Source organism: Chiloscyllium plagiosum, unplaced genomic scaffold (genome assembly GCF_037043375.1).
Source record: "Chiloscyllium plagiosum isolate Xiang-an unplaced genomic scaffold, Cpla_swu_hap1 HiC_scaffold_33, whole genome shotgun sequence".
NCBI lineage: Eukaryota > Metazoa > Chordata > Chondrichthyes > Orectolobiformes > Hemiscylliidae > Chiloscyllium > Chiloscyllium plagiosum.
In genome coordinates this window covers 18,663,651-18,807,829 of record NW_028270171.1, presented here as the reverse complement: position 1 = coordinate 18,807,829, position 144,179 = coordinate 18,663,651, and the positions used below count along the sequence as shown (strand labels likewise).

The following is a 144,179-nucleotide window of genomic DNA, read 5'->3' as shown; positions in this document are numbered from 1 at the left end:
ACATTGCTATTATAATAAATATAGAAATCAAGAAATTGGGGTACACGATGCCTTAGATATAATGTGGCAAGAAGTGCAAGAATTTTTTCCAATTGGGATTGAATATTGGATAGCAAGATGTGTCCCTATTCCACCTGTGTTTGAGCAATTATCAACACAGACTAGACCACAGTGTTATCGGATGCTGACTCTGCACTGTTGCTCACCATGGGGTAAACTTACTGCCACCATCCTTTTTAGGATCGGAATGTACAGGCTCTGTTTGGCCTGGTGTGTTGCAAGAGATCCACTTGTTGTCTAATAAGAAGAGGCTCTTGTCTTAAATAAAGTATAGTCTATTTCATGTTAGCACCTCTCTACAAATCACACTGATGTTGTACATTGTTATGAAAGATTTTGAGAATATCAGAATCACAGAGATGTAACAATGCAAAAGGATGCCGTTCAGCCCAATGTGTCTGCACGGGTTCTGCAAATGAGCACCGTTACCTAGTGTCAATTTCCTGCTTTCTCCTTGCATCCATTAATATTCAAATAATCATTCAAGGCCCTCAATTGAACCTGTCTCCACCACATTTCCAGGCACACACTACTCACTGTGTGAAAAGGATTTTGTCTCACATCACATTTGCTTCTTTTGCAAATCACTTTGAATCTATGCCCTCACCTTCTTGTTCCTTTTATGAGCAGGAATAGTTTCTCCCTGTGCATTTTATCCAGCCCACTCTATCAGATCTCCTCTCAGCTTTCTTCTTTCCAAAGAGAACATGCTTCAGTCTGTCATCATAACTGAAGTTCCCATCCTTGAAACCCTTCTTGTAAATCATTTCTGTACTCTCTCCAACGTGTTTACATCCTTCCTATAATGTGATGCCCAAAGCCATATCCAATACTCCAGCTAAAAAGTTCAATATCACTTCCCTATTCTTTTACTCTGTGCTCATATTAATAAAGCTGCAGATACTGTGTAGCTTACTTACTGCTCTTCTCACCTGCCATGTTCAGTGATCTGTGCACATACACATGCAGGTCCCTCTGCTCCTGCACCCCCTTTAGACTTGTACTCCCTATAGTCTTTCAATGTTCTTCTTACCAAAATGACACTTCTCTGCCTTGAGCCTCATCTGTCACCTATCTGGTCACTCCAACTTGTCAATGTCCGTTTCCATATTGTCTTCCTCACAGCTTACAACTCTTCCAAGTTTCATAACACCTGCAAATTTTGAAATTGTCCCCTACTCTCTAAGTTCTGGATCATTAATATATATCAGGAGAAGGAAGGGTCTCAATATTGACCGCTGAGAAACTCTTGGATGGACTTATTCCTGGATGAACTTACCTGGAATGTAAGTCCTACTACTTTGGAATCCTAAGGGGTTCTCCCACCATATCCAAATGTCATCATCATAGACGGAGGTGCTTAAGACACTCCTTAGTATTAAATCTTTCAGACCCTTACAATGTTATATATCTCCCCCAAGCTTCTTTTCCATGTGTAATGTTAATACCTTCCTTTCCTAGTGTTCTCCCCACCTGTCCTTACATATTTGCTATATAATACATTTGCCCCTACCCCACCTCTTCCCAAGTCCCTGACTTCACAAATTCAGTAATTTGGAGGCTTCACTACTTTGGAATGCTATGTCTTCAGAGTTGGTGAATTAATAGATTTCTGGAATGAAGATTATTGACTTTGGTTCTGTTCCTGACACTGTGAGTGCTGAAAATCCCTTTAATCCCTCTTGTATTTCCTTTGCATACGATATTTTTCCTACTGAAACAGGCAATTGCTCCATTACACCATCTGAATGATCTTTAAACTCATCTATTTCCTTCATGGAAGACAGCTGTCCTGGCAAAGTAGGCAATTTATTTTTGAACTATCCCACTAACTTCAAATAATGTTGATTTTGTTAATGTAGATCTGTGTGCTGTAACCTGTATGCCTCACTCTGTCTAAGGTTTTTTCACCCTATGATCTGTATGCCCTTGCTTACTATGATCTGCCTGTACTGCTCACAAATAAAGCTTTTACTTAACTTAGGTAAAGTAGGCAATTTATTTTTGAACTATCCCACTAACTTCAAATAATGTTGATTTTGTTAATGTAGATCTGTGTGCTGTAACCTGTATGCCTCACTCTGTCTAAGGTTTTTTCACCCTATGATCTGTATGCCCTTGCTTACTATGATCTGCCTGTACTGCTCACAAATAAAGCTTTTACTTAACTTAGGTACATGTGACAACAAATCAAATCAATCAATCAAATCATTACGCCAGGCAATTTCATCTTGATCATATTCTGGATCTTATTGGTTACCCCCTCTCAGTGGTGGCTTCCATGTGGTTGTATGCATTATATTTTCAAACAATGCCAGCAAAATTTTATTCTCAACCCGCTGGCAAATCTATGATGATGTGCATAGACATTTTTATTTGGAATAAGCATCATACACCAGTATGTCATCCACAATTGTGAAATGCTGTCAGTGCTCAAAATATGTCTTAATGAGGGGCTGCACAGTGGCTCAATAATTAGAACTACTGCCTCACCGTGCCAGGGTCTTGGGTTTGATCTCACCCTTGGGTAACTGTGTGTGTGGAGTTTGCACATTTTTCCCATTTCTGCATCAGTTTACTCCGGGTGCTCTGGTTTCCTCCTACAGTCCAAAGATGTGCAAGTTAGGTGTATTGGCTATGCTAAATTGCCCATAGTGTCCAGGGATGTACATATTAGATGGATTATCCATGGGAAAAGCAGAGGGATAGGTCTGAGTGAGGTGGTCTTCAGAAGGTTGATGTGGACTCAATGGGCTGAATGGCCTGCTTCCACACTGTAGGGATCCTATGATTATATGGCCAACCCATTGGGCTTTTGGTCTGGCCAACCTTTGACGTAAAGTTAACAAATGCTGAATCATTTCTTGGTCTCTCTCCTACTCCTGTTATATTTGGTTGAGTTAATTGTGGCTCACTAGCCACTATCACTTATTGACTACAAGAATGTAAAAAAAATCCTGTAGGCCAAATCTCAATGGATTTTGTCTTCTGTTTGGTTTCCATAATGAGTCTCGGAAGTCCTCTGAAATCTTTTGACTGTCTGTTCCAAAGGTGGGTGTTTCTTGACCTCTTGTCCCATGACTGGCTATTCCTAAACCAGCTGTTTTGTAAATTTGATTCTTTTCATTATTTGGAGAAAACTGAGATAAGTCAAGCATTCATACTCGAGTGAAAATTCTTAATTGAGAAGTACATTTAAGTTCTGTACTTTCATACATTCATACAAAGAGACCTTGGAGTGCAGGTTCATAGCTCCTTGAAAGTGGAGTCACAGGTAGATAGGATAATGAAGAAGGCATTTGGTATGCTTTCCTTTATCGGTCAGAGTATTGAGTACAGGGGTTGGGAGGTCATGTTGCAGCTGTACAGGACATTGGTTAGGCCACTGTTGGAATATTGCGTGCAATTCTGGTCTCCTTCCTATCAGAAAGGGTTCAGAAAAGATTTACAAGGATGTTGCCAGGTTTGGAGGATTTGAGCTATAGGGAGAGGTTGAAGAAGCTAGGGTTGTTTTCCCTGGAGCGTCGGAGGCTAAGGGGTGACCTTATAGCGGTTCATGTGGGGCATGGATAGGGTAAATAGACAAGGTCTTTTCCCTGGGTGGGGGAGTCCAGAACTAGAGGGCATAGGTTTAGGTTGTGAGTGGAAAGATATAACAGAGACCTAAGAGACAACCTTTTCACACAGAGGGTGGTACGTGTATGGAATGAGCTGCCAGAGGAAGTTGTGGAGGCTAGTACAATTGCAACATCTAAAAGGCATTTGGATGGGTATATGAATAGGAAGGGTCTGGAGGGATATAGGCTGGGGTGCTGGCAGGTGGGACTAGATGTGTTGGGATATCTGGTCAGCATGGACAAGTTGGACTGAAGTGTCTATTTCTGTGCTGTACATCTATGACTCTATGACTTTGTGTTGAAGATTTGATTGTTCTTTCCATATATACCTTAAGTGTTGTACCTCCTGGACCATGTAGTTGCAGTTTTATCAGTTGAAGATTGCAATTTCCCCATCAGGGTTACTATCTAATCATGTAGTGACAATTGCCATGATGTCTAAGTTAAAATTTGTGAGATAACCATTGAACTTAAATATCAGCTTGCCAAAATATAAGGTCTGGATATCTTGTTGCGTATCCTAGGATCAGAGAATAAGTGGTCGCACATTTAAAATAGAGATGAGGAGGAATTTCTTCTCTCAGGGGGTAATGAATCTATGGAATTCTTTACAGCAGAGGATTGTCAAGGTTTGTTTATTCAGTATATTTAAGGCTGAGAAAGACAGGGTTTTAATCAGTAAGGAAGGCAAAGGCTAAAGGAGACAGACAGAAAAGTAAAGTTGAGGATTATTGAAGTTAAGGGCGCCACAGAGGCTCAGTGGTTAGCACTCACAGCACCAGGGACAGGGTTTGATACCACCCTCGGGCAACTGTCTGTGTGGAGTTTACACACACACGTGTCTGTGTAGGTTTTCTCCAGGTGCTCCAGTTTCCTCCCACAGTCCAAAAATGTGCAGGTTAGGCTGGATTGGCCATGCTAAATTGCCCACAGTGCCCAAGGATGTGCAGGCTAGGTGGATTAACCATGGGAAATGTAGGGTTACAGGGATAGGGTAGGGGGATGGGTCTGGATGGGATGCTCTTCGGAGGGTCAGTGTGCATTCAGGGTCAAATGGCCTGTTTCTACACTGTAGGGATTCTATGATTAGATCTCATTGAATGGTAAAGCAGACTGGATGGGCTACTTCTATTCCTGCATCTTATGATCTTATGATGCATTTTCCCTAGGATACCTCAGGTTTATGTTCTGTTGTGGACTGTTCTACCTCATTAACTTTTTTAGGTGAACTTCATTCCTTCCACGTTAACCATTATGCTGCATCCTATCCCTATGCCAAAATAGATCAAAGATAATTTACCTGAAAACAAGCTGCTTGCTTTGATAATCAATATCAAGGCTATCCCTCCATCTCACAAAGTCCTTTGAAGTCTCCCTGTGGAAGGTGAGAGAGATAACTATTATAAGGAAATTCCCAAGATGCAATTCCTTACTCGATGGGCAGCACATTGACCTCACTTCATATCTTCATATTATGTTAATTACATTGCTGAGATGTGCATGTGCAGGATATTGATTTACTCAAAGTGTGCAATATCTACATGCTAAAATTATAGTCTAATTTAATACTTTGTACCTCTGCTTTGATGATTTGATTAGTATCACAGTATCCTTTTAAAGATTGTCTTCCCTTCTAATTTTCTTAATTTAGCATACCTAAGTTACTAAAATAGTATAAAGATACACTTCCATTATGGAAAGAGGGGACATTTTGGAGAATCTCAAAGAACAAAGAAAAGAACAAAGAAAATTTACAACCCAGGAAAGGCCCTTCGGCCCTCCAAGTCTGAGCTGATCCAAATCCACTGTCTAAACCTATTGCCCAATTCCTAAGCATCTGTATCTCTCTGCTCCCCACCTACTCATTCATCTGTCCAGAAACATCCTTAAATGAATCTACCGTGCCTGCCTCAACTATTTCTGCTGGCAACACATTCCAGGCACCTACCACCCTCTGTGTGAAGTACTTCCCACGTGTATTCCCCTTAAACTTTTCACCTCTCTCCTTGAAACCATGACCTCTCATTATTGAATCCCTCAACTGTGGAAAAGCTTATCTCTAGCCACCCTGTCTATATCCTTCATGATTTTATAGACCTCAATCAGGCAACCCTTCAATCTCCTTTTTTCTAATGAAAATAATCCTAACCTACTCAACATCTCTTCATAGCTAGCACCTTCCATTCCAGGCAAATTCCTCGTAAACCTTCTCTGCACCCTCTCCAAAACATCCACATCCTTTTGGTAATGTGGGAACCAGAACTGTACACAATATTCTAAATGTGGCCGAACCAGTCTTGTACAATTTTAACATGACCTACCAGCTCTTATAGTCAATACCCTCCTGATGAAGGCAAGCATGTCATATGTCTCCTTGACCACTCTCTCCATCTGTGCAGCCACCTTCACAGTACAATGGACCTGAACTGTCAGATTTCTCTGCTCATCAACATCTCCCAAGGCTCTTATGTTTACTGTAAAGTTCACTCTAGAATTAGACTTCCCAAAATGCATCACCTCGGATTTGCCTGGATTGAACTCCATCTGCCACTTTTGCCCCCAACTCTCCAGTCTATCTATATTCTTCTGTATTCTTTGACAGTCCCCCTATGCTTTCTGCTACTCCACCAATCTTCATGTCATCTCCCTGTGGATCTGGACACATTGATCATTAGCATGATCAGATCCACAAATACAGTAATCTTCAGCCGGAAGTGTCAAATGGATGATCCATCTTGGCCTCCACCAGTGGTCAGAAAATTCGATTCACTCGACATGACATCAAGAAATGGTTGGAGGCATTATGTCCAAATTCCTGATGGAAATGGCTAAAGTCACCAAGCTGCACAATGCTTTCAGCCTCCCTGCATATGGAGCACAGCGTACATATACCTGGTTGCGGCCAGATGGGTCTACCCACTCAAGGATAATTTTCTGTTTGTGTCCCACATGTTCTCGGTCAGATCCACTGACATCAAGCTGGTGTAGTTCTCTGACCATTGCCTCCTGCTGGCCGACTGTCACAAATAGGATGACCAGCGAGCTATCAAGGGAATGTGGAAGTTGAACATGAAATTGTTGATCGCCGAAAGCATTGAGGAGCTCAAAAGGAATTACACAGGTTAGAGAACCATGAAGCCTTGCTTTGAGTCTCCAGCAGACTGGTGGGAAACAGTTAAGGGGACTATCAAGAGGTCCTTCATCCTCAAAGGTGTTCAGAAGACAAGAGAGAGAAGTGGGCAAAACTGTCCAAACTCCAGAAAAGTATGCAGAACCTACTCCTGCTGCAGATGATAGGAGTCAATATCATAGTGGATCTCTAGGAGGTGAAGAGCAAGCAAGCCTCGCTCTTTGTCTCAGAGGCCTCCAAGGTAATCTTCCAGTCCAGGGTCCACACTGTGGAGCAAGATGAGATTTGTTCGCATTGCTTCTTCCAGAAGGTGGACAAGGAGAGCTCTGTGCTCAGCAGCCTAAAGAAAGAAGACGGCTCGTTAAGTCATCTCAGTCTGACATCCTGAGGATCAGCAAATCCTTTTATGGCAGACTGTATGACAGGAAGCCCCCAGTCAGAATGGCCTCCCAGTCATTCCTGTCATCTATAATGGAGGTCTTAGGTGACAGCATGCAGGAGAGGCAGGACCAGCGGGAGGTGTATGACGGTATGCTTCTGCAGGTACCATGAGTGAACCCATGAGGAAAGGTATCATCATCCTCATCTACAAGTGGAAGGGGGAGAGGGAGGAAGTTAGAAATTGGTGGTCAATATCATTGCTGTAATGCAGTCTTACAACATCCTGTCTAAGATCACCACCAACTGGGTCAGGTCTGCTCTGGGATCACTGATCCACCCTGACTAAACTGTACTGTACCAGGCAGAATGATCTGTGAGAGCCTCACACTCACCAGAGGTACAGTCTCCTACATGCAGGACATGGGTTGGACGCCTGCCTCATCAGCCTGGACCAGGAGAAGGCCTTTCATCGGATATCAACCACCTACATATGGGATGGGCTTTGGGGAGGGAATCCACAATTGGAGTCGAGAATGTGGTGCTGGAAAAGCACAGCAGGCCAGGCAGCATCTGAGGAGAAGGAGAATCAACATTTCAGGCAAAAGCCCTTCATCCAGAATTGGATCCAACGGCTCTACACCAATATCATTAGCACAGTCTCAATCAATGGGTGGAAATCAGAAAGTTCCCCATTAGATCTGAAGTCGGGCAGGGCTGCCCACACTCTCCTTATTTATGTGTTGTATATAGCCTTTTGCTGAGTCCATCAGGAAGCATGTGAACCTGAGAGGGGTGATGACTCCAGACAATGGAAACTAGCAAGCCAAAGCCTCCCTGTATATGAATGATGTTGCCAATTTCTGTTTGGATCCGCTGTCAGTGCGCAGGCTCATGAACATCTGCGACCAGTTCGAACTAGCCTCAGGAGTCACGGTAAATTGAGGCAAGAGCGAGGCCGTGTTCTTTGGAAACTGGACTGACCAATCTTTCATTCCCTTCACTGTGAGGACAGAATACCTGAAGGTGCTGGGAATATGGTTCAGAGGGGCCGGGGTGAGCACAGAATGTTGGGAGGAGCACTTCGCCAAAGTGAAGCAGAAAGTTGGCTTTGGAAGCATCACCCCCTCTCCTAAAACTTTGACCATCAGGTGTGAGGCACTCTCTCTGTTGTTGTACATGGTGCAGGTCTGACCCATTCTCTAAAACTGTATCTTTTCAGTCAAGCAAGCCATCTTCCATTTCATCTGGATGTCTATGATAAGACCAGGTTTTCAGGGACTCCAAGCACAAACTTCTGGATAAGGGGGGAGGAACGTACTCAACATCTCACTTTTCCTGATGGCCACCTTTGTGTGTGGCTGCATCAAACTGTGTGTAGATTCTTGGCACGCAAACACCAAGTGTCGCTACGTACTGAGGTTCTACCTGTCCCCAGTGTTGCGAAGGATGGGACTGGCCTCACTGCCACAGAATGGCCAATATAGTTCACCATTCCATATCACCTTCCCTTCGTGGAGAAATGTGCAAAAAAAACCTTTGGAAACAAGTCCATCAGGAAGTGTCAGCACGCAGCATCCTCAAAACCCACGGGAAAAGGAGAGAATGGATGCTGTCACATGGTTCCTTGAGCAGACTGTCAAAGTCATTTTACCCCATCACCAGAACTTCCTTTTTTTTGTAAACATATTTATTAGCAAAAAATAACTTTTTTTGACTAGGTACAGTTAGTAAGTTTGCAGATGACACCAAAATTGGAGGTGTAGTGGACAGCAAAGAGGGTTACCTCAGATTACAACAGGATCTTGACCAGATGGGCCAATGGGCTGAGAAGTGGCAGATGGAGTTTAATTCAGATAAATGCGAGGTGCTGCAATTTGGGAAAGCAAATCTTAGCAAGACTTATACACTTAATGGTAAGGTCCTAGGGAGTGTTGCTGAACAAAGAGACCTTGGAGTGCAAGTTCATAGCTCCTAGAAAGTGGAGTCGCAGGTAGATAGGATAGTGAAGAAGGCATTTGGTATGTTTTCATCTATTGGTCAGAGTATTGAGTACAGGAGTTGGGAGGTCATGTTGCGGCTGTACAGGACATTGGTTAGGCCACTGTTGGAATATTGCATGCAATTGTGTAGAACTTTTAACTGCATAGTGCATGTTCAATTACAGATTGAGATCTTTCGCACATTCTCCCATTTGTGGCATGTAGCAACAACCTCTCTGTATCAGGCTTATAGGGCTTAGTGAGAAGCATAATCTTCTTCTGAATGAAATCCCTAAACTGAAAAAAACAGAAAAGATCTCTATTGGGCAGCCCGTATGTGTGGCTCAGTTGTTTGATGGACATCATAACCTCCCTCTCAAACAAGTCTCCCAAACTAGAAATTCCTCTTGCTGCTCATAGTTTGAACCCTGAGTCCATCATCCCTGGCATACCAACTATGGGGGTGAGTGGTGAAGTCTTGGATAAGCAACCCTCACTTTGACGCATTACCTACCATGCCTTGACCGAACTAATAACAATAGGGTTCCGGCAGTGGTCCATAACTGTCCTCATCTTATCCATGAATAACAGGTTAGTAAGAGGGCACTTTGCCTGGGAGGCCTCGCTATCCAGCCATATTGAGCCTGGATCGTTACCTCCCAATCGCACACAAAGGTCAGCAGGGAACTCAATTGATACGTCCTGACATCTAGGAAGTCAACTCCTCCCCATCCTTGACAGAACTGCAATTATGTAAGTTTGATGAGGATGCCAAATGGAAGAACTAAACCAACCCATAGGTTTCCGCAGCATTGACCTGGGAAACATTATAAGGAGCACATGCATGGGATAAAGCAAATGAGGAAGGACATTCATCTATTGGGCTATTCGGCCCAACCACGAAATTGGAAGAGCCTCCCATTTCTGTAGGTCCCACCTAATATTGTCAAGCAGGTGAACAAATTAGTCTGAAATAACCAATCAAACATGGGAGTAATAAAAATACCTAAGCATTGGAAACCTGCCCATGAGTACTTAAAGAGGAACCTGGGCCACCTTCAATCTCTGGCACTTCCTTAAGGTCCCCCAAAGGCATAGCCTCCGACTTTGCAAAGTTGATCTTATATCCTGAAAACGCCCCAAATGAATTAATACATTGTATTAGATGGGGTACGGAAGTCATCGGATCTGATAAAAACAGAAGGACGTCATCCGCATACAGCCTAATCTTGTGTGCCCTTGATCTCACTTCCGGAGCAGTTATGTGGACGTTCTGACGAATGGCCTCTGCCAGCAGTTCTATCACCAACGTAAACAACAATGGTGAGAGGGGGCAGCCTTAACGACTACCCCTACCAATCGTAAAATTCCCAGACTTCACCCCGTCAGTGATGACCACGGCCAGAGGGTGGTGATATAAAACCTCCACCACCTAGCAAAGACCTCACCCAGCCCAAAGCACTCTAAGATGTAAAAGAGATACGGCCATTCCACTCGGTCAAATGCTTTTTCTCCATCTAAGGAAATCACCAACCCGTGGATCGATCATTGCTGACATGCTTGGACCATATTCAGCAATCTTCTAACATTATTAAAGGACTTACGACCCCTTATAAAACCTGTCTGGTCATCTTTGACAATATAAGGCAACATCTTCTCTAATTTCAGCACCAAAATCTTAGACAGAATCTTACAATCTGAATTTTAACAGAGAGATGGGCCTATATGAAGCACAATCATCAGGAACCTTCCCCTTCTTAAGAATGAGGGAAATATTAGCTTCTCTCAAAGATGGTGGTGGGCATTCATGCATATAGGAGTGATTGTACATCTCCAACATCAGCCCTGACAGAATCTCTATAAACTCTTTATAAAACTCACCCAGGAGACCATTAGGGCCAGGCGCTTTCCCACTCTGAAGTTGCCTAGCTGCCTCCTGTACTTCCTGAACAGTCAAGGGGGCATTAAGGAGAGAGGCCTGTGCCAAGGTTAACCCCAGGAGGTCCAAACACTTAAATATGGTTTCCATCTTGACCCACCTATCCTCACAACTTTCAGACCGATACAATTCAGAGTAAAAACTCTGAAAAGCGTCACGAATCCTTTTGGTATCGTATGTAAGGATCCTGGCGCTGTCTCTAACTGCAGTAATGGATTGGGGAGCATGCTTTTTCCTAGTCAGATATGCTAAATATTTCCCTGGCCTATCCCCATACTCGAACAGCCTTTGTCTAGCAAAAGCAAATTCTTTCTTCGCGATTTGTGTAAGCACTGAATTCAGGGCAGCCCAGAGGGCTGTGATCCACTGTAGCTTGGTCAGCGAAGGCCGTGCAAAATGTGCCACCTCAGCGGCTTTCAGCCGCCTCTCACGTGGACGCTGCTGTTCCCCCTTCTGTCATTTCCGGCCAGCCAAATAGGAAATAGCTAATCCGCCAGCAAAGGCCTTAGCGGTCTCCCATAGCATAGATGGACTACTGGCCATGCCTGAGTCGATAGTCAAAAACTCCTGAAACGCTCGTGAAAGGTATTCCACAAATTTGGAATCCTTGAGGAGAAAAGGATCCAAATGCCAGTGCCGTGAACCTAGCCCCTCACTCTTGGCCTTAACCTCCAAATATACCACCGCATAATCAAAAATAACTATGCTCCCAATTTTACAACCCATAATTGAATCCAGAAGGGTCGAAGGTGCCAGAAAAAGATCGACCCTCGTATGACATTGATGTCAGTTTGAAAAAAAAGTGAAGTCCCTGCCGGTAGGGTAAAGACATCTCCAAATGTCCACCAGCCCCAACTCCTGCATAACTCAGTCACCTGCTTGGCCTGCGAAGAGATAGTTGGGGGCCCACTTGGCATCCTGCCCACTGTCGGATCCAAAAGGCAATTGAAAGGCAATAATATTGTGCAGTGTGCCAAAGGCTTAGAGAAGGCACTAATCAAAAATTTGAGAGGATGCGCCGGAGGACAGTAGACATTTAAGATGCCATATTCCTCCCCATGTATCAGGGCCTTAAGTATCACAAACTGCCTTTGCACATCTTTCACCTGCTTTAATAATGGAACGGAAGATTTTTCTGAATAAGTATAGCCACTCCACTACTTTTAATAGTAAAGGATAAAAAGAATTCCTGATCATAACTCCCCTGTTGTAACTTCAGGTGTTTTCCATCATCAAGATTGGTTCCTACAATAGGGCAATATCAACCCTTTCCCTCTTAAGGCTAGAAAGCATTTTTTCCTTTCAACAGGCGAATGACTTCCCTTGATCTTCCAGGTGCACCATTTAACAAGACACTTAGCCATATCCCCTTTCAGAGACCCTTGAACCCCTGGGAGGGAGAACTCTGCTTGCAATGCACCAAGCACAAGTAAATGAAGAGTCATAGTTGTAAAATTGTGTGTACAAAATCTACTCTAACATAACTACAAACAACTATAGCTACCAAAAAACTACAAAGAAAACCAACTGTAAAACCTTGACAGGAGACTCTCCCCACTGCCCATTGGGGGCACTCACCTTACCCAGCCCCTCCTTCACAGCTCCTTCAAGCCCAGACTGTGTCCCAGCCATAGGGAAAAGTAAATAAGTAAACAAGGAAATGATCCTTAAATCTGCAAAAGAAGACAAAGTCAGGATAAGCACTCCACCCATCCCCGGCTCCATGTCAACCCCAATTATGACTAAAAGAGAAAAAGAACAAAAAGGGAAAACAACAAAGGGCACCCATTAAATTTCCCATAATACCCAGTTACAAAATATATAATAGGAACAACATATTCCAAGACTTTTTCCCCTTAAAAAAATTTATTAGGGAGAGAGGAAAAACAAAAGAAAAGGAAAAGAGAAAACACAGAGAAAGAAGGGAAAAAGGACCAACATTGACCATATTCTTCAGATCAGTCGGTCTATTTTAGAGTGTCCACAAAGTTCTTGGTTCTATCCACCAAATCAAACATAAAACAGAACCCTTGTGGCTGAAAAGGAGCACCGCCGGGTACCTCATGTAGCACTATATGCGCAGGTTACTCAGCCTCTTCTTAACTTCATTGAAGGACTTCCTCTTTTGGATTACAGTTGCTGAGAAATCTTGGAAGAACATAATTTTTGACCCCTTGTGCGGCAGTGTCTGTGGACTTTTCCCCAGTGATCTGGAGGCTTCTATCATTCTTTGCTTGTCCTTGTATGTTTGGAAGGGCACTAGGAAGGATGGGGGCACTATACCGGCCCGGACCTGTGCACGCCACCCGGTAGGCCCTTTCAACCTGCAGCCAGCCAGACTCGATGTGAAGGCCCAGAAACTGCGGCAGCCAGTTTTCAAAGAAGCTGTCTGGCCACCTACCTTCTTCACCCTCTGGGAGCCCGACAATCTGCAGATTTGTCCTCTGACCTCTGACCTGGATCTGCCCGGACGAGAACTTGATTGTCACTTCCGAGGCCGTGGTTCGACCCTCCACCCCCTCCATCTACCCACGAAGCCCTGGAAGTCCCGTTCATGCTTTTACAGCATGGACGAGATGGGTTGGATCTGGGCACGCATCTCCTTGAATGCAGCCTCAACCTTTGCAGTACATCTTGCCATCGCCGCCAACATTTCCTGTGGGTCCATCAAGTCCCTCAGGGGTTCGGGAGAGGCCGCTGCTGCAGCTCTGACGTGCCCGGTGTTGCAGGGGAGTGTCCTCCCTGCTGCTGTTTGCTTGCTCCTTTCCTTTTGGCATCCTTCCCACCCCAGAATGTGAACAAATATATGTTCTCAAAGTTTTAAATTAACAATTATTTCTTAGAAGTTAGCCAGAGACGGCATTTCTAATGAGTCGCGCCATCTTGCCAAGTCCCACCAGAACGTTCTAACAAGCACCAAGACGTCACTTGGCTAATGGTGAGAAGGGCACTGCCTGTGAGATCCTTTATATATGCCCAGTCAGTCTGCACCACTGCAGGATATTCTCAAAGTGACTGTGGTGGGTTTGAGACTGTTGCACATCGCCTTGTGGAATGTGCCTTTGCAAAGGAAGTCTGGATGCAGTGGTTGAGGTTTGTCGAGGTTTGACCTGAACAGCTCTGTGAGGCAGGATCTGTGCTCTACAGTCTGTTACCTGGGATGCACATGGAGACAAACATCACCTGCGCCTGGAAGACCATCAACTTGGTGAAAGACGTTCTTTGGCCTGCCTGACACTTGTTGGTCTTCCAGAACAAGGAGTTGACCCTGACTGAGTGTTGCAGACTAGCACATTCCAAGGTCTAGGACTACGTGCTGAGGTGTGCACAAAAGCCTGGGGCAGCTGCCACCAAGCAGTGAAATCTGAAATCTCCCTGCTGAAGATAAATGGGAATTCACTCAGTTATTGGACTCTCTTAATGCGACAAATATATGTAAATATTGGTACAGTAGCGCCTCGACTTACGAACTTAATCCGTTCCTGGACCCGGTTCGCAAACCGAAACGTTCACGAACTGAATCAATTTTTCTCATTTGAATTAATGTAATTCCAATTGATCCATTTCGCCGTGTCGTATTGCTTAGCCAGATCAGATACGCGAGCACCATTCTCGGGTTTAGCTATTATTTCCTTCTTCGTTTCCACAGTAATGCGTTTAGGCTTCTTAACACCACTATCACTACCACTTTTCACTTTCTTGGGAGCCATAATGAGGGCTAATTTAATGCAAAAAAACAAAAAAAAGCGTAAGAATGCTTGGACGTAGCAACGAACGCTGTTCACAGCGCGCGCCAAAGACGAACTGAATGAGATCACGCGGGGCCCGAGAGCTTTTGCATTCAAAGCGCGCGTAGCAAAGCAGAACAATGAAACCACCTGGTCACACACCTTCATTCGTACCTTGAATTTCGTACGTACGTTGAAGCAAAATTTTACGTACAGTCCTGTTTGTAAACCGATTTGTTCGTGAATGAGGTAGTTCGTATGTCAAGGCACTACTGTATTGTATGTGTAAGAAAGCTCTGTGGTTTTTTGAATAGAATCAAAATCCAATGTTTGGTTTATTTACTTGATATGTAACTGTACAGAATTAAACTGTTGTTGTGACAATGTATACATACAAAGAGATTTTTTATGTATAAAATATATTTTTGAAACAAAAAGGTTGGAGGCACTATAAAAACCATGACCCCTGACGACTCTCTGGCAATAGTATTGAATCCTTGTGTTCCAGAACTTGTCACTCCCCTAGCTAAGCTATTTCAGTGCAGTTACAACACTGCCATCTACCAGACAATGTGGAAAATTGCCCAGGTATGCCTGTACACGAAAACAGGACAAATCCAACCTAGCCAACTACCACCCCATCAAACTACTCTCAATCGTCAATAAAGTGATGGAAGGTATCGTCAACAGTACTACCAAACAGCACCTGCTCAGCAATAACCTGCTCAATGATGCCCAGTTGGATTTTGCCAGAGCCACCCATCTCCTGACATCATTACAGAATTGCTTCAAAAATGGACAAAAGAGCTAAATTCCAGAGGTGAAGTGAGAGTGACAGCTCTTGACATCAAGGTTACATTTGACCACATGTGGCATCAAGGTGCCTAAATAAAACTGGTACCAATGGGCATCAGAAGGCAAACTATACTGGTTTAAGTCATACCTGGCACATAAGAAGATGGTGTAGTTGGTGGAAGTCAGTCAGGTCAGCTCCAAGATACCTCTGCAGTGGTTCCTCAGAATATTGCCCTAAGTGCAATCACCTTTAGCTGCTCCATCAATGACATTCCCTCCATTGTAAGGTCAGAAATGGGGATGTTCACAAACAAATGCACAATGTTCAGCATCATTCACCACTCCTCAGGTAATGAAGTAGTCCAAATGAAACACAATTGAGACAATATCTAGGCTTGGGCTGACAAGTAGCAAGTAACATTCGCACAACACAATTGCCAGGCAATGACCATCTCCAACAAGAGACAATCTAACTGCTTCTCCTTGACATTCAATGGTATTACAGTCACTGAATACTCCACTATCAACATCATGGGGAGTTACCATTGACCGGAAGCTCAACTGGGTTTGCCATATAAATGTAGTGGCTACAAGAGCAGATCAGAGGCTAGGAATACTGCAGTGAGTAATTCACCTCCTAACTCCCAAAGACTGTCCACTATAAGAAGGGCCTGTGCCCGAAACGTCGAATCTCCTGTTCCCTGGATGCTGCCTGACCTGCTGTGCTGTTCCAGCAATAAAGTTTCAACTTTGATCTCCAGCATCTGCAGACCTTACTTTCTCCACTATCTACAAGGCACAAGTCAAGAGTGCGATGAAATATTCCCTACTTGCCTGGATGGGTACAGCTCCCTAACACTCAAGAAGCTTGATACTGTCCAGAACAATGCAACCTGTTTGATTGGTACCACATCCACAAATATCCATGCTCCCAACCACCAATGCTCAGTATCAGCAGTGTGTACTATATCCAAGTTGCACTGCAGAAGTTCACCAAAAATCCTTAGACAATACCTTCCAAACCATGACCACTTCCATCTAGAAGGACAAGCAGATACATGGAAACATCATCACCTGCAAATTTCCCTACAAGCCACTCCCATCCTTGGAAATATATCACTCTTCCTTCACTGCTTCTGGGCCAAAATCCTGGAATACTCTCCCTAATCATGTAATGGGTCTATTTACCTGCAGCAAATGTACTGCAGTGGTTTAAGAAGGCAGCTCACCACTATAAGAAATGGGGAAGTGTGTTGTTTTTGCAGATATAGAAAAGCAAGAGAGTGTATGTGCAGAAAAGGGGTACAGGGAAAAATATCAGCTAGGCAAGCATTAGGGAAATGTATCTTTATCTTTAATGAATAATTGTGGATAATTAAATACTAACTTTAGTGCAGAATTATTAAAGCAAATAATTCTTTTAAATAATAGTCTCAGCAAAATAGCTGAGACAGCTGAAATGCATAAACCAAGCATGAAAAGATACATTGTTAAAACGTATGTTCAAGAATGGAATGTACTTATGAACAATGGAAGATGTTACAAGCAAAGTAAAAGAAGATCAAGATACAAGTTTAGCCTTATGTCAGCACTTACAGAGGGAAAGGTAGCCAACTTGAAGAGAAGGGGACAATAAGGGCGGAGCACAGCTGGGCAGTGGCAGAATACTAAGAAAGATTGGGTAACATAGGAGTCGGGAGAGGTGACCTCACGCAGCTCAAAAGTATAACTGTGTACTAGTTTGAATGTTCATTGCTCAATTGCTTCTGCATTTGATGCCCTTTCTTGCAAGATCGTAGAATAAATTGTCTTGTTTCCAGTTTTGGTGGTCTCGTCTAAATTTTATTGAATTTATTTCTAACACCACCACCTTCTCAAGGGCAACTAGGGATAGGGCCAGCCAGTCAAACCCATATCCCATGTGCAAATAAAAGAAAAGGCCTGAGATGGGGCATCATATAGGAACCTTCTGTGGTTAGGTTCTCTCCAGGGTCACCATGGAGAGGGGGCACATGGTGCCCACTGATTTGTCTGAGGCCTACCATAGTTAGTGGGCACCAATGGAGCTGAAATGTATCATCTCTACGTTTTATTAGAATTTAGTCATTTTCATTAATAATGTTGTCTTTGGTTACAATACCCCATTAAGGACTGTCAGATCAGTTCAATTGTTTTTTGGGGGTTAAAAATGTATAAAGGTAGACTGCCAGTGATAAGAAGGGCACGCAGGGCAGAGGATTTCCTAGTTGGTTTGTTTCTAGCCTTAACCTATGTAGCCACGAATAGGTCCAGGCAACAGGCAGTTGAGGAGGTCATTCAGCCCTTTTTTTGTGACTATGGTCAAGTCCAGGTAGCCATCACAAGAACACACGCTGTCCACTTGCACATTTCAGGTCTGCTATGCTCAGTTGGCACAGGGGCTGGAGTGTATCATCAATACTCCAGAAATGACACTTTAATTTCAACTTTAAGTTTCTTCCAAGGTGTGGATGTTATTTACAGCACCCTTTGAAGCAATTGTTAGCCTTTTATCGTGGTTTAATTGGGTTATTTTGAAAGAATGTAAAGAGAGAGACTGCTGGAACACTGGACCTACACTCACCCTTGGAACACCTGGATAACAGAGGTACCTATGTCAGGCACCTATGTATCGACTACAGCTCCCTATGTCTGCGTGGGTTTCTGCTGGGTGCTCCAGACTCCTCCCACCATCCAAATATGTGGAGGGTCGGTGGAGTGGTCATGCTAAATTGTCCTTAGTCGCCATGAATGTGCAGGTTAGCTGAATTGGTCATTGGCTGGCACGGTGGCTCAGTGGTTAGCACTGCTGCTTCACAGTACTAGGGTCCCAGGTTCAATTCCAGCCTTGGGCGACTGTCTGTGTGGAGTTTGCACATTCTCCCTGTGTCTGCACGGGTTTCCTCCCATAGTCCAAAAATGTGCAGGTTAGGTGAATTGGCCATGCTAAATTGCCCACAGTGTTAGGTGAAGAGGTAAATGTATGGGTGGGTGGCGGGTCGGTGTGGACTTGCTGCACCAAAGGGCCTGTTTCTACACTGTAAGTAATCTAATCTTGAGTGTGCAGGGTAGGTGGATTGGTCATAGTAAATTGCCCTTAGTGTCTATGACTATTTTGCATCAGTGTTTACTGTGCAGAGGGATATGGAAGATATAGAATGTGGGGAAATAGATGGTGACATCTTGAAAAATGTCCATATTGCAAAGGAGGAGGAGCTGGATGTCTTGAAAGGCATAAAAGTGGATAAATCCCCAAGACCTGATCAGGTGTACCCTAGAACTCTGTGGGAAGATTGGGAAGTGATTGCTGGACCCCTTGCTGAGATATTTATATCAACAATAGTCACAGGTAAGGTGGAGGAAGACTGGAGGTTGGCTAATGTGGTGCCACTATTTCAGAAAAGTGGTGAGGAAACGTTAGGGAACTATAAACCAGTGAGCCTGACATCGCTGTTGGGCAAGTTGTTGGAGGGAATCCTGAGAGACAGGATTTGCATGTATTTGGAAAGGCAAGGACTGTTTAGGGATAGTCAGCATGGCTTTGTGTGTGGGAAATCATGAACTTGATTGAGTTTTTTGAAGAAGTAACAAAGAGGATTGATGAGGGCAAAGCAGTAGATGTGATCTATATGGACTTCAGTAAGGTGTTCAAAAAGGTTCCTCATGGACACTGGTTAGCAAGGATAGATCTCATGGAATATAGGTAGAACTCGGCATTTGGATACAAAACTGGCTTGAAGGTAGAAGACAGAGGGTGATGGTGGAGGGTTGCTTTTCAGACTGGAGGCCTGTGACCAGTGGTATGCCACAAGGTTCTATGCTGGGTGCACTACTTTTCATCATTTATATAAATGATTTGGATGTGAACATAGGAGGTATAGTTAGTAAATATGAGGATGACACAAAAATTGGAGGTGTAGTGGAGAGCGAAGAGGGTTACCTCAGATTACAATGGGATCCTGATCAGATGGGCCAATGGACTAAGGAGTAGCAGATGGAGTTTAATATAGATAAATGCGAGGTGCCTCATTTTGGAAAAGCAAATCTTAGCCGGACTTATACACTTAATGGTAAGGTCCAGGGGAGTGTTGCTGAACAAAGAGACCTTGGAGTGCAGGTTCATAGTTCCTTGAAAGTAAAGTTGCAGGTAGATAGGATAGTGAAGAAGGTGTTTGATATGCTTTCCTTTATTGGTCACAGCATTGAGTCTAGGAGTTGGGAGGTCATGTGGCTCTATAGGACATTGGTTGGGCCACATTTAGAATATTGCGTGCGATTCTGATCTCCTTCCTATCGGAACCTGAAGGGTTCAGAAAAGATTTACAAGGATGTTGCCAGGGTTGGAGGGTTTGAGCAATCAGGAGAGGCTGAACAGGCTGGGGCTGTTTTCCCTGGAGCGTCGGAGGCTGATGGGTGACATTATAGACATTTATAAAATCATGAGGGGCATGGATAGGAAAAATTGACAAGGTCTTTTCCCTGAGGTTGGAGAATCCAGAACTAGAGGGTATAGGTTTAGGGTGAAAGGGGAAGATGTAAAAGGGACCTAGGGGCAACTTTTTCACATAGAGGTGGTGCATGTGTGGAATGAGCTGCCAGAGGAAGTCGTGGAGGCTGGTACAATTACAACATTTAAAAGTCATCTGGATGGGTATATGAATAGGCAGGGTTTAGAGGGTTATGGGCCAAGTGCTGGGAAATGAGACAAGATTAGGTTAGGATATCTGGTCAACATGGACGAATTGGACCGAAGCATCTTGTTCCCGTGCTGTACATCTCTATGACTCTATGACTGTGCAGCCTAGGTGGATTTGCTCAGGTAAAAGTGAGGACTGCAGATGCTGGAAATCAGAGTCTAGATTAGAGTGGTGCTGGAAAAGCACAGCAGGTCAGGCAGCATCCGAGGAGCAGTAAAATCAACGTTTCGGGTAAAAGCCCTTCATTAGGAATGAAGGCAGGGAGCCTCCAGGGTGGAGAGATAAATGGGAGGGGGTGGGACTGGGGAGAACGTAGCAAAGAGTACAATAGGTGGATGGGGGGGGGGGAATGAAGGTGATAGGTCAGAGAGGAGGGTGGAGCAGATAGGTGGGAAGGAAGATGGCAGGTAGGGCAGGTCATGAGGATGGCGTTGAGCTGGAAGGTCGGAACTGGGGTAAAGTGAGGCGAGGGGGAATGAGAAAACTGGTGAAGTCCACATCGATGCCCTGGGGTTGAAGTGTTCCAAGGCGGAAGATGAGGTGTTCTTCCTCCAGGCGTCGGGTGGTGAGGGAGCGGCGGTGAAGGAGGCCCAGGACCTCCATGTCCTCGGCAGAGTGGGAGGTGGAGTTGTAATGTTGGGCCACGGGGCGGTGGGGTTGATTGGTGCGGGTGTCCCAGAGTTGTTCCCTAAAGCGTTCTACGAGAAGGCGTCCAGTTTCCCCAATGTAGAGGAGACCACATCGGGAGCAACAGACACAATTAATGACATTGGTGGATGTGCAGGTGAAACTTTGATGGATGTGGAAGGCTTATTTGAGGCCTTGGATGGAAGTGAGGGAGGAGGTGTGGGCACAGGTTTTGCAATTCCTGCGGTGGCAGGGTTGTTGGGGGGGGTGTGGACCTGACCAGGTAGTCATGGAGGGAATGGTCTTTGCGGAAAGCGGATAGGAATGGGGAGGGAGTCCGTTTGGAAGTGGCAGAAATGTCGGCAGATGATGCGGTTTATGCAAAGGTTAGTAGGGTGGAAAGTGAGGACCAGAGGAGTTTTGTTCTTGTTACAGTTGGAGTGGTGGGATTTGAGGGTGGAGGTGTGGGATGTGGTTGAGATGCATTGGAGGGAATCTTCGACCATGTGGGAAGGGAAATTGCGTTCTTTAAAGAAGGAGGCCATCTGGTGTATTCTGTGGTGGAACTGGTCCTCCTGAGATCAGATACAGCGGAGGCAGAGGAATTGGGAATACAGGATAACATTTTTGCAGGAGGTAGGGTGGGAAGAGGTGTAATCAGATAGCTGTGGGAGTCGGTGGGTTTGTAAAAAATGTCTGTGTCAAGTCAGTCATCATTGATAGAGATGGAGAGATCCAGGAAGGGGAGGGAGGTGTCAGAGATGGTCCAGGTGAATTTAAGGTTGGGTGGAATGTGTTGGTGAAGTTGATGAACTGCTCAACCTCTTCGCAGGAGCATGAGGTGGTGCCGATGCAGTCATCAATGTAGCGGAGGAAGAGATGGGGAGTGGTGCCAATGTAACTACAGAAGATGGACTATTCTACGCAGCTGACAAAGGCAGGCATAGCTGGGCCCCATGCGGGTGCCAAAGGCTACCCCTTTCATCTGGAGGAAGTGGGAGGATTCGAAGGAGAAATTGTGAAGAGTGACGACCAGTTCAGCCAAACGAATGAGAGTGTCAGTGGAATGGTACTGTTGAGGATGTCAGGAGAGGAAGAAACGGAGGGCTTCGAGACCCTGGTCATGGTGGATGGAGGTGCAGAGGGATTGGATGTCCATGTGAAGATGGGGCATTGGGGGCTGGGGAAACGGAAGTCTTTGAGGAGGTGGAGGGCGTGGGTGGTGTCTCGAATGTTTGTGGGGAGTCTTTGGACTAGGGAGGATAGGACAGTGTTGAGGTAGGTGGAGATGAGTTCAGTGGGGCAGGAGCAGGCTGAGACAATTGGTCGGCCAGGGTGGTCAGGCTTGTGGATCTTAGGATGGAGATAGAATCGGGCGGTGCAGGCTTCCCGGACTATGAGGTTGGAAGCTGTGGGTGGGAGATCTCCTGAGGTGATGAGGTTGTGTACGGTCTGGGAGATGATGGTTTGGTGATGGTGGGGTGGGATCATAGTTGAGGGGGCAGTAGGAGGAGGTATCTTCGAGTTGCCGTCTGGCTTCAGTGGTGTAGATGTGCATATCGGTTGGGGGGATAGGGATCGGTCTGTGTGGGATGTCTTCAAAGTGTCAGTGCAGACGTAATGGCCTCTTTCTGCATTGTAGGGATTCTATGAAAAAAGAATGAATTTTAGACTACCGTCTGCCAATAAAACTGCAATAAATAAGGAACTTGTTTGTAGTTCACTTGCACATGACCAGCAGAGGGTGCTGGTGCAAAGCATATGAGAATGACAAGATGTAAGTTGTTCCGACTTCATTTTCTACAGTCCTGGTGGTGATACAGTGATAATTCAGGTATCGGTTCACCATAATGTCTGTCTAGATAATCCAGAGCAGGAATAACTAAAGAGCGAGAGCCAATGGGGCAAGGACAGAGCCGGACTGGATAGAGTGAGTTGAAGGTTGGCTAGACAAACTGGTTCAGGTACAGTCAAGGAAAATTCTCTGAACAGGGAAATGTAGAGCAAACAGATCCAGAGCTCCCAGGATGACAAAGGAAATAGTAAGTAAGATAAAGAAGAAAAAAGGTGTTTCTGACAGGTTTCAGATTGAAAATACAACTGAGCACCAAGCTAACTACAAAAGAAGAGACATGGAAAAGCAAGTAAGAGAAACAAAGCAGGATTATGAAAAAAGACTACTAACTAGCATGAAGGAGAACTCACAAGGTCTTCTGTAGTAAAAGGATGGTAAAAGAAGGATTAGGGACCAAAAAGGAGATTTACAATTAGTAACAGGGGAGATAGTTGACGTATTAAATTAATATTTTGCATCTGTCTTTATAAAGGAAACAGATGTTACCAGGTCATAGTGACAGACAGGAAAATTCAGACACTAGAAGGGTTTACAATTGATGAGGAGACAATCATATGTTGCTGGTACATGGAGTTGAAAAGATAGGACCAGATAGGAAGCACCTGGGATATTGAAGGAAGTGAGAATGGAAATTGTAGAGGCATGAGCTGTAGATTTTCAATCTTTCCTGGAATCAGGAAGAGGACCAAAAGTTTGCAAATATTAGGATAAGGCCAGCAATTGCAGAATAGTTTGTTTAATTTTGGTACTGGGGAAACCTGTCGAAAACAAATATTATCTTGCATTCGATTAACTGAACAGTTTCTAACTACAGTTTCGAACTAGTAGTCACATGGAGAAAAATTATTTTATTTTCAGAGAACCAGCATGGCTTTCTTAAGGGAAAATAGTGTTTAACTGACTCGCTGGAATTCTTTGAAAACATAATTAATATTTACCTCTTTAATGCTTCAATTGAATCTCTAATGAGAATTGAGGAGGGTAATGCGGTTGATATCCAAAAGTTGTTTAATTTTGAACCCCTGAACAGACTTGTGAGAAAATTTATTCCTCATGGATTAAAAGGGACTGTAGCAATCTGGATACAAAATTGGCTAAGTAATAGGAACAGAGACTAATAGTTTGTAGGTGGTTTTCAGGTGAGGGGAAGATTTATAATGGAGTTTCCCAGAATCTTTCTTTTCCTGATTTATGGTGTTCAGGGGACAGAGGAACCTTGTTATCCGAAGGACACGGTGGGGGGAGTATTTCGTTCGGTTAATCGAATGGCGGATAATCAAACTTTGGATAACATTATTAGCCAAGCATCAGGACCTTGTGATCTTGTTCAGGTATTCCGAAGTTCAGTTAATCGAATGCAAGATAATCGAGGTTCCTCTGTATTTGAAAGTTTGCAACGATACCCTGAAAGTATCTCTGGACATTGGCACCCAGGTTGATAGATCCCTGAAAGTTGCCACCGAGATTGATAACTCCCTGAAAGTTGTCACCCAGGTTGATAGGGTTGTTAGGAAGGTATACAGTGTGTTAGCTTTTATTTGTAGAGGGATTGAGTTTTGGAGCCATGAAGTCATGCTGCAGCTGCAGAAAACTCTGGTGTGGCTGCACTTGGAGTAGTGCGTACAGTTCTGGTCACCACATTATAGGAAGGATGCGGAAGCTTTAGAAAGGGTTCAGAGGAGATTTACTAGGATGTTACCTGATATGGAGGGAAGGTCTTACGAAGAAAGGCTGATGGACTTGAGCCTGTTTTCATTAGGGAAACTTAATTGAGGTGACTTAATTGAGATATACAAGATAATCAGAGGGTTAGATAGGTTGGAGCCTTTTTCTTCAGATGGTGATGGCTAGCACGAGGGGACATAGCTGTAAATTGAGGGGTGATAGATATAGGACAGATGTCAAAGGTAATTTCTTTACTCAGAGAGTAGTAGGGACGTAGAACGTACTGCTTGCAACAGTATTAGACTTGCCAAGTTTAAGGCCATTTAAATGGTCATTGGATAAACATATGGATGAAAATGGAATAGTGTAGGTTAGATGGGCTTCAAATTGGTTTCACAGGTCAGTGCAACATCAAGGGCCAAAGGGCCTGTACTGCGCTGTAATATTCTATGGTCTATAATACAGAACTTGCAAGCATTGCAAACTGTGAGGTGGACATTATCAATTTGGTGGAGGGGTGGATAAATAGCAGATGGAGTTCAAAGCTGAGAATGTGAGGTCATACATTATTGCAGAAAGGCCATGATTATGAAGTAAAGAGTACCGTATGAAAGGGGGTGCAGGTGCAGAAAATCCCAGGTGCATATGTGCATAAATTATTCAAGAGGCAGGATGGCTGGAGAGTGAAAAAAGCAAACAAAAATGGAAGATTTATTAATAGTGGCATAGCGTACAAAAGCAAGGAAATTATGCTAAACATAGATAAGACACTAGTTAGACCTCAGCTGGAATATTGTATATACTTCTGGGCACTGCACTTGAGGAAAGATGTGAATGCAAGTTTGAGCCGGGCATAGACTCAACGTGCAAGTTCTGCTGTTCACAGAGGGAATACAGTTGGTAAAGGGAAGGTGCTGAAGATTGTCTTAAAGTTGGTGCCAGGGATCACAGTGGAATCACATGGATCACAGGTCAAGTGAAACTGACGAACATATGGGCTTGCAGTTAAAACAATAGGAATAGAACCACAGAAATGATACAGTCATTCCCATTCAGTCCATCTTGTTCATCCTGGCCCAAATACACTCTAATTACTGTACTTGAGGCTCAGAGCCACCAGAGGGAGCAGTGAGCTGAGTCAGGTCACTGACTTTGTGGGAAAGATGGGAAAATGACCAGTAGAGACATAGGCCTAACTTGACAATGTGAATGAAAAACCATGGGAGGGTGCCCTAAACCAATTGGCAAGTACCGTTAAAAATAACTTTTCTCAAAAAAAATCTTTCTCTTAATTCAGGTCCATTGGTTTTATTGGACCAAATCTTTGCAAGATTTCCCAATATCATTTGTAAACTTTGAGCTCCAGGTTGCCTTTCAGCTTAGAATTGCCAACTCTCCAGAATTGCCCTAGAGTCTCCAGACAAGCCAGAGAAACACTGCTGTGAATAACACCTGGGTAAGAAACCACAGGATGTTTACAAAAATGGTTGTGATTTTCTCTGAATAGTTTTGTTTAAGATTGTTTTTGTTACTATTAGGGCCACAGGGAGAAGAAAGCAGGAGAAATGGCTGTTTGACTCGGTGGAATGGTTATAGTTCTGTCATGAATTTACCAAGATCATATCAAGCTCCAAGTTGGCAATCCTGATAGGATCCAATTGCAGTTTGTCTCTGAGGGGCAAAAAAAATCACAATCAGTGCTGAAAGGTTTGGGCCACAGTTTACCATTAGTGAACTGGGAGGACACATTGGATGATCACAGATTACTCACAAGTGTCATTGATTCTCATTGTCTCTTTTTCATTTTGTGCCATTTTGTCATCTCTCAATCTCTTTATTATCATTGCTATTTTTCACTAAATGGTTCTACACCTTACCTTCATTTCTGTCTGTCTCCCTTTCATCTCTGCTTATGTTCCACTCCATCGCCCCTCTCTGTCCAACCAAGTTCTTGATCCATGCTGTCACTCACATATATAACAATTTTCAAGTTCTCTATCTTCCAGCTCTTCAAGGTTTGGTGGCTCAGTGGTTAGCACTGCTGCCTCACAGCACCAGGGTCCCAGGTTTGATTCTAGCCTCTGGCAACTGCCTGTGTGGAGTTTGCACATTCTCCCTGTGTCTGTGTGGGTTTCCTCCCACAATCCAAAGGTGTGCAGGTCAGGTGAATTGGCCAGGGTAAATTGCCCATAGTGTTAGGTGCATTAGTCAGAGGGAAATGGGTCTGGGTGGGTTACTCTTTGGAGGGTCAGTGTGGACTGGTTGGGCTGAAGGGCCTGTTTCCACACTGTAGGGAATCTAATCTAATCTAATTATGTCCCTCCCTGACATTTCAGTTGCCATCTCTTATTCTTCAACCGTGCAGAATTGAGCAAAAATCCCCATATTCTGAAACACTGGACCAACATCCTGGACTTTTCAAATAACTTGTAAAAGGAAAATCACAAGGCAGGCAGCTGAGCTAGGTTCTGGGAAAATGACATAGATACCAAGATTTGGAACCATTGTTCCGCCCAAAACTCCAATTCAGACATTCTGTCTAAAAGAACATAGAACACAGAACATAGAACAATACAGCACAGAACAGGCCCTTCGGCCCACGATGTTGTGCCGAACTTCTAACCTAGATTAAGTACCCATCCATGTACCTATCCAAATGCCGCTTAAAGGTCGCCAATGATTCCGACTCTACCACTCCCACGGGCAGCGCATTCCATGCCCCCACCACTCTCTGGGTAAAGAACCCACCCCTGACATCTCCCCTATACCTTCCACCCTTCACCTTAAATTTATGTCCCCTTGTAACACTCTGTTGTACCCGGGGAAAAAGTTTCTGACTGTCTACTCTATCTATTCCTCTGATCATCTTATAAACCTCTATCAAGTCACCCCTCATCCTTCGCCGTTCCAACGAGAAAAGGCCGAGAACTCTCAACCTATCCTCGTACGACTTCCTCTCCATTCCAGGCAACATCCTGGTAAATCTTCTCTGCACCCTCTCCAAAGCTTCCACATCTTTCCTAAAGTGAGGCGACCAGAACTGCACACAGTACTCCAACTGTGGCCTAACCAAAGTCCTGTACAGCTGCAACATCACTTCACGACTCTTGAATTCAATCCCTCTGCTAATGAACGATAATATTCCATAGGCCTTCTTACAAACTCTATCCACCTGAGTGGCAACCTTCAAAGATCTATGTACATAGACCCCAAGATCCCTCTGTTCCTCCACCTGACTAAGAACCCTACCATTAACCCTGTATTCCGCATTCTTATTTGTTCTTCACCCAATCACCCAAGAACAATCACCCAAGCCTAAACCCCATCCAACCCAGACTGAACGGGGCCTCAGCAGATCAGCTTCAATCAATATTCATACACAGAGATACTGGACATTCCACCTAATCATAATACATTAACACCTACTCTGAACTATCAGGACAACAATTGACTTCAAAAGGGAGCATCAGAAACACAATGGCAACACTGATTTGGGAGGAGGTAATGGGGCACACAGTCTGAATAATTGCTAGCCCTGATCTGGGAAAGAGAGAGAGAGAGAGCCTTTTTCAACAACAAACTCCTTCAGAAACAGTTCCCCCACAAGCTCTAGCCCCAACAAGCAGCTTTGGAACCAAAAATCACAGAGGCCAAGCCGAGAAGCTGAATCGGGAAGACAAAGCAAGAGCATCATCCCAACAAAGGACAACCGAGAGGGTAAGAAGCCAACTATCTGACACAGACCTGTTCCAAGCCAAGAGAACCGACGTGAGAACCTCACAGCAGCTGGACACTTTTAAAACTGTTTTCCCCAGTGATGAGCTGAAACTCCCAAGACACCCAAAGTTTCCAACCTAGCTAGCAGGGAAGGGAAAATGGTCGGTGACAGTGCAGGGACCCCCAAGGGTAGGAAGCCTGAAGAAAGAACCTGTGATTAAAACTGCTGTTTAGCTTTGAATAGTGTCTTAACCTCTGTTTAATTTGATGATGTGTCTAATTACTGTCCTCTGTACAATTGTATCGTTTTCACTGTTTTAGTACATTTTCCTTTTAGTTCTTGTATTGTACTTACCTTTTTGCAGTTAAATAAACACAGAGATATCTTCATCATGGACATCCTGTCCCCGTACATGTCCATCCATCATCCTCCCTCTCCGCAGAGATTCTTTTGCCCTGAAGCACCTGTCTACTTCCTTCTTCATTCCTCACTCCCTAAAAAAGTCCAGTGTCAGAACCAAGGATCTGAGGGTGATTTGAACCACCTAAAAATCAGCAAATTACTCATCACAAACCAGAAACCCTATACCCCTTCATTGCTTCCTTCTGACACACTCTCATTCTCTCTCACTATTCTCACTGAGCCACCCACACCTTCTCATAGTTTTTTTCAGTCTTGTACTCTCTCATTCTGAATACCATCACTCTCATTCTCTTTTTCACCTTCCCTAATTGATATTATTTCAACTTCTGTATTTGTGGGAAAGATTTCATGTCATGCAGTTTCAGATGCAAGTAGACTGTTTTATTGTGGTGCGAAATATGAATGGGTGTTTGTGGGTGCAAGCATAACTGTGTATCATTCTCTCTCCAATCCACCCACTCCCCACAATTTTGTGTGATCCAGAAGGCTCGCAGTTCCTGACCCTGTTCAGAGTTATCATCTCTCATTGATTTCACCTTTCTTTTCTTAGACTGCTTTTGCTCGTTATCCTCACCATACATTTCCAATAACACAGATGTCACACTGCAGACAGAGCCTCAACTCCAGAAGTGGATGACTTCTGTCTTGAGTGCTGCAGTGCTTGTGAATGTGCAACATACACCAAGCACAAAAGGAACAATTACTCATATCCGGTCTGTGTGACTCATGCCCGGATGTCAGTTCCTGTACTCACACAGGAAACAGTGCTTAAAAATAAATAATACACTCATAGCCAGTGCTGTGTGAGTCATGGCTAATTAATGTGAAACAAATATAGCATCCGGAATGGAACAGTTCCTCTGTTCTGTATTATTTGGTTAAAACAGTTGTTTGTGTCAGGTTCTGTACTTCAAGTTTCCTTTCTTTGTTCTTTTCACTCGTGTCCTTTATATACTTCCTTTCATACTCTCACTCCCCAAATATCCTTGCTGCTTAAATACAACACCGGGCTCATTGATTTATTCCTTTCATGGGATGTGTGTCACTGACAAGGCTGGCATTAGTTGCGCATCCCTATTTGATCTTGAAAGGGGTGGATCGCTAAGCCATTTCAGAGGGTAGCTGATCATTAACTACATGAATATAACAACAGTCATATAACAACAGAATCCTTTTCTTAAAGGACATTAGTGAACCTGATAGTTTGTTAGTCACTGAGACTAGCTTTCAATTCCAGATTTATCAGTTGAGTTCAATTTCCATTGAGTGGGATTTGAATATCACCCTAGCAGTGCTAGCCTTTGCTATTGGATTTGAACATCACCCTAGCAGTGCTAGCCTGAGCTATTTAGTGTCTTCTACAATCATTCATTCTTACCTTGAAATGAAAAGCTGTGAAACATCTCACCATTCTCAGGTTTCATACTCAACTACATCAATATGGCCCATTGAAGTCCAATTTTAGTTCCTTAGGGACTTGTTCTTTTGACATCTCAGAGCCCCACCCACTCACAGTAAAACATAAGACCATGCCATTGGGCCCATCAACATTCTTGAATGCTATCTCAACATTCAGCAAGCAGCAACTTTTATTTTTCCATACTTACACATTATTTTAAAAAGACCTTTTAATGTGTGTGCTTCAGCTTTGTTCAGTATGTTTTATTCAGTGTTTCTGCTCAGAAGACGGCATACTGTTTAGTTCTTTATAAAACCATAAAATAGAAAACAGAGGAGGCCATTCACCCTCTCAAGCCCGCTCCACTATTCAATAGGGTCATGGCTGATCCAAAACTCCTCACATTCACTTTCCTGCCTTTTCCCATAACCCTTGATTCCCCTAATGATTAAGAATCTACCTATTTCAGCCTTAAATCTACACAAGGACTTTACCCTCACTGCTGTCTGTGGCAAAGAGTTCTAAGACTCACACGCTCTGAGAGAAGAAATTCCTCCTCACCTCAGTCTTAAATTGGTGCCCCTTAATTCTAAGACTATGCTCTCTGGTCCTGGACCATTCCATGAAGTCAACATTCGCTTAGCATTTACCCTGTACTTAATTGTGTGATGAATTGCAGCAAGTTGTATTTGGATAGCACCTGAAGAAAGAAAGATCTGCATTTATATTGATCTCACTTTCTAGTATCATGATGGAAAAAGCTTCAAATACAATGCATAGAACTGCCCTCAGCAAAGAGTAAGCACATTCAATCACTTGGAAGAACAGTTCTTGTCAATTGCTGAATTGAAAAATAAGTTGCTGAAGATTTTGGTGGATTCAATGATGGTGCTGCAATTGAATGTCAATGGGAGATGGTTAGGTTTCCTTATGAAGGCGATTGGAAGAATTTACCTATTCTAATTATGTTAACATTATGTTAATATATAGTCAGTTCTTCTATAACGTGATGGTTGTGTTCTTGTGCAACCCCGCGTTATAGAAAAATCACACCTTAGAAACAGTCTTTAAAGTGTTGGTGCTATAATTGTGTTACAGCCAACACAAATTTTAAAAGTTCGCACTGTAGAAACAACGTCCCTAATTCGTCAATCACGTTATAGCGAATTTCCATTGATGAAATGCGCATTATAACAAGACAACCTGTAAATATAATTTTATTGCATTTCTGTCAGCTGTTTTTTGTACCATATGCAGCTAACACTAGGGAACTTGGAGAAATAAATATTAATGTCTTGAAAACAGTCCACATTACAGACGAGGAAATGCTGGAAGTCTTAAAAAATATAAAGGTGGATAAATCTCCAGGACCTGATCAAGTGTATCCCATAACGTTGTGGAAGTTAGAAAAGAAATTGCAGGGCCCTTTACAGAGATATTTGCACCAGAACTTTCCAACAAGCACCAAGACATGGCTTGGCTGGTAGAGGGAAGGGCTATGCCTGTGAGATCCTTTATGCACGCCCGGACTCTCTGCCACACCGCACGCTGCACTCGAAGCGGCTGCGGGGGGGACGAGATTGTCACACACCTCCTTCTGGAATGCGCCCAGGCAGAAGAAGTCTGGAGACGAATGCAGTGGTGTTTGTCGAGGTTCATCCCGAGCAGCGCCGTGACGCGGGACTCCATGCTCTATGGTCTGTTCCCCGGGACGCACACCAAGACGAACATTAACTGTGCCTGGAGGATAATCAACTCGGTGAAAGACGCTCTTTGGTCTGTCCGAAACCTGTTGATCGTCCAGCTGAAGGAGTTGACCCCGACTGAGTGTTGCAGACTGGCACATTCCAAGGTCCAGGACAACGTGTTGAGAGACGCGCTGAAGCTTGGGGCAGCTGTGGGGAAAGACCACCGTGTAAGTTCTGCCTGCCTATAAAGAACAGGGGGCCCACTCAGAAATTGGGCCCCGCTGACGCCTCAGCTAAATATCTGGATGGTCAATGTACAGACTTGTATATACGAATGATTAATTCTGACCTCTGTATATAAAGAAATGCAATGTGTGCATAAGAATGGCATGACCAATTGTATAGATATCAAAATAATTTTATGAATAAAGTATATTTTTGAAATAAAAAAAATGGTATCATCTAAAGCTAGGGGTGAGGTGTTGGAGATGACTAATGTGTGCTTTTATTTCAGAAAGGCTGTAAGAAGAAGCCTGTGAACTATAGATCTGTGAGTCTGTCTTCGGTGGTGAGTAATCTGTTGAAAGTGATTCTGAAAGATAAGATTTATATGCATTTGGAGAGGTAAGGACTGTTTAGGGATAGACAGCATTGCTTTGTGCATGGGAAATCACCATCTCACAAATTTGTTGAGTCTTTTGAGGACGTAACCAAAAATATTAAAGGCATAGAGGTCTTTGGCAAAGCCTTTGACAAGGTTACGCAAGGTAGACTAATTAGTAAAGTTAGATCACGTGGGATTCAGGGAGAGCTCGCCATCCACAGGGCAACCTTAATTATCCGAAAGACACGAGCGAGCAGTATTTTGTTCCGATAATCAAATGTTCAGATAACCGAATGTTCAGATAACCGAATGTTCAGATAATAAAGTTTACCCAAGCATTGGGACCTTGAGATCTTGTTCGGATAATCCAAAATTCGGATAATCAATGTTCGGATAACCGAGGTTGTTCTGTGTATACAGAATTGGTTTGACAATAGGAGACAGAGGGCTCGAATCCTGCCACAGCAGGTAATGGAATTTGAATTTGATAAAAATTTGGAATTAAGAGTCTAATGATGACCATGAATCCGTTATCAATTGTTGGAAAAAAACATCTGGTTCACTAATGTCTTTTGGGGAAGGAAAACTGCCATCCTCACCTGGTCTAGCCTACATGTGACTCCAGACCCACAGCATTGTGGCTGACTCTTAACTGCCCTCGAGGCAAATAGACATGGGCAATAAAGGCTAGCCCAGCCAGCGACACCCTCACCCCGTGAATGAATAAAAAACATCTAGCACGGCCAATCCACCTACCCTGCACATCTTTGCACTGTGGGAGGAAACTGGAGCACCCAGAGGGAACCCACACAGATACGGAGAGAATGTGCAAACTCCAACCAAACAGTTGCCCAAGGCTGGAATCAAACCCGGGTCCCTGGCGCTATGAGGCAGCAGTGCTAACCACTGAGCCACCATGCTGCCCAATTAAGCCAAAGACAGACAACCAGGCCTTGTCCAGGATTTGAATCCAGGACTTCTCTTGTGTCTGGAGTGTACAATCCCCAAAGCAAGAATCATACCCCTAGACCAATGAGCTTTTGCCATAAAAGTGGTGGTGAGCTGCCTGCCTTCTTGAATCACTGGAGTCCACCTGCTGGGGGTTGACCCACAATGCTGTTGGAGGGAAATTCCAGGATTTTGACCCAGTGACAGTGAAAGAACAGCAATGTATTTCCAGGGAATCAATTGTGCTCGTAACGTGGTTAACTTACACTGGCTAAAAATGACACATTCATACACAGGCACCCATTCACTGCATATGTTTAAACAGTGCACTCTTTTTTGGAATTAACCAGAATCTTAGAGAGCCTGTAGTTCCTCAAAGCTTTGTCCTTTTAACTTTGCCTATGCAGAGTCGACTTAAAAACTGTTTAATAAATGTTGGCTACCAGGCAAGATTCCCTTGCTGTCCTCCAAAAGAGTTATTGGATGTGTTACATTCACAAATAAAGGAAGAGAGCACTTCAGTTTAAAATCCTTTTCACAACACAGTTGACAATGTAACAGTCCCTCAGTACTGCACCTTTATTTTTGCATATCATAGTATCCCTACAGTGCGAAAGAGACCATTTGGCCCATCTAGTCTTCACTGACCCTCTGAAGAGCATCCCACCCAGACCCAGCTCCCTGCTCTAACCCCACATTTACCATGGCTAATCAGCCTAACCTGTACATCCCTGGACAGAACAGGGTAACTTAGCATGGCCAATTCACCTAACCTACACATCTTTAGCCTCTGAGAGGAAACCAGAGCACCCAAAGGAAACCCACGCAGACACGGGGAAAACATGCAAATTCCTCACAGTTGCCTGAGGCTCAAATCAAACCTGGGTCACTATACCTGTGAGGCAGCAGTACTAACCACTGAGTCACCATGCCACCCTGCATTGTGCCTGTATAGGTCACTGCATTGAGACTGAACTCACAAATTCTGACTCAGGGATGTTATTCACTGAGCCATGACTGGAACTTGTTATGGTTCGCGTGTGGAATAAACTTCCTGAGGAAGTCGTGGACATGGGCACAGTTAAAGACCCTGAGGACACATGAATTGGAAAGATTTGGAGGGATATGGGCCAGGAGCAGGCAGGCAGAACTAGTTTAGTTTGGGATTTTGTTCGGTATGGACTGGTTGAACGGAAGGGTCTGTTTCTATGCTATATGATTCTATGGTATGTTCCAAAGATGTTCATGAGATAGCACTTCCATGAAAGCAGCCCTTGAAGTAGCTTTGAATTGTACTACATTGTTGCCTGTTAGAATGCTGCTTTATCTTGTACATGAGGGAGTGAATGTACAATTGGATTAAGAGATGAGAAATTATGGTAAATTCCATAAGCTTGGTTGTGGGTATAGGGTGGGGGTAGGGGGTGAACTGCCAGTCTCTTCCCCTTTACTCCACTAGTTGCCCTCATGCTCAAAATCTCCTTCTGAAACTTAGAGGGAACACTGCGCACAAGATTATTAATTAATCCCTTAACACTGCAGAAGACCAAACCTAAGATTACCTGTACTCAAGTTAGTTCCTCAATCTATTTTGTGTAATGGCAAATCTTTAATAAAAGATACCCTGAATACAGCCTCATGTAGCAGAATAATTCTGCATAAAGGAAAGATCAGTCAAACTGAACCAAAACATTTACTTAAATATACTGAAATTTCATAAAAGCTAATCTTCTATTTTAGCTCTGCTGGATGATGTCCGATGTTCTCTGTTGACTTAAGTCCAAATGTTCTTGTTATTAATGTGCATAACTCAACAAGGATAGTGATCAGATACACGTTTCTTTGGTGCTACCTTAGTAATATCATTGACTCAAAGATCATTTCAGTTGCCTCTGCTGCACTCAACAGAACCTGTCTCTTCACTTGAAAGCTCTCTGTAATACCATGTCTCCAATGGTGCCATTTGTCATGTCCAAACCAATATGTTGTTTTCCCTTCACTATGACCAACTCACAACTGAGTCACTAAATCTGCACTGACATAGCCAGCATTGCTACAGCTTCTTTGCCTGGTCCTCTGACAGCACGTTCAGACACAACATGCACCATTAACATCTCTGAACAGTTTCCACCATAAACAGTTCAAGTTTCTCTTATTATCTGAGCAAGTACACAGAGGGTGTCATGCAAAGATCATTCAGCCTCATCTTGAATCTGCTGAGTAGCTCCTCAAACTTCTCGCTGAGCTCACAACCATTTGTACACACACCTGGAATTCATCAACCAGAGTATTCTTGCTAATGTTGTTTGCCCAGTTTATACCTGGATTAAGATCACTCAGGATTACAGTTAAGTAAGCAGAATAGTTAGTCTAAACAAATCTGGAATAAAACTACAACCAACCAAAGTTTCTGCTACTAAATGCTATCCGATGGCTCTCCCTTCAAAATGGTCATCTATAGACAGGGTCTGTGTAAAGCTTCATAACATTCAATGGTCTCTTGATACTCACTGTCTGATTCAATGTATGAAGACAGGTGACATTGTCTTTGTGTAGAATTGTGTGGAATGAGTACCTTCAGTAGAGAAGGAAAGCAAAAAATTTAAATGCCTTCATAGAGTAAGTTACTGAGAATTGAGTAGAAACATGAACTACATTTTAAACACACAGAAGGGTTGAAAGGCAGAAAAGATCACACTTAGAATAACTGCTTAATACCTCAGCTGGAGTAATATACCCAACTTTGTGTAATGTACTTTAGGAAGGATGTGAAGGCATTGAGAGGGCGCAGAAGAGATTTGGGCAAGTAGATCTAGGGATGAAATAAAAAGGGTAAATGTAAGGATGTTTTGATATAGTTGTACATTGCATTAGTTGGGCCATATCTGTAGCATGTACAATGTTTGTCCTTCGAGTTAGGAAAGGATGTAAGTGCCTTTGAAATAGTTCAGTGAAGATTCGCTTGACTCATAATAGGATGGGAGTGTTATATGATGAGGAAATGTTGGATCAATATCCATTGCAGTTTAGAAGACTGCTGGCATGGGTTTGATGGGCCTAATAGCCTCCTTGTGCACCACAACTCATTCTATAATTCAATTATTCCATTCTCATTGATTTATCTCAAAGTAAATCAATCACAATGGATTCCAACAATTGTTGTTAAGAACCTAAAGGAACTTGACAGGGTGGATTCTGAAAGGACGATTTTTCTTCATGAGATAAACCAGAACTAGGGAACATAGTTTAAAAATAAAGGGTGTCTAATTTTGTTGGAGATAAGGAGATCTTTTTCTCCAGGTCTTTGGAACTTTCTTCACTCAGAGTGGTGGAGATGGGGTCATTGAATATTTTTAAGGTAGAGAAAGATAGAATTGTTGGTTGACAAGGGAGTCTGAGGGTATTCATGATAAAATGTGGAGTTAAGGCCACAATGAGACCAGTTAGATTTTATTAAATGACAGAACAGGCAAAAGAGGCTTCATGACCTAATCCAGCTCTTAATTTGTTGTTGGATCAAGGGACTTCAGATATATGGATTGGAAAATGTAGGGTTGTTCTCCTTAGAGAGAAAAATATAGAGAGGGGTTTGATTGAGATGTTTAAAATCAAAAGGGGTCTCGACAGTGTGGAAAGATTGGTAGAAAAGTTGAATACCAGAAAAATCTGATTTAAAGGTGATTGGAGAAAAAGTTTAAAGGTGAGAAAGAACTGGAAAAAACTGCAGATGCTGGAAATCTGAAACAAAAAAAGAAATTTCTGGAAGATTTCTGCGGGTCTGGCAGCATCTGTGAAGAGAACTGTTCTGAAGAAGGGTCACTAAATGTGAAATATTAACTCTGATTTCTCTCCACAGCTACTGCCATATTTAAAGATGATATGAGGAAAAACTATTTAATACAGCCAACGATTAAAATCTGCAAAGTCCTGCATGAAAGAGGGTTGGAGAAGCATTCAATCAAGACTTTCAAAAGTGAGTTAGATTGGAGTATCTGAAGGAAACAGGGACTTGCATGCTCTTGCGGACAGTTGGCATGGGTTCAAATGAACAAACAGCCCTGTTGTGTGCCATAACCATTCTATAATTCCATGGTTCTTATCTCAGTCAGAATGGATTCCAGCAATTGTTGGTAGATTAGTAAACAGATTTCTGCTTAACACATTTAAAAAGTTCAGTTCATACCAGATAAGCAGCAAACCAACCATAACAGGATTACCAAATCACTTCTTGAACAGTGTGTACTTCACTTCTGTTCCATAATTTAAAAGGGCATTATCGTCAGAGTATGTGCTGATTTGCAGAATGACGATGGACCTTGTACACACTGTACCAGAGATGGTTGACACAATGTTTTGATATTGTTGATCACATAATACAACAACATTATAACACTACTGCCATCAGTGCATCATTACAGCACTTCAGTGTTGAAGACAGAATATAGGATATACTGAAACAATTTTTCTGTATACAAAGGATGACAAATTGTAATTGTCAGCTGCGATTTGGCGAATAGCACTCTCAACTTTGTGTCAGACAACTATTCAAGTTCCCCTATTCAAGACTTAAGCACATAATTGAGACTCTCTCATGCAGAATGAAGGGGACAGTACATTGTCAAAGGTGCTCACTTTCCAATATATCATTAAACTGAAGCTCAGTCTATCCACTTAGTTAAAAATCATACAACTCCAGGTTATAGTCCAACAAGTTTATTTGGAAGTACGAGCTTTCAGAGCGCTGCTCCTTCATCAGACAGCTGTGGAGCAGGATCATAAGACACAGAATTTATTGCAAAAGATTACACTGTCATGCAACTAAAGCAATATATTGAACAAACCTAGATTATTGTTAAGTTTTTCATCTTTTAGAATGGATTGTGGGTTTCAGTTCATTAATATGTAAATCCCAGAACTTCTTTTAAGTCATCGAGAATGTGACTTAAAAGAAGTTCTGGGATTTATATGTTAATGAATTGAAACCTGCAACCCATTGTAAAAGATGAAAAACTTAACAGTAATCTAGGTTTGTTCAATAATTTGCCTCAGTTGCATGACAGTGTAATCTTTTGCTATAAATTCTGTGTCATACAATTCTGCTCCACAGCTACCCAAATATCAAGGAGTATTGGAGGCTGAGGGGTGACCTTATAGAGGTTTATAAAGTCATGAGAGGCATGGATAGTATGAATAGACAAAGTCTCTTCCCTGGGGTGGGAGAGTCCAGAACTAGAGGGCATAGGCTTAGGGTGACAGGAGAAAGATATAAAAGAGACCTAAGGGGCAACTTTTTCACACAGAGGGTGGTACATGTATAGAATGAGCTGCCAGAGAAAATAGTGGAGGTTAGTCCAATTGCAACATTTAAAAGGCATCTGGATGGGTATATGAATAGGAAGGGTTTGGAGGGATATGGTCTGGGTGCTGGCAGGTTGGACTAGATTAGGTTGGGATATCTGGTTGGAACGAAGGGTCGTTTCCGTGCTGTGTATCTCTATGACTCTCTGACTGTGAGACTCAAGAAAAGCAGGTGAATTCTCCAGATGGTCAAGCCAATGTTTATTCCTCAACCAGCATCACGAAAAATGATGATTTTCAAATTGATGCTTCATAGAATCCCTATAATGCAAAAAGAGGCCATTTAGCCCATTGAATCTGCACTAACCCTCTGAAAAGCATCCCAGCTAGACCCAGCTCCCCACCCTATTCTGCCTTTCCCATGGCTAATCCATCTAACGTACGCATCCCTGGACACTACACTCAATTTAGCATGGCCAATCCACCTAACCACCTAACCTAACATCTTAAGTCTGTGGAAGAAAACCAGAGCACCCAGAGGAAATCCATAAAGACACAAGTAATGTGCAAACTCTATACAGACCATTGCCCAAGGCTGGAATGAAACTCAGGTCCCAGGTGCTGTGAGGCAGTAGTGCTAACTACTGAGCCAATATGCCCCACAGAATGGCTCACAGTTCTCTAACCAGGACTTTGTAAAGCTGATAGCATGATTTTTACCCCTTACATTCTATTCAACTTTATATAAAGCCTAATGTTCACTTGTCTTTTTGATCATTTTTTTGTATCTGTGCATGACACATTAGTGGTTTATGTAGCTGGAACTCCAGGTCTTTTTGGACTTCCACTATTGGGTAAAAACAATGACTGCAGATGCTGGAAACCAGAGATTAGAGTGGTGCTGGAAAAGCACAGCAGTTCAGACAGCATCCGAGGAGCAGTAAAATCGACGTTTTGGGCAAAAGACCTTCAAGAGGAATACAGGCAGAGGGCCTGAAGGGTGGAGAGATAAATGAGAGGAGGGCTTCCACTGTTTCCAGTTCTTAACTGTTTGGGTCCAATGTGGATGATGTCAGATTTTCCTGCATTAAACCATTTGCAATCATTTTTCCCAATCACTTAAGCTATTAATGTCTCTGTAATTTTACACTTCCGTCTAGATTGCTTTCCCACCTTGACCAATGGCACTGAGAGAGAATTGCAGACCTCTTACAACCATCTAGGCCAAGAACAAACCGAAGAAATTTAGGCTGGATGTATTCTATATAGCCCAGAATTATACCAAACCATTAATTACACATTCACTGAGCTACGTTTTACATTAGATACATACTATGTATAAAATAGGATGCATAAAATAGGCCATTCAACCCTACAGTCCATGTTGGTATGTCATTTGTGCTTCACTCAACCGTCCTCCCATCTTTCCTTACTTAATGCTATCATGGTGATAATTTCAAGTTATTATGGTCCACATTGGGACTAACAACATAGGCAAGGGTTGGATGGAGGACCTGTTTGGGGATTAATGAGTACTAGGAGCAAAATTAAGGAACTGGTCCTCAAAGGTCATAATCTTTGGATTACTGCCTGAGCCACGTGCAAATTGGCTTAGGGACAAGAAAATTAGGGAAGTAAACGCGTCGCTCAGGGAATGGTGTGGGAAAGAGGGGTTCCATTTCATTGGACATTGGCATCAGTTTTGGAAGTGGTGGTGGTGGTGGAGGATGGGGGTGGGGGGATGGGGGGGTGGGGTGGGAGGGGGGTGTGAGATCTGTACCAATGGGACAGTCTCCACCTGAACTGATCTGAAACCAGTGTTCTACCGAAAAGGATAAATAGGGTGGTCACTAGGACTTCAAACTTGTAAGTCGGGGGGAAGGGAAAGGGAAAGACATAGGAAGTACGGTGATAAATGAAAAGGTAAGTGGCAGGTTAGCATGTATACAGGAGGGTTTAAGTTCAAGGCAGACTATGAAAGAAGCAAAAATGAAGGATAACTCAGGAGATATTATAGATGTTGTGAATCATGACGGTAAGAAAACTAACATAAAGTCACTTTACCTGAATGCTCGTAGCATTCGAAACAAATGTTGATGGGTTAACGGCACAAATCATCGTAAACGAATATGATTTGGTAGCCATCACAGAGACATGGTTGGAGAATGGACATGACTGGGAATTAAGTATTCAGGGGTACCAGACTATTCAGAAGGACAGACAGGAATGCAAGGGAGGTGGTGTAGCTCTGATATTCAAGGATGACATCAGGGTGGTACTGAGAGATGATTTAGGTTCTATGGAGCACGATGTTGAATCCACTTGGGTGGAAATTAGGAATTCCAAGAAAAAAAAGTCACTGATAGGCATCTAGAGGCCACCAAATAATAACATCACATTGGGGCAGACAATTAGTCATAGTCATAGAGATGTACAGCACGAAAACAGACCCTTCGGTCCAACATGTCCATGCCGACCAGATATCCCAACCCAATCTAGTCCCACCTGCCAGCACCCAGCCCATATCCCTCCAAACCCTTCCTATTCATATACCCATCCAAATGCCTCTTAAATTTTGCAATTGTACCAGCCTCCACCACTTCCTCTGGCAGCTCATTCCATACCCGTACCACCCTCTGTGTGAACATGTTGCACTGTAGGTCTCTTTTATATCTTTCCCCCCTCACCCTAAATCTATGCCCTCTAGTTCTGGACTCTCCGACCCCAGGGAAAAGACTTTGTCTATTTACCCTATCTATGCCCCTCATAATTTTGTAAAGCTCTGTAAAGTCACCCCTCAGCCTCCGACGCTCCAGGGGAAAACAGCCCCAGCCTGTTCAGTCTCTCCCTATAGCTCAAATCCTCCAACCCTGGCAACATCCTTGTAAATCTTTTCTGAATCCTTTCAAGCTTCACAATATCTTTCCAATAGGAAGGAGACCAGAATTGCACACAATATTCCAACAGTGGCCTAACCAATGTCCTGTACAGCCGCAACATGATCTCCCAACTCCTGTACTCAATACTCTGACCAATAAAGGAAAGCATACTAAACGCCTTCTTCACTATCCTATCTACCTGCGATTCCACTTTCAAGGAGCTATGAACCTGCACTCCAAGGTCTCTTTGTTTAGCAACACTTCCTAGGACCTTACCATTAAGTGTATAAGTCCTGATAAGATTTGTTTTCCCAAAATACAGCACCTCGCATTTATCTGAATTAAACTCCATCTGCCACTTCTCAGCCCATTGGCCCATCTGGTCAAGACATGAGACAGCTTTGGCAAATAGAACTAAGGAGAATCCAAAGAGTTTTTACAAATACATTAAGGACAAAAGGATAACTAGGGAGAGAATAGGGCCCCTCAAAGATCAGCATGACTGCCTTTGAGTGGAGCCGCAGAAAATGATGGAGATACTAAATGAGTATTTTGCATCGGCATTTATTGTGTGTGGAAAAGGATATGGAAGGTATACACTGGAGGGAAATAGATGGTGACATCTTGCAAAATGTCCATATTAAACAAGGAAATAACTAATGCCTGCAAAAATGGAACAGCTATTATCATGGGGAATTTTAATCTGCATGTAGATTGGTCAAATCACTTTGGTCAGGGTAGCCTTGAGGAGGAGTTCGTTGAGTGTATCCGTGATAGTGTTCTTGAACATAGTGTAATGGAACCGATGAGGGAGCAAGCTACCCTAGATCTAGTCCTGTATATTGAGACTGGAATAATTAATGACCTCATAGTCAGAGATCCTCTTGGAAGGAGTGATAACAGTATGATTGAATTTAAAATACAGCTGGATAGTGTGACGATAAAATCCAATATCAGGGTCCTGTGCTTGAATAAGGTGGACTATGATAGAATGAGGGAGGACCTGGCTAAAGTAGACTGGAAACAGAGACATTATGGTGCGACAGTTGGTGGGCAGTGGAGGACCTTCAAAGAAATCTTTCAAAGTGCTCAGCAAAAAGTATATTCCAGTGAGAAGGAAGGACAGCAAGAGGAGGAGTAATCTGCCACGGGTGTCTAAGGAAATAAGTCAGGCTTTCAATGTGAAATGGAAGGCATACAAAGCATCCAAAAACAGCAGGAATCTAGAAGATTGGAAAACTTTAAAGAGCAACAGAAAGCCACAAAAAGAGCTATAAAGAAAAGTAAGATAGAGTATGAGAAAAAACTACCACAGAATATAAAGACAGACCGCAAAAGTTTTTATAAATATATAAAATGAAGGAGAGTGGCTAAAGTAAATGTTTGTCCTTTAGAGAATGAGATGGGGCAGTAAGTTATGGGATGTGATGAAGTGGCTGGGGCATTGAATAAATACTTTGCATCAGTCTTCACAGTGGAGGATACTAATAACATGCCAGTAAGTGACAAAGAGAGGAAGTTAGGTGAGGACCTCGAAACAGTTATTATTGTGACAGCGCTAGTGTTGGGCAAGCTAATACAGCCAAGGAAAGATAAGTCTCCTGGCCCCATTGGAATGCATTCTAGAGTACTAAAAGAGATACTGGGAGAAATAATTTTCCAAAATTCACTGGATTCTGGGGCAGTCCCAGCAGATTAGAAAATAGCAAATGTGACACCACTGTTTAAAAAGGGAAGTAGACAAAAGATGGGGAATTATAGATCAGTGAACTTAACCTCTGTCATGGGAAAAATGCTTGAGTCTATTTCAAGGAAGAAATAGCAGGGCATCTCAACATAAATTGGTTCATGAAGGGCAGGTCAGGCTTCACAAATCTTTTGGAATTCTATGAAGACATTTCAAGCAAGGTGGACAATGGAAACCCAGTGGATGTGGCGTACCTAGATTTCCAAAAGGCTGCACATGAGGCTGCTGCATAAAATAAGGATGCACGGTGTTAGGGATAGAGTATTAGCTTGGATAGAGGATAGGTTGACTCATAGGAAGCAAAGAGTGGGGATAAATGAGTACGATTCTGGCTGGTAATCAGTGACTATTGGTGTGCCTCAGGGATCAGTGTTGGGACCACAATTATTTACAATTTAGATAGATGATTTGGAGCAGGGGACCATGTGTACGGTGTCAAAATTTGCCGATGACACTAGGATGAGTAGCATAGCAAAGTGTGCAGAGGACTGTGAAACTTTGCAGAGGAACATAGATACATTGAGTGAGTGGGCAAAGGTCTGGCAGATGGAATACAATGTTAGTAAAAGTGAAGTCATACATTTTAGTAGGAGTAACAGTAAAATAGATTATTACTTGAATGGTAAAAAGTTGCAGCATGCTGATTTGCAGAGGGACCTGGATGTCCTTGTGCATGAATCGCAGAAGATTGGTCCGCAGGTACAACAAGTAATTAGGAAGGCAAATGGAATTTTGTCCTCATTGCTAAAGGGGTTCAGTTTAAAAGCAGAGAAGTAATATTACAGCTGGACAAAGTGCTGGTGAGGCCACACCTGGAGTACTGTGTGCGGATTTGGTCTCCTTATTTAAGAAAGGTTGTACTGACACTGGAGGGGGTGCAGAGGAGGTTCACTAGGTTGATTCCAGAGTTGAGGGGGTTGGTTTATGAGGAGAAGCTGAGTAGATTGGGATTAGATCCATTAGAATTCAGAAGAATGAGGCGGGATCTTACAGAAACATGTTGGGAAGTTTTCTAAAACTACACAAGCATGAGTCAGACTACAGCTGGAATACTGTGAATGGTTTTGGGCACCATATCTAAGAAAAAGTACACTTGCATCGGAGATAATCCAGAGCAGGTTTACTATGCTGGTTAGGACCATGACCCCACCCCACCAACCCACACTCCACTCGCAGCACCTTCCCCTGACGCCGCAAGAAGTGCAAAACCTGTGCTCACACTTCCCCCCCTCGCCTCTGTCTAAAGCACCAAAGAATCTTTCCATGTCCAACAGCGATGTACTTGTACTTCCACACATATCGGACTAGGAGAAAGTGAGAACTGCAGATGCTGGAGATCAGAGGTGAAAAATGTTTTGCTGGAAAAGCGCAGCAGGTCAGGCAGCATCCAAGGAATAGGAGAATCGACGTTTCGGGCATAAGCTCTTCTTCAGGAATGAGGAAGGTGTGCCAAGCAGGCTAAGATAAAAGGTAGGGAGGAGGGACTTGGGGGAGGGGTGTTGGGAATGCGATAGGTGGAAGGAGGTTAAGGTGAGGGTGATAGGCCGTAGAGGGGGTGGGGGCGGAGAGGTCGGGAAGAAGATTGCAGGTCAAGAAGGCGTTGCTGAGTCCGAGGGTTGGGACTGAGATAAGGTGGGGGGAGGGGAAATGATCTCTGAAACACCTCTGGGACACCCGCACCAACCAACCCATCCGCCCTGTGGCTGAACACTTTAACTCCCCCTCCCACTCCGCCAAGGACATGCAGGTCCTTGGCCTCCTCTATCGCCAAACCATGGCAACATGACGCCTGGAGGAAGACCGCCTCATCTTCTGCCTAGGAACCCTCCAACCACAAGGGATGAATGCAGATATCTCCAGCTTCCTCGTTTCCCCTCCCCCCACCTTACCTCAGTCCCAACCTCGGACTCAGCACCGCTTTCTTGACTTGCAATCTTCTTCCTGACCTCTCCGCCCCCACCCGTTCTCTGGCCTATCACCCTCACCTTAACCTCCTTCCACCTATCGCATTCCCAACACCCCTCCCCCAAGTCTCTCCTCCCTATCTTTTATCTTAGCCTGTTTGGCACACCTTCCTCATTCCTGAAGAAGGGCTTATGCCCGAAACGTCGATTCTCCTGCTCCTTGGATGCTGCCTGACCTGCTGCGCTTTTCCAGCAACACATTTTTCAGCTTCCACACATATCATCTACTGTGTCCGTTGCTCTTGATGTGGTCTCCTCTATATTGGGGACACAGGACACCAACTTGTGAATGTTTCAGAGAACATCTCTGGGACACATGCACTACTTAACCCTACCGCCCTCTGGCTGAACACTTTAACTCCCCCACCCACTCCACCAAGCACACGTGAGTCCCGGCCCTCCTCCACTACCAAACTCTAGCCACCTGATGCCTAGAGAAAGAACACTCCATCTTCCACTTTGGGACCTTCCAACCACATGAGATCAATGTGGATTTCACCAGTTTCCCCATTTCCCCTCCACCCACTTTATACCAGATCCAACCTTTCAACTCGGCACTGCCCTCTTGAACTGTCCTACCCTACCTTCCTTCCTATCTACCCACTCCACCTTCCTCTCCAACCTATCACCTTCAGCCCCCCCAATCTTCATCTACCTATCGCATTCCCAGCTACCTTCCCCCCCAGACTCACCCCCTCCCACATATCTTTCAGCCCTCTTTGGCCACCCCCTCATTCCTGATGAAGAGCTTATGCTTGAAATGTCGACTCTCCTGCTCCTCGGTTGCTGCCTGACTGGCTGCACTTTTCCAGCACCACACTCTTTGACTCTTTACTGTGCTAATACCAGGTATGGAGGAACTGTCTTGTGAGAAGATTTTGAGTAGGTTGGGCCTATATTGATTGAAATTTAAAAGAATGAGAGATGACCTTATTGAAATGTACAGAATTCTTCATGAACCTGACAGAGGAGATGTGGAAAGGTTGTCTCCCCTTGTAGGGAGAATCTAGGACCAGAGTGTCTAATCTCATAATAAAAGCTGGCCCATTTATGACAGAGATGAAGAGGAATTATTTCTCTCAGATGTTAATGACTCTGTGGAATTCTTTACTACAGAGGACCATCAAGGTTTTGTTATTCAGTATATTCAAGGGCTGAGTTAGATGGATTATAGGGAAAGGGCAGGAAAGTGAAGTTGAGGATCATCAGATCAGTATTATCTCATTGAATAGTCAGCAGACTCAATGAGCTTAATGACCTACTTCTATCTGTACATCCTATGGTCTTTTAATGTTTTAGATTTCTTGGTAACTTTTATATTGATGGCTTCTAGTAATACTCTGTCCCACAAGAGGAAACATCCTGTCTGTATCCAATCTATCATAAGTTTAATAATTTAGAAGGTTGCAATTAGGTCACCCCTTTGCCTACATACTTGGACCTTAACTTTTTTTCCAAAAATATACTTTATTCATAAAATTTGTAAAAGCCTAATTCAATAAACTTCAACCTGAAACTTTCAGAAAATACAATGAAATTCAAATTGTCTCCTTAACCACTCTTCTGTGCCTCAGTATAATTGCAATACTCCTAATATTTACAATATGCTTTCCATGTTAGGAGTACAGCCTGTGGTCAAAATATTTCATGTTAAAAAGTTCAATAGAATTATACTTTTTTTCTGTACGCCATGTCCCAATCTGAAGTACATTAATACAATTTTAATATTCACAAACATTAACATTTACATCACAGAAGACCATTCATCACATCCTGCCTAATAACAAAGATCTAATGACACTTATCCCATTTTCCAGGCCTTGGGCAATATCCCTGGAGGCTAAAGCAACACAACTGCATGTCTAGCTATTGCTTAAATGTTACAGGAGTTCTTTACAGAAACTAAATTCCACAATCCTCTGAGTGAAACTTCCTGCTCAATTTCCTCTTTGCCTTCTACATCTTGTCTTAATTCTAAGTCCCTGGATATTGACCCCTCAACTTACAGAAAACAAAATCTTGTCTATGCCCTTCATAAACTTATACACCTCTCAAACTTTGGTGCTCCAAAGAAACAATGCTTGCCTATCCATTCTTTCTTCATAGTTCTAGGCTAAGCAACATCCTGGTAAATCTCCTCTGTACCCTCTCCAGTGCAATCACATCCTTCCTATAATCTGGTGACCAGAACCGCACATAGTACCGCACATAGCCTAACCAGCATTCTGTACAGTTCCAGCATATCAGTTCCAGATTTGAACATTCGTGCCAGGGCTCCTGCTATCACCTTCCTAGCTTCCCTTAACAGCCTGGAATAGGCTTTTTAATACATAGAATAGAATCCCTAAAGTGTGGAAACAGGCCATTCGGCACAACAAGTTCACACTGACCCTCCGAAGATCATCCCACCCAGATCCATTCCCCACTCTATCCCTGTAACCCTACATTTCCTGCTAACCGACACATCCCTGAACACAATGGGCAGTATAGCATGGCTAATCCACCTAACTTGCACATCTTTGAACTGTGGGAGGAAATCAGACCACCCAGAGGAAACACACACTGATACAAGGAGAACATGCAAACTCCACACAATCACCTTAAGGTGGAAACAAACCTGCGTCTGGCACTGTGAGCTAGCAGTCCAAACCACTGAGCCACCATGCTGCCAAATCAATACATTGATATTCACGAGAAGGAAGGGGAACCTCTGTTTTCTATCAGGTCAGCGGTCCCGTTGTATGTGCTTCCTGCGCAGAGGAGTCGGGTTGTAACAATCCATATGTACAACCCCCACGTCCCAGCAGCAGATGTCCTGACCTTCCTGAGAAGATACGTACAGGTCGAGGGAGAAAGCACTGATGTGGTCGATCCTTTCGGGATCTGGATGAGCAAACGACAGGTCAGGGTAACCCTGAGGGTCGATGCCAGTGGGAACATCCTCCACCCACCCTCCAGCTTTGCCATCGGAGGAAACAGAGGTTACCTGACATACGCAGGGCAGCCGAAAGTGTGTTGAACCTGTGGGAGGTCAGGCCACATGGCGGCGGATTGTAAAGTGACCGTCTGTCGAAACTGCAAGCAGGAAGGCCACCCGACCAAGGAATGTAAGGAGGCCAAGAAATGTAATCTGTGCGGAGAGGCGGGCCACATGTACAAGGCCTGCCCTAGACAAGGGGCCGCCACATATGCACAGATGGCCGGAGGTGGCAACACGAGCCATGGACCGCCTGAGACCAGCAAGGTACCACAAAACAGCACGGGAACGGTGTCTGGAGGCACCCAGAAGGAAGGGCGGGCTGTAGCGGAGCAGACAGCAGACAGCGGGGAGTTGCAGCAGCCGATCCAAGCTTCCTCAAGACAGACGGAGGAAATGGAAGAGGAGGGAACAAAGGAGGCAGAGGATTGAATTACTGTCAAAAGCAGGAAGAAGAAACCTCACTAGACTCCCAAAGCCACCCAGCAAAGGAGGAAGCGACACCTATACAACGAGGATACAGGCAGTTCTTCCGACGGTGAGGACGGGCACAAGGAGGGTCGTCACCAGAGGAAGAGACAGAGCGCCGCGGGGAAAAAGGAGGGCAGCACCACCCAAGCAGGAAAAGACAATCCCTCTGAGGGGATGGGTAAAGACCTCCCCCCACCCAGTGAGAACCACGAGGTACCCACCTCCCCACAGCTCCAGGTAACTGGGAGCAGCGGTCCTGTGACAGCCCCGCTGTCAGAGAACTGGACTGTGCGGACCCTGGGCCCGACCCGAAGATACCAGAGCGGGGAAATGGCCCCAGCGTGGAGCCGGACAGCTACCTCAGCCCTGGGAAGGTCCAGCGGTTTGCTGTCACCACGGGGATGCACACAGCTACCCCAGAGAGGCAAAACCAGCAGCAAATGGACACTGGTAACCTCGTAAACTGTTAAAATGGGGATAAGAGTTGCCAGCATCAATGTGCCTAGCATCAAATCGGCTACGTGATGTATTTCTACGATGGCCTTCCTGGCCAACGTTAAAGCCGACGTCCTGTTTCTGCAGGAGTCTGGGATACCGCACCTCAGCAGCGACAGGAGATGGTCGAGCTTGTGGGCCCATGGGCCGTCAGTTTGGTCAAGGGGCAACGATAGCCGCGCCTCCGGCCTGGGTATCCTGATGCAAGGAGGCAACTTCACCATCTCCGAGGTTAAGGAGGTGGTGGGCAGTGACTATTCCTGACAGCGGGGGCCTACAAGTCAAGGCCTCCCTGTACATGGATGACGTCGCCGTTTTCTGCTCAGATCCGCTGTCCGTGCACAGACTCATGTGCATATGTGACCAGTTCAAACAGGCCTTGGGGGCCAAGGTCAACCGAGGCAAGAGAGAGGCCATGCTCTTTGGGAAATGGGCCAACCAATCCTCGATCCACTTCACCGTCAGGACCAACCACATGAAGGTGCTGGGTATTTGGTTCGGGGGAGCTGGGGCATGCACCAAGTCTTGGGAGGAAGCTACGGTCGCTCTCCATCGCGGGAATAAACCTGGACATACGTGTGTGGCACTATCATTGCTGTTATACGTGTTCCAATTTATATGGAGTTCAAAGATGGACCAGGTCCGAAGGGACTCGATGTATAAAGATCTGGGCAACGGGGGAAAAAATACACCCAACGCCACCCTCACCCTGATGGCCACCCAGAACTTTCCAACAAGCACCAAGACATGGCTTGGCTGGTGGTGAGAAGGGCTCTGCCTGTGAGATCCTTTATGCACGCCTGGACTCTCAGCCGCACCGTATGCTACCCTCGAAGTGGCTGCGGGGGGGACGAGACTGTCACACACCTCCTTCTGGAATGTGCCTACGCAGAGGAAGTCTGGAGAGGAATGCAGTGGTGTTTGTCGAGGTTCGGCCCGAGCAGCGCCGTGACGCGGGACTCTGTGCTCTACGGTCTGTTCCCGGGATGCACACCAGATGAATATCAACTGTGCCTGGAGGATCATCAACTCGGTGAAAGACGATCTCTGGGCGGTCCGAAACCTGTTGATCTTCCAGCTGAAGGAGTTGACCCTGACTGAGTGTTGACCATTCCAAGGTCCAGGACTACGTGTTGAGGGACACGCTGAAGCTTGGGGCCAAGGCGCGGTGGGGAAAAAACCACTTAGTAACATCTGCCTGTCTGAGAAGAACAGGGGGCCCACGCAGTCACTTGGGCTCTGCTGACGCCTCAGCTAAATATATGGATATATGATTGATAAACGTACAGACCTGTATATACAAATGATAAATTCTGATCTCTGTATGCAAATGTTTACGTATGTACGGCATGACCAACTGAACAGACCATCAAATTATTTTATGAATAAAGTATATCTTTGAAATAAAAAATAATTCACAATAAACAATCCTTGTTGGCCATACAGTTTTCAGTCCCTCAGTACATTATGGCTAAAAGGCCTTAAAAGGTCTTTCCTCACTGTTACTTTGTGCAAGGACTGGAGACAACTGAAGTAATAAAAAAAGCACCCATCCACATCAACCATTGAGGAAACTTTGCAAAGAAGGACAGGACAGAGATACATTTTTTTGTCACTGGACAGCTGTCATAAGCTTCACTGCATCTCTTAGTACATAGTCCTGGGCCTTGCAATGTGCCGCTTTTCAGCATTTAGCCAAGGACAACTCCTCGCATGGGAAGACCAACACATTTTCAGCAGATCAAACAGTGTCTTTCACCGAGTTGGGTGGTTCTCCAGCCACATTTGAATTTATCTTGGTACTCCAAGGAACAGCCCGCAGAGCAGTGTCCAGTGTCACAGAACTGCTTGGGATGAACATTGACAAAAAAATGTATCTCTGTCCTGTCCTTCTTTGCAAAGTTTCCTCAATGGTTGATGTGGATGGGTGCTTTTTTTATTACTTCAGTTGTCTCCAGTCCTTGCACACAGTGTACATTTCACTGTCAGATGAATGAGTGAGAGTCATTATCGCACACTTTAATCTGGGCATTTTTCATCTAAATGGGCCCATTCGATGCATCATTCACTAACCATCAGGGCTTGACTCGTCAGGGGTCATAATTTAACATTCAAAGGAATGGGTCTTCTCAGAAAAACTACTTTAAAGATCAAACTGTTTAAGTCATTGTGTCTTCTTGATTGTTCAACATGTTTTCCCAGTTAGTAGATGAGTTTGGAAGAAGCTTTGGTTTAGTGATCCGTGTGATAACCTGGACTGGTTTCAAACAATGAGAATGTCAGAAAGGATTGATTTTTTTTCCTGCCTCACGTTGGATTTATCTCTGCCATTTTGTTACTGTCCTAGAAAATTACAGGGATGTGGAAGCAGAGTAGAAATGTCTTACCCTGATGTTTTACCTAGTCTTCTTCTGTCACTATTTTTCATCGACTGTTCTGATGGATAAAGGATTTGAATCCCCCACCCTAGACAGTCCCAGCAAGCAGACAGAGTAAAATAGAGTAAAAATATTCCAAAATGATTCAAAGGGACATTATTAAGCAAATTTGAACCACAAAAGGAGTTATTCAGGTAGATGACCAAACCCATGAACAAAGAGGTAAATTCTAGAGGAGCAATGAGTGACAGAAAGTTGAAGGGCTTAAGAGCAAAAATCTAGGGTACATTTATCCAAATGAGCACAGTTGCATAATTACTCAAGCAGCTCAGCACCATCCAAGACTATCAAGCAACCAACTTGATTGGTACCCCATGGATCATATTCAATATTCATATTCTTCAGCACTGACACACTGTAGCACCAGTGTGTACCATTTACAAATGAACTGCAACAACCTACCAAGGCATCTTTGACAGCAAAGATCTACAACCTCCAAATCTACAACCTCTACCACCTAGGAGGATGTGGGTAGCAGATGAATGGGAACACCACCACTTGCAAGCTCCCCTCCAAATCGCACACTTTTGATTTAGAACTATATTGCCATTACTTCACTGTTGCTGGACCAAAATGCTGAAATGTCCGTCCAAATAACATGTTGCACATAGCCACTTCACAAACCACTACCACTTCCGCCCTTCTCACCTTCCCCCATGACCCCACTAGGGACTGGTATCAAGATTTGCCAGTTAATGGTTCTGAAATGTTAGAGTTTGCATTAAGTTCCACCCAATCTGAGGACATCATACTGGCTTGAGTAAGGATAAAGGCAGAATATCTTCAGATCTCATGGAATGTAGAATTATGTCTGAGAGTCTCCTCAGTGTGTTAGTAACAATGTCAAACAAGCAAATTTAATATATACTTAATTGTTATCATGATATAAACTATGGGTAGAATATTGCCAGATCCTGGACAATGTGGGCTTTGGCAAGAAATATGAGAAAATTGTGTGAGAAGTCAAACAAAGCCTCTTCAACATTGAGACTGACAAGTTGCATTTTAGAATTGAATCTCAGATGTCAAGCTGTGGTTCTTACTAGTGAGTATATTGAGTCCTATTAATGTGAATTATTACTTATTATCACCCTCATTGTCACTTTTAAATTAATATGCATTCTCCCAACTGTCCACTGATTAGAAATGAGAAATTGAGAATTTTTTTACTATTATATTCATTTCAGGTCGTGGGCATCACAGGCCATGCCAGCGTTTATTGCCTATTCCTAATTGTTCCAAAGAGTAGTTAAGGGTCAACCATATTGTTGAAGGTCTGGAGTCACATGTAAGCCAGATCAGGTGAGGATAGCACTTTCCTTAATGAAAGGGCATCAGTAAATCAGATGGAACTTTTGTCCAACAATCAACAACAGAATCATGGTCATCCACGATTAATTCCAGATTTTTATTGAATGTCCATTGACAATAACGCTAATTTATTCAGTCATGAAAGTTGGTGCGTGTATCTGGCAGTTCCGACTTACCACTTGCCCCTCCAGACCTCCATCTTGGATATCATGCATCAATGTCTCCCCGTATCTGCACATATCCCACATTCACAGACATTGGCATCTGACATGTACCAGCCTCACCACATCATCACAACACATCTCCAACCCACTTACAATACGCTTGTGCAATGCCATGCTGCAGTTTGGAGTGCACCAGTCCCTGTCATTGTAATGCTTCTGAAATGATATGTTTTGTGCAGGCCAGACATTCTGCTCATGACTGCACCAGGCTGCATCTCAGGGCTGATCTCATACATTGCACTTACATTGACACTCATTGCATCTCTACCTTGCCTTTTTGCATTTTGCCCCTTCAGCCAGAAGTTAAATGTTCACATTACTTCTGTTGTGCCTTGCCTTTTAGCACAGATATAAAGCCAGGAAGCTTGTCATCCTTGTCAACCATCATCAGTCAAGAGGGTACACATGTTGTTGCGCAGCACTGTACTACATTAATCTCACACCTGCAGCTTGTGGCAACAGTTTATGTGGCAAACACACTGCATTCGCTTAACCAAATGGCTATGTCTCAAAATCTAAGCGGAGCAGTCCTCAGTCAAGTTAAGGGAGACACTCTTCAGTTAGATACTCAAATTAAAGTAAGTCAAGAGTAGACTCTAACATCAATCAAATGGCTTGGACATGGTCATTCATCCATTTGGAATAACCAGGGTCAGGTTCCTTTTGTCATAGGGGGTGAAGAGCTGAATTTTGGGCCACTTATCTTGGCTCTGTCTGATTGTAGCTGTTTTCTCCTGAAACCAGAGAAAAGGAGGGATTAAATGAGATGAAATTGGCAGTGAAATAACTCCACAAAGGCCAGTATCCCATTATCAAGTCACCCCTTATTTATAGGTGCATAGTATAAGACACTGATCTAACCCCCTCAGAGCCAATTCCTAGAGTGAGCACTCCTGCTTATATCTGCCAGCCAGGACTCCCTGATTGGACCAGTTTAAGAACCCCAATCAGGTGACCCAGCTGGTCCAGGTGGGGGAAGGGTGGCAATGTTTCCCAAGCAAATAAGTAGGCAGCACAGAAGTCATACAGGGTTAATGGTGTGAGGGTTTGAGATAGGTGAGAATGAGTGAGGGAAGATGTTACACATGATTGTGAGAGTGATACACCATGGGCCTGGTGGGAGGTGGGTGTAGAAGCACAGATAGAGAGTTGCCATATAGGACACAGAATTTGACATCTTGGAGAAAACAATTCTTAAGGTACAAGATTGTTTCAAACGTAAATAATAAATCAAAAACTAAACAAGTAAATACACTATAGTCTTCAATAAGATATTGCAAATCACCAAAGTAAAAGAAAGCACAGGTTATTTTGAAAAAGTTTCTGCAAGCTTTTAATATCTATTTTAAGCTGAGAACAAATAAAATCCTTAGAAGATCAAGATTTAACAGAGGAGGTTAAGCTCTACCCAATCTGATAATGTTTTACTAGCTTAGGTGGGATAAGGCAGACAATCTTTAGATCTCATGGAGCGCAGACTCACATTTACAGGTATCCTCAAAGTCTCAATAACAATGTCTATCAAACTTATATACCTTGTACCTATGCAATAAACTGTATCTGGTTTATACAATAACCTCTTCTTGATAAGAACATAAGATCCAGGAGCAGGAGTAGGCAATTCAGCCCCTCAAATCTGCTTCACCATTTGGTATGAACATGATTGATCTCATCTTGGCCAAAACTTGCACCCACACCTCCCACCTTACTTCCGTCCAAGGACCCAAGGGATCCTTCCATATCCGCCACAAATTCACCTGCACCTCCACACACATCATTTACTGCATCCGCTGCACCTGATGTGGCCTCCTCTATATTGGGGAGACAGGCCGTCTTCTTGCGGAACGTTTCAGAGAACACCTCTGGGACACCGGACGAACCAACCCAACCACCCCGTGGCTCAACACTTCAACTCCCCCTCCCACTCCACCAAGGACATGCAGGTCCTTGGACTCCTCCATCGCCAGATCATAGCAACACGACTGCTGGAGGAAGAGCGCCTCATCTTCTGCCTAGGAACCCTCCAACCACAAGGGATGAACTCAGATTTCTCCAGTTTCCTCGTTTCCCCTCCCCCCACCTTGTCTCAGTCCCAACCCTCGAACTCAGCACCACCTTCCTAACCAGCAATCTTCTTCCTGACCTCTCCGCCCCATCCCCACTCCAGCCTATCACCCTCATGTGATCACCCTCACCTTAACCTCCTTCCACCTATCGCATTTCCAACGCCCTTCCCTCAAGACCCTCCTCCCTACCTTTTATCTTAGCCTGCTTGGCACACTTTCCTCATCCTTGAAGAAGGGCTCATGCCCTAAACGTTGATTCTCCTGCTCCTTGGATGCTGCCTGACCTGCTGTGCTTTTCCAGCAACACATTTTCAGCACAACTCTTTCTAGCATATTCTCTGTAACTAATGTCCATAACTAACTATGAACTAATTCTTACTGTTGGGGCTGCCCATGGCTGAAAACAGCACAAGATAGCTTAAAGTGTTTTCGCATTGACTTAGAATAGCTTGTTTAGTGTATTAAAGTACAAGTGTAGTTAGGACAATTGTAGCTTTCTAGACAGAATCCAACCAAGGTAAAAAGAAAACTATAGTACACAAAAGGACCAATTACATACATGCAGCGGCAGTCAATTATCCAGACACTGTTGGATAAGGACATCTTTGTCTGTGCTGATAGACATATTCCAGACTTAACTGATTTCAAGTTTGAGATCCATCACAAATAGATTTACTCTAATCTGAGTTCCAGATAATCATTGCTATAGATTTTGAGTTAGTTACAAATTTTGACATATAACCTTAAATAAAACATACTGAGCTTTAAAGAGATTTCACTAAAACTCCTAGGTTCAAGAAAGTCTTAGACAGCAAGGGAGGGCCTCTCCTAGCAGGAAGGATTCAATTATAGGTGCAGACAGTTGGCATGGTGACTGAGTGGTTAATACTGCTGCCTCATGGCAGCAAGGACCCAGGTTTGATGTGTGGAGTTTGTACATTCTCCCCATGTCTGTGCGGGTTTCTTCCTGAAGTCCAAAGACGTGCAGTTTAGGCAGATTGGCCATGCTAAATTTCTCAGAGTGTCCAGAGATCTGCAGACTTGATGGAATAACCGTTGTAAGGGTTATAGAGTAGGGGGTGTGGTCCGGGTGGGGGCTGTTAGTGTGGACTTGATGGGCCAAATGCCATGCTTCCACACTGTAGGGGATTCTATGATAAATTAGCAGTATTGGAATGTGGTTGAATACAGCATGCATTGCAAAAGCCCCATGGATAGAGGTAAGGTAAACATCATGAGATCATCAAAACCAAGGGTTGTCCATTGGCTGCCCATCATTGACCATACAGACACATGATTAATTTGATTGGACATGTACGTAATTAGTGATATAACTGGTTTGTAATTGCCAAAGGCAGGCTGAAAACAAATGTATAAAAGTTTATGCCTTTCCTCTGTTCATTGAAAAAGTTCTGACCACCAGAGGTTTCTTCCCACTGGTATAATTTCAATAAACTCTTCGTTGGTGGAAGTGGAATGCGGGCATCAAGTGATTTATTTAGTTATTCTGCCTGAACATTCACTAATGTCCTTTAGGGATGGAAACTGCCAGCACTACCTGGTCTGGCCTACATGTGACTCCAGATCCACAACAATGTAATTGACTCTTAACTGCCCACTGGGAAATTAGGGATATGCTGGCCTAACCAATGATGTCCTCATCCCATGAATGTATAATTTTTTTTAACCCATTACTAATGAAAAAATGTCTTTCTCCTCCTTAAATTTACTCAATGTCGCAACTGCCACTGCACCCTGTGATTCAAAATTCCACAATTCATGAGCCTTTGCAAGAAGTGATTTCTCCTCATCATTGATTTAAATCTGCTGCCCCTTACTGTGAAACAATGATACACATTCTAGATTGCCCCAAATGGGGAAACATCTTTTCTACATCTACTTTGTCAATCTCTTTTAGCATTGATTCTTCAATTAGATCTCCTCCCTTCCTTCTAAACACCAGACAGTATAGGCTTTCACTGTTCAATCTCTCTTCATAAACCAAACCCCTCTTTTCTGGAGTCAATCTAATGAACTTCCACTGAACTGCCACCAATACAATTACATCCCTCTTCATGTAAGGGGACCAAAATTGTATGCAATACACCAGATATGGGTCTCACTAATGCCTTACAACATTTCCAGTAAGTTAGCTATGGAGCAGGGCGTCTGAGCCTGTGGCTCATGCGCTCCGTCCACTTTTATTTTCTTTCATTTCTATTTCTCTCTTTTCTCATTTTTAAAAATTTTTCTCTTATTTTACTTCCTCTTGATGAAGAGCTTAATTGTATCTGCGGTGGCGTGAGGGCGGAGGACAGACTTGTGGCAATCAGTGAGCGGGCCCAACACAGGCTTGACTCAGTAAGCATGTCGGCAAGATGGCAGCAGAGTAGGCTTGCCTATTCCATTGCGCTTCTTCTTTTCTTCCTACCTTCTTTTCCCTCTATTTTTCTTCTTTTTTGGTTTTAGGTTTTTTTTAGCTTCTTTTCCACTAACTTACCTTTTAGAGAGTGGCAGCAACGGCGGTAGTATCAGGCTTGTTGAATTTGGCAGTCAACTAGATGTCCAATGCGAGACAGTGCTGGGGGCCTGACCCAAATTTCTTGGTGAGTTCCAGGTGCCCGGCACCTTGACTGAAGGTGACATCAATGCCGAGCATACAGACTGAAGATGGGACCAAGGCCCGGCATGGAAGGCATTTGGATGGGCTTTGGAGGACCAGTGTGTGGCAGTGGCTGAAGGCCTGGGCTGGAGCTTTGGCCGTCTGGGATCTCAGGAGAGAACACAATGATGAAGGTTCCCAGACATCTGCAGCGACAATGAGAGCAGAGAAATCGAGTCAGTGCGGGGCAAGCAAGCCAAAGTGGAAGAGATTGAGCCCAATTAGAAAGTATGGTCCCGGTATGGCTAAGCACTTAAGAAAGACTGCAATAGTTGAACTTTTAGTTTTATTTCTTTATTTTTTGACTTAATACTAAGAAGGACTGTAATATTTTACTTTATTTCTGTTTTTTACACTATAGTAAAGGTGAATGTGATGTTTAACTTTCAACTTTGTTCTTTATTTCTTTCTACCTTGTTCTTAAGTTTTTATACTGAGGTAATTGTACCTAAGATGGCACCGTGTGTGGCAACATTGAAAACTTTTACTGTATTCCTGTACTTCTGTACTTGACTGCATGTGACCATGTAGTCTAAATCTAAATCTACATTTATACTCTATTCCTTTAGCAATAAATGCCAGCATTCAATTTGCTTTCCTTATTATTTAATGCATATTAGCTTTCCATATCCATACACAAGGACCCCAGAGCCCACTGCACCAAAGTATTTTGAAGTTTCTCTCTATTTAGATAAGTTGCCTTTCTATTCCTCTGACCCAATGGATAACCTCACACTTATCCATGTTAAACTTCATTTGCCAAATTTTGGCCCATTCACCTCAACTGTCTATATCCGTTTGTAAATTTCTAATTTTTTCATTGCAATTTACTTTCCCACCTATCTGCCAACTAGGAAAATACCCATTTATCATGAATCTCTGCTTTCTGTTGGTTAGTATCCAAACTAATGAATTACCCCTGACCTACCAATCAATAATGGTTGATCCTGTACTATTATAAGTCAGTCAGGCTCATAGACCAAGTCAAAAGCTAGAGGACTGGTAACAATATCCACAAATACTGTATGTGGCAGTTCAGGACTCACCATTACATTCTCAAAGGTAATTAGAGATGGACAATAGATTCTGACAGAGCCAGCAATGCCCAGATCCCATGAAGTAATTAAACGAAGTAAAGCCATGTCTGCTGAATGTTCACTTACCAGTTGCGGAACCAATAAAAACGGAGTGCCTAAGAGAGGAAATTGAAGGACTACAGATATCTTGGGAAGGTTGTAGGGATGGAAGGGAGTATAAAATAGGAAGGAACTAGGCCTTGATGATGAAGGTTGTGAACCCGAAAAGTAAAATGTTCTGTTTTACTGGCTTATCCTAGTGTTTAGAGGCAGTCGGAATTCAAGGGCTGAAGGTCCCCTATTGGAATGATTCTCTATGTATTCGACTGTATGCCTGTCCAGTGGCAGATCACAGCAGGGATCTGGCGGACCCTGAACCACCAAAGCCCTCTGGAGCCATACATGTGTATTTCGCTCCCAGCCCCGAGCGAAGATACTCGCTTTTTGAATAGGAGTGTCAGCCCTGATCAGCCATCCCATTAACTACCGCCTATTTCCATTCATATACTTCCTTGCCAGTTAACAAGAGTATGTGAAGACTAACCACACTACTGATACTAAAACCTATTACCTATCCCTTTATGAATGAGCATGAGATTGAGAACAGTAGTCACAAGTTTCTGTGAACGGTTTAATATTATCACAGTAAGGCAGCGCTCTCCAGCTATTGTGAGAATGAAAAATACATATTGTTAACGAGATTTGTATTCCGCCCTGTGATGTCAGAATCCTTTGTAACAATTATACTCAAACAAGGTACTAAAAATGTGATTTACTTGTAATGTTCAGAGATTCATGGGGGAGTGCCTTCACAAGAAGACTGCCACTCATTTGGTGGCACTCTGGATCTCTCCCGCGGTTTTCAGAAATAAAGTATCCGGGATGTGAAGCTGATGTCTGAAATTTACTTTTACATTTGGTGCCGTGACTCGTCCCTGAACAGAGGGAACGTCTCACTGGGCTGAGCAAGCAGCTCAAAAGTCTGCATCGGATAGAACAGAGTGGTAAGGGCGGCCCGGGGTATTTTACCCCAGGCCACTCCTTATATTCAGCCAGACGATCTTCCCCTCGCCCTATGGAACTGGTACCTTGAAGAGGCTGAACGGACCACCCGGGCCCAGTGTGTAAGGTAGGAACAGTTTGCCCCATTTGCTCTAAATTGCTGCAGGGTGACATTGGCTACTCTGAATTGTTCTTGAAGAAAAGGTCAGGACTGGGGACCCCAATCAGGGAAATGGTCGCCACGATCTTACGGATTTGGAAACGGGAATCGCCTCTTGCGAATATGACCAGTGGAAATTAAAACAGGGAAAGACAAGAAGTTAGGCTCACTGAGATTTCTCACCCTGCAGACCTAACGGGTGGAAATTTGTTAGAGCAGGAAGGTTGAAACTTTATTGCTGGAACAGCACAGCAGGTCAGGCAGCATCCAGGGAACAGGAGATTCGACGTTTCGGGCACAGGCCCTTCTTCAGGAATGAGCAGAGAGTGTTCAGCAGGAGAAGATAAAAGGTAGGGAGGAGGGACTTGGAGGAGGGGCGTTGGAAATGCGATAGGTGGAAAGAGGTCAAGGTGAGGGTGATAGGTCGGAGTAGGATGGAGGCGGGGAGGTCAAGAAGAAGACTGCAGGTCAGGAAGGCGGTGCCGGGCTGGAGGGATTCGGCTGAGACAAGGTGGGGGGAGGGGGGATGAAGAAACTGGTGAAGTCCAAGTTCATCCCCTGTGGTTGGAGGGTTCCCAGTCGGAAGATAAGACGCTCCTCCTCCGACCGTCGCGTTGTTGTGGTTTGGCGGTGGATGAGTCCAAAGACCTGCATATCCTCGGTGGAGTGGGAGGGGGAATTGAAATGCTGTGCTACAGGGTGGTTGGGTTGGTTCGTCCGGGTGGCCCAGAGGTGCTCTCTGAATCGCTCTCGGTGCGCCAAACTACTACCGCGCCTCCCTTGTCTGCTGGTTTGATAGTGAGGTTGGGGTTGCAACGGAGTGAGTGGAGGGCTGCGCGTTCCGAGGGTGAGAGGTTGGAGTGGGTGAGAGGGGTGGGGGAGTTCAGGTGGCGGTTAATATCGCGGCGGCAGTTGGCTATGCAGAGGTCGAGGGCAGGTAGGAGGCCAGCACGGGGTGTCCAGGTGGATGGGGTGTGTTGGAGGCGGGAGAAGGGGTCGTCAGAGGATGGGCGGGAGTCTTGGTTAAAGAAGTAGGCACGGAGGCGAAGGTGGCGGAAGAATTGTTCGATGTCACGCCGCCTGTTGAATTCATCAATCTGGAGCGTAGGGGAATGAAGGTGAGGCCTCTGCTGAGGTCCCTGTACACCTCCATCCCCCATCACGAAGGACTCAAAGCCCTCCGCTTCTTTCTTTCCCGCCGTACCGACCAGTACCCTTCCACTGACACCCTCCTTCGACTGACTGAACTGGTCCTCACCCTGAACAACTTCTCTTTCCAATCCTCCCACTTCCTCCAAACGAAAGGAGTAGCCATGGGCACCCGCATGGGCCCCAGCTATGCCTGCCTCTTCGTAGGATATGTGGAACAATCCATCTTCCGCAATTACACTGGCCCCACCCCCCACCTTTTCCTCCGCTACATCGATGACTGTATCGGCGCCGCCTCGTGCTCCCACGAGGAGGTTGAACAGTTCATCCACTTCACCAACACCTTCCACCCCGACCTCAAATTCACCTGGACAGTCTCAGATTCCTCCCTCCCCTTCCTCGACCTTTCTATTTCTATCTCAGGCGACCGAATCAACACGGACATCTACTACAAACCGACCGACTCCCACAGCTACCTGGACTACACCTCATCCCATCCTGCCCCCTGTAAAAACGCCATCCCATTCTCCCAATTCCTTCGACTCCGCCGCATCTGCTCCCAGGAGGACCAGTTCCAAAAACGCACATCCCAGATGGCCTCCTTCTTCAAGGACCGCAATTTCCCCCCCGACGTGGTCGACGATGCCCTCCACCGCATCTCTTCCACTTCCCGATCCTCCGCCCTTGAACCCCGCCCCTCCAACCGCCACCAGGACAGAACCCCACTGGTCCTCACCTACCACCCCACTAACCTCCATGTACAGCGCATCATCCGCCGTCATTTCCGCCACCTCCAAACGGACCCCACCACCAAGGATATATTTCCCTCCCCTCCCCTATCAGCATTCCGTATAGACCACTCCCTCCGTGACTCCCTCGTCAGATCCACACCCCCCACCAACCCAACCTCCACTCCCGGCACCTTCCCCTGCAACCGCAGGAGGTGCAAGACTTGCGCCCACACCTCCCCCCTCACCTCCCTCCAAGGCCCCAAAGGAAACTTCCATATCCGCCACAGATTCACCTGTACCTCCACACATATCATCTATTGCATCCTTTGCACCCGATGTGGCCTCCTCTATATTGGGGAGACAGGCCGCCTACTTGCGGAGCGTTTCAGAGAACACCTCTGGGACACCCGGACCAACCAACCCAACCACCCTGTAGCTCAACATTTCAATTCCCCCTCCCACTCCACCAAGGATATGCAGGTCTTTGGACTCCTCCATCGTCAGACCACAGCGAAACGACGGTTGGAGGAAGAACGCCTCATCTTCCGGCTAGGAACCCTCCAACCACAAGGGATGAACTCGGATTTCACCACTTTCCTCATTTCCCCTCCCCCCAGCCTGTCTCAGTCAAATCCATCAAATTCAGCACCGCCTTCCTAACCTGCAATCTTCTTCCCGACCTCTCCGCCCCCACCCCAGTCTGACCTATCACCTTCACCTTGACCTCTTTCCACCTATCACATTTCCGACGCCCCTCCCCCAAGTCCCTCCTCCCTATCTTTTATCTTAGCCTGCTGGACCAACTTTCCTCATTCCTGAAGAAGGGCTAATGCCCGAAACGTCGATTCTCCTGTTCCCTAGATGCTGCCTGACCTGCTGCGCTTTTCCAGCTTACAAGTTTGTTTCTCAATTTCCCTCTGTCTATTGGGGATAGAGGTGTTGACAATGGAGGGGACTCCCAAGACTTGGGAGATGTTGAAGGCAGATTGCGAGTGGGTAGATGGGAGACGAGAAAGGGAACGGGAACAGCACTGTAAGGAAGCGAAAATGCTCAATGATAAACAAGAAGGGTCAAAACATCGGCACGTTGCAGGGCATCTGAGCACTTCTCGGGATCCTGAGCTCAGGTCTGACATACCGACCCTGTTACAAGAAGAAGGGAATAGTAGATGAAGAATTGGGATTTTCCCTAATGCTCCGGAGCCTCCTATAAATCCATCCCCACTGCCGTACTCAGCTATCGGGACAACCTGTGTAACTGATCATGTTAAAAGGTGCCCTAGGAAACCAGCTACACCCTTTGCCCTGGAGTTGACCACCTCCATGTCACTCCTAGAACAATGCTCCATAAGACAGCTGCCGAATCCTAAGGCAGATGAGGAGGACAAGCCACTAACTATTGGGGTCTATGTCCTGTGGAAACCCCAAGAGATGATTATGATCATGATCCAGGCCCCTGACCACAAAGATAAATCTGCCCAATTCGCCCAATATGCTCGGCGTACGATTCAGATGTATAATGGGGCCCCTGGGATCTGTTTGTCCTTTGTTGCATGATATTGTCACCCAAAGAAGTCACTAGGTGGCAGGAGCAGATGGGTGAGGGCGAAGGCAAGGGGCCAGTCCTCACATATGACAATTTGAACAACAGACCGAAGGAAGATACACAAGCAAACCAAATTGTCCATTCGTTAGAGCGCGCCCTGAAACAGCCTTTCAATATTAGTAAGGTCCTGGATCGCAGACCTAAGCCAGGAGAGTCTGGAGAGGACTTTTGGAACAGATTTGTGGCCTGTTACGGTTCCTACGATGGGAAGGACTCACCATTGTTTAATTCTATGATTTTGTAACGCATCCCCTCGATTATTGCAGACATGGTCCATACCAACAACATGGATTGGTCAGACAACACCAGGACGCAGATGAGATGGGCTCTTCTCTACTATTGGGATGGCCAAAATGACCACAAGCCATGCTCCAGAACTCAGCTACGCATGGAATTTCTTTCATTGCCATATGGTCACAACCGGCGTTCCGTATGTACCACTTATTCTCACTGGGACCAGGATATCTCCCAGGGACAAAATCTCCCTCAGATGTCTGCTCAGTGGCCCCCACCATAAGGCCTTTCCCCAAGGGGACCCTGGAGAGGTGAAACTGGGGTGTCTCCTGACATGCCTTAGAAGAGGGGAGGCAGGGCCAAAACCGGAAACCTGGTTAGACAGACAGGCCCGAACTTGAACGGCAGGAAAACCAGCCACTGGAGAGCCGAATGTCCCTTTCGCACTGGATCTGACAATCTGCACCAGGTCTGCTGCCCACGACCCCTTTCACCTCCAACAACCCTGACTTCTGGGCCAGAATTTCCCGGTGGTCAGTACATCTCTCCAGCGGGAACCTCACATTACCCTGCAGGTGACTGGAATACCTATCCTGTTTATGATTGACATGGGGGCCACCAATTCCACCCTCAATCAGGAAATTGTGAGGGAAAGGAAATTCCAATTATTGGGTGAGACTGTGGTCCTTGCTGGTTTTGAGGGATCGAGCGGGATATATCATAAAACTGTGCCACTGACAGCTGAGTTCTGTGGACAAGCCTGTACTATATCGTTCACGATAACGAGTAAAATTGGTTGGAATTTGGCAGAGAGAGATCTGTTCCATCCCCTGTGAGTCAAGATCATCTGTTCAGATGACAGCGTAACTTTGGGACTCCACAGCCTACCGCAGTGCCACCAATTTCCAGTTCCCCAGTAGCAGGGGCTCAGCATTGATCAATCCACCATTACACTGCCATTACCGACACCGGACCCCCACGTGACAAAGAAAGGACAAAGAACAAAGAAAATTTACAGCCCAGTAACATTCCCTTTGGCCTTCCAAGCTTGAGCTGATCCAAATCCACTGTCTAAACCTGTCATCTAATTCTTAAGCATCTGTATCCGTCTGCTCCCCACTTACTCATGCATCTGTCCAGACGCATCTTAAATGAATCTACTGTGCCTGCCTCGACTACCTCTGCTGGCAATGCATTCCAGGCACCTACCACCTTCTGTGTAAAGGACTTCCTGCGTGTATCCCCCTTAAACTTTTCACCTCTCACCTTGAAACCATGATCTCTCAATATTGAATCCTTCACCCTGGGGAAAAGATTATCTCTATCTACCCTGTCTATACCTTTCATGATTTTGTAGACCTCAATCAGGTCCCTCCTCAATCTCCTTTTTTCTAATGAAAACAATCCTAACCTACTCAACATCTCTTCATAGCTAGCACCTTCCATACCAGGCAACATCCTTGTAAACCTTCTCTGAACCCTCTCCAAAGTTTCCACATCCTTTTGGTAATGTGGCGACCAGAACTGTACACAATATTCTAAATGCGACCGAACCAACGTCTTGTGCAATTTTAACATGACCTGTCTGCTATTATACTAAAAACCCCGTCTGATGAAGGCAAGCAGACCATATGCCTTCTTGACCATTCTATCCACCTGTGCAGCAACCTTCAGGGTACAATGGACCTGAACTCCCAGATCTCTCTGCTCATCAACTTTTCCCAAGGCTCTTCCGTTTACTATATAATTCGCTCTAGAATTAGACTTCCCAAAATGCACCTCCTCACATTTGCCTGGATTGAATTCCATCTACCACTTCTCGCCCAACTCTCCAGTCTATCTATATTCTTCTGTATTCCATAGTTGACCTCCTCACCTCCCAAAAGATTCAACATCTGATACAGGCGCATCAAAACAAATACGAAACAGTCCTACGAAACAACCCACTACTGACTTTCTCCCATTGCACCAACTTGAATCCTGCTATATTTTTAACTGAACCCCCACAGCACCTCTCCTCTCTTGACCACAACTACCTGTTACGGAACCCCTTTTTACCTCTTCCTGCGCTGATCTAACAGACTTCACCTTCTATGTGGATGGCAGCTCCTTTGTTTCACCCGCAGGCCAGCAGTGTTCTGGATATGCGATTGGCACAGACACAGAGGTTGTTGAACACATGGGGTTTGCGATGCCCCTATCAGCACAGAAGGCTGATTTGTTTGCCCTCACCCGAGCTTGCATTTTGACAGATGGGAAGTCAGCCAATATTTACCCAAACTCTCCTCATGCATTCGGGATCGCTCACGATTACGGCACTTTATGGGAGCATAGGGGATGTTTAACTTCCACGGGACAACCCATCAGTAATGCTGTATTCGTGCAGCTACCATCCAACCGAGCGGTAATCAAATGTTTAGCTCCCATTGTGCAGCTGATAGGGTCTCCAACGGCAACGCACAGGTAGACGCCTCCACCAAGCAGGCGCCCTTTCAGCTGGCTCCCATCTGGTTCACAGCAACACTTAGTTACAAGAAATATGCAGATGGGTATGGGCTAGACCTGGGTGAGATACGTGACTTACAGGGGTTGCCCCTGTGGAGGAGCACAGACAATGGTCGCAGGTGGAATGCTCCCTTAACGATCAGACCAAACTGTGGATAACCCTGCAAGACAGGGTTGCTGGAGGGGCACCACCTCACTCCCATTTATCTCTCCACCCCCAAGGCTCCCAGCCTCATTCCTAATGAAGGGTCCCGGCCTGATTTTCCTGCTCCTCAGATGCTGCCTGACTTGCTGTGCTTTTCCAGAAACACACTCTCAACTCTGATCTCCAGCATCTGCAGACCTCACTGTCTCCTGCCAGAGGAAGTGGTGGAGGCTGGTACAATTACAACATTTAAAAGGCATCTGGATGGGTATATGATTGGAAGGGTTTCGAGGGATTTGGGCTGGGTGCTGGCAGTTGGGACTAGATTGGGTTGGGATATTTGGTCGGCATGGATGAGTTGGACCGAAGGGTCTGTTTCCATGCTGTACATCTCTATGAATGTATGACTCTAAAACTAATGCTGGAAAGGGGATGCCTTGGAACTACTCCCCTTGCCTGGTGAGCCTTTCAATTGTTTACAGTTAAATTTCATAGAGCTACCTAAGGTACAATGCTACAAGTATTGTTTGTTGATAATAGAGGTCTTCAGCAGGTGGATTGAGGCAATCCCGATAACAGACAACACAGCTACAACAGTTGTGAAAATATTATTGAGGGAAATAATACCCCACTATGGACTCCCTGAGACAAGAAGTTCTGATAATGGGCCACATTTTGTGGCTAACATTAATAAAGACCTCTGCAAGGCACTGGCCATAAAGCAGCAATCCCACAGCACCCATCATCGCAAGACAGCTGGGGTAGTGGAGCGAGTAAATGGCACCCTGAAGAACAAATTGGCCAAGCTATGCCTGGAAACAGGCCTAAACTGGTTAAAGGTCCTACCCTTCGCCCTGTTCCACATGAGGGCCACCTCCTCAGGTAAAACCGGGCTGTCTCTTGCCGGGGTTGTTTATGGGAAGCCCATGAAGACCCCATTGGGACCAAGGATAATTCGACTTCCCCTCCCCAAGAGATTAGAAATTAATACCTTCGGGGAGGAGATGGGAAAGTACCTGCAGAAATTAACCAAAACTCTTCAAAGTTTGCATTCGCAGGGCCGCCAGGCCTACCAAGGGAGCGACGACCTGCCTGAAGGGGATTACCCTGCTGTGGAGCCTGGGGATTTCATCCTGATAAAGAATTGGGACTGAAGGAAGCTGGAACCCAGGTGGGAAGGACCATTTCAGGCGCTGCTAACCATTCCCACAGCTGTGAAGGTGCAAGGCCAATCCCGGTAGATCCACAGAACCGACTGCAAGACAGTCAGTGCAGGAACTGATAACCATTAGACATGAAGCTGTATTCCGTACTTGTGACTTTGGGGAAAATGACTTTGGGGATAGATGGGTTTCAAACTGACATTCCTATGCACCTGGCCTTTTTTGCACCTGGCCTACCAGACGGCCCGTGTGACAGGGAGAGACACTCACTGCTGGGTATGTGACCCCATGCCACCTCATTCAGCAGGGTGGGGGGAGGGTTATTCCTTTGTGGCCCATTCCTTTCCGCTGGCATGAGGTGGCCGACTGGCTACTACACCGGAGCATTTCTGGTGAACCTGGCAAAACCGAGGATGCACAGGAATGGCAGTCTGCAGATTATAATATGTCCCTGTTCAGGGATTGATACCAGCCTAACTTCAACAGGTCACATAGGCCTCACTCCCTCATTGCCCTCAATAACACTATGGGTGACAACATTTGTTTCAAGTGCGTAGGGAAGTCCCCAGAAGGCACTTATGTGGGATCAAGTAAGTGCTCCTTTAATATCCCCTGGGTTGAGCCTATTCAGAACCGAATGGAACATGGCTATTTTGTGTGTAATTGGGCCACCATCTCAAATAAGAAATCGGGCTCCCTCTGGAATAACCCTGTTCCCCCGGTTATGGGGGTTGCAGTTTCCAATTTAATAGCCTACAATGGCTGTATTTTATTTGTGGGGTTAAGGCCTACTCATGGCTCCCCTCAGAATGGAGCAAGGAGTCATGTTCCATGGGGTGTGCAGTACCACGTGTCCGAGTTCTGGATGACTTACCCTCACCCCTGAGACTCAAGAGGTCCCTCACCGGGTTCTTTACCTGGGTTGGAATGTTCTCTCCCCCTACAGGAATCTACCTACTAGTCCAGGAAATGCGTTAGCTCAGGACAGTGTGGGAAAGGGTCGCAAATGACACTGCAAATGCCCTAAATGAAATTAATGGGGAGATAAACTTGGTTGAGTCTTTTGAAGAAGTAACAAAGAGGATTGATGAGGGTAGAGAGGTGGACATGATCTATATGGACTTCAGTAAGGTATTCATCGAGGTTCCCCATGGTTAGCAAGGTTAGATCTCATGGAATACAGGGAGAACTCACCATTTGGATACAGAACTGGCTCAAAGGGAGAAGACAGTGGGTGGTGGTGGAGAGTTGATTTTTAAGACTGAAGGCCTGAGTGCCTGAAGGACTGGAGTGCTACAAGGATCGATGCTGAGTCCACTACTTTTCATCATTTATATAAATTATTTGGATGTGAGCTTATAGATATAGTTAGTAAGTTTGCAGGTGACACCAAAATTAGAGATGCAGTGGACAGCGAAGAAGGTTACCTCAGAGTACAATGGAATCTTGACCAGATGGGTCAATGGGCTGAGAAATGGCAGATGGAGTTTAATTTAGATAAATGTGAGGTGCTACATTTTGGGAAAGCAAATCATAGCAGGACTTATACACTTAATGGTAAGATCCTCAGGAGTGTTGCTGAACAAAGAGACCTTGTAGTGCAGGTTCATAGCTCCTTGAAAGTGAGTCACAGATAGATAGGATAGTTTGGTATCCTTTCCTTTATTGGTCAGAGTATTGAGTACAGGAGTTGAGAGGTCATGTTATGTCTGTACAGGACATTGGTTAGGCCATTGATGGAATATTGCATGCAATTCTGGTCTTCTTCCTATCAGAAAGATGTTGTGAAACTTGAAAGGGTTCAGAAAAGATTTACAAAGATGTTGCCAGGGTTGAAGGATTTGAGCTATAGGAAGAGGTTGATAGGCTAGGGCTGTTTTCCCTGGAGCATCGGAGGCTGAGGGGAGACCTTATAGAGCTTTACAAAATCATGAGGGGCAGAAATAGGACAGATAGACAAAGTCTTTTCCCTGGGGTGGGGGAGTCCAGAACTAGAGGGCATAGGTTTAGGGTGAGAGGGGAAAGATATAAAAGAGACCTAAGGGGCAACTTTTTCACACAGAGGGTAGTACGTGTATGGAATGAGCTGCCAGAGAAAGTGGTGGAGGCGAGTCCAATTGCAACATTTAAAAGGCATTTGGATGGGTATATAGGTATATAAGAAGGGTTTTGAGGGACATGGGCCAAGTGCCGGCAATTGGGACTAGATTAGGTTGGGATATCTGGTCGGCATGGACGTGTTGGACCGAAGCGTCTGTTTCCATGCTGCACATGTCTATGACTCTGTGAGAGGTTGCCAGGGAGTAACCACATCTTGAGATAATAACAGATTCTGACCCCTGCATGCTATGTTGACACGCAGACTGTTTTCAAAAGTAGTTTTCTGTTTTCCATTTCCCCTTCCCCACTTGCATCCCTCCTCAACTTCTAACCTAATATGTACTAATTAATGATGAATGACAGTTAACTGCCAGACATTGTTTAAATTTTAAACTAGGCAAGATGACTCGGATTGGGCAAAGCATTGCCCTAAGAAATGAATGGCTTTAACCATTGCATTGAGTTTAAACAGGCTCCTTTTCATTTCAAAAACATACTTTATTCATAAAAATATATTTATATACAGACATAGTCACTGAAGCAGTTTGTTTCTGTACAGTAACATATGAAGAAACAAACAAAAATTGGAGTTTGACTCTATCCAACGAACAAGTCCAGGCAAGTTACTTGTACAAGACTATATTTACATATATTTGAGGCATCAGGCGAGTCTAATAACTGAACGAACTCACATTTAACTTTGGCAGAAAGATCTTAGGTGGTTTTCTCCTACTGCTCCTTCACAACAGCTGCTCAACTTTAGTGTGGCCCTCAGTACATAGTCCTGGATCTTGGAATGTGCCCATCTGCAACACTCAATCAAGGTCAACTCCTTGTTCTGGAAGACCAACAAGTTTCAGGTAGACCAAAGAGCATCTTTCACCGAGTTGATGGTCTTCCATGCACAGTTGATGTTTGTCTCAGTATGCATCCCGGGGAACAGACTGTAGAGCACAGAGACCTGCTTCACAGAGCTGCTCAGGATGGAACTCAAGAAGCACCATAGCATTCTCACTCCGGACTTCTTTTGCAGAGACACATTCCAGCTGAAGATGTGTGACAGTCTCTACAGGTAATCAACTGGGCAAAAATGGGTACTGCAAATGCTGGAGATTAGAGTCAAGATTAGAGTGGTGCTGGAAAAGCACAGCAGGTCAGGCAGTATCCGAGGGGCAGGAAAATTGACGTTTCGGGAAAAGCCCTTCTTCCAAGCTAAAACTAGGACAGAGTTTCTGCTAAGGGAGTATGCATAGCTCGGAGCTAAATTAAAAAGCAGAACTGAAAAGGAAATAATCTCTTGATTACTACCTGAGTCACGAGCTAATTGGCACAGGGTCAATAGATTAAGCAGGCAAATACATGGCTTAAAGATTGGTGTGGGAGAAATGGGCACCAGTACTGGGGAAGGAGGGATCTGCTCCAATGGAACAGTTTTCATCTTAACTGTGCTACGACCAGAGTCCCAGTGAATTGCATAACTAGGGCTGTAGACAGGGCTTCAAACTAAATAGGTGGGGGGAAGGGTTCGCTTATCAGGGAAATTAGACAACCCAAATTAAAGGAGGAGGTAAGAGTGCAGAACTCAGGAGAGGTTATTAAAATCTCGAGCACAGACACAAATAGGACAAAGTATATGAAAAGGGTTAACAATTAAATTTCAAGCATGCTGGACAAACAAATGACAATGAGAACAGGGACGGTTAATATAGGACTGTAGGTGGTATATCTGAATGCATGCAATATAAGGAATAAGGTAAATGAACTTGTGGTGCAGATTGAAATTGGAAGGTATGACATGGTGGACATCATGGAGATGTAGCTGCAAGGGGATCAGGACTGGGAGCTGAATATTGAAGGACATAAATCCTATCAAAGAGGTAGGCAGGTGGGCAAAGGGGCTGGGTTGCTTTATTCGAAAGGAATGAAATTAAATCAATAGAAAGAAATGAAGTAGGACGAGATGCGGTCCGTGCAGGTAGAGTTGAGGAACCGCAAAGGTGAAAAAAACCACAGTTGGAGTTATGCACAGGCCTCCAAACAGTAGTCAGGAGCTGGGGCCCAAGATACACCAGAGATAGAAAAGATGTGCAGGAAAGGCAGTGATCCTGGGGGATTTTAATATGCAGGTGGACTGGGAAAATCAGGTTGGTAGAGGATTGCAAGAAAAGAAATTTGTGGAATGTCTACGACATGGCTTTTTGGAGCAGGTTGTGGTGGAGCCCAATAGGGAACAGGCAATACTGGATTTAATATTGTGCAGTGAGACAGGTTTGATGAGGGAGCTTAAAGTGAAGGAACCCTTAGGAGGCAGTGATCATTATATGATTGAATTTACTCTGCAATTTGAAAGGGAGAAGATAGAATAGATGGTATAACAGCTGAATAAAAGCAACGACAGAGACATGAGGGAGGAGCTGGATAAAATTGACTGAGAGAGGAGCCTAGCAGGAAAGACAGTGGAACGGCAATGGCAGGAGTTTCTGGGAGTAATTCAGGAGACACAGCAGAGATTCATCCTGAGGAAAAAGAAGCATGGTACAGGGAGGATGAGGCAACCATGGCTGACCAGGGAAGTCAGAGATAGCATAAAAGCAAAAGAAAAAGCATATAATGTGGCAAAGGGCAGTGGGAAACCAGAGAATTGGGAAGCTTACAAAGACCAATAGAGGGCAACAAAAAAAGAAATAAGGAGGGAGAAGATTAAATATGAGAATAAGCTAGCCAGTAATATAAAGGAAGACAGTAAGAGTTTCTTTAGATATATACGGGGCAAAAGAGAGGCAAGAGTGGATATTGGGCCATTGGAAAATGACGCTGGAGAGATAATAACGGGGAACAAGGATATGGCTAAGGAATTGAATAATTACTTCACATCATCTTCACGGTGGAAGACCCGAGTAATATCCCAAAAATTCAAGAAAGTGAGGGGTCAGAGCTGAGTACTGTGGCTATCACCAAGGAGAAGGTGCTAGAAAAACTGAATGGATGAATCACCTGGACCAGATGGACTATACCCCTGGGTTCAAGAGGAGATAGCTACAGAGATAGTGGAGGCATCAGTGGGGATCTTTCAGGAATCACTAGAATCAGGAAGGGTCCCAGAGGATTGGAAAATTGCTGACATGATGCTCCTGTTTGAAAAGGGAGTAAGGCAAAACATGGAAAATTACAGACCGATTACCCTAGCCTCAGCCGTAGGTAAGATCCTGGAATCCATTGTGAAGGATGAAATTTCTGAATACCTGGAAATGTATGGTAAAATAGTGCAAACTCAGCATAGTTTCAAGTGGAGGTCATGCCTGTCAAATCTTCTAGAATTCTTTGAGAAAGTAACAAACACATTAGACAAAGAAGAGCAAATGGATGTTATCTACCTGGACTTCAAGAAGGCCTTTAACAAGGTGCCGCACAGGAGGCTACTGAGTAAGATAAGGGCCTATGGTGTTGGAGGCAAGGTGTTAGCTTGACTATCTGGCAAAAACCAAGAGTGGGGTTAAAAGGGTCCTTCTCAGAATGGTAGCCGGTGACAAGTGATATTCTGCAAGGCTCAGTGTTGGGACCACAACTTTTCAGTTTATACATTAACAATCTAGATGAAGGAACTAAGGGCATTCTGGCTAAGTTTGCAGAAGATATAAAGATAGCATTGAAGAGACGGAGACAGACTGGGCAAAGAAGTGGCAGATGGAGTACAACATGGGAAAGTGTGAGGTCAAGCACTTCGGTAGGAATAATAGAGGTCTGTTTTCTAAATGGGAGAAAATTCAAAAGTCTGAAGTGCAAAGAGACTTGAGAGTTCTAGTCCAGGATTCTCTCAAGGTAAACTTGCAGGTTAAGTCAGTAGTTAGGAAGGCAAATGCAATGATGGCATTTATTTTGAGAGGCCTTGAATATGAAAGCAGGAATGTACTTCTGAGGTTCTATAAGGCTCTGGCCAGACCACATTTGGAGCACTGTGCACAGTTTTAGGCTGCATTTTCAAGAAGGATGTACTGGCCCTGACAGTGTTTAGAGGAGGTTCTTGAGAATGGTCCCAGGAATGAAAGGCATAACATATGAGGAACATTTGAGGCCTATAGACTCATTAAGTCTATACTCAATGGAATTTAGAAGGATGAGGGGGGGATCTAATTGAAACATTCAGAATACCAAATGGCCAAGACAGAGTGGATGTTGGCAAGATGTTTCCACTGGTAGGTGAGCTTAAAAATGTGTTGCTGGAAAAGCGCAGCAAGACCTGAGAGATAAGGAGAAACTTCTTCAGCCAGAGACAGGTGGATGTATGGAATTCATTGCCATTGAAGGCTGTGGCAGCTAGATGATTGAGTATATTTGAGACTGAGATAGACAGGTTCTTTAGTATAAAGAGGATCAAGGGTCACATGGACAAAGCAGGAGAATGGAATTGAGAAACATATCAGCCATGATTGAATGACAGAACAGACTCGATGGGCTGAATGGCCTGATTTCTGCTCCTTTGTCTTATGGTCTTATGAGTGACTGCAATGGCACAGGTTCCAGGAATAGGCTAGACCTGCACCACATATAACAACACCGATAGTATCTCTCACCGGATGACCAGATTTTTACCCACAATGGAGATGGAATAGAGCTCCCAGTTTCTGCCTCACCTTGGCGATATGCTTCTCCCAAGATTTTGTGCACTCTCCGGTCCCTCCGAACAATATTCCCAGCACTTTTAAGTAATCTTTCCTGATGGTGAAGGGGATGAAGAGTCGTTTGGTCCAGTTTTCAAAGAACATGGCCTTGCTCTTGCCTCGATTTACCTTGGTTACTGATGCCAGTTCAAACTGTTCATAAATGCTCATGAGTCTACACACTGAAAGCGGATCTGCACAGATAACAGCAACCTCGTCCATTTGCAGGGAGGCTTAAACCTGCAGGCCTCCACTGCCTGGAATAGCCACCTCTCTTAGGTTCTTATCCTTCCTAATGGACTTGGCAAAAGTTCAGTACAACATATAAACAAGGCAGGAAAGGGTGGGCAGCTCTGCCTAACTCCAGATCTGATCAAGGATCTTTCTATTCCCACCCATTGATTGAGACTGCACTAATGATGTTAGTGTAGAGCAGTAGGATCCAATAGAAGATTCCCTCCCCAAATCCCATTTTGGAGATCACGGCCCTATATATAGGTGTGTCATATCCCATCAAAGGCCTTCTCCTGGTCCAAGTCGATGAGTCATGCATCCACCATCCTGTCCTGCACATTGACAATCATATCCCTAAGGAGCACAAGGCTCTCAGAGATCATCCTGCCTGGTACAGTGTGGGCTTGTTCAGGGTGAATCACTGATTCCACTGCAGACCTGACCAGGTTGGCAATGACCTGGGACAGATTTTTTAATCTACATTCAGCAGTGAAATTGGTCACCAATTTCTAAGTTCCTCCCTCTCTCCGCTTGTAGATGAGGATGCAGATACCTTTCCTCATGGATTCACACATGCTACTTGACAAAAGCATAGTGTTCCACATACCTCCAGCAGGTCCTGACCAATAAGTCCCACAGAGCCAAACAAAACTCAGCCAGTAAGCTGTCATTTCAGGGAGTTTTATTCTTTTCTAAGGACTCAAGGGCCTTGGTCAACTCATCCAGAGATAACGGCTGGCCCCGCCTCTCACCCATGCTATCATCCAAGACTTGCATGATAGATGATGGGAATGACTGGAAGGCCACTCTGTCTGTGGGCTTCATGTCACACAGTCTGTCATAAAAGGATTTGCTGATCCTCAGGATGTCAGACTGAGATGACGTTACCAAGCCATCTTCTTCCTTCAGGCTGTTGAACACAAAGTTCTCCCTGTGCAGCTTCTGAAAGAAAAAAAGTGAGCACATCTCATCCTACGCCACGATGTGAATTCTGGACCAGAAGATATTATTGGAGACCTTCAAGGCAAAGAGCGAGGCTTGCTGGCGCTTCACCTCCTGGAGATCCTCCATGATATCAAACCCCATTGTCTGCAGCAGGATAAGGGTCTGCGTTTCTGGAGTTTGGATAGTATTCCCCTCTTTCTCTCGCCTTCTGACATCTTTGAGGATAAAGAACGTCTTGATATTTCCCTTGACTGTTTCCCACCAGTCTGCTGGAGACTCAAAGCAAGGCTTCGTGATTCTCTAACCTGTGTGATCCCTTTTGAGCTCATCAATGCTTTCTGGGTTTAACAGTTTCATGTTCAGCTTCCACGTTCCCTTGCCAGCTCGCTGGTCATCCTGTATGTGACAGTCGGCCAGCAGGAGGCAGTGATCAGAGAAAAATACCAGCTTGACATTGGTGGATCTGACTGAGAATGTGTGGGACACAAACAGGAAATCTATCTTTGAGTGGATTGACCCATCTGGCCGCAATGAGATATGTCTACGCGGTGCTCTGTCTGCAGAGGGGCTGAAGACATTGTGCAGTTTGGCAAATTTAACCATTTCCATCATGAATCTGGATGTGGCATCTGGTTCCTGTCAGCCCTTCTTATCATCCATCTGCATCGATGATTCAGTTGGAGTATCTGGCCAGAATGACCAGCCTGGACATCACCAGCAGTAGTGGGAGCTGCTGAAGGATGGCCAGATGCTCACTCTTTACCAACACAGTATACAATTAATCACTCTTAGGGGAATATTTCTATACATAATGTCTGCTACAAGGAGGCATCCCTTTAACCTCAGAGATGGTGAACTTTCCTCCTTGCAGCAGAATACCCAGGTCTGAAGAATAGCAATCATTGCCCCCTCAACCAAACTAAAGGCCCAAGGGCCCATAAGCTCAACCATTTTCTGTAGCTCAGTGCCCCGAGCTGTGTTGCAACAGGTATCCCATGGTTCCTGTTGGCTGGAGGTTGGACTTAATCGGGGTTCTCATGTTTCCAGGTTGGGGGGTGCTCCTCTCCTTCTCTCCCATGGTGCAGTGCCTTTGATTTTGTCGATGGCTATCCTTCTATATGTCTTTACCATCAGAGGAGCTGCTAGTGGGTCCATCGTGCAGCTGCCTCCTTCCATTTTGCTGTAGGGCCATGGGGATCCGATGTGTTTTCCTTTTGCAGTTGTTTCTCATCGGTATCCATTCTCCCATCTTCCTTCATTTTCTCCTCCTCCATTAACTTTGTTCTGGTGGAGGTTGGGTTGCTGTGCCTCCACAGTGGCTACCTTTTCATCCTCTCTATTCTGTTCCTCCTTTTAGATGCCCTTTGTGTCAGTTTTCTTGTTGGAGGATGGCACCTTATTGTCCTTTGAAGGTCCATGGCTTGTGTTACCTCTACCAACGATCTGAGTGTGTGTGGTGTCCGGCCTGACTTGGGCAGGCCTTGTACATGTGGCACACTTCCTCATACAGTTTGCAACTCTTGGACTCCTTAGTCAGGTGGCCTTCCTATTTGCATTTTCTGCAGGGGGTCACTTTGCAGTCTGCTGCCATGTTCCCAGACATCCCGTAGGTTCGGCATATGTCAGACAGCCTCAGCTCCCTCCAAACGCAAAGCTGGAGGGAAGGGGGAGAATGTTCCCAACTAGCATCCACCTTCAAGGTCACCTTGACCTGACACTTGCTGGTCCAAATTCTGAGGGGATCCACTACATCAGTGCTGCCTCCTTCAAGCTGCACGTACCTTCCCAGGAAGGTCAGAACGTATGCTACTGTGATGTGAGAATTGTACATATAAATTGTAACAACCCAGGTAGAATGAACAATGGTGCCACAGACAGGATGGAGAGGGGACCCTCACCTCCATTCTTCTCAAATACCTTCAGGAGACATTCACATTGCTTCGTGCTCTCCTAAAGGTCACGTGGAACTAGCCCAGCTGGGGAAATTCCTGCAGACCGAAAATATCTGCTGCTTGAAACTCACAGCTATCTAGGAGGAGTCTCTTAACAAAGAAGCTCCCGTCAACTGGCGATCCTTCCTCCATCTTGTTCACAATCACCCTGATTGTATTGCAGACCTCTCTGGCCCAGGGCGCAGGCACTAGCAGACGCCATAGCTCTGATTGACTGGTCACTGAATTGTCGTTAAGTCAAAGCCAACATAAAGACTAATCAATTTCAGCTCAGCTCAACCGACATTCCTCCAAACTCTGCTCACAATCACATTCCAGGGATGATCTCAAAATGTTCTGATGGTGAAGATTCTCAGTTCATGTTCATCCTGGGAGAACCACCTTCTGGATCATGGTATCTTCCATGCCACATTGTAGGAACATGTCTTCTTGTTTGCAAAAAACAGGGCCTGTGCATTATTCCATGCAGCTTCCTGTACATACATATGTACTGTGAGCCTGACTGTCAATCCTAAATTAGTTGTCAGCATAATTCTTTGTTTCCTACTGAGAAAAGGTATATCTTATCAAAGTCTTTTGTGTTGCACTCATCAGAACTCCCCTGCTGTTTTTCAAAACAACACCTTGGGATTTCCTAAAAACCCCCAATGGTGCAGATGAGACCACAATTCAACATTTCCTCCTGAAATCAGATCTCAAACTGTGATGCCCTCCCTCAGCACTGCACTGGAATGTAAGCCCTGATTATTTTTTGAAGCCTTGGAATGGAAGTTAAACCTAGAAGTTTGTAATTTAGAGCAGAGTGCTATAATTGTATGCATCATTATTTCAAAAGAACAAACTCAAGAGTCTGAATGATCAAGTCCAGTTATATCTTACTCCATTGCCATGAAGAGATGATGTGCACTGACACTCCAGTGAGAGCTAAATCGTCAGTTGTTGTTCAGTTAGCTGATCTCATCTGTTATTTTGATGTTATTTCAGAGAGTGGGATTGGACATTGTAGATATTTGTTTTCTGTACATTTCCATCAGTTATGATGTAAAACGTTTCTTTATTTAAGCTCTGCCTAACTTGCCTTGTATTTGTACTTACATTAAAATCATAGAATCCCCACAGAGTGGAAACAGGCCATTTGGCCCATGAAGTCCATACCGAAGAGTATCCCACCCAGAACCATTCCCCTACCCTAATATAGAGGAACCTTGATTATCTGAAGGACACAAGCGGGGAGTATTTAATTCGGTTAATCGAATGCTGGATAACACAGTTTAGCCAAGCATCAGGACTTTGCGATCTTGTTCAGATAATCGATGTCAGATAATCAAGGTTCCTCCGTACTCTACATTTCCCCACTTAATGCACCGAACTTACACACCTCTGAGCACTATAGGCAATTTCCCATGGCAATTCACCTAACTTGTACATCTTTGAGCTGTGGGAGGAAACCAGAGCACCCAGAAGAAACGCGCGCAGACAGTCGCCCAAGGCGGGAATCGAACCCGGGTCCATGGCGTCGTGAGGCAGCAGTAGTTACCACTGAGTCACCATGCCACCCCAGTTTATAAAGTTAAAAATCACATTATACTCCAACAAGTTTATTTGGAAGTACAAGCTTTCAGGTAGCTAGAAAGAGCAGCACTCTGAAAGCTTGTACTCCCGAGTAAACCTGTTGGACCATAACCTGGTGTTGTGTGATCCACCCCAGTCCAACACTGGCACCTCCACATCATGGTTAAACTATAATCAATTGTGAAGTGGTTCAGAATCCAGAGTTTGTAGCTGGATGGTACAAAGTTGCACAGAAGATCCTATTACTAGAACAAACTATAACTGTTCGACCAAAAACACTTTAACTCAAACATGATTTGGATATGCCAGTGTTGGACTGAGGTGTACTAAGTTTAAAATCACACAACTTCAGGTTATAGTCCAACAGGTTTAATTGGAAGCACTAGCTTTTGGAGCACTGCTCCTTCAGATGGTTGTCACCTGGTGTTGTGTGATTTTTAACTTAACTCAAACAGTTAGAGGTGTTGAACTTTGTTATGACCATAATCTGGGCAAGTTTTCCTAATTTGTTTGGTTGCAGATGTACTATCCGATCTATTAAACTTTTAGGTGAGGATGGATCAACTATCTCCTCTTCTTTATTCACCAATACTCTCGGCTGGTTGTAACAACATTTGTTTAGAAAGGACCCCTTTCATTGTGAAATCTTTCTCCCAGATCCAAATGAACTTCTACGTTATTAGGAGCCAGCTTAAACAGGTTTTCTTGAATTAACAAACAGTGTGTGTTTATTAATTACTATATAAGAAGAAATACACATGAAACACTCATTGACACGGATTAGAAATAAGAGGTGAGTCCACAAAGATAAAAGTTTTTAAAAAATAAACGAATCTGTCTTTGAATTGTTTGTGAAGGGCAGATAGTTGAACTTTTCAGCCATTGCATCAGAAGTTAGTTGTATTGGTAGAGCGACAGTTCATTTCACAATCCTTTGATTTGCTGATTGGTTGAGATCCTACAGTTCTGATGCCTTTTGAGCATGATTAAATTTCAGTATTCAGGATAAGAGAGTCCTTTGTTGTATTGTTCCCTTTTTAACTGATTTGGCACTTGGAGGTTGAGAGAATTTTGCCTGTAACACAGGGTAACTCAGGAATAATTCTTTGACTGTGATATTCACAGCATACTAACATTCCAATGCAGGTTGGTACATACGAGAACATTCAGTTCTACTAGTCCTCATCAGTGGAGTTGAAATTTTTTTTTAAAAACTCCTGCTGTATTTCTGGAGGGTAAAATAGACTTATCTGCAAGAGGTTTTCTGAATTTGGGGATGGGGGAACAGTCTGCCTGCCTCCGTCATTATCTGTTCTTATTAAGCCTCTCTATTTGATGTTTCCTGTTTGAAGTTTCCTTATATTGTGCATGTGCAACATTCCATTGTGTTAACACAGTACTTTGTCATCGAATTTATATCCATAGTTTTTCTTTAGCAATCTATTTAAAACAACACATTTTGGAATTAAAGTCTAAAATGTTGAAAAATTCTCATAGCAGATTAATGTTTCTATGCTGCATTTTGTTCTATAGTTCTTCTGATAGTTTTCTAAACCATGTTTTGCAGATTTCTCCTATCAATCAACTGTCCCCAGAATATCCTTTTTAAATAATTACCCATGTGCAGATTCAATGACATTTGCAACAACTGTTGCAAAATAGTAATGTATAGTTTCAATCAAAACAGAAAATGCTGAGGTAACATCTCTAGAGAAGGAAATGATGTGGAGGTCATAGAGTCATGGAATCACACAAATGTACAGCACGGAAATAGATCCTTCGGTCCAACCCGTCCATGCCAACCAGATATCCCAACCCAATCTAGTCCCACCTGCCAGCACCCGGCCCATATCCCTCCAAACCCTTCCTATTCATATACCCATCCAAATGCCTCTTAAATGTTGCAATTGCACCAGCCTCCACAACTTCTTCTGGCAGCTCATTCCATACACTTACCACCCTCTATGTGAAAAAACTTGCCCTTAGGTCTCTTTTATATCTTTCCCCTCTCACTCTCTAGTTCTGGACTCTCCGACCCCAGGGAAAAGACTTTGTATATTTATCCTATCCATGCCCCTCAAAATTTTGTAAACCTCTGTAAAGTCACCACACAGCCTCAGATGCTCCAGGGAAAACAGCCCCAGCCTGTTCAGCCTCTCCCTGTAGCTCAAATCCTCCAACCCTGGCAACATCTTTGTAAATCTTTTCTGAACCCTTTCAAGTTTCACAACATCTTTCCGATAGGAAGGAGACCAGGTGCTGGTGTAGTTAATAAATTTGTATTTTAATTCTTGAAATAAAGGTGGATTGGGTTCAGAGGTTAAAATTGAAAACATTTGAAACATGTGAAATGCTTCATATGTGTCCCTTTCCAGTTTGAAAAGAGATGGAACACCAGTCTGTTCATGGAATGCAATTTGGTCATTAAATAAATAAATAAATAAATAAAAATCAATGCATTGAGAGACCAAATATACTTTACCATTAATTTCAATTACTACTCATGTCAAGTTTTACTTGTTAAATTACAGGTTGTACATACAAAAACTATTTGAAAGGATTTGAAACACTAAACATATTATTTCTAAAGGCTTTGGTACTTTAAAAACATTGCAAGTCTGCTTGAACTATGGGGTGCTCCTTGTGCTCCTGACATCAAAGGCAGGATATCTCTCACTACTACACCTTGTGCAGACATCAATGTCCCTCAGGAGAAAGCGAGGACCACAGGTGATGGAGATCAGAGCTGACAGTGTGGTGCTGGAAAAGCACAGCAGGTCAGGCAGTATCCGAGGAGCAGGAAAATCGACATTTTTGGGCAGAAGGCCTTCAACAGGAATCAGGAATCTGTGTCCCTCAGCCAGTACAGCAAATCCTTAAACTTTACTTTTAAAAAAACATAGTTCCAGTTTTAATTACAATCAGCAGCAAGCATGTGCCCTTGCCATTGACCAACATGTCTAGGCCAATTGTTTTTCTGATGAATGCAAGGTATATTGCATGATGTGCAGGGAATCCCCTTTCTTAAGAGAATACTTAAGGAAGGAGGCAATGGGCACCCATCAGATTAATGGCAGGAATAAATACTCATGCTTGTGAAGCTGGGCACTGCAATCATTGGAAGAAAAAAATAAAAGTGAGATCAAGTAGAGACTTCCAACATAAAAGATTCTGGGATGGTAAAAATTGAAAAGATTTTGTCATTGCTCAGCAAGTATTTAACAAATGATTATGGATTATAGATAGAAGAATAGGTGCATCAGGGAGTATGGGTAGAAAGTGGGAATATGGCATTTTTGAATGGTGGAGCAGAATTAAAGGGCCAAATAAGCTACTCCTGCTTCTAATTACAATGTAATACCATGGTATAAATTCTCATCAAATATGTCATGAGAACAATGGCTCAAACACATTTTCTACAAAAATAACTGGACAATGGCCACCCAGATGAATGCCAGATGATATAGTGGATCATTTCTATTTTGGCACACATCTCCATGCTGTCCCCTGCTGAGAGCAGGGTGTGACCACATTGGGACGGGCACAGGCAGTTCAGTTCAGTTTATTTACTAACCCAATGAAATGACCCAATTTATGGTGTTGCCTTAAATGCCAAGGGCTGGGGTAAAGGAGGTGTATAAAAATGCAACCTTCAAGGTCAATGAAGCTGCAGCCAGAAATGTGACCTGGCCAATAACACAAATTTGTGCAGGAGAATCATTGGTAGGTTGATCACCTGGTAACAAAACACTTGTATTTGTGAATCCACTGAGCAAACTGGTTGGGAGAGCTTTTGCTATTGTTAGGTGGGTAAATAAAAGGTACTAAGTGTAAATTGCACTCATAGTTGTGCTTTGTCTCATTGTTACTATAGTATGGGGATAAAGGACCTTAGAAGGTCAGGAGATCCCTCCTGTTTTGATTAATGAATCCAAAATTTCAAGCCTTAGTGGTCTTTAATTATGGAGATGAAATAACACAGTTGTGATCGCAATGTTGCTAGGAAGCCAAAATGTATGGACACTGGGTACATGTTCCTTTCATGACATTCCACAGTTGTTAATGCCTACAAAGGAAGATGATCAGGAATATGTACACTGATCTGCCTCACTCTGTTTTTCTCTCACAAGCATGCGGAGACCAATCATAGCATCACTACTTCCTCCTCAGCTCAACATTAGACACAAGCTGAGGTCAATCTCACACCTAGCAGTGCACAACAACTTTTTTTAAACCTCCATTTATATAGCAGCTTTTGCAAACTTAGGATGTCCCAAACTCTGTTACAGTCAAAGAAGTGTTTTTTTTAAGTGTAGGTAATCCTGTAACATAGGAAACAAAGCAGGAATATGATGATTGGCGAACCTGTTTTAGTTCAATGGTGATCATCGAAAGATAAATTTTCTTAGACATTACTGAGAACTCTTTTTGTTGTAATAACGCCTTGACAGTCTCATCTGAAAGTTAGTATTTTTGACAGTGCAGTAATCCCTCAATACTGCACCCTGAGTATGGACCCTGAATTTTACACGTAAGTCTCTTGAGTGGTTCTTATAACCACAGCCATCTAACTTGGTGAATGCACTACTCACTGAGCCAAGAGTGGTGCCAATGGTTAAGTTGACATTCTCATGTCGTTTATGAATCTTGATACACAAAACAGTATGATTCAATTAACGGTCAAGCAAATATCATGATTTAAAGAATCCTCAGTACGTACTTTCAGAATTCATGATGCCATCTGATACATTCCTGTTAACTTTCTCCCCATTAATAAATGTTCATGATGTTGATAGGCATTTGTCAATACAATTTAATGGTACGAAATGCTGAGACTGAGCTCAGAGCAGCCTAAATATCATTAGTCCAGCGCATTCCCCAATTCAGATGCTGTGACCTTAGGTCAATACTTTCAGTGTCTTGGCCAACAATTAATCCTCAATCAACAACTGTGAAAACAGATTAACAGAATGGCTACATAACTAGAGTGAGCTGAGCTCCTTTTCTCCAGAAGAGAAAAAAGGAATCATGATAGAGGCTTTTAATAGTATGGAAGGGTTTAATTGTCCGTATGTCAAGAGGATGTTTCCACTTCTAGTTGCCAAAGTAAAAGAAAATCACAAATAAATGCAAGATGGGGTTCAGGAGAAGCATGTTCTTCCAGAGAGAAATGTGAATGTGGAATGTGCAACACATTGAATGTTTAAAGTGAAAAACAATGATATAGTACAGGGCAGTTAAATTTGTGAAGGAGAATTGAATTACAGTTATGTTGGTAGAGTTCGAGGAAGCAAGCAGAACATAGACGCCAGCATGAATTAGTTGGGCCGAATGGCCTATTTTAAATGCAACATAATTTTCTTTATCACTTGCCGATCATGAGACTGTGAAAGATTTACTGCTATGTCTGCCAACAAAATAACCACAGCTGGTGCACTTCAAAGAGTGCTCCACTGGCTGCAGAGCACTTTTGAGTCTTCCTGAGCATGTGAAAGGTCAAAATGCAACGTCTTTCTTTGTATCTGTGTTGTTTTTAAACCAAGATTCATGAGTTAAAAAGCTGTTTACACTCAGAGCTAAGAATGGGATCCCTGGTGATCATGATCGAGTTCTAAAACGCCTTATACTATGAGTGTGAAACTTATAGCACTTGGGGAAAAAACTACTGTAATGCATAGCGCATGTCAGGTCCCTGTTTTCACATCACAGAGACTGTTCAATCAGTATGACAAATTTAGAGTTTCTTTTCACGGTGGAGATTAAATTAACCAGCAGGAATCAACTGGCTTTACCCACTTAGGTTGCAAAATACAGCTGGTGAGCTCTCCACCAATAGCAAGACTACTGGTGAATTGGCCAATCTCGGCAGACATTACATCAGCGCCTATCTATGTAGACTATTCTCTATCAGAGACCCTGATCCTACCTCGCAGCACTCAGGGAAGATTTCAGAAGCCTCTCAAGACCTAAGTTAATAAAAACACCAAATATACTCCACCGACACCAGTTGATTTTATTTGAGACAATTAAGCCCCTTATTCATCTTTCCCTATTTAGTCCAGTAATGTGTTACCAGCTATGCTCTGTAGGAGTGAAAAAACAAGAACAAAAATTGCAAATTTTAAAATAAAAACAAAGAATTCTCAGCTTTTTCACAGACCTAGAACAAGACATGACAGGCTGAAAAGTCTCCTCTCTGCTGTCATTTTGCAAAATGGCTGCCAGTATCTGTAGAGACAAAAGACAAAGGCAACTTTAACCCACTTGAAACATCACCAGATACTATATATCATGCATTTTATCTTTCTTTATTTTAAATTCACATTAACTTTGAACAAGGAATTTTTCTCAAATGACTGCAAAAGCGTAAATCATTCTAAGCTTCTAGAACACAGAAATAACAGATCCCTTGCCAATTTCCCTGCTGAGTACCTGTATTTTGTTGCCATTAACTGCCACAGGACATTTAAGTATATTTTTGATCCTCAAAATGCAGACCATAGGCTGGTGCTTATTTCAATGGAGGCTTTGGCCCCCACCATTACTCCACCCACCCCTAGCAAAAATAAAACACTTCCAGAATTATATGAAGGAATGTGACTGATGGACAATAATGAAAGGGAGAAATGCCTCAACCAGGACCACAGTTTTTCAACAGATTCTGTGAAATGAACAAATTTTGTATGAATGCAGGGAACATTGTTCTTTTTGAATGACGGCAGTTCCTGCCTTATCAACTGAGGCAATCATTCAATGCAGGACAACTGTCCATTGATCACAATTGTCAAGTGTTCTACGAGTGTCCTACCCTCTTGTCAAGCTTACAGGCACTTCCTAAGCCACACAACGGGAAGCTCTCCCAACCGCTGTTCAGGCTATACAGCAAGTTTGACCCAAGGTTAAATTACTGGGTTAGAAGTTTCTAAATCTAAATCTAAAAGTTGGGTCACTGCTTAGATCTTCTAGCTGGGCTGGAGGAAGAGATCTAATTTAGGGGGAAGAGGAATAAAATGTACCAATTTCTTTAAAAGAAAGGAACTCTCTGTAAAGAGTACATGAAAGAGGACATGGGTGATTGTAGATTGGAATACATCATGACATTTTCTAGTTCTGAGGAAGGGTCACTCAACCTGAAATATTAACTCTGATTTTTTTCCATGGATGCTGGCAGACTTGCTGAGCTTTCAAGTAATTTCTGTTCTATTTATGACAGTTTCTAACCTCCACCATCAAATGGGGGCACTCATTGGGCACTAACAATAGTTGTCAGGTTCTAGAACTGGCATTTTGTTTAGAACAAGCAGGGTGAAACTGTTTAAAAGACATACTGGGACAAAGAGATAGTGTGAGGAAGAAATGTAAAATATGTTGCTTAACATTTAGAACGCTTTCCATTGCCCTTGCTTATCAGTGGCACAACAATTCACTAGGGGTATATCCCACAAGCATCCTACGAAAACAAATGTAAAATGCAATGCTACAAGTGTCAATTAAAAGACAGACAAAAATGTCTGCAGAGTGAGTTGTATAATAAATGTGTGGTGCCATTTAGGCGCCGCCTTCTCACATGATTTCAATCTGGATTTGATTAAAGAATATTGCTTGCATTCACTCAGCCAGTATGCAGTTTTTAATTTAATAAATAAAGGGAAAATAAGCAACATGGTCGATATTCATAAGTGGATGGGAGGGGGCTTGAATCTGCCAGTTTTAAGTAATATTGCTCCTATCACATGGCATATTCTTCAATTTTTTTCTCTCTAAAATGGAATCTAGATACTATTTATACCATGTGGCAAAAACAAGGGGGCCGAGATATTTGCTGAAGGGTTTTTTTCCATTCGTGAATTAATTCTCCCTGGGGGATTACTTAGTGAACAAGCAGCCCGGTCCTTGGCGGTTGAAACCGGATTGATCTGGTCTCAGCCAGTCGGCTTTACATAAATTCCACACAGGTTACATCCAAAATCTGGACTGGAGTATTTCAGCCTGTCTCACTGCATCACAAATACGCATCTGTCTGGTGATAGAGAAAAAAATCTCAACTACCATCCCCCACGCCCTAGAATGTTCCCCTTCCCCCACTCCCTGCAGTAAATCCCCGATTGTTTTTTTTGCATAAACAACAAGCGGTTCTTGTGCAAATCGTTGTGTGTATCTCACCTTTTTTTAAACAAAGAACAGCACAACGCATTTTAACTGAATTGCAATTTTTGTCGTTTTTTTTTAGAAAAGTCGTTCTACAAAGAATTGGATAACCAGATATTAATGTGCTTTTCTGAGCATGCACGCACGCAAGGAGCAATAACAACTATTGTCTCATCATGACTGTGTTTTTATTTTGCGTGTTGTTTCTTGTGTTGGCATCGTTACAGTTTTATACGCAGAGCCGAATTTTGACAACGGGGCTTAACGCTTACAGTCAGTTCAAGATCCCTGACAAATCACAAACAACTTCTCTCACCTCCACCCCCAGTGTTATTGCAAAATGCAAACATATACGGTTAATGATTACAGACACGTATAGCATACAGAGTACACAGGGATTCAGTGGCCTGAGGTAGGAGTTACTCTCTACCACCAGAGACTTCTGCTCTAAATTCTCGGTGAACAAGAAGCACGTTTGTACAGCAACAAAGAACATTTTTGTTCAAGTGGCTTGACAAGCCAGGGTTTTAGGCATACAGGTCTTCCTTGATTTCTCAGCACTAGAGCTTCCACTAAGTCCTCAAACTGTTCTGAGAACAAATGAGCTGCTATCAAGCTATTGCCTCGTCTCCGCTTCACTCTTAATCATTCCCAAGCCACAGTAACTCACACATGCATAAATTCTGCCAGAGATTTCAGCCACCATCTTAGTCTGCGGCAAAAAAATTATTGAACACCGCTGATTTTGAGAGGAGTCTGCTTTTTTTTTTCGGGAAAGGTCAAATGATCTTGTTTTTAAATACACAAATTCAACGGCAGAATATTCTGGTTCTTCCATATCTGTCACAATAGACTGTGTGCAGCTGTCACGCTTACCAGAGCGACACTCCTGCATTTAACAAACAATAGCTTGGGCAAACTGAAAACACTTCCAGCTTTAATTGCTGATTATCATACAGGGTTGCAGCTATATTAATTACTGAATAATGCACGAACATGTTTTCAATGCATATGCACTGGAGTATTACATCGAATGTATGGCAATAGAAACAGGCCATTTGACCCACTGGGTTCTCAACTGTATTTATGCTCTAAATAAAACTCCTCCATACCTCATTTCCCAACTCCATATCAGCCAAATCTTTTATCTCACTCTTGTTTATGTCTTTATCTAGCAGCCCTTTAAATACTTGAATGCTATGCACCCCAACTATATGAAAGATATTCTATATAGCTTGACATTCTCCCTAAACTTTGAGTGAATCAGCTTCTCCTAAATTTCCTTTTGGATTTATTATTATTAATCTTATATTTATGACCAATTTTATAGAGCTCGACCTGATTTCAGACACTCAATGATTTGTAGCTCATTTGACATTGTTCTATCCATTAAAGCCCAAGGTCCATTAATTTTAACCATAGGAAGATCATAAGGAATAGCAACAGGACCAGGCCACTCATCCCCTCAAGCCTGCTCCCACATTCAATAAGGTCAACGCTGACTGGACGGTGCTCACATTTACTTTCTTGCTCTTTCCCCATCACCCTTGATTCCCCTACTGAATAAGAATCTATCTCAGCCTAATTATATACAAGGACTCTGTGGCCTGGAGTTCCAAAGACTCATAGTGCTCTGAAGGAAGAAAATCCTCCTCAGTCTTTATTGGTGCCCCTTAAATATGAGAGAATGTCCTTTGATTCTAAACACCCCCTTGAGGGAAAATATCCTCTCAACATTTACCCTGTCAAGCCTTTGAAGAATCCTACATGTTTACCTCTCATTCTTCAAAACGTTGCTGCAGTGTAACTTTTACATGGTACACATTAATGTGCATTGATGGTGGGGAGAGTGAATGTCAAAAATGATGGAGTGGCAGTGCCAGTCAAGTGGGCTGCTTTGTTTTGGATGGTGTTGGGCTTCTTGAGCTGCACTTGTCCAGACGGTTGGTGAATATTCCATCAGACCCTGACTTGTATCATTTAATGGACAGATGTTGGACAGCCAAAGAACGCCTTGCTTTTCGCCTGATCTGATCATTGTCTTATTGTTGCCTTTGGGACAATGCTGATACTGTTCATATTTCCAACATACCCAGCCACAATGAGGTGGCAAGATGTAATTGCTTCTTCACCCCTGGATAGTTTTCCTCCCCATCCTATCCTATCTTTCTTGTTAATTGTTTTCTTCAAAATATCTTAGGTTCCTTTTGAACATAATTTTTTAAAAAATCAAATTAATTCTCTTAAAACAATTCTCTTTCATTGTCTGTTTTCTCTGTCTCATGGATAATAGTTATTAAAATTTCTGTCACAGGTAAACGGAATTAGTAATTACTATTCCTATATTTTGATGAAAAAAGTGACTTTGTTTGAAATATGTACTCCACAGAATGACACTTAATCAATGTTCTCTTTTCCCCTTTCCCTCTCTGATAACAATCTTGTCAGCTTTCTGAAATTTATAAACACAAGGCAAAAGTCAGTAATAATTTCTGCAAAGTGTGCTGTTTAACAGTTTATGCTCTTATACACAGATTCACTATAAGCATTTATAGTTTGATTTTTAACAATGTTTATGAAGGCAGTTTTTATTGTTGCACTGACATATGGGATTCCTTTTATAGAAGTTGTATCACAGGATAGTGAAGTCCATGCCATACCAAGGGTTTTAATATTAGAAAGAAATTCATCAATATCCTGTGGTGAACTAATAACAAATATAGTTTTAAAGTCACGCAAGTTTAGAAACTAGGAGAGAATTGGACTTTGGCCAGACAGACATAATTCAGTTGTTACATAAAGTCTATAGGTTCTATATTTTAAGTTTAATACAATTTACAGCTAAGTTGCAAACTGTACAGAGTTTGGAAAGCAGGGATGGTTGGAGCATAGGAGTTTCACTGCAATACAGGCTGAAAAGTTGGGTGTCACAAATACTGAAGAGCTTTATGATCTGGAGGAGTGTCAATTACAAAGTTATATGTTTAAGTGGGGACTTACCTTTATAAATGTACATAAGGAATATTTAATTGGAAAAGTTAACACAAAAGATTGAAGATACAATTAAGATTAAGTGTCAGTTGTGACTCAGTTGGTAATACACCTAAATTTTGAGTCAAAGGTTGTGGGGTCAAGTTCCACCCCAGAAATTGAGCACAAAAATCAAGAACTATAGAACAGATCTAAGGGAACGCTGCTAATGTAGTGTACAAAATCTCATGCAAGGACTGCACAAAACACTATATAGGACAAACAGGAAGACAGCTAACGATCCGCATCCATGAACATCAACTAGCCACGAAACGCCACGACCAGCTATCCTTAGTAGCCACACACGCAGACGACAAGCAACATGAATTCGACTGGGACAACACTACCATTATAGGGCAAGCCAAACAAAGAACAGCCAGGGAATTCCTAGAAGCATGGCACTCATCCACAAACTCCATCAACAAACACATCGACCTGGACCCAATATACCGGCCACTACAGCGGACAGCTGAAACTGACAACCGGAAGCGGCAGGGACAGGCCACTATAAATGCCAGAGGAAACACCACAGAAGCGCTTCACAGGAGGCTCCCAAGCACTGAGGATGTCACCTAGACAGGGGACGAAACGTTTGCAACAAAAATTTCCAACTTGGCGAACAGAACCACAACAACGAGCACCTGAGCTACAAATCTTCACCCAAACTTTGAATGCTGCTCTGTTATCGTAATTTGGATGAGATGTTAAACCAAGGACCCATCTGCCTTCTTAGGTGGACATAAAAAATCCCATGGGTTCTATTTCAAAGAAGAATAGGGGTTCTCCCCTTGTGTTCTGGATATTACTCCTCCTTCAACATATATCATAAACCAGATTATCTCATCATTCTCATGCTGCTGTGTGCAATTTAGTTGCAATGTTCCCTACATCACTAAAGCAATTACAATTCATAAGTACTTCATTGATTATGAAGTGCTTTGATGCATTCTGTAGTTGTTTCATACAAATTGACAATAGCATGTGGGGTACACAGTCCATTGGATACCCTGCTGTAAATTAGTTTTAAAAGAATTTTTTAAAACATCTAGCAATTGTCCATGCCCATCGGCAATGCTAAAAAATTACTTTCAATATTAAAGATAGCCCACCATTCTGCCATAGAATACTGACTGTCTCATGCAAACCCTTTGTTTAGGAAGTGTCCTATCCCCTTCCCAATATATGTGTTGAAATGTTTTCTGTAGAAGTTTTCACTGACTTTGCTCCACCAGTAGCTGAAATTTGATAGAAACTGTAGAGTCAGCAAGAAACAAAGACTTTGCTTATCATGACTACTGCATGTCTGTAATGTGATGCTCCATTGCTCAGTGTGCCATACTTAGATAAATTCTTCAAATAAATGATTCAGATATTAATTTTTGGTTGTTCTGATGACTTAAGCATACACTGAGAGTACCTGTCAGAATTCAGTGCAGATTTGAAGGTTATGTTCTCACCAGCATTTATCCCATGACCAGCATTAGTTACGAAAAGCATTATTGAAAGTAGATGTGTTCAAGCAGTTAAGCAATCATGTCCATAAAAGCATTAAGCAAGTTTCACAAAAATCTCTGGAAGGGGTAACACTAATGGAATCTGGTCTGGGAACACTGTGTACATCAATCATTTGGATCTTAGGGCTGGAGGCAGTGGTGAGTAAACCTGTAGGTGCTGATAAGGACTAAACAAAGTTCCAAGAAGGTATTGAAAAGATGTTGGAAAAGGCAAAAGAAGTAGCAGATAGAATTCAACATCAGAATATATAAAATGACAACTTGCTATAAAGAAGACCTTTTTTCCCCTGGAGAATCAGAGCCATACAGCGTGGAAACAGATCATGACCTTACAGAGGTTTATAAAATCATAAGGGACATGGATAAGATGAACAGCCAAGATTTTTTTCCAAAGGTCGGAGGGTCCAAGCCTACAGGGCATAGGTTTAAGTTGAGATGGGAAAGATTTAAAAGGACAATCTTTTCATGCAGAGGGTGGTGCGTGTACGGAATGAGCTGCCAGAGGATGTGACACAGGCTGGTACAATTATAACATTTAAAAGGCATCTGTAAGGATACATGAATAGGGATGGTTTAGAGGGATATGGGGCAAACACAGGCAAATGAGACTAGTTTAATTTAGAAAATTTGGTCAGCGAAACAAGTTGGAATGAAGAGTCTATTTCCATGCGGGATGGCTTGACAAAAACCATGATTTGTATTTTGAAATGGTTAGATGTTGGGTACTGTGAAACATAGGAATTTAAGAAGGGTTCAGAAGAAGAAAAAAAAGAAAAAAAAAAGAAAAAAAGGAAAAAAAATTCAAAACAACAGCAGTTTAAAAGGGAGAAGAGCAGACAAAGGAAACACATGGTGAGGACAGTGCAGGAGAGAGAGAGAGAAAAAACCTGCACAGTTACTGCCTTTGCTGTTTGAATTCATGTATCGCTGGACATCGGAGTGCATCTGGGAAAATTAACAAACAGTAAAATTCACAACTAATCTTGAAGGAACTGTTGGGCGAAGTTCACAGCACAGAATCGGATAAGTTAATTGTTGTTTTAAGTCTGTCCAAGAGAAAGGCTGCACTAGTGGGTACAGTGGATTCTTTCTTGACTATATGTTTTTGGAGATAAGTCTCTTGATTAAACTTAAAATATAAGCCATAGCAATTAATTTAACCTGGGGTAGTGTTTGTAGAGGAATAAGACGGTGTTATTTTCCGGGTCTGTAGATTGTGAAGGAGCAAAAATGGCCTTTGCAGTGATATGTACTTCTTGTCAGATGTGGGAGTTTAAAGAGAGTTTAAGGGTTACTGCAGATTATATCTGCCACAAATGCTGTTGGATGCGAACCTTATCAGATCGAATGGATTGGTTGGAGAGACAGATAGAAGCGATGAGGAATTTGCAACAGCAACACTATGTGATGGATGGCAGTTATAGAAAGGGGGGAAAGTCTCAGATACAGTCACATAGATGGGTTAATTCCAGGAAGGGTAAGGGAGGTAGGCAGCTAGAGCAGGAGTCTTTTGTGGATATACCCATTTCAAACAGGTATGCTGTTTTGGAAAATGTAGGGGGTTATGGATTCTCAGGGGAACGTAACACAAACAGCCAAGTTTCTGGTATTGAGACTGGCTCTAATGCAACGAGGGGTACGTCGGCTTCCAAGAGATCAATTGTGTTAGGGGATTCTGTAGTCAGAGGTACAGACAGACGTTTCTGTGGCCAGCAGAGAAAAGGCAGAATGGTGTGTTGTTTCTCTGGTGCCAGGATCAAGGGTGTCTCAGAGAGGGTGCAGAATGTTCTCACGGGGTAGAAGGGCCAGCAGGAGGTCATTGTCCACATTGGAACCAATGCCATTGGAAGGGAAAAGGCTGAGACTCTGAAGGGAGATTACAGAGAGTTAGGTAGAAATTTAAAAAGGATGTCCTCAAGGGTAGTAATATCTGGATTATTCCCAGTGCTACGAGCTAGTAAGGGCAGGAATAGGAGGATAGAGCAGATGAATGCATGGCTCAGGAGCTGGTGTGTGGGAGAAGGATTCACATTTTTGGATCATTGGAATCTCTTTTAGGGTAGAAGTGACTTGTACAAGAAGGATGGATTGCACCTAAATTGGAAGGGGACTAATATACTGGCAGGGAAATTTGCTAGAACTGCTTGGGAGGATTTAAACTAGTAAGGTGGGGGGGTGGGACCCAGGGAGATAGTGAGGAAAGAGATCGATCTGAGATGGGTACAGCTGAGAACAGAAGTGAGTCAAACAGTCAGGGCAGGCAGGGACAAGGTAGGACTAATAAATTAAACTGCATTTATTTCAATGTAAGGGGCCTAACAGGGAAGGCAGATGAACTCAGGGCATGGTTAGGAACATGGGACTGGGATATCATAGCAATGACGGAAACATGGCTCAGGGATGAGCAGGATTGGCAGCTGAATGTTCCAGCATACAAATGCTACAGGAAGGATAGAAAGGGAGGCAAAAGAGGGGGAGCAGCATTTTTGATAAGGGATAGCATTACAACTATGCTGAGGGAGGATATTCCCGGAAATACATCCAGGGACATTATTTGGGTGGAACTGAGAAATAAGAAAGGGATGATCACCTTATTAGGATTGTATTATAGACCCCCCAATAGTCAGAGGGAAATTGAGAAACAAACTTGTAAGGAGATCTCAGCTATCTGTAAGAATAATAGGGTAGTTATAGTAGGGGATTTTAACTTTCCAAACATCGACTGGGACTGCCATAGTGTTAAAGATTTAGATGGAGAGGAATTTCTTAAGTGTGTACAAGACAATTTTCTGATTCAGTATGTGGATGTACCTACTAGAGAAGGTGCAAAACTTGACCTACTCTTGGGAAATAAGACAGGGCAGGTGACTGAGGTGTCAGTGGGGGAGCACTTCGGGGCCAGCGACCATAATTCTATTCGTTTTAAAATAGTGATGGAAAAGGATAGACCAGATCTAAAAGTTGAAGTTCTAAATTGGAGAAAGGCCAATCTTGACGGTATTAGGCAAGAACTTTCAAAAGCTGATTGGAGGCAGATGTTCACAGGTAAAGGGACGGCTAGAAAATGGGAAACCTTCAGAAATGATATAACAAGAATCCAGAGAAAGTATATTCCTGTCAGGGTGAAAGGGAAGGCTGGTAGGTATGGGGAATGCTGGATGACTAAAGAAATTGAGGGTTTGGTTAAGAAAAAGAAGGAAGCATATGTTAGGTACAGACAGGATAGATCGAGTGAATCCTTAGAAGAGTATAAAGAAATTAGGAGTATACTTAAGAGGGAAATCAGGAGGGTAAAACGGGGACATGAGATAGCTTTAGAATTAAGGCAAATAGAATTAAGGAGAATCCAAAGGGGTTTTACAAATATATTAAGGACAAAAGGGTAACTAGGGAGAGAATAGGGCCCCTCAAAGATCAGCAAGGCAGCCTTTATGTGGAGCCACAGAAAATGGGGGAGATACTAAATGAATATTTTGCATCAATATTTACTGTGGAAAAGGATATGGAAGATATAGACTGTAGGGAAATAGATGGTGGCATCTTGCAAAATGTCCAGATTACAGAAGAGGAAGTGCTGGATATCTTGAAACGGGTAAAGGTGGAAAAACCCTCAGGAGCTGATCAGGTGTGCCCAAGAACTCTGTGGCTTGCTAGAGAAGTGATTGCTGGGCCTCTTGCTGAGATATTTGTATCATCGATAGTCACAGGTGAGGTGCCGGAAGACTGGAGGTTGGCAAACGTGGTGCCACTGTTTAAGAAGGGAGGAAAAGACAAGCCAGGGAACTATAGACCGGTGAGCCTGACCTCAGTAGTGGGCAAGTTGTTGGAGGGAATCCTGAGGGACAGGATGTACATGTATTTGGAAAGGCAAGGACTGATTTGGGATAGTCAACATGGCTTTGTCCATGGGAAATCATGTCTCACAAACTTGATTGAGTTTTTTGAAGAAGTAACAAAGAAGATTGATGAGGCCAGAGCAGTAGATGTGATTTATGTGGACTTCAGTAAGGCGTTCGACAAAGTTCCCCATGGGAGACTGATTAGCAAGGTTAGATCTCACGGAATACAGGGAGAACTAGCCATTTGGATACAGAACTGGCTCAAAGGTAGAAGATAGAGGGTGGTGGTGGAGGGTTGTTTTTCAGACTGGAGGCCTGTGACCAGTGGAGTGCCACAAGGATCGTGCTGGGCCCTCTACGTTTTGTCATTTACATAAATGATTTGGATGCGAGCATAAGAAGTACAGTTAGTAAGTTTGCAGATGACACAAAAATTGGAGGCATAGTGGACTGTGAAGAGGGTTACCTCAGATTACAACAGGATCTGGAGAGATGGGCCAATGGACTGGGAAGTGGCAGATCGATTTTAATTCAGATAAATGCGAGGTGCTGCATTTTGGGAAAACAAATCTTAGCAGGATTTATACACTTAATGGTAAGGTCCTATGGAGTGTTGCTGAACAAAGAGACCTTGGAGTGCAGGTTCATAGCTCCTTGAAAGTGGAGTGGCAGGTAAATAGGATAGTGAAGAAGGCGTTTGGTATACTTTCCTTTATTGGTCAGGGTATTGAGTACAGGGGTTGGGAGGTCATGTTGCGGCTGTACAGGACATTGGTTAGGCCACTGTTGGAATATTGCGTGCAATTGTGGTCTCCTTCCTATCAGAAAGATGTTGTGAAACTTGAAAGGGTTCAGAAAAGATTTACAAGGATGTTGCCAGGGTTGGAGGATCTGAGCTACAGAGAGAGGCTGAACAGGCTAGGGCTGTTTTCCCTGGAGTGTCGGAGGCTGAGAGGTGACCTTATAGAAGTTTACAAAATTATGAGGGGCATGGATAGGATAAATAGACGAAGTCTTTTCCCTGGGGTCGGGGAGTCCAGAACTAGAGGGCATAGGTTTAGGATGAGAGGGGAAAGATATAAAAGAGACCTAAGGGGCAACTTTTTCACGCAGAAGGTGGTACGCGTATGGAATGAGCTGCCAGAGGATGTGGTGGAGGCTGGTACAATTGCAACATTTAAGAGGCATCACGATGTGTATATGAATAGGAAGGGTTTTGAGGGATATGGGCCGGGCGCTGGCAGGTGGGACTAGATTGGGTTGGGATATCTGGTCGGCATGGATGGGTTGGACCGAAGGGTCTGTTTCCATGCTGTACATCTCTATGACTCTATGATTCATTTGAAATAGCACTGTAGGAAGATAAACAAATGAAAATCTGGGACATATGACAAGAGGTACAGAATAGATAAGTAGAATAGAATGGCAAATCTATGTAAGACCCCAGTAAGGCCAGAATTAGAAGAATGATAATGGAAAGGATGTTGAGGCACTGGAAAAAGTGCAGTGCTATTTCATAAGGATGTTACGCAGTTTGAATGCTTATAGGTATGAAGAAATCCTTGAAAAAAACTGTGGCTATTTTTATTGAACCAGAGGGAATGATGGGGCAAATTCATACCAGCATATGAATTACAATCAGAAGTATGCCCTTGACCCTGCTCTGCCATTCAATAAGATCGTAGCTGTTCTGTCTGCTCTTTGAATTCCATTTCCTCTAAAGCCTGTCCTATGATTCAATGAGATTGTAGTTGATGTGTACAGTAGCTCTATCCACCCGTTTTGGCTTCATATGCCTCATTGCTTTGTTTAGCAAAAATCTCGCCATCTCGGATTTCAAATTAATGAATGATCTGGCATCAACCATTATTTGCAGAGGAAAGTTCCAAACATATATCGCCTTTTCATGCAAATGTTTCCTAACTTCTGAAGTTACTCTCGTGAAGTTACTCACCTACTCTAATTTTTAGGATATGTTGCCTAAGGTTCGCCAAACAATTTCTCTCTCTCTCTGCCATATATATTCCCTTAATATATTGAAAACCTCAACAAATTATCCCATTTCTTGTAAATTTCATGGAATACTAAGTTGCATTATTCACCAAGCTAAGTTGTATACTCTGTTTTTGTAATTTAACACTTGGAGTCCAAGAACCATTCTGGAAAATCCATATTGCACTCCTTAGTAAGGCTACAATTGAAATACTGTATGCTCCACATTGTCAGAGAGATGTTAAGGCAAAAGAGAGAATGTAACACAGTGTGACTGAAGGAGAAATCACGTCAACTTTTAAGAACAGGTTAAACTGATGTTTGAAAGTATAACAGGCAATACCTTGTATTACAACTGCCACTGTTTGTAGGACAAACATCAATATAGAATATTTCAACTGTATGTCTTGTTCCTGTATTGCAATTTCTATGTCACGTTGGGAACTAGTCATTCACCTCATTGCTGTTTAGCTGATGCAAAATGGCTACCCTGACGGCCTAGAAAATCACTTCTGTTTCCATGCTGTACATCTCTATGTCTCTAAGTGTTTTGAGGTATTTCTGACAGACATCAACAGATGTTATATAAATATGAAGAAGCAAATTACTGCAGATGCTGGAATCTGTACTGAAAGCAACAAATACTGGAGATCAAGTGGGTCAGACAGCCTTCATGGAGAGAGAATAGGCTAATGTTTTGAATCTAGATAACTCTCCCTTCATATATAAATATGATCTGTTCAGACTTTGAGCAAGGACAGAATCAATTGCCACCAAAATGCCTTTCATTATTGAAAAGACCCCAGGCACATACAGAACTTATCATTCTGCCAGCTACGAGGAAACCTTGCTCAACATGGGTTGCATGTCGGGGCTAAAAAACTGAAAGAGACAGAGATAGAAATTTTGTGAAAAATTGTCCTATATATGGGGAAAGATAAAATGTAATCCTTTTAACTGGTGACTGATTGTAACTAAAGCTGTTCTTGGTATTTGATTTCATTTTTTCCTCCAGTGATTCTCTGTCATAAGTGTAAATATTTTCACTTTTTAAGCAGATGTCAAGGGAAGACTTAAATTTAAATAGAACCTTTCACATTCTCCGAAACACCTAAAGCACCTGTTCTCAAACTGTGGACTGCAACCTCAAATGGGCTCACAATGATAGAGTTACGAGTTGTGAGTTCCCCCTCTTCTGAGCCAGTAATAGCCCTGTGGAGATAAGACTGTCCAATCTAAAGGCTTTGGCAGGACAGCTCTGGGTATACTGGATTGAAACTGCCAAACAGCAAGAATCAAACAGTGAGTCCGAATCACTATTTTTTTCGAAGCACTCCAAACTCAGAGAACACAGTTGGTAAAAGAGCTGAATGGCCCCAGCTGTTTGTGCGCTGAGTTGGCATAGGTAGATGTCAGTAAGTGATCGAACAATTGGATGAGGTGTTTAGACTGCAAAAGAAGTCTGGGAGGTCATGCAGATGAGTTGGGAAACTAAGTTGTTCTTTAGCTGAAAATGTGTTGCTGGAAAAGCGCAGCAGGCCAATACAGTCAAGTTGTTCTTTACCCTGACTGTGCTTCTCAGGTACCAGCATCTTGTTCAAAATAGGGGAAGAGGGGCTGATTACAGTGTGTGTGTTGTGGACAGGAGTGGGTTTGGGTTGGAGGGACTTGGACAGTAACTGATTAAGTGTGTGGGGGTTGGAAAAAGGTGAATGAAGAGATATGATCCAAATATTAATCTTTTAACAGGGTTCATGTAAGTATATCTTAGCCTTTTCAATAAATGTCATTTTGCTAAAGAAAGGAAATGAGGACAGTAGCAACAGTGTTGCACCTGCAAAGAGCAGAGAACTCACATAGAGTTTCACAGTCTGTAATACTTTCAGAAAGAGATCTCATAGCCCAGTTTGTGGGTGGGATAAGACAATTGCATGCCTGAAACTCAGTCAGAAAGAGAATTTGAGACCTATCTGAAGAACAACAGAACGACATTACCCTCTCTCTTTCTTTGCAATTTCTTTCACTAAGTGTGTGATCTGAAACCTCATTGCAAGTCATCATTTATCACTCAGGGACGGTTCCTGAAGGCAATTTTAGACTTTTGATTCAAGATGGTGGCAGAGTAGCAGGGCTGCATGCAGGCTCTTGTCCAGGGCCCATCTGCTCCTGCATGGCTTTCTTTTCTTTAATTTAACTTCTGCTCTTGTTCTTTTCTATTTCATTTTGTTTTTTTTCTTTTCTTTGCAGCAGGTTAATTGGCAAAATTGGCATGGCGGCTAGAGCGAGCCATGTATAAAATGGTGGCTCCTCCTGATGGTCAGAGACAGACGTGGCTCCTCATGGTAGCAGGTGGCAGCGGCAACAAGGGCATCCTCCTGGTGGTGGGGGCTGGCAGTGGCTATGGTGGCAAAGCTCCTCCAGCGATTAGAGGCAGCTGTGGCACTGGATTGTTCAAGTTGGCAGCATTGGCAAGGTGACATTTTCGAGCTGGGCAGCCTCAGCGGGACTCTTGGCAAGACAGCAATGGCAAACTGGTCTAGCAGCAGATCCTAGGACTCCTGGTTGCAGTAGTGCCAGAATGGGAATTACTGGTTTTGGTGAGGCAGCGGCTGCAGCATGGTATGCCTGGTTCCAGGATTCCTACATTATTGAAGTGGCAGCTGAATTGTGGACTCCTGGTTGCAATGTGAGTGTGGGTTCAACACGGAACCTGGCATCATTGGCAGCATCAGTGAGGTAGACCAAGTGGTGAAGAGATGGTGCCTCAAGAGTGCTGATTCCCATATTGGTGTGTCCAGTGCAGGTGGAGGCGAGGTAATGCAGAAGGGGATGCGGCACAGGTGTCATTGGAGAGCTGGCTCAGGATGCTTTTTCAGTTATATCTTTTATCATTTTTATTCTTATTAAAAATGATGCCCAATTGTGGCAACTGTTGAAGGTTTCTTCACTGTATTTTACTGTATTATTCACTGTAAAATGCAATTGACAATGAATAATTCATTCATTATTCTTGGAATCTTCTAAACCCTCTGAAACAAAGGGAATTCCACTACAACTGTTTCTAAGAGAGAACACAGCACCAGCAATATATATGCAAAATAACTTTGGAATCAAAATATTATTTGGGACAAGTTAGGACTTATCCTATTTCATATGTTTAATTATAACTTGGACAAAGTGCTTTGAACTTAACACTGCAGAGTTTTCAGTTTTTGTTTCTCAGACTTGTGAATGTGTGTGACTTACCTTCTTTAGAGAGTTGATATGTACATATGTTTGCATAATACAGCTGTTTTGTCAACAATCTTTGCATCTGTGTTTGAGTATGCTTGTTTTGATAATAACTAAGTTATTTGCTGTAGACTTGAAATAACAGCAGCAGCCAGTATCCCATCACCAAGTCATCCTTTATTTACATGACACAGTACATGGGATCTGTCCAGCCAGCTCTAAGCCAGTCCCCAGACTGAGAAGACCTTCTGTATCTCTTATTTATCTGTCAGCCAGGGCTCCATGATTAACCCAGGTTAACAATCCCAATCAAGGATCTCATAGTCAATGAGATCCACTTGGCCTTAGTTCCAATCACAACAAGACTAAATAATTCAGTCTAAACAATATTGATCTGCTCTTAATATTGAACCTGACATATTCCAATAAATATATAACTGGCCATATCACCAAGATGGTTAAATTTGAAATTTATTATGAACTTTGGAGGAATGGGACTAGGGAGGAATCGGTAAAAACCTCCAACCTAGTTATAACAAGTGTGTGTAAGGGGAGAGAGGCTATATGGGGTATGGGTAAAGGCTGATTTCTATGTGTGGGGGTGATGTGTAGCTAATTACTATGTGCATGGGGAATAAAAGGCTAAATAAACTGTTTGGAGTGCAGGTGACTACAATGTGTATATGGGATTAAGAGGAAAGGGGCTAATAATAGTGTGCTGGGAAATGGGTAGAGAGCCTGATGGCAATGAGTGGTGGGGGAGAGTGCGCTCAATTATATTGGGGGTGGGGTGGGGTCACTGTGGGAGGGCCTGCTTACTATGTGTGTGGATGGGGGTGGGAGGTCTGGGAGACGGAAAAGGCTATATTTATCAAAGTTGCTTCACACAGCCTTCTGTATGGAAATCTAGCTGAAACTTGAGTAACCATTAATTATGGTATGGTTTTTTTTGTCAATTCAAAAGCATCTCCATTTTTCACATTCCCTGACTTAGAATAAGCACAGCTCCATATTCAGCTAAGTTACTCACCTTGTGAATCAAATTCATTTTGGTTTAAGGCTACTTTGTGTGTAGCAAATTCAAACTGAATTTACACCATCTACAAATATTATCTGGTGTTATTTGAAATTCTAGTAGAAAATCTAAAGTTTATTTAACTTGCTCATAATGTTTGGCAGTACATAAAATATAGCATTTTTACAAAATACTTTTATAAACAGAATTTCATATTTGTAGGATGTATAATATTTTGATATTCAATATATGAATATTCATAATTATGTACTGAATGATACTTCATTGCTGTGTATACAATATACAAACAGTAAAATAGACTATAAGATAAAACAGAGATCCACAGAAGCTGGAGATCTGAAAGAAAAGCAGAAATTGCTGTTGAAACTCTGGTGTTCTGGTAGCATCTGTGGAGTGTTTGTAGAATTGATGTTTTGGGTCCGGTGATGCTTCTTCAGTTCCACATTTTCTGATGGCAGAAGGCTCTGTGAGCTACTTTGACAAATACAGCCCCTATCCTGTACCACACACGCACACACACAAACACACACAGAGTAAGCAACCCATCTCTTCTTTTTCCAACTCACACTGTAATCAGCTCCCGTCCATTCCAGAGACCCCCTTTCCCCTCCCCCCTTCACATACTGTAATTGGGCACGCTCCCCCGCATCACTCATCGCCATCAGCCCCTCTCCCCAGCATCTGCATTTCTTTATTTTATTTATGACTTCGCATATCAGTGGTCTTTCCAAAAATAATTTGATTTCTTAATTACATTGAGTCATGTGAGATGTTCCTTGAATTCACTGGACTCCTGAATGGAATAGCTGTCAAAACTTTTGGCAAAGGACACCTGTTGATGTGAATTAATGATCAATTCCCAATTAAATTGTAATACTGTATGACATGAAAGTGCAGCCTTTAAAGAGTGTTTTAATTATATGTTTAAGAAAAAGTAGATATTTACTTATGAATGAATGTGAGATTGTTTTCTCTGCTTTTCATTGTCAGGTCTGCCTATCTTTAGTGAGACATTTGACAATGACACTTTTAAATCATTTTCCAATTTCTATTCCACCTTGTAGAATCAGTACTCATTAAACTGCTGAGAACTGCGAAGTTCTGTCCCAGTGTTTCACACTGAAGGTTAACTGTATTTCTCTCTACAGATGACCAGAGCAACTGGCTTTACTTTACCGTAACATTTCCAGATGCAAGACATCAATGTACCCTCACCGCATGTGTTCTAACCGCAGGCTCATCCATTGTCAAGATGGTTCTTTAGATAGGAGAAAGTGAGGACTGCAGATGCTGGAGATCAGAGCTGAAAATGTGTTGCTGGAAAAGCGCAGCAGGTCAGGCAGCATCCAAGGAACAGGAGAATCGACGTTTTGGGCATAAGCCCGAAGAAGGGCTTCCTGAAGAAGGGCTTATGCCCGAAACGTTGATTTTCCTGTTCCTTGGATGCTGCCTGACCTGCTGCGCTTTTCCAGCAACGCATTTTCAGCTCAGTTCTTTAGATACTCAATATTATGAAACAGACAGTTTTCTATTGTCTCAGCTATGCGGTCAGTTTTTTTTGCTGTTCGGGTGAACATGAAAGGAAAATGGAAAAATTACGTTTAATAAATGATCTAATGTTTTATAGGAAATGGGTCACATTGGTGATTAGTAATCAATGTGACAACACTCAAAATATTGTCACAGGAGTACAATGCAAGTTCGAAGTGAGAAAGTACTTAAGACTGATGAGCCGTCATTGGTTTGCAGACAATTATCAGCAATACCCTGCATACTCAGAAATAGTCGCTAATAACTAAGGTGACCTTCTTCAAATTGTCACGTTTCTAGCTGCAATTCATTTATTTCACAGATTCCACCAAAAAGTCTCTCCCAGTGATCCACTGATCTGAGTTTAAGAATGACTGCTTTAACCATTCTTAATATTTATTGTGGTATCATCTGCACGTCTCTTTAAGAAAGCTCACATTATCTCTACACACCCTCTTCCTCTTAGTATATTTGTGAACAGTTTTAATGTTATCGTTGATAAGCCTTGCAATTGTTTTGCATTCCTTTTTCAATGTCTTTTTTGTATCCCTTTGATAAGCTGTATCTCTCTCTCCCATTGAGGCATGGAATCATTGAAGGTTGCAGGATGAGGAATTGACTCAGTGCTGGCTAGTCAGTTGGTTCCACCACATGACCTTTCCCCATAGGCTACAGTTATTTCCCCACTCCCACCAATAATTATCAAATTATCGTTTGAAGACTTGATTTGAATCTGCCTCCACAATACTCTCTGAGACAAAAAAAACTGCAGATGCTGGAATCCAAGGTAGACAAGCAGGAGGTTGGAAGAACACAGTAAGTTAGACAGCATCAGGAGTTGGAGAAGTCGACTTTTTGGGTGAGCCTACTCCCAGTACTGATGAAGGGTTACAACTGAAACGGCGACTTCTCCACCTCCCGATGCCACCTGGCCTGCTGTGTTCTTCCAGGCAAAAGTGAGGACTGCAGATGCTGGAAACCAGAGTTTAGATCAGAGTGGTGCTGGAAAAGCACAGCAGGTCAGGCAGCATCCGAGGAGCAGGAAAATCGACGTTTCGGGCAAAAGCCCTTCATCAGAAATGTGTTCTTCCAGCCTCCTGCTTGTCTATCCACAACACTCTTAGGCAGTGCAATCTAGATTCTAACCACACAAATGGTTTTTAATAAAAGCTTTTCCATGTGGCACTGTTGTTACTTTAATCTCAATTGGAGCTCTTGCATTCTCAATTCTTGTACCAGCTAGTTGAAAGTTTTTCCATATCTACCGTGTCTATATCCATCATGAATGCCTTCGTCAAAACTCTTCTCAGTCTATTTTTTCTAAGAACACTCCCAGATTCCCCAATTTATCCACTAATCTTTTTCATGAAAAAGTTTAAAAATAATTTTAAAAACAGAAATTACTGGTGAAACTCAGGAGGTCTGGGCATCACCCACGAAAGGCAAGTTTCGAGTCCAGTGACCCTTCTCCAGAAGGGTGTGAAGGTTCTGAGTTTCTCTATCAATTTCTATTTCTCTTTGTTTCCGATCTCCAGCATCCGAATTCCTGCGTTTCGTTAAAATAAATCTTAACTTCACTGTCTACTGGAGTGCTACGTCGTCAAACGTAACTTGTTTCCAGAAACACCAGTGTTTAACACTTTTTTAACCACAGTTAAACAATTTCAAGATACTTAAAATAGATTTCAAACATCCAAAGGTTAACCGAAGGATTATGTTTTTGGAGGCTGCACAGTTCTCAATGGTCAGAATTTGTATTTGCAACATGTTCGATCTGTAACAAATTCTCGCATCAAAAGCGCCTTTGTGCTCAACAGCGACATTGGTGGTCAGTCCTGGAAGTGGCGCATGCTGGGGGCGAAGAATTGCAAGCGACGACGCTGCTGAGAGAATACTGATGCAGGCGTTTATTTAACAACACTGCAATGGGTTGTCGAGGTGCATTCTTTTTGGAATGCGGTGTTTGGGGAAACCACTTCTTTTCCGACCAGGACACTTTCTATTTTATTTAAAAAAAGGATTTCAATCTTGCATAAGCTATCCGAAAACTCGGTAAATGTACAGTTTTTAAAGGGCAATGTGAAAACAAAACGAACCACGACGACGCCGAGGATCAATAATGATCACCAACCCCACCCTTCTAACCTAAAGGAGAATAAATGGGCAACGAACGTTACCAACTGCTTCGCTGCACCAACGGACGGGTTTTGAAAACGACAGCGGTTATGCAAATGATTTATCTACGATATTTACATATGCCCCGCCCACCTCCTGCTTCGGGTGCGTCGGGCGAGCGCAGTTGCCTGTTTTGCATATAGGCACCCGCGATCTGCATATAACACCCCCGTGCTGGCTGATGATTGGCAGCCGCGTTCCTAATGAATGCACACGGGCGTTCTATTATCTGCATATTCATCTCTCTCCCGGGAGGGGGAGAGTGAGTGTGAGCTACCGCCCTCAGTGGTGCGCGGGGAGAGCGAGCAACTCCAGCGGAGGGAGGCGAGGTAGAGGATAGATAAGAGGTTCCACTGCCATGTTACTGAAATTTATCTTCCACAAACAAAATACAATACATAATTACGGGTTTTAAAAAAAATAAAACAAAATCACACGGGGAAATTTGAAAGTGAGATACACACGGCATATGTGTTTTTCTCCTTAATTTGCATATGAGCGATATTTTTCTAATTTGCATACACTCCATGCGCGGCCGCCATTTTGCGACCGGGGGAGGAGGGGGCGGGTGTGAGGTTGTTGTAGGTAAAAGGGGAAAGGTTTGTTTTTAATAGGGTGGGACAAAAAAAAGAAAACAGAGATACACCTCATGAAACTACGCTTTAACGCATCGGAAAGGTAAGCGAATCGTTACATTAATATGGTTGTGTTTTATTTCGCTCCTGGAGTGTCGCCTGACTTTTAATTGCGTTTTCAGTTTTGTTTGTTTTCCCTCTCCCGGGGAGCGTCTTCAACCCCTGTGGGGCGGTGTGTGTAGGCCCCGTGGGTGCACCTGCGCCTGCGCGGCAGCAGCAGCACTGGAGCTGCATGGCTGCTGCACGAGACCACCAGTGCATTACGCATGCGCACGGCGCTCTAGACGGACCAGTCGGCACACGCACACGCTTAAAGCCCCGGTGTTTGCGGGAGCTTCTTTCCCACCCACCTCCCCTTCCCTTTCTTCTTCTCTGTTTATTAAGTGGAAACTGCGTTGGGAACTTCAGAATAAGGTAAGGTAAGGCTGGTTATTCAAATTTCCAACAAATCATTTAATTATTTTTGACTAAAACTTTGCATTTAATCATGTAGTTGCATTTTTGTTTTATTTTTCCTCACTTTAATTCCTCTTTTTTTTTGCCTGCCTCTATATAAATTAAAGCTGAGGATGAGCTGACTGCAAATGAGCCTGAGCAGCGTCTAGTTGCTGCATTGCTGTAGGATTTTTGCTGCATGAATGTTTTAGCTTCAGTAGAGTTGCAAGTTATCACCCCACTTCCCTACACAAATGTGTGAACAGGTGGTAGTTCTGATTTTGTAATTTTTGTTACACTGATTTTAATGCAATGCATTTATACCAATTGTATATTTTCAGTATTAACGTACAACTCAGTGGGAGCCAGCTCCAAGCTGCTGTTGATTTTTAATAAATATCAGGAACATTCAACCTAACTAATTTTGGGTTATCCCTCACTCAGTAACTTGATGCATCTGAAAATTCTGAACAAACTGGAAATGTATGCTTATACAATCTTGGACCACAATTTGTGTGCGCAGTACTACTATAGGTCAACTGACAGATGACTGCTAAGTCACATGGTCCTTTTGTACAATTATTAACAATAAAGTCATTGTGAATTCCTTACTGATCTTGTTGATATTTGATACCTGCACCTGATTATTAATTTTTCATTGTATCCCATGACTTGGTATGCTTATCTGTGACACAGGCAACACTAAATTTTGCTTTCTTGTTGTATTGAATATTTAGCTGATTTTTAATTCCTACGTAGTGAACCTTTTGGCATATGATCTACACTGGATTGGTAGTGCCCCATCAGGTGGCAAATTCCTCTTTCCCTATTGATACTGTGACCAATGATGCTGGACAATGGGTTCTTTAATCCTTCTTAAAGCTCCTTTTTTGGCCTTTTAAGACCTGGATGGAAAATTACATCTCTCTCGGGTGAGAAGTGGGAATGGAAGGGTCAGCTTGTGATTTTTGTGAGGAAAACAAATAAAACATTTTGTAATACAAGGAAAAAGAATGAAAGCTTACTACTGTAAATTTGAAACCACAAGAAAAGGCACAAGTATCCGTGAGCATCACAAAATAAAGTATGGTAGAAATAGGAGTAGGCCATTTGGTCCTTTTTTGACTTTGCTACTTTGTTAACATAAAGAATGATCGTCTTCCTTGATTCCACCTTCCTGTGCTAGTCACGTTTTTATTACTGGCTTTTGCCTTTGGGTATATGTGGCTGTGTCTGGTTCGGCTTTCAACTGGATTGCTATGTGTTTTTATTTGGTAATTAAAACAATTATTTTCAACTTTTTTTCTGTATTGGTTGAATATTTTCCAAGCTGAATTGAATATTCTTTATTTCTGGTCACCTGAAGTAAATGGTTTGTATCACTGCAGGTTCTGTTTGACTAATTGTATATTTCCAACATTTTTTGTTTAGTTTTCCAGCATTTGCTGTTTTACTTGACTACAACTGTACTTGTATAATGCAATTCTTAAAACCACTTGTCTTCACAAGTATTCAATAACTTTTTACATTTTGTATTAATGCCTTTTATAACATCAAGGCAAGGTACCTCATTGAATTCCATAAATGTGCAAGAATTGGGCCAGAAAACCTTGAAGACGACAAAATTGGTAAAAGCCCATCTGGCACACTAATGTTCTTTAAACATTGCAAATATATGGCATGTTTAATTATGTAAAGAATTTCAATGTTTGTCTTCACAATTTGTGGTCACTTTTTAAAAGGAAATTGAACCAGTAGTGATGGTTGAAAATGGGTTGTGTAAAACATTAACATAATTGAACACGTCCATTGAAGGAGCTTGCAAAAATAACATTGTCTTGCACTGCAGTAAATGTTAGATATATGGCGCATCTATAAACATACATGCTTCATCTTGCATCAGGGCACCTTAATTTGCTTGGTCCCTTTACTAACATAGTAAATTTCCAAATGAGATTCGTGTGAATTTTCAGTCTCTATTTTGGACAAAAATAATACTCCTGTTGCACCTTTTATTTTACCAAAAAAACCTATCCGTGCGCAGTGAAGCCCTACTGATGACATCTGCTTAAGAGAAAGTATTTGATGGAAAATATTTCAGCATTGTGACTTTGTTTGAAGATTCCTTCTCCAAAATTGGAAAGAAAAAGTCACATGAAGTGGAATACAGAAATATTTGACACTATGAAATGTGAAGTTACTTTTTAACGAGAGAGCACAAATTGTTTTGTTGAGGTTCCATGTCTCTCTCTCTCAACTGGAATTACTCTGTCACTTTGTAATTTATGCACTCTGTAATTTCCCTCATGGACTCCATTCAATGTTTGCTTGTTCAATGTGTATTCTCTCGCATATCTTGGCTTGCATTATTGAAGACTTCCTTTGTAGAAAGGGGATGTCCATAATTTAATCCTGCTTCAGATCACTGGTTTCCTGTTAAATGACTTGAGTATTTTAATTATGAATCATCATTCAGCTGATTATATCTCAGTACCTCTTCAAAAAATCACCATGGTGCCTAAGCCACTTGATGTTCTGCTGTATCATGGGCGCCAGTGCTTTCCATTCATAGAAATGTGCAAGATATGGATTTGATACATGCCTTCAGTTGAAAGCTTCTAGATAGCTGAGTTAAAATTATTGCTGTGCCTATTGGTAATTGTATTCACCTGGGCTGGATATTTCCATACAAAGTTTTAGATTTAATAATTAACAAACTAATCATCACATTTTTCCATCTTTCAAAAAAACACGAAATAAAGCATTTCCAGTCTCCAAGAGCTCATGCCTGAAAGATTCTTTGAAAAGCTTTCACTCTGAAGAGATCCAGATACATCCTGGACTAAATGTGTTCCATAGTTCATCTTGTGAATTTTACTACCATTTAATGTTGCATTGGTGGAAAGCATCACAAGTTTGCAATAATATTAAATATTTGATCTGAAAGTAAATTCTCCTTTTTATGGGTCCATGATAGATCTTGTTTAATAATGGTCCTAAGAAGTGCCTTGAGATTTTTTGCAATATTCTAATCATTGTGCAAATTCATGTTTTAGTTTGATCTCCACATATCCGTAATGACTAGCTTTGTATGTGTCAAGAAGCCTGCCTTGGATTACTTTGACCCTCATTGATAATCAAAAGATGCAATTCTAATTAAGCTGGTGTGAGATTTCTTAAAGGAACCTGTTTCTAGTTATGGAGGGGTATTGTTCCTCTTTATTTGCAGATTTGCTGCAAGCCATTGAGAAGATTCTATTAATCAGTCAATGATCAATCTTGGAAAAGGACTTTAAAGGAGGTAAAAGTGACCACCCTTTTATATCAGCTGTATTTGATGCCACACTTGCATGTGAATTCTAAAAAAACTAAGGTTACTGGAAAGCCTTTCACCTGATTTTTAAAACGAGTCATATGTGGCCCAAAAGGAAAATTATTAGAAATAATTTCAGGCCCAAGACATTGCAGAGTTTGTGGATGTATCGTTGTCAACATCCTGAGATTTTCTGTTGGATGGAGGCTGAACTGGACTAGCAATATATACTGCTTGCAAGACAGTTGGAGACAAGAAATTAAAGATGAGTAACTTGCTTTCTGACTCAGGGTATGTCCACCATTTAGTGCAGAAGCGTGATACTGTACTCTTGCCTTGGTGATTGTGGCTCCAACAACACTTCAGAAGTTTAACTTCATAATTGAAAAGGGCAGCTTGATTGGCACTTCGTTTACCACTAACTCAGCAGCATTGTATAACATTTCAACTGTGCTCTGTGAGCACTCACCTAAGGTTCATTTGCCAGCACGTCCTTTCAACTTTTGGGGTTCGAAGGGCAGCAAATGAATGGAGGCACTAGCTGTTTCCAGCCAAGCCATCCGCCATACTGTCTTGGAGCTATAGAATTCTACCGTACACAAAGGGGCCAATAAGCCTGTAGAGTCTGCGTTGACTCTCTGCACGGTATCCCACCCGGACTGAACCCCATCACCCTGCATTTACCATGGCTAATCCACCTAGCCTATGCATCCCTGGACCCTACAGACAATTTAGGTGGAAGTGAGTACTGCAGATGCTGGAGATCAGAGTCAAGATTAGAGTGATGCTAGAAAGCACAACAGGTCAGGCAGCATCCGAGGAGCAGGAAAATCAACGTTTCTGGCAAAAGCCCTTCATCAGGAATTGAGCATAGCCCCACTTCACCTAACCTGCACTTCTCTGGGCTGGGAAGAATCTGGAACACCTGGTGGAAACCTTTCCAAGATGGTGTTGAATGATCACGTTTGTTGGTCTTGATTATAGAATGGCTTCCTGTCCAAGATTGGATTCTCCTAAAAACACAATTTGATAAAATGTTTCATGTTTCTTCATACACTAAGAAAAAAATGTATGTGAAGGAGTTCATTTATGTTGCTGTGCCACTTGCTTGATTCCCTGGCAATCCAGATGGAGGTTTCTTTTTAAATGCTGTGCTTGTGAAAGTCCATATTTGGTCTTATGACCACCAGTGTGCCTCCAGGATTGGTGTGGAGTTACTGGATTTTGTCATTAACATAAATGATTTGAATGTGAACATAGGAGGTATGGGTAGTAAGTTTTCAGATGACCCCAAAATAGGTGACATAGTGGACAGTGAAGATTATCATTGGCCCATCTGAGCAAGGTTCCATTGGACAACGGGCTAAGGAGTGGTAGATAGAGTTTAATCCAGATATGAGAGAAGCTACATTTTGGTAAGGCAAATCTGATAGGACTTGTGCAGTTAATGTAGGGCCCTGGGGATTATGCCAAACGGACTTAGGGATGCAGGTGCATAACTCCTTGAAAATGGAATTGTGGTGAAGGAGGTATTTGGAGCACTTGCCTTTATTGGTTAGTGCATTGAATATCAGAGTAGGATGTCATGTTCAGTTCTGGTTGCCATTCTGTCGAGAAGCTGTTGTCGAACTTCATGATGTTGTTGTGACTGGAGGATGGAAGTTATAGGGAGAGGCTGAATAGGCTGGGTTGTTTTTCCTGGAGCAAGGGAGGCTTCTAAAATCATGAGGGGCATGGATAAGGTGAATAGTTAAGGCCTTCCTTCAGTTAGGGAAGCTCCAATCTAGAGAGCGTAGCCTTAAATTGAAAGGGGAAAGATTTAAAAGGGTCCCAAGAGGCAATGTTTTCATCCAGAGGGTGGTGCATGTATGGAATGAGTTGCCAGAGAAGGAGGTGGAAGCTGGCACAACTATAACATTTTAAAAGGCATCTGGATGGGTATATGAATAGAAGGGTTCCAAGTGATATGGGCCAAATGCTGGCAAATGGGGCTAGGTCAGCTTGGGATGTCTGGTCAGCATGGATGAGTTGGACCGAAGGGTCAGTTTCTATGCTGTATGACTGCCTACAGGATATTTAAGAAACAAATTCTTTTAGTCAGTAATTGCTGACTTCCAGAAAAGGCTAAAGATTACAATAGCAAATGTTATCCACTGATGCAGTGAACATTATTTAAATATAATTGGGTTGAAATTGCTATTAGATTAACAATATGCTTCAGTGCTTTGTCACCATCTTTTGAGTTGCTTTTTGTAGGAATTCCTGAAAGGAATTATTTTGATATCCCTTCTGTTGGGAGGGCTAAAGAGGGGGAATGGCAGCAAGAGATTGGTTTTGGTTTTGTTTTTAAATAAAAATTCACTTTAAGAGCTGCCTAAACAAATGAATCTAATTGAGTCAGTATAGGATTATTTTAAAATTGTGATCATTCAAGCTTTCACTCCCAACTGCCTAATCCCCATGCAGGCAGTTATCAAATTTTGTACAGTGATGTGAAAGATCATGTGTTTTTGATGCACATGTAGGCTAGTCCTCCTGTTCCAGGAAATCATGGAGCGAAGCTGTCACCTGGTATCTTCTGTTTCTACTATTGAAGGCCAAATGTTTCTTTTCAGTACATAGTTGGGAATTAAAATAGTAAAGATGTATAATGTAGATTCACTATAGAGTTGACAAGATGAAGTGTTTTTATTTATGAGGAGGGACTATTGGTTAATTCTAAAGGACTACCTCATTTGATGCCACCTTTTTTAATAAGGATCATTGAGGTAATTTTTAACTTATTAGTCAACAATGAACACTTTAGGATCCCAAAAAGTTCACTGTTGACTGATAAGCATACAGTGCTGGTCAGACAGCATTAGGAATACTGTGATCAGTTTGATTAGATTCCCCACAGTCTGGAAACAGGCCCTTCGGCCCAACAAGTCCGCACTGACCCTCTGAAGAGTAACCTACTCATCTACTCCCTGCTATTGCACCCAACACTATGGGCAATTTAGCATGGCCAATTCACCTGACCTGCACACATTTGGACTGTGGGAAGAAACCGGAGTCCCCGGACGAAACCCACGCAGAAACAGGGAGAATGTGCAAACACAACAGACAGTTGCCTGAGGCTGGAATCGGACCCAGGTCCCTGGTGCTGTGAGGCAGCAGTGCTAACACTGAGCCACTGTATTTTGGGCATCTTATCTCAGGAAAGGGTGTGCCAGCCTTGCAATCTCCAAAGGACCATGATGAAAAATCTGCAAACAAGATTTTATCTTATTGGTCAAATCAGCATCAATCTAAATTGTACATCACGTACTGAATACAACAAATTTGGATCTTGCTTTATTTCAAGGCAACCTGCTTGTGATCTATGGTGAATTTTCCATAGCAATTTATATCAACTTATCAATTTATAAGGCCATGTCTAAATCTTAGTTGAAATTCCAACTGTTCAAAGCTCTAAAGGAACGATATCAGACACCTGCACACAGGTGTTTCCCTCAGCAGCTGATCGTCTGGTGATGACTTTCCCTGAAACATAGACAAAGGAGGAAAAGAAAATCACCTTTTTTTTTGTAATCTCAGTTTGAGGGCTATTAGGATAGCAACTCCATTGAGAGTTCTAGCTCTTTTTTTTCCCCTGAAAACAACATTTCATTGTGTTGAAGTACACATGTCCCCACTGAGTTTTTTGTCGCAATTTTTAAACAGCTTTTCTAACCTTTTGTATATAAATGTTTTACATCTAATTCTATTACCCAAATTTAAATAGTTAAACTTTTTTACTTTTAAAGATTAGTGTCCTTTCTCCCTTCATAGCATTGTGAGGAGTATGAAGCTTGGTTTGAGATGCAAAGATGTTGCATGCATTGCAGAATTACTTTTTTCTGGTGTGAAACTAGTTTATTGGACTTTCTTGAATATTTCTATCAAAAAATCTTGATTTGAAATTTTCTTGTGTGATTAATGTAACCATTTCTTCACATGCCACTGTTTCCAAATATGAAAAAATAACAATCTGAGCGTTGATTTTGCTCTGCTTTGGAGTAATGATTTGTTGAATTTTCAAGTCTTCAATGAAATCTGGAACAATAGAACCTTACTTCACTTTCAGAACTTCCATAGTTTTTTTTTTGTTTGGGTCCTGCTGTTGGGCCACATATTAGAACACACTTTCTATGCAGCAGTTTTAAATCCTGTCATTATGAAGTATGATTGGAGTCTTAATAAATGCCTAGTTAACATGGTGTTTGCTAGTCAGATATTTTAATCAACCTGTTCAGACATATGACCCACTGGAGTGGGTGGGACTTGCTTTTATGCTTGAATCAAGCTCTTGTGTCTTAAACACTCTGCTCAAGATTGCCAGTTAGATTTTTTTTTTTAAAACAAATTGGTGCAACGATGTATTGGTATTTTGTGTGTTAGCTGTGTACAAGTAAAGGATATCCATAATCTATATAGCAACAAATATTAAAAGCACTGTTCTGTTCATGGTATGAAATATGAATTTGAAGCCATTCAATTTTCTAACCTTAGTCCATTCCCCTTCAGGTTGATTTTTTTTTTCCCTGACTCTAGCAAGAGTATTGTTAATTGAAGCCATGTTTTGGTCTTTGCAGCCTGCCACTGGTACTCAATGCTAAGGAAGTGCTGTGTTCTTAAGTAACTTCTTTTGCTATTGTAATTTAAAGATTCCTTGACATTTTTCTTTGGTAGGTAGTTCTAAACAACACATCTACCTCAAATGTCACCAAAATTAATGGGTCATTGTACTATTTCAATGAATGAATTCTCTAATTTGTGAAATGAGTTCCTACATTTGCATAATTATTGTTGTCTAATGCTTTGGAGATGTGATCAGTGATGAACACTGATTTTCTTTTGGTATTGTTCTTACCCTTCTGGGTGAAGGTAACATCACAGGAACCAAGGTAGGGGTTTAAAAATAAGCCATTGAGCTTGTGGAAAACTAAAATCAGCATGACTTTCAGAACTTTAATTAGTAATGTTTTCAGGGTTTTTTGATTTTAAAAAAAAAAATACCAGCTCTTGTTTAATGAACAGTCACTTGTGACTGAAGAAAAAAAGCAGATAGTTTCCTATTATCTTTCAGAAGTAGTGAATGGCTTATCTGAATTGAGTAGTAACCTGTGAATGAGCACAGTGACCATAGACTTAAAACTGGCATTACCGTTGCTGAATTTCTTCCTCCACCATCTCCCTACTATCAACATCCTGGTGTTCCAACATGGACAAGAAGCTATGCTGGACTAGTCATATAAAGACTGTATGGGGTGAGTCATGAGATGGGAAATCTGCGAGTAGGTTCTCACTCCTTCATAAAACTCATCTGCCAGTTTTCTGGCACCATTCAGAAGTATGAATGCATGTTCTCCATTTTCCTGGATGAATGTAGCTTAACACGTTCTTTGACTCCACCATTCAGGAGAATGCTGCCTATTTTTGATTGGCACCCAATCTTAACATCAACATTTAACCCCCTCTGTCACTATATAGCAGGAGCTCTGCACGATCTACAAAATACGTTGGGCATCAACTTCCAAATCTATGACCTCTGCCTCTGAGAAGGACCAAAGAGAGAAGATGCCTGCACACATCACCATCTGGAAGTTCCCTTGCAAACCATCTAGTCTTGGAACTATATCTCTTTTTTTCTACTGTTGCTGTCAGTTTTTTTAAAAAAAAAACCATTGGGGCTGAAACATTGCTGGAGAAACTTGACAGGTCTGGCAGCATCTCTGGAAAGAAAGCAGTGCTGTCTCTTGCATGCTGTGGGCTTGAAATGTTAGTTCTGCTTTCTCTCCAGAGGTGTGGTCAGACCTGAGTTTCTCCAATTTTCTTTGTGCATTTCCAGCATCTGCAGTTCTTTGTTTTATTATTCATGAGATGTGGATGTTGCTGGCTGGACCAGCATTCTTTACCATTGATCAGGTCTTGAACTGTTGCAGTCCTAGGAGCATAGGGATAACCATGGTACTTCTAGGAAGAGAGTTCCAAGATTTTGACCCAGATACCTTGAAGAACTGTCTATAATAAATATCTATCTAGCAACAAATCCTGAAATCCTCTGGAATAGCATTGTGCATATTTGCATGACAAACATTCGCTGCATTTCAAGCAGGCAACTCATCGCCTTTTTTTTTGACAAGTCCAGTTATGGGTGGGTAACAATCTTTACCTAGCCTGCAACTCTTGTATGGTGAATTATATTAAAAAACTGATGAATCCTTTTTTCTTGACTGATTTATTTTTTATTTTTTTTTTTTGTTTTTGTTTTTGTTTTTTTTTTATATATATCAGTATGTTACATTCCAATACAAGTCATTTGCTAGCCTTTTCTCAACTCTGAATGCATCTTAATGTTTGAGCAAATTTTTTTTGGTGCCTGTTCCTCCTTCCAGTATCTCTCAATGTGGCAATATTTGTAAAGCCATTCATTATTGTGAGGTGTAAACATGCTTGACCAAAGGTGAACTGACTCTTATCTGAACCTGATTCGGTCCTTGCCTGATCGTCCAGGAAGAGCCACTGGATTGTGATTGGGAGCAAGAACTCCTGTTTTTTTTAATGTGAAAGTACTTGACTATTAATACCACTTGTAAACTACTACTTCTGGTCTGGCAAAAATTGGTTAATCTATTGGTCTGACAAGCTGTCTTGCTACTTAGTAAGTAGTGTCTTAGTCATACAGCATGGAAACAGGCCATTTGGTGTAACTGGTCCAAGTCAGTCATGTTCCCAAACCAGCCTAGTCCCACTTGTCTGCTTTTTTCCTATATGTGTACTTATCCAAATGTTACTATCTGCATCCACCACTTCCTCTGCCAGTTCATTCCACCTACAAACCACCCTGCTTTTTTAAAAAAGTTCCCCTTTTGTCATTCTTAAAAAATCTTTCTCCTCTTTAAAAATATGCCCCTTAGTTGTGAGACCCTACCCCCATCCAATCCTAGGGAAAATACCCTTGCTATTCACCTTATTTATGCCCCTCCTGATTTTGTAAATCTCTACAAGGTCACCCCTCAACCTCACAGTCTAGTGAAAAAAGTCCCAAACCTTCCATTACTGACAGCATCCTGCTAAAACATTTCTGAACCCCCTCCAATTTTAATATCCTTCCTATAGTAGGGCCACTAAAATTGTACACTGCAGTGCAGAAGAGGCCTCACCAACACCCTGAATAATCTCAACATTGCATCCTAATTCCAATATGCCAAGGTCTGAGCAATGAAGGCATGTTAAAATGCCTTAACCACTGTGACTACGTGTGACCCAAATTTCAAAGAATTGTGCACCTGAACCACACTTTTCTCCGTTCTACAATATTATCCATGGCTCTGCTATCAATTGTTTAAGTCCTACTCTTATTGCATTTTTGGTAAAAACAAACATCTCGCATTTATCCAAATTAAACTCCATCTGCCACTTGGCTCACTGACCCAATTGATCACAAGCTTTTTTGTAAGCTTAGATAACGCTTTTTCACTGTCCACAATAACACACATTTTGGTGTCATCCATAAACTTAACCATGTCGCCTCAGCTCTCATCCAAGTTGTTTATTTAATGACTTATTGACAAAAATGGACCTCATACATATCCCTGTGAAACACCCCTTGTTAAAAGGCTCTGGTCTGAAAAGCAAACCACCACCACCACCCTTTGACTCTACCATCAAGCCAGTTTTTTTGAATTTAATTGGCAAGTTTGTCCTGAATCCCATGTGATCTAACTTTTTTACTAGGTAGTCTATGTGGAACCTTGTCAAAGGCTTCACTAAAGTCCCTGTAAACAATGTCTACATCTCTACCTTCAATAATTTTGGTTACGTTCTCAAAAGACTCCAATCAAATCAACTCAAAGCTAACCCTAGCCCTACTCTTTCAGAAAGTAGCACCTTTCAGAATCTTGGCAAAGGTCAGCCCCAGGTAGATGATTTAAAGATGACCTATAAAATCCAGTGTTAAAGGATGTTTGGGCTGGTAGCAAGTGGTGTTTTACAAGACTTCATAAAAATGCTGGAAATATTCAGGCAATATCTTTGCCAGAGCCTTTTAACAAGGGGTGTTTCACAGGGATATGTATGAGGTCCATTTTTGTCAATAAGTCATTAAATAGGGGCGGCACGGTGGCACAGTGGTTAGCACTGCTGCCTCACAGCGCCAGAGACCCGGGTTCAGTTCCCGCCTCAGGCGACTGACTGTGTGGAGTTTGCACATTCTCCCCGTGTCTGCGTGGGTTTCCTCCGGGTGCTCCGGTTTCCTCCCACAGTTCCAAAGATGTGCAGGTCAGGTGAATTGGCCATGCTAAATTGTCCGTAGTGTTAGGTAAGGGGTAAATGTAGGGGTATGGGTGGTTTGCGCTTCGGCGGGTCGGTGTGGACTTGTTGGGCCGAAGGGCCTGTTTCCACACTGTAAAGTAATCTAATCTAATCTTTGACAAGAAAATGTGAATATTTTTAGGCCAGTTTCCTGCTCCATTGTATTTTCCTTTTTATTTTGTATTAGTGTTCCTGAGGAAATCTGTACCATGATGAATATTCAATGATTGGACCTGAGTTGGGAATATGATGTTTAACTTGTAATGATACCAAAGCACAGCATATAGTCAATAAACAATAGGTGCAGGAGTAGGTCATTTGGCCCTTTGAGCTAGCACCACCATTGATTATGATCATGGCTGATCATCCACAGTCCGTATCCTGTTCCTGCCTTATCTCCATAACACTTGATTCCACTATCTTTAAGAGCTCTATCCAAATCTTTCTTGAAAGTATCCAGAGAATTGGCCTCCAATGCCTTCTGGGGCAGAGTATTCCATTTATTCACCACTCTCTGGGTGAAGAGGTTTCTCCTTATCCGTTCTAAATGGCCTACTCATTATTTTTAAACAGTGTCCTCTTGTTCTGGACTTGTCACTATGAATGATCACATCACACTGTACTAAAATACAAAGGTATCTACAGGCTTGGTGAATGTATACCTAAATAGCAAACGAGTGGGATGTTTCATTTTGGTATGAGGAATGGTGCAGTATTTATTCCTCATGCAAGTCATATGCAGTAGTGGATCCAAAAGATCTGAATGCAGATACCAAAATCTGTAAAGGCTTAAGTTAATACTGGAATTTCCTTTCTAAAGGAATAGAATTGTACATTGAATCTTGTTTACTCCAATGTTGGAGTATTTTTGTGCAGTCTGGATTCCGTTTTCTACCTTTTTTCTTAAAGGTACTGATAATACTAGAAGAATTGCAGAACAGATCAAAATTAGAAAAAGTTTGAAAGATTCAAAGATTGAGCAGCGTTTTGGGCTTTTGTTTTAAAAATCCCATTGTAGGATAGATTACAAGAAGGTCTGGCAGATCTTTTGAAATTTGAAACAGCAGTGTAATAGAGTGGATCCAGAAGCTTTCCATGCTTTGGGAGCATTCAGAAGCAGGATGGTTTCAAAAATTGCAAATGCATTTTGGAGGAATTTCTGCAGACCACTGTAATATGGTGCTCTCAATGTTTTGAAGCAGGTAGCTGCGACATAATTGAGGAAATGCTAAATGCGATAAAGTTTGAACAGGACTTGTGTTTTTGTTTTGCCAACTATTCCTGCCACCCTATCCACTTTTTATTTTAAAGAAAACTATGGAATCTTGAAGGATTCGACTTTCTCAAAGTAGATGTGAATAGTAGTGGCATACAAGTTCTCTTTTTTTAGTTGTCCATTTTATCTGACCTTAAGAGCTAGATATCTCTTGGGCGAATGTTTGTCTGGATATATAATATGGAGACTGCACTTGCCGGGGACTATGCTGTCCTGGTGACATGAAGTGCTGTAATTCTAGTAACTGTTGTTGAGTATTTGATATATTTATATCCGTCTTGACTGTTTAGTATTAACTAACTGGAAGAGAACCAGCTATTTTAAGTTTGGGAGAAGATAATTTTGTTTTACCTTTTGTGTAACACCTGTACCACTGTGAATGGAGCCTAATTTTCTTGTAGTGTGAATGTAGGGATGCTGAGATTAATAATTAATTTCTAATGCAATTAAAACTACTGATACAGGTCGTCCCCCTATAATATGGGTTTCGTTAAGTGATTTGGCTGTATCATTTGAGAACGATTTTTTAAAAATGTGAACTACCATTGGCTGTCATTTGATTCAATCTCTATGTGGTAAGGGTGTGGAATGCCCTACTTGCTAATGTAGTCAACTCAGCCACATTAGGGAGATTCAAACAATCCTTAGATAAGCACATGGATGATTTTAGGATAGTGTAGGTGGAGACGAGCTGAGAATAGTTATGGTCGGCGTGACTTAGAGGGCTGAATGGCCTGTTCTATGCTGTATTGTTCTATGTTAACTTAAGTCCTCTTTAGGTGTTTCCTTCAGGACAAGCAAAAGAAGCCTGGGTGACAGGTTGTTTTTGTGACTTTTTTTATTGTTGATGTTTTTGAGGATATTTTTAGAAACTTTTGTAGGAGAAAATTTTGGATTTCAAAAATTCTCCTCCTGGACAATGGGCCAAGCCATCTGAAAACATCAGTGCTATTTCTATCTCCAAACACAACCTCTCTCATTCATTCAGCCCATGGACCAAGGTACAAAAGCCGCTTTTAAAGCTTATTATTTACAGCACACATTCAGGAAGCTGATTATCCCACTCAGTGGCTGCAATGAGGCTAGTGCTCTTCAATTTTGAAAGAGCTTAAAGAATGCTCTTGACATCACTCTGGCGACTTGGGGTGCCGTTAGTAATGACTGCCCACTTGCAGTTTGGCGGAAGCTTCTCCCAGATTTTCTTCATGATGTTTTAAAGTTGCTGAACTGTCAGGAGCTTTCAGCATTGTGTTGCTGTTGCAAAGCAAGTTGGATTTGAAGTGGAGACTGATCTACAACAACCTTTGTTACTGCAGAGGAAATTGAAGCTCGAGTTGAAGACTATGAAGCCCAGGATGCAGCACCGTGAGAACTTTCCACTTCCCTCGGGTTAGAAGACAAAAAGAGAAGTTGAGAAGCAGTTGCAGCTCTTGAACAACAATACTATCCTGCTGCATTCTGCTTTGTAGTCAGTCTGTGGCATATCTGGCACCCCATGAATAGCCTCTTCATAAAAGAAGAAAGATGGCAAAGCAGCAAAAACTAAATGGGTTTTTTTAAAAGCCAACCCTCAAGAAACAGTCTGAGTTCAATGAACCACAGCCATCCACTTCTAGATTAAATATTTTCTTTTTTTGTCGTAACCCTGCATCTAGAATTGCACCTGAAAGTAATGATGTTGGTGATGACTCTGTCCGTCATCTTTATAGTTCTGTTAACTCGGCAAGCTCTGAAACCCCTTTAGTGTTAAAATCATTTTAGTGAAAAAGTACAAATTTTAACATTGTCTTAGGCTAACACAAACCATAACATAGTCCGTTTTTGATGTTGACTGAATTTTTTCAGTTTGCCCCAACCCTGTTTTTTTTCCTGTAGGCCCCATTATTTCTATTGTGCGTTCTCATGGGACCTCACACATAAAAAATCGCAACTACCACGTTAGAACAGATTGTATTTGGTATACTGTAGTTTTGTTTTGCAAAATCTCACTTTTCTGGATTGAAAGATATCAGACAGGATATTTTAATTCCATACCAGAATGATACAGCCCTCACCAGTGACTATGCCACAGTAAGGTATTTTGGGTGAAAATAGGGTTAATGCATTTGGTGAAATATACTTAGTGGTATATTATTTTACTTTACTTTAGTTTTAATTTTCAAATAGCAAGGTTTTGGTATAACTGGATTGATTTTTTTTTAAAACAAATAAAATTCGAGGTCATTTAAGTGGGTGATTTTGGCCCATTCCCACTGACATGAGCCCCTGAGATAACAGCTCTCTGCACTGCAGAATGGTAGCCATTTTATGATTTATTTTTTGTTTGCTGGGACCCTGGCATCCTACATTACCCAAGGAACTGAGCAGCTAGAATCACATGACCAGAAATTGCTTAGAACCCCAGATTGCCCCTTTTTTCTGTATTATGCTTTTCTTAATCCAGCTTGTTTCTCACGAAATTCATTGTGTGGGAGGATATCTCCTTTTGTAATCTGAGTTCATCACACCGAAAATTGTCAGTTGTATAATGCTTAGTATTTCTTGATAACCAGATTTGTCTACAATTTTTGAGTTCTGGCATCTTTAATAGAATTTATTTCAATTTGCTTTCATTTGTTATTTAAAATGAAACTTGAAATTCTACATATTCAAACTCCTTATTTTGATGGGGGAGGGGTACTTCGAGGCCAACGTGAAGCCAGGGGTAGTTTTTAGAAAACCTGAAGCAAAACATTTCTACTGTTTGGAAGCTATCCATTTTGGTGCTTAACCTCTGGTAGGCAAAACATAACTTTGACGAGTGTGTATTTGATTTCTATGCATTTGTTTTAATTTTCCTCTTTTTTTTTTACAAAAATTCTGGATCCATTTTAGGGATCAGTTTAGTTCCCACTAGCACCAATACACAAGCTCACTATCCAGCTAGTATATTTTGTTTTATTTTAGTTTGGAGGAATCCTGCAAATATGATCAATTTTGTTGCACTGTCATGATTGATTTTCAGTTAGTGTACAGTTGGCAAGTGTCACTAAATCCTTCAACGTTTTAACAAATGTCCTTCATTTCACCTTGAGTCTTTCTAGTTGTAATCTCCATATACTTCCAAATTGTATTAACTCAGAAAATAGCTATTCCAGTACTAATTTTGATGCTGATTTCTCTATGCCAGTGTTGTTTATGTTTGCACTTTTTTGCAATTTAACATTAGAACTCCGAAGTTGTATTTGATGCAATGTTTGATACACTACAATTACTCTGAAAAATGGAAATAGTTGTAACTAAAGCTGTAGTCGACATTTTAAATAAAAGCTATATATGTCCATATCGTACATATAATAGAACACGTGCTATTATTGAGGATAATGCGTGGTGACCAGCCTGCTCTTTATTTCACAATTGCGAAGATGTTATAACTGGCGGGTGCTGTGAGCGTGAGTCATCTAGATCTTTCTCACCAGTGAAATCCAGTGAAATGAAAAGCAGATTGTGCTGCTGGCTGTGTACTTAGGTGAGGAAATGGAGCAGAGGAGGAAATATTTTCTAGTTTCAATAAACCATATTATCATCTATTGGTAATGAAAGTATGTTGTAATTTTAGATTTTGGGTGTTTGGATATTCTCAGTACTGTGAAAATTGAGTGGAGTAAAATAATACTCTTTATAGGACTAATGGTTTAAGTGTGTATGTGGGTTTTTCAGATTTGTAATCCTAAAGGGAATCTACAGAACACTAATCTCCAGTTTGTTCAATTTTGTTTTGGGCACTTTTTAAATAAGCTTGGGTGTTTATTTGATTTTTGAAGTGACTTTTAAATTGCTTAAATGTGATTTACAACTCCTTTTGGGCATGAGTCACATGGGCATAAAATCAAATAATGTGTTTTGGGGCTTAATCTAGGGGACACATCCTGCATTCTGGCAATTTCCTCCTGTATGTTCTTGAAGTAGGGTTTCTTTTGTGTTTTCCTTCCCTTCCCCCTCCTTCTGGTGCCTGCTGGTTTCAACAGCCGCCTGGCTTGCTCTGGCAGCCTGGAATCTCTGGCCTGGATTCCTAGGAAGCAGCAAACAAACTTGTACTATTGAATCCTGCTCGCTAATTGCCTAGCATGACTGACAGACAGTTGACGTCGGTGAGGAGCCGCCTCCAGACACATCTGCTATACTGTAGTTGCATATCCAACAATCAGAGCTTGCTGTCTGCTGGTAAGTCCTGTTGTTGTTAATGTGGTTGTGAGCTTGCAGATATCTGACTGTAGCAGGCAAAGAATATTTTACACACACCACACCCCCACCCACCAACCAGCTAAAATTACTCAGACTGGCACTGCAGGGCAGGAAGCCATGTTCTAACTGTTCTCTACAGAGAGGAAATTGTTTTGTTTGAGGTGGGATGAAGCTGTAGTAACCTTAATTACCCGTGCCTCTGCAACCTCAAAATGGCTGACAGTTGTTGTGGCTGTTCCACTCCTGTTAAAATGTCTCCAAGTTCCTATGGTTTATTTGTGGAAGTACAAATATTACATAGCAACTTTTTTTTGCCAGGTAAGCAGAATTAAACATTTATTGACTTTTTTTTATCAGAAATTCTGTTGGTGTTTTCAGTGTTTTTCACGTTTTTCCTTCTCCAGCTCCAACTCCTCACCACCTCCAACTCCTAATTGAGCAATTTTTTTTGTTTTCGCTAATCTTGGGTGCAAACAACTTCTAAAATATAATCTAATGGTTTATGTTTTACTATGTGTCATTTTAAATTAGAAATGCTACATTTCTTGGAAAACAACTGTTTTATGTTTAGTGCACTGGAACCTGTATAAAATGGTCACCCTATCAGAAGGAGCAAAAATGGCTGCTAAATGGAGATTCAGGACCTACTTAAGCAAACTCGTAGTATTCAGGACTGTTTAAAGTCGATCGAAGAACGCTTAATATGGTTGAACGTTAATGTGATGTTCGTAAGACTTAACCTATTTTCAACTAGAGGGATGTGCGCATTTTATTACTTCTCCTTGGTAAGTAACAATTGTGACCATTTTCAGAAGTGTTTATCATCTTGGTTTGTAGGGAGAGAGGAGTAACAGAATTGGTGTAGTTTCAGTTTGAAACATACCACGAAAGAATATGGAATGGTTGGAGTACAGGAGAGGGATGGGTTATTCAGTAGATACAATTAATTTATTTTGAAAGTGAAGGAATTCTCTACATTCTGGAAATATTAAGTAAAGCAATCCCAGAACAGTATTGTAGAATCTACAATTATAAATGCAAGAATATGATAGACTGGCCTGCTTATGTAATAGCTTATCTTTATCTCCCCTAAAATGTTAAATCTTGCAACTATGCATTGTGAGGGAGGGGTGGGGAGATTGGTGGTGGAGCTAATTAATGTAGTTTACGTCAGATATTTTCAGTTTGCTTAAACTTTTTTGTTTTGAGACCTCCTGGCAAAGCAGTATTATTAATATTTAAACCAGTGTTCTAAGTAATGTTTTTGGGTTAGTATTTTTGAAATTTCTTTGACACACTCTCTTCCTTTTTGCATAATGTTTAACCTAGTACCAGGATCATCTTCACAGTCTTCAGTACTGCAGCTTCTCTCAAGGTTCCAGGATCTTCTCATTTAAGTCTTTCTATTCGTATTTGTTTTGACATGCATTTCATCTGCCACTTAATTTTGTAACAACAATGCCAAAATGCCTATTTGAATTCAATTAGAACAAAGTCCTTTATTTCCTGCTTTTTTCCTTTTTTTTTACATTTTTAAAGGTGGCTCTGTTTTTGACTGGCTGCATTTGCTACACTTTGACATTCTGGTTTGAAATTTCACAGAATTTTAACGTCCTCTCTTGAAACCAATATTTTTCTAGCACAGCCAAATGCAATTTTAAAAATAAAATGTACTAGATGCTGTTGATTTTATTTTCCTTTTTATTCATGTTCATTCGTTAGTCATTGCCTTGTCTATCCCTAACAAAATATGCTATGATGTTTTTTCCCATAAGGATATGAACCACCCAGCTGCATTTCAGAACATTCTAGATTAAATTGTAATCAAAACTAATTGGCACTGAGGATTTTTTTTGTGTGGGGGGGGAGGGCTAGCACTTGGATCTTACTAGTAACCTTGAAAAATTACCTTGAGCATGTGACTATTCATCTTAGTGGTAAAAAAACTTTATTTATCTATTTTGCCTTTCTAACCTTCCATTTTACAATGCCTTATTCAAGCTTGAGTTTCTAAATCTGTGAGCACACAAGTAAGTGATGCAGCGAGCACTGTAACCAAGAGCTCAATGAATGGAGTTAGGTTTTTTGAGCTATTTACTAGTATTATTTTTGGAAGCATTTTTTTATTGCAAGTTTAATAGCTGTCCCTAAACATCAAGTGACCAGGTATGTCTGTAATACAACATGAAATATTAGCATGTTAATGCCAGCAGTGGGCAGGCCTGTTAGCCCAGTGTTTGTTTTTTAACAGGTACAGTGTAATTGTTAGACAATCATGGTGATTTAAAGTATTCATCAAGATAACAATAGGCTGAAGTAATTAAATGGATGGAAAATTCTTTCTCAACATAAAGCTTTTTTGAGATTTCTGGAAAAATATTTACTTTCTGTACCACTAACCAGTCTGTAGTTTTTTTTGCCTGTTTGATCTATGATTAAAATGCTATTGTCTCACATCAAAAATGTTTGACTTTGTTACCCATTGCTTTTAAGTAATTGTATTCTTTGACTCTAGGGGAAAAATAAGAACATAAAACAAACTTTCGAAATATTACCATGCTTTTGTAATAGTTTAAAAGTTGGTGATTAAGAAATATTTTGATCAGACATTGACTTGAGGCACTCAAGTTTTTTGACTAGTGTATTGATATGTAAATTTTTAAAATCCATAATGAGAAATATATTTTAAATTGAATGTGTACAACATAAACACTACATTATTTGACTTTTTAGTAACACAACAAAGTCCTGCATTTTACTTGTACAGTCATTAAAGGCTATCTTTGCTGTACACTACAGAGAGCTAATAAACCATGCAACTGTTGTGGCAGATATTTTATAGTCAACATTTATTGTTGTGATCCAATGATATCTAGAAAAGATGAAGCTTTTATTGACAAATGGAATCTAAATACCTCAGTTGACTGAAGTGTTTTTGATGTCATAAGAGATTTTGAGATGGTGACATAATGGTAACTATATTGGACTAGTCATTCAGAATCCAGGCTAATCCTCTGAGACATTGGTTCAAGTCACTTCATGTCGACAGGAGAAAATAAATTCTATTAAATAGATTTGAAAAAGTCTTCATAATGGTTATCTCAAAACAATTCTTGACTGTCATAATAACCCACCTGGTTCATTAGTGCCCATTAGAGAAACACTGTGAGCCTGTGACTCTGAATTGTTCTCTGAAATGTCCTGGCAAGCTATTCAGATCAAAACCAATACAGATGGGCAACAGCGTTCTCCTTGCCAGTGACAAGACAAAATTTAAATGCAAACCACTTTCTTCATTGAAATGAGTGGTGTAGCGTAGAACATGTTATGACTTTGGATTTTATACACTAGACAGTCATTTCATGCTTTACTGTTTCATGCAAGTGTGTGCTTCCACACATGATGCTGAAATTGTGTACTTCTATCTGCCTTTGACAATTTATGCATCGGAACAATTTGGCTCCCTCGTGGTCACTGGCTCACTGAATCAGGATTTTAACAAACTCACTTTAATGGCCTGGCACATGTCGTTTGAACTGAATTTTAATTTAAAACTCTAGTTTCAATTTTTACCTAATTATTAAAGCCTTCCATTCTAGTACCATTATTTTTCAATTGACTTTCCCAAGCGAATTCAAATACCGTGCCAATCCAGCTTCGTATGTCTTGGAGTTTGTTCCCTAAATAGAAATCCCTCCATTGTCTCAGACAGCATGTCCACAATACATGGAATATGCTACCAAAGAAATATAGGTTAGATAAAGTATATTTTGCATTTTTAAAAATTAATTTGTGCAGTTGCCACATAACAAAATACAGTTCAGTGTAGAAAAGTAAATGGAGTATTTCCCTATTCAGTTTGTGGCACAAAAGTAATTTGCAGATTAGCCATTTGTGACCCAGCTGCAGATGTGATAGAAACAGAATTTCATCACATGGTGAAAACTTCAATAATATGCTCCATTTAGTGATTAGCAAAAGGTAAGTTGGAAAAATGGAAAACTTATATGTGAAAAGATAATTGTCAGATGGAATTCTGATCCAGGTGCCAAACACATTAAAGCTATTGTATTTTTGTGCTTCTGTCATATCCTGCCTTGTTAAAATTGCATTTTCAGAAAAGGTAATATTTTTCTTCTATCTGGCAAATAATTAATTGTTAACACATGCAAAATGATAGCATAGTTGACCAGTTCCTGTTAAGTCTTTGAACAATTCATATTTCCGATGTCCTTCGTGAACCTTGCATATTTTAAGAGCTTGACTAGTTTGAATGCTTTTTTTTAACCCAGAAACGAAGGCATAATTTATTTTCTCCATGCTATGGGGTTTCCATTTTAATGTCCTAAGAAACTAACTTTTTCTATTAGCTAAATATAAAGCCTGCTTTTGCATTAGGAATTAAGCAAATATGTTGAATATATTAATTATCTTGGTTGAAAAAGTTTATGAAGTGAAGCAGTGCTTACTCGTGGGGTACAGAGGGGCGTGAGGGGTGGAATGCAACTGACTGAAGACTTGCATAGTTCTTACACTTTTTAAAATCTTTTTCATGGTGAAGTAATAGGCATACTTGCCTACTTTGTACTGTTTGCAATATTTTATATAATAAACATTTGCCATTTCAGATTCAAAGGTTACAGTGGGTTTTTTACTTAAATGTGCATTCTTGATTTTAAGATTGTAAATTTCTTGCTTTACTAACATCTGTATTCAGTCTAATTGTTTGAAATAACATGTTTGGCAGTTTTACTTGAGTGACACACTTTTGAGGAATTGAGGAAATCGTGTTTATGCTTTTTGACCATCTACTATCAGATATGAAAGTACCTTATGGTAAAGGATTAAGCATTGCTCTTTCCATTGGAAGTCCATTCTATGTTAGAACTGTGAACTACAGGGAGCTCCAAAACCTGACCTTGACATGCAATGCAAGTGCAATGTACAGAGCAAGCTTGATTATCCAAAGGATACAGGCGGGGAGTATTTCATTCGGATAATTGAATGCCATATAACCTAGTTTAGCCGAGCATCGGGACCTTGCGATCTTGCCAGGTAATCTGACATTTGGCTGATCGAATGGCAGATAATCGAGGTTCCTCTGTATAGGGCTAACAGTGATGACATGGACGATATAGGGCTTGAATTAGCTCTGGAAAGGTATTGATTCCACTGTCATTTGTTATCCTCTTTTATATATTTTCAGTAAAGATAGTTAACCAGTAATTAGGAACAGGATCCTTAACTTTGCACTGTGAAAAATGCCCCTAAGTCTGAGATTTTGCAAATTGGTGCAGTTTTCCTGTGAATGAGAAGTGGTCTGAAGGTCAACTTTAAGTGAACACTATCCTGAACAATGTCAGGCAGTCTGCCATTGATGAACATGAATTATTTTCTTTTAAGTGCTTTGAGAAACTGCCCCACCAATAAATGAACCCTCATCTTGACCACAAAGCTGTGTACTTTTAACTTGCTGTTCCACCTTTTCTCAGCACACCCACCTCACCTGCAAGATTTATTTCAGTAATAGGAAACATCAAGTTTGCCATTGCGATTAAAATATTCCTATCACTACTAAACAAGTGTGATTCTTAATCAAGCAAGCACAACACCATTGGAGGTTGATTTTAATAGTTATTGTATTTGTTCTTCGAGTCTGAGTTCAGAAACCACGTCCCATGACTTTCAAATTTCAAACTTAGTCTCTTTTATACATGGTGGGAGAGAGCTTTTTTTATTTGCAGTATGAGGCCAAAGAATGATGTCATTGATTTAACAAAATGTTGTTAATCCATACCCTGTGGATTTCCCTCCTTGCTGTCAGGTAATAAAAATCTGATGTCAAGGAAATCTTCAGACGTCCAACAATAGGGTAAGTAACCAGTCATAGTATTACAGATATCAGAACCAGTGATTTACTTGACACTTTTCATTGTTATTTTCAGGTAGTGAATTACCTGGTGTTTGGATTACAACAGAATTAAATATCAAACTTGTGGAATTTTTCTTGTAAATAAGAGCTGAAATTCTCTAAATAGAAAATTTTATTTTCAGGGCCAGCGATGGTGTTCAGTTGAAATTATTGAATTAGGCTGTTTAATATGCAGTCACCATTTCAAGATTTTTTTTTTGAAACAAAACTGATAATTTAGGCATCCACGTCGTCAATTCAGTGCTTGGGGATTTATTTTCTGGGGAAACCTCCAATAATACAATCTCAGGACAGGGGAAGAGTGAGGAATGTAGAATCACCATCAGCAGTTTTTGAACTTCTGTTACTCCTGACTGGTCTCCTGAAATTGCTGCCCGTTTCCATGAAATAAGCCTTGCAACATTCTCTTCATAATTGTCAATGACAGTCAATATTTTATGCCGAACAAAATATTTAAGTAGTTCTAAAATGAAGTCTGCACTAGCAGGAGTATGTTTCACCATTGACTTAAGTTTTGGAAAGTGCTTTTCAACAGAAATTGAGCAAAAGCTATTTAGAATATTTTTCTTTTGACTTTCTCTCTCCATTAGTTTCCAATTACTACATCTGATTATCCTTGTGTTTTGATTTAAAAAGAACTCGACTTCCTACAAAGTTGGAAGGAAGTTTTTGGATTCTACTGAAAGCATTTGATCAAGGTTGGCCTCTGCCTCATCAGTAAACCTTAACCTTTAGGGAAGGGAAGGTTTGAGTGCCGTTTAGTCTCACCAGGGTTGTTACATCTTTGTTACTTGAAAGATGTATTTTGAGACATTTTTCAAACATTTCCTCATGTTGCCTGTTATCTTTTTTAAGCAAATTCTTGCAATCTCAGCCAAATTTAAAATTATTTAAAGATTTTAAACCGTTTTACTTCACTTGCCTTTCATTTGAGTACAACATTGAAAATCTCCTCCACTACTGGAAGACATTTTAATGTTGTAATCAAATGAACGCTACAGTAATCGCATGTTGCATTGTACCCCCTCTCCCTCCCTGTAAGATCCCTATGTGAGAACAGCAGTTTGTATTAAACAGGGACAGAATCAGCTCAATTTGCTCTGTAAAATGATGTGAATACTTTAGAGTTTAGAACCATAACAAAGTTTCTTGTTTTCAAAATGCTGTACTTGAAGTGTTCTGTGGTCCATTACTTGTGCATAAATATTTGGTCCAGTTGCAGCGGAGTTAAATCATGGTTTCCCAAAATGGGCTCTCCACTCGCTGAAATATTGGGGTTGTGAAACCTGAGGCAGTAGCTGTATTGCGAAGATCTACTAAGTTAAACCAGCTGTTCTCCTCTCTAACAGGCCCTTGCACTTTTTTCTCTAAGGGAATGCAATGTCTTTTGATCTCAATTGGCCACAGTACGAATACTTTGGGAAGCAGTGATTAAATAATAAAGTACAGAGAATCTTTTAAGGTGGCTGCATTGGAAATTCAAGTGATAAATTCAGAGTCCAGAGACCCAAAATCATCTCCAGTCTAATTTCCAGTGTCTTGATACTGTAAATTAGTGTCATAATTATCTTTCATATTTCCCTTTTCCCAGTGCTTTTTTCCCTCCCTTATGGTACAGTATTAGTCATGACCTCTTGTTTTGTGATTCAAAGCAAACTTTTTGCCAGTATGATGCTTTGCAGACATATGCAGTGCTTTGGTTTCAGAACACAGTTAACATTGGTGCCTGGAAGTGGGTAAAATTTCTCCTGCAATTGTCCTATACAACCAAAGCAAAGCATTTGCTCCTTGGATTCCATTCCACTTGCAATAAATGACAGCATTACATTTGTCTTCCTGATCCCTTGTGGTACATACAAGCTAAATTTGTATACCAGGACATTCAGGTGCCTCTGTTTCACAGAATTCTGCTGTGCCTGTCTCTTGATATGCTGCATTTCTAGTCTTCCTGTGTGGATAAGTTCATTTTCCCATATCTATCTTGTGCCAAGTTTTTGTCTACTAACTCAACCTATCTGTTTTTTGCAGATTCTCTAATCCTCCTCACAATTTTATTTTCTTGATATTAATGGCAAATTTACCTCATTGGTTCTCCTTCATTTAATCACTGTAGATTGTAAATAGTTGAGACCCAAGCACCAATCTCTGTGGCACTCCACTCTTGCACCTTGCCTATGGAGAATTATCCATTTATGCCTGCGCTCCAGTTCCTGCTAGCTAACCAATCCACTATCTGTGCTAATAATACCCCCAACACTTATTTGTGTGGTAACCTTGTCAGCATTTGATACGGTGCAACATGTGACATCTTCAAATTTCCATTTATCCACTTTATTTGTTTGTTACTTCCTCCAGAGAATGCTAATAAATCAGTACAGCATTACATTGCTTTCACAAAACTGTTAACTTCAGTTGATTACATTTGAGATTTTCTTAGTGCCCTATTATTACTTCACTAGTAGATTGCAGGATTTTAACGCTAGTTAGCTTAACATTCTTGTCTCATTGTAATCACTAAGCTATTGGGAAGTTGGTAAGGAAATTTAATTATACAAAATTTCCTAATACAGAATTTACTCAACACCTCTTATGTTGTCAAACTTGCTATTAATCTGGACCTCAAAAAAAAACTTGGATTCCAAACCAAACATTGATTTATTTTTAATAAAAAAAATCTCCTGTCATTCAAACTGGAGGCTGCACATTATAGATGCATTGCTGGTGTTTCCAGTTTGTTTCCCGTTCTGTGTCTGTTATTCAGTACTGGCATTTTGCCAGGCTTTGCCTGTTTAGATTTAAATTATTAGCCTGGTTACCAAGCAACTGTCTGCTGTCTCCCAGAAACCAAGGGAACTGATGCCTGGGGCAGAAGTGCAGCTGGGCTGGGTGTGAGAGCGAGCAACTGGAGTTGCAAGGCATGCTGTGGAATTGAGCAAAATCTGTGGGTGCACAACCGATTTTAAGGGCTGATTTAAACACCTCTTATTTTGTCGTGCTTTGTTCTCTAGGACTAAGATTTGACTAATTTTAGCATATAAGGAAGAATAACTGAAGAGTATGCAGAGTGTACAACTATACAGATGTGTGCAGTTTTTGTTTGCAAAAATGATTGTATAAAGTGACAGTGCTATTACAATAAGCTATGGTGAGACATTTAGTTACCTAATTTAAGGAGATATGTATTTCACTTCAAATTGTTTTCCCAAGTAAAGAAATAAGTAATCAGATGTATGTCAACTGCTTTTTAACAAAGCTCTTAAATGTTAGCCATATCAGGGGAGCTAGAATTTTTTGTCTGTCTGCCTTTTAAAGCCAAGGTATGAAAACTGTCTCTTTGGTAGGCAGGAATTGAAGCCAAATAAATCGTTTCTGCAAAAATTTAGTGTAAATAGTCTAAAGAATGCAGCGTGTGCACCAAATTTCAACAGAAAAGCAGAATTTTGAATGTAATTTAGTGCCCTGAAAATATTGCAACTTTTATTCTAAACCAATAATTAATGGTGACTCAAAGTAAGATTTATCAAAAATTGTGATATTGTTAGTACCAGTGCAGCAATATGTGCTCAGTTCTCAGGACCTTGTTTACCATTCGAATCAATCTAGCAATGATTTATTTATGACAAAGTTAACTGGTAATGATTCCTGTAAATCCCCTCATGTATTGAATACCAAATTTTAGAAAGCTAATTTTCTTTTGAGAATGAATGTATGCTTTTTAGTATACCAGTGATTGGTGAACACCCACTTTAAAAAATCTAGCCAATCTTCTAATAAGTCACTCGGGTATGATGAAGCTAATCTCTATGCACTGGGTAACCATTGAGTATCCAGCCTTTCTACTTATAAACTCTTGTTGTTCTCATGACAGTAGACAAATGAGTTATGGTCCTTTGATACGTTACATGAACCACTGACTGAATTTCAAGCTATAACAGATGACCATGACCAAAATACATTGAGTCTGCTGTTAGAAAAGTAATGTGTACTAAAAATTGGCAGGGGTCTCTGAGAATAAAACATAATTTACCAACAGTTCTATTGCTCGGTTCCAAATTGACCATTCACTGTCACCATAACTCTGGCTGCTTTTCTATTCCAGCTTTACTATAGTTGTTTGAACATGTGGATTTTTCTCTGAATGGGATTCTGGCTCTTGCTAGCAAGGTCAGCATTTGTTGCCCAGCCCTATTTGCTCTTAAACTAAGAGTGGCATTGACTCTTGCAAATGACTCCATGACATTGCTATGAATCTGGAGTCACATATAAGTTAGACCAAGTAAGGGCAAGAGATTTCCTTCCCTGAAAGGGGCATTAGCAAACTAAATAGTTTGTTAGAACAACTCTCAATGGTTACCATTAGACTATATTTGCCCAATTCCAATTTGACCATCTAAATTTGAACTCCTGTTTAAAGAACACTAGCTTGGGGCTCTGGATTACCAGTCTAGTGACACTCTCTATGCTGCCGTCACCACTCCCATTATTTTGAATTTCTTCGGTTATTGTTCTGCCATTCTCTTCCTCCTTCATACCACTGACCATCTTTATGTATGATTTCAATCCTGCCCACTCTGATTTCAGTTATTTTTAATCAAGCTATTCAAGATTAGTTCAGCTTATAGTTCATCTCAGGAAAGCAGTAGTTTTAGATTCAGTCTTGATTTAAAAATGTCTTCCTCTTCCAATAGAAGATGTGTAATTCTCTCATTCCTATTTACCTCCACGGTAAGTACATTAATAGTTAGTTTTTACAAATTTCACTTTGATATGGCACTTTCTACCTGCAAGCAGCATTAACATGACCCAGGGATCAAAAGGCAGTTTTTCCTACCTGGTGTGGAGCAGAGGTGGACAGAAGTGAAGCACGGGATTGGAACACAGACTTTCCTGCCTAGGAAACTGAGAAAAGGCAGCCTGAAGCAACCTTTCCTATCTAGGAGCATAGGCTTTTAGAAGCTGACCATGGGAATTGGTAACCTTCTACCTCCTGAGTGGAACACACAGTTGGGAGTGGAGATCACAGAACAGCTTTTATACACAAGAGTAGAGGGGGTTCTAAAAAACTGATTTTTAAAGCAATTGTCACAAAAGGAAACTAGCAAGTTGATTAGCCAGTAAGTTCTTGGTGTAAGGGACAATATTTTCAATAGCTGGCTTAGAGTTTAAGGTGGATCTATAAAAAAGCTAATGCTTTCAAATGAAATAAACAAAAGATAAAATATGCCTTAAAATCTATCTGGAATTGCTAAAAGTATACCTTCTGGTGATATCATTTAGTTGCTTTCTTAAACTCTATATTAAAGTAGCATTTTAACTAATTAAAATCAAGTAAATAGAATGGGTAACAATGGCAAGACAAGTGTTTGTTTGCAATTGTGAAATGTGGGAGCTTTTGAATGCCAGGGCAATCTAGGACATGTGGGTCTTAAAGTGTTAGCAGCCAGAAGAATTCCAGATGAGGATTATTGATTTTTGAGGTTAAACTGCAGACACTGCACAACATAAGGGAGGGAAGAGGTATCTTAACGTTTGATCTGGTAAACAGTTGCACCTTTCTTTTAAGAACTAAGTCATCTGTTTTCATTAGTAGTGAGGAGCAGGATTCATTAGTAGTGAGGAGCAGGATTTGTGACTGTGAATGAGGCCACATAGACAGAAGTGGAGGAGCCTCGGACTTTGCAAACGCTCTCGATCTGGTAGACTAAGTGGAATTTGCAAGGTGGGTGATCAAATTGGCCATGGCACCATGTTGCATCATGCCATTGGAGTAAAAAAATGACTGTAGTGGTAGCTGACAATTTAGCAAAGGGGATTGACACTATTCTCTGCAGTAAAGCACAAGTCCAGAGATGCTATACATCTGTTCCAGTTCTGAGCAAAAGAATAGCATGGGGAGGGTCCAGTTATCACAGTCCATTTAGGTACAACCAGCATAAAAGGAAATCTGAATAGTCAGTATGAGGAGCTAGATACTACATTAAGAAGTTAAATCTCAAAGGTGGTAATCTCTGAATCATTACCTGAGCCATGTACATGTTGGTATAGGGCAAATAAGATTAGAGATGAATGTGTGGCTCAAAGACTGAGAAGGGAGTTCTCTTTTTGGGGCATTGGTTGGGAAAAGTGTAGGTTCTACCAGTGATTAATCTATACAGGAACAATGCTAAGACTGGTGTTATTACGAGACGTAGCTAGGGAAGCAAAAGGATTTCAAATTAAATAGTGAGAACAAGGAAATAAAACTTGTGAAAGTGTGGAAAATCAAATGAGTCAAAGCAAGATATGGTAGAAATATGGGAAATAATAAGACCGAAAGGGACAAAATACACTTAAGTAGGCCAACAGATAAGATTAAACATTACAAAATTAATAAAAGGACAAAACCTGAGGGCATGTATGAATACTTAACATTCAAAACACAACAGATGAATACTTAGTTCATATTCATTTATCTCAATTTGGCCACACATCACTACAGATACATGGCTGTAGAATGAAATAATAAACTTATATCTGAATATTGAGAATAGGTGAAGGTTAAACAAGTCAGAAAGCTAAGGAAAGGTGAAAGAAATGGTTCTGTTGATTCTGAAGATATTTGCACAATACAGATGGATGACCTAAGTTCAGGAAACTAGAATGTTGAAGCAGTTTGGGTAGCGGTGAAGAATGATAAAGGGCAGAAGTCACTTGTGGGGATACAGGTCACTGAATAATAACCACTTAGAATGGAAGCTTGTCTGAAAAATCTAGCAATTGTCAGGGATTTTCTTCCTTAGCCTGGAAAAATCATGGGCAATAGTATCCTTTAATGAGGACCTCACAAAAGTTTGGGATATTTTCTTGAAACAGTGTGCTTTGTTTCTTGGTTTGACTATTTGCTAATGAGAGAATTAATTGAACAGCACGCATAAATAGGTCCCTTTCTAGCTGAGGAGAAAGTGAGGACTGCAGATGCTGGAGATCAGAGCTGAAAATGTGTTGCTGGAAAAGCGCAGCAGGTCAGGCAGCATCCAAGGAGCAGGAGAGAATCGATGTTTCGGGCATGAGCCCTTCTTCAGGAATGAGGAAAGGCTCATGCCCGAAACATCAATTCTCCTGCTCCTTGGATGCTGCCTGACCTGCTGTGTTTTTCCAGCAGCACATTTTCAGCTCATTTTCTAGCTGACCAGATATTACAAGTAGTTTGCCATGATGCTTCGTGCATGAAGCAATGCTCTTTTGAAGAATTTATATCAGCGATGTGGATGAAGGGACTGAAGGTTTGGTTGACAAATCTGATGACCGTGATAGGACAGTAAGTTGTAAAGAGGATGTGAGGGGTCTACAAAGACATTTGTTAAGCAAGTAGGTGAAGATCTAGGAAAACGAGCAATAATACAGTACAATTGCCCATTTTTAACAGGTAGAATAAAATATGGCTCATCTTAATGGTGAGGTTGCAGAGTTCTGAGATGCAGAGGATTTGGGGATCCCAAATTGAATTGCAAAATGTTAGTCGGGCACAGCAGGTAATCGGGAAATATTATTGATTGATTGCATTGCAAAGCAAAAGTACGGAGTTGAGATCCCATCTGGAGCACTACGTGTAGTATTTGTCTTTGTTTTTGAGGAAAGATGTAAATGTATTTTAATTGACAGTCTCTGCTGAGACATCAGGCAATGGAACTTGATGCATGTATAAGTTACTTTTTGAGTATCTATTTGCCTTAAGATACAAATCCAAGTTGATTTAAAATTTGGAAACATTTCCTATCAAAAGTGTGCTGTACTATAAAGGGAGGAGTGGTGCTTAGGCCTCAGTTCTGGGAGCTGAGAGCAGGAGATGCCTCCTCTGGAAAAAGAGGAGCATCCCAGGAAAGCTCAGATGCTGCAGTCATGAGCACTCTTTTTTTTTAAAAAAAAGAAGCCAGTACGACTGTGGTAATTACAAGGGAAATTTCTGTTGGGAAAAGTCCTTGCCAGTGTCGTCTCCCTGTGGCTGAGGAACTTCCTGGAATTGCAGTGCAGCTTCCAGCCATGGAGGGGCACAACTGCAGAAGAAATGCAGAAAAAACCTGCAACTGTATATGGCCTTACAAAGGCATTTGACACTCAACTGGGAAGCATTTTGGAATGTCCTTCTCTACTTTTTTGGTTGCACTATGAAGTTTATCACCATCCTTCACTTGCTCCACAATGGCAAAGGTCATGCTCATGAATAACCCATTTCCTGTTTAGACTATTGCCCAGCAGGGCTGCATCATCACCCCCAACACACTGTTTTCGCTTTACCTCATTGGAGTGGAGCTAACCTTCAAGCCAAAACCAAAGTCATGCCAACCAATGGCATTGAACTGCAGTATGCAGATGATGCTTGCATACATGCAAACTCTGAGGACAAATTCCAAACTGTTGTCGGCACATTTACGGAGGCATATGAGAGCATAGGCCTCCCCTGAACACCAGCAAGTCCAAGGTCCTCCACCAACCAGCGTTGTGCAGCGAATCCCTGATCAAAGTGCATGGAGACGTTTTTGAGAACGTAGGACACTCCCGAGGTATTGAAAGTGGCCAGTTGACCAAAGCAATTATTGAAGAGGTCCAGCACCACCTCCAGTATGCCAGTACAGTCAGCTAAGGAAAATGTTGCTCAAGGACAACAAGCTCATAGTATACAGTGTTATGGTGGTTCCCACCTTCCTAATATGACTGAGATGTGAACTGTCTACAGCAGACACACTCCAAGGTGTTGGAGCAGTGCCACCAGTGCTGCCTGCATAAGATCCTGTGAATCTGCTGGGGAGAAGTGCCCCATCACTATCTTGATTAGGCCTACATCACCTGGCATGAGGTACGGACCACCATTGATTGGCTGCGATAGGTTGGCCACGTTGCCGTATGACCAACAAATGACTCCTCAAGTAGGCGCTCTACATCCTGCACTGGAATGGCAGATGAGCCCGAGGTAGACTGGAAATGCTTCCAGGATATTCTCAAGGCCTCACTGGCAAAGTGCTGCATTCCCACTAACACCTGGAGATCACTGGCCTAGGAGCATTCAGGACGGTGTCGAGCATAGACTTGCCATTGGGTTGGGAGGGAAGAAGCTAAAGTTCACAAACAGTATAAAGTGTGTTGCCACACTAATGCCTGTCTGCCCACTCCTTCCCATGACCACCACCTGCTCAAAGTGTGGCAGAGCCTGTGGGAGTCACTTTAGACTGTACAACCATTTATCTGTGAGGGACCGCTGATGAATTCAATGAAGTTTGACATTTTAAATACCCTCAAATTCAGTTTATAACAAATTCAGAGTTGGGAAAGGGAAGAGGAAGATGTTTACAAGTCATCTTCACGACTCCTGCCAAAGAAGGGAGTTTAGCAGGTGGGTGGAGCAGTATTGGTGCTGGGTGGTAGTTAGTGTCAACCTCTGCAGTCTAAAGCATCTGACCGGAATAAGAAAATGGTTCCAGTGATTAGAGATATGGAAGAACTACCTACATCAAAAGTTGCATTCTTGTGTAACTACATTTTGCAAAAAGGTCGTGCTTTAGAAACAGCGCTTAAACTGTTGGTAACGTAATCTCATTACAGCCAACACGTTTTAAAAGTTCGCACTTTAGAAGCTGTCACCGATTTGCGTTTGTCAATTATTTGATTTTGCATTAATGAAATGAGTGATAGCAGAATGGTCTGTAATAGTAATTTTAGTGTCAAACTAGCTTATCATTAATCTTGGCAAATATTAAATTTTTTGAAGTTCTAAATAAAGGTCAGTGTAACAGAAAAGTTAATTTAAAAGAAGAGATTAAAGCTATTTACTAGAATGTAAAAATGTATGCTGCTGAACCATTCATTACTATATAAATATGCTTCACTTGGGCATATGTGACTTTGAGCTTATTAAAAGTGCTCTACTGTTTCTACTTTGTTTAATTAGCTCTTACTCTACTGTACAGCCTACCCAGTCCTACATTGTAGCATCATTAAAAATCCATGTTATGCAACAGTCACAAAATCTGCTAACCACAGGAGGCCAGTAACCTTCTCCAAGTAGACACATACGTCAGTAACATTAGTGTTTAATAGACATCCTGGCGAACATTAAGTAACATCCACTGATTGCATTTTATGTAATGACCAGATTTTGTCGTGTACAGAGTACTCAATACAAGTATCCCCATCAAGAACATGCTGCTCACTCCTAACAGCAATTGAGCCTTCTATTTGTACAGAACTCCAATTTGTACAGATTTGTTTGAAAAGAATTTTTTAATAGACCTGGAGAATTATACCAAACTTTTTGTGATTATTAAAAACACCTGTAAAGGGAAAAATAAAATAATATTGTTTCAGGAACTTCTTTCCATTTGTATGAGGGCAGCTTAATCTAAAGTTTTTGACACTAATTATTTATTGAACTATAACTTAAGTTTTTGGTTTTTTGCATTGCTGACCCCATACACCCGGCCTGCCTTTTTCAACACTTTGTTCCATTCCTTTCCTTTTCTTGAGTTCTTGTAACATTACCCTGCCCAGGTTAACGTCGAGTAGCTGTTATGCTTTAGTTAGGTGCCATTATTTAAAACCGATTTTCCCCATGCGCATACTAAGGTTCTTGATGGAAGTCACTAACTCTTCTATTGAATGCATCCTGAAGAGCTTCACAATCAAAGTACTTTTGGTATTTGCTGTTTTAATATAGGATAACTTGCCAATTTGCTACATGATTCTACAAATACTGTTAAGCTGAATCATCAACGAGCCTCATCCATATTGGTAATACTTAAAAAAAAATTGCTGGGAGAAGAGAAAAATTCATCTGTTTAAATACTGCTATGGGATCTATTATGGTCACCTAGTAGGACAGATTAGTGTGAACAATTAATCTGAAAGATGACAACACCAATTGCAGCAATCCTTCAACTTCTTTACTAAAGTATCTGGCTTGATTATTTGCTCAGGTTTCTTGTGAAGTACAACTTGATCATAACTGAGCAAAGGCTGCTTTCTCTTCTGTTCTCTCATTGGTGGCTTCACATTTTGCCAGATATGAGAGGAGTTAGATTTGAAATAAGGGTTGCTGCTATGTCTTAATTTCTGTGGCTGCTTATGTAAAATGTTCAATCTAAATTGGGACCATTAGTTATGGGAGCAGGATTAGATCTTTCAGCTTATTTGAGCCTGCTCTGCCATTCGATCATAACTGTTTTTCTAAAGTCCACTCTCATACTTTCTTCCAGTAACCTTTTTTTTTGTTGGTCCCCTTCCTAATCAAGAGCTAACTATCTCTGTCTCAAATATACTCGGTGACTTTGTCACAGAAGGCTGTGGAGGCAGTAAATTGTACAGATTCGCCATTCACTGGCTGAAGAAATTCCAGCTTGTCTCATTTACGAAGAATAATGCCTTTCATAGGTCCTAGTCTCTCCTAGTGGAAACTAAGTTTCAATGTCTTCACAACTCCCTACTCCCACTTCTTTGAAATTCTTTTTAAATTGTAAGTCCAGACGCAGTGTTCTCAACCACTCCTCAGGTGAAAAGCTTTTTATCTCCAGGATCATTCTTGTAAACTACTGGATGACCTCCAAACCTAATACATTCTTTCTTGGATATGGGGCCCAAAACTGCTCAAATATGCCAGATGTGATCTGACCAAAGTCTTATATAGCGTCAGTTAAATGTCCCTACTCTTGTATTCTAGCCCTTGTGAATCCGAACATTGTATTCAGCCTTCCTAATTGCCAAATGAACCTGATTGTAATCTTTAAGGGAATTCTGAACCACGATTCCCAAGTCCCAGATTTCTCAAACCTTTCCCTATTGAGAAAATAATCTGTGCCTCTCTTCTTCCTACCAAAATGGGTAACCTTCCACATGTATTCCATGTGCAATTTCTTTGCTCACTCTCCTAGCCTGTACTAGTCCTTCAGCTTCCCCACCACCTCAACTACATTTTCCTCTGCATTTTTTTTTGTCACCTGCAAACTTAGCAACAATGCCCAGCATTCCTTCAATTCAGTTTAATGTATAATGTGAATAGTGATAGTCTCGACACAGATCCCTATGGAGCTCTTAGTCACTGGTTGCCATCTTGAAAAAGACCCCTTTTTTATTCCCTCGCTCTGCTTTTTGCTAGTCAGCTAGTCCTCTATCTAGGTCAGCATCTTGTCCCTGACACTGGGCTTTTATCTTGTTAGCAGCTTCTGTGTAGAGGCTTTGTCAAAGGTGTTCTAAAAATCCAAATACATCACATCCATTGGATCTCCTTTGTTACCACCTCAACCGATGGCATGATCGCCCTTTAAAGCTGTGCTAACTCAACCCTCTTTTCCATGCACTTTCAAGTATTCCACAATCTCCTCTAAATTTACATTAATTTTGTTAGCTTTTTTTCTGTACTATGGCACTGATTCCAAATAAGCCAAGTAGTCACTAATTCATTCATTCATGTGAGTCTCCACAATGGTTTGAACAGCTGTTGAACTGCAGGAGACCGAGGATGGCATCGTTTAAGCAGAAGTTCATAAACAGTTGGAAAAGTGTTAGATAAACAACAAGCAGAAGAACCGCTGACTTTGTCTTTTTAACACCTCTCAATTCCAGAGCAAGTAGTAACATCTTTTCCTAATCTATGTAGAGTCAATTGATCTTTGCCCATCAGAATAATGGTAATGTACCTGGGAAGATTTGGTAGCTGAGATTACTGCAAAAAAAAAGTTCAGTTAAGATAACTAATGTGTTATCTGTTTTTACTACTTTATAAATTTGCAAGGGTTGATATCTGACCTCCCCAGATCTATCGTGCATTATAGATTTTTAATCTTGTTTTGGAAATTTTTTTTACTTCACTGGGCGGATTTGGAGATGAGGTATACTTTTGAGTGTCTTTAACATTAAAACAGTTACAATAATTCTCACCCCCACCACCACCCCACTGGGATAGGGGTACGGACTTCCTGCGGATTTAAAAAAAAAACTAATCGCTACAGTGTAACTCCTCTATTCCACAGAGGACTATGCGATCAAATTGATGAGTCACGGGAAAAACAAATGATGGCATCTGGGGCTAACTGTGTACGCGGGTCTGTACTTAGTGAATTGATGGATACGAGGAGTTGGTGTATTCAGTTTTGATATCCTTTTTATTGACATAAAGTGCAACTATCGAATCAGAGGCAAACTTTTTAAGGTAGAGATGTTGGTCTAATGGAAATGTCACTCAATAGTTCATTCAGATCCCCAGACTAGTGCAGTGGAGACATGGGTTCAAATGCTAAAACTGCAGCTGTATTTTTGTTTTAATCTAGCTATAAAATATAATATGGCATTGAAAGCCATTCTCCAAAATGGTGACCATGAAAATATCAATATTTTTGGGGGTTTTTAAACAACCTGGTTCCCAGTGTGCTCTTTTTTTATGGGGAAGGAAACCTGCCATTCTTATTTGGTCTGGCCTGCATGTGACTCCAGACCTACCACAATGTAGTTGACTGAATTTTCCCTAGCAATTAAGGATGGGTGCTAGTGAAGCTATCATCCCCTGAAAGCAAAAGTGTTGTAATTGGAAATGGATATTCATTCTTCATTCTTTTGGGGGAATAACCCTATCCGTTCTTCCTAACTTTACCTTCTACAACTAGCTTCTAATGTTAATTTTTTAAAAATGAAAAGCTGGGATTCTGTATAAGGTTCACAATTCACACTCACTCATACCCCCACCCTGAACAAGAGAATCAATGTTGGACAGCAGGAATCAGGATTGTCTGCTGATAGGTCACCCATCCACCCCTCTCAACACTGCCAACACTCCCAGGCTATTCCTGATGAAGGGCTTTTGCCCGGAATATCGATTCTCCTGCTCCTTGAATGCTGCCTGACCTGTTTTTTCCAGCACCACACTCTTGACTCTAATCTCCAGCATCTGCAGTGTTCATTTTGCCAAAACTGCAGAAAGCCAAGCCAAAAGGGAGTTTAAACCTACGACCTTGCAACAGGTGCAAAAACTACCAATAAGAAAAGCTGCAATCTGGAGGGAAGAACATGGGCCTGGAGTTATGAAGCCAACTGCACAGCTGTCAAATGGCTAGAGCTTGAGCAGCAAGGTCTGAGAAAGGATTGCTCCTGCAGAGGAGATGCATAAAATATCTTGGTAAGGAGCCACATGGACAGTGCTCGAAGCAAGGTACAGAACTGTGGAGCACTAAAGATTACCTGGAAGACTGGGTTTTCAGTAAGGAGCCATATCACGAGTGTTTGACTGGTAGGGTACCATGACGAGATTAACCAGAAAAAGGAATTGACCCAACTCAGTAACTCTTTCAACCACTAAAACTCCTTCATCACCAAACTATCATAGAGCCGCTCAGAGCGGTTCAGCACATCTTGGAGGTCAGAACTGCCAGATTCAAATACTGAAAGATCAGCCACATGATTCCTTCTGAATATAGTGTACAAGATCTGCTTTTGAAATTGCCTGAGTTCTTTTAGGTTTAACAGTATAGGTTGTTTGTTC

General features: G+C 42.1%; 1 protein-coding gene and 3 long non-coding RNA genes across 27 annotated transcripts in view; 3 read left to right on the top strand and 1 right to left on the bottom strand.

The window, feature by feature from the left end:
• Positions 1-27,603: 27,603 nt before the first annotated feature.
• Positions 27,604-37,638, top strand: LOC122541981 (uncharacterized). The gene is made up of 3 exons (XR_006309734.2): positions 27,604-28,208; positions 32,234-32,287; positions 37,128-37,638. It is a non-coding gene; the product is annotated as an uncharacterized LOC122541981 (long non-coding RNA).
• Positions 37,639-59,801: 22,163 nt separating this feature from the next.
• Positions 59,802-100,844, top strand: LOC148141235 (uncharacterized). Its single transcript, XR_015752533.1, has 3 exons — positions 59,802-60,008; positions 63,794-67,582; positions 99,806-100,844. It is a non-coding gene; the product is annotated as an uncharacterized LOC148141235 (long non-coding RNA).
• Positions 85,026-87,972, bottom strand: LOC148141236 (uncharacterized). The gene is made up of 2 exons (XR_015752532.1): positions 87,854-87,972; positions 85,026-85,263 (listed from the first exon to the last, which is right to left on the bottom strand). It is a non-coding gene; the product is annotated as an uncharacterized LOC148141236 (long non-coding RNA).
• A 4,426-nt stretch (positions 100,845-105,270) lies between the features above and the next one.
• The window catches only part of LOC122542270 (activating transcription factor 7-interacting protein 1-like), a 191,431-nt gene continuing 152,522 nt past the window's right edge, over positions 105,271-144,179 (top strand). For 4 of the 24 annotated variants that reach the window (XM_087978323.1, XM_087978321.1, XM_087978315.1 and 1 more), the window contains exons 1-2: positions 123,125-123,729; positions 124,322-124,535. Coding sequence is in view for 7 of the 24 variants with exons in the window: in XM_087978314.1 (XP_087834440.1) it covers positions 106,398-106,579 (182 nt within the window). In the remaining 17 variants the exon portion in view is untranslated. Of the gene's footprint in view, positions 106,209-106,234; positions 106,585-106,639; positions 108,229-109,829; positions 109,902-122,239; positions 123,035-123,124; positions 123,730-123,779; positions 124,069-124,135; positions 124,536-144,179 lie in introns of those variants that run through there. The other 20 variants (XM_087978327.1, XM_043679842.2, XM_043679839.2 and 17 more) reach the window with 17 other exon arrangements.